Consider the following 144179-nt stretch of genomic DNA (forward strand, 5'->3'; position numbering starts at 1 on the left):
GCACCACCCAGGGATCCCATCAGTTCATTTTCTTTCTGTCCATCGCCTTTTTAAATCTGTCTCATCTTCAAAGTTTATCTGAAATTCCACCTTCTCTAAATAGATATCAAGACAGCTCCTGTTTTCTTACTTTCTTACAAAAATCATTTAAATTTGTAATTTTTTTCCAGTTTACAAGGTGATTTAATTTGTTCCAAGAGATTTGAAATAAAGGGATATAAACCTCCTTTTACAAAATAAAGAAAGCAATTTCCAGAGAAGTTAAGAGACTATACCAGCACTACATAAAGTATAAATGACAAGTCATGTCTGTAAACTGGCACCAAAGCCTTATCCACGATATTAAGACGCCTCACAACTCCTGAAATGTCTTCTTGTATATGCTTTACTTTAGTCTTATTTTCACTGATTTTTTTTTTTATAGATGCTCATCTGGTTTCCGTTAGACAGAGGATAGTAGTTGAATTCTCTTAGTATCATTAGCTTTTTACAAAAAGACACTTAAAAGAGGCGATTTAATTCTCAGAGCAAAACCCTATGACTTTACAACTAGGGTTAGTCTTATTTTAGAAATGAGGAAACCGAGTGTCAGAGGTTAAGTGAATTGCCTAAAGATACGTGGCAGATACACGACAGGGTCTGGACTGTAGCCGAGGCTGACTGAATCCATAACACACGTTCTGAACTTCTGCCATTCAACAAACAAAAACATGTGTGCGTTGCTTTAATTTAATTCTGTTGTATTAATTTGGACATGATTTCATAAGGCCAAAGCACATCCAGTGGCCTACACACAAATTAGTGCAGCCCTTCAGGGTGTGCAGACTCATCTTGTCATGCCGAATTGTGATGTTCCTATGGGAGCCTTCCGGCCCCCAGGGACATCAATCTGTGGCTTTTTAGAGCAGTTTATTTTCTTCCAGCCAGTGATGTACTGCTACTCAACCCCTTAAAAAAATGAAATAAACAAACAAACAAAAATGCTTTCTCAAAAACAAGTATTAGGGTCTGACTTAATTCCTTTTAAACTGACTGGGCACAGGGCTCTATATTTACGTACCTTCTTACAGGCTATTCTGTGGTGCCCAGGTACTTGTAATTCACGTCTTTCCTGGGTTCCTTGAAACCTTAGAAGCCCATGACTACTTGTTCTGTTCCTGGATTAGGAAGTTCTGCCCCACTTAAATCCTTGGGATCTGCATTCCGTAAGGATTCCATATTCTTCTTCTTTTCTTTTTTTTTTTTTATAGATTTTATTTATTTATTCATGAGAGACACACAGAGAGAAGCAGAGACATAGGCAGAGGAAGAAGCAGGCTCCCTGCAGAGAGCCAGATAGGGGACTCCATCCCAGGACCCCGGGATCACATCCTGAGCCTAAGACAGATGCTTAACCACTGACCTACCCCGACTTCCCAAGATTCCATATTCTGTCCCAATTGTGCACTTATTAATTTAACAAAATCAACATATTCCTCTGACCTCAAAATCAAAGCATATTGTCTGCCATGGGCATAGACCTTTCCCGTAAAAGCAATTTTACCAACAGTTGCTATAGTTTAAAAGTTTATTTTGTAAGGTAAAATTAAGACAAGATTTTCCAAACAGTTGTAATTTAGAAACTAAAACTTACTTGAAGGACTTTGATTTCGTCCTACAGTTATTAGGTCCAGACTGTACTTCCAGATTACTTACCCTCTCTGTGACTCAGCTTCCTTTTCTGTTGTACAGAAATCCTTGTCGATTCTGCACATGCCAAATGTATTCATTTAGGAATACATTTAGGATCACCAGGCAGAGGAAAGCTGGCGCTTTCACTTCTAAAAATGCCTTTTTTTCTTATGATGTAACTAACTGGATAATATCAAGCCTCCTCACAGTGTGAATTATTCCAAGACCTGGGGACACTCTTCTTCTTTAGAGAAGTTCTGTAACGTGTCTTTCCCCTTCCCTTACATCCTATCAAAGGGCTTTGGAATTTGCTCACAGAGGAGAGTTCCACAGGGTGAGAGAAAAGGAACCTTGCTCTCTAGGGCTCTGGTCATATTCAATGCGGCCCTAGGGCGCTTGGAACCTGTTGCTCTTTCCTCCACCGTGTGTTGGCTTTGGCCAGCACACAGGTGGCAGTAGAGGACTGAGCTGAAGCCAGTCTCCTTCACTGCTCCCTTTCCACGAGCCCGTGTGGCTCTCAGAGCCTCGGGATGGCCACTGCAGTGAACGGTGGACGAAAGCTCTGCTGCCTGAAGCCGGGTGCCTTGGGCTTGGCCTCATGCCAGCCCAGCCTGGCAGAGATCTGAAAACTAATGAGTTGTCAGAGGCTCGTTCAGAAGCGATGACAAAGTTGAGCCAATTCTGCTTCTGTTGCTTCAGCAACCATTTGTTTGCGTGTTTCTATATTACATGTCTTGATTTCTGTCTACACAATTTACAACTCTACTACAGTTACTTATGTCTTGAAGGCACATCATAGTCTTTTTTAGAGAATCCACCTGCTCAAGAAGCAATGGAGGAAGGGAGGGATGGAGAGTAGAAGAAGGTTAAGGAAGGAGACAGAGAGGGAGGGAAGGACTGTCTTGCCATTCATCCACGCCTTAATTCAAAACATTTATTAAGTACTTGACACTGCTCAACAGGACATTTGTGTAAAACTTTAATTTAGCAGTAATGTTAAATAATTCCTGTTAGTAGTCTGTTGTCTAGAAAACAAAGGTCAAATGTCTTTGAAGTATGGGATGTTTATCAAATTTGGGCTGTGTGTATCTCTGACTATGGTCTTTCCCACTAAAGCTACACAATCCGGCCTGCAGCACCGGACAACTCCCCATGGATCCGACCCCAGTGCCCTGCTTTGTGCTTGAGAATAGTAACTCTGCTCGTAATCATACTTCGCTCCTCTGCTTACAATAGCTGGCAAATAGTTCAGCCTAACAAGTCAGCTCTAAAGTTATCTCTTCTGCGAAATGCATTTTTCCAGCAAAAGTTACTTTTGTTTACGTATCTTCCTTAAATCCCTTCTCATACAATGAATTATTGGCCGTGACACGCTGAATTCTTGGTCTGAATTCATTACTCTATTATGACCTTGTGCTTTCAGTGCCTTGCCCTGTGACGCCATCACTCCACAGCCCCTTATAAGGCCACGTGTCTTTCTTTGTCCTCTAGGATATTAGCAAGACTTGACAAAGCGGGGGCTTGCACCGTTCTTGGGGGCTGGGTTTGCCCTCTCCTGCTCTGCCATCACCGTGACTTGGCATCCTCTGGATAATTACTGGCCCTGCAGCCCAGGTCTCAGGCTAGACACACCAGGCAGATCAAAACCTGACATGCAGTCTGGAAGCAGCTCTGCTGAACCCAGCTTAGATCTGCTAAACTGCATCCAGCTCACACCCTGAGAAAAGCAAAGCAAATAGGTGCTGGGGTAATCCTTGGATATTTTGAACAGCATTATTGTGGAACATCTGATGGATAAAATATCTTTTCTCAATTGAGAACTCAAGGTCCATACCTTTACGTATAGCTTAATAAATGACTTTTGTTTAAATGAAGGAAAATAATTATGGTTGTATTACGATGGCTATAAAAGTGACTGGCTTATGTATTACACCTTTAATAATCTTATTAGGTAGGACAGTTAAGACATGTAGCTAAAATATGAAGAAGAATGTGATATTTCTGTCATGAGACTGTTCCCAGGAGTCTTACAGTGGAACTAAGGAAGTTTTTATAACTATATGAAAGCATCTGAGTGGATCTCAAAGGGACACAAAATTTCAGCAATTAGGAAAAAAAAGTGAATTTAGTAAGAGAGTGGGAATAGGCTTTCCTGGACAATGGAAAGGCTTTTATAGACAGATACTTTTAAAAAATAAAATGAAATACAAAATTAAATTAAATACCTCAAGCTGCTTATTCAGTGAGATTTCTGCCTGTGTTAGTGTGTAGAATAAAGATGGAAAGATTGACAATCCCAGAATTGTTAATTTCACATCAAATTTTGATTTCCTTCAATAGGCAATGGGGAACTATTTTAGATTTCCGAGATGAGTGAACTCATTATGTTTTAGGATAAAAAAATTTAGTTGTGATACATTACATAGGACTAAAATTCTAGCTGGAAAGGAGAAATACAAGTTCAAAGAAATAAAGATGTCAAATTTCTAACTGCTGAAGAACATATTCATGGATATTTTATTTTATTTTTTTATTTTTTAAAAAGTATTTTATTATTATTATTCTAAAAGATTTTAGACCTAGCTTCATTGTTTTATTATTTTTTATGTTTTTACCTTTTTAATTTTTTACATGGATTTTCTTTTATTGGAGTTCGATTTGCCAACATGCAGTATAATACCCAGTGCTCACCTCATCAAGTGCCCCCCTCAGTGCACGTCACCCAGTCACCCCATTCCCCCGCCCACCTTCCCTTCCACTACCCCTTGTTCATTTCCCAGAGTTAGGAGTCTCTCATGTTTTGTCACCCTCTCTAATTTTTCCCACTCATTTTCTCTCCTTTCCCCTATAATCCCTTTCACATTTTTTATATTCCCCAAATGAAAGAGACCATATAATGATTGTCCTTCTCCGATTGACTTACTTCACTCAGCATAATACCCTCCAGTTCCATCCACGCTGAAGCAAATGGTGGGTATTTGTCGTTTCTAATGGCTGAGGAATATTCTATTGTATATATATATATATATATCCTATACATAGGAGTAAAATTCTGGCTGGATAGAAGAAGAGAAATACAAGTTCAAAGAGATAAAGATGTAAAATTTCTAACTGCTGAAGAACATATTCATGTATATTTTAAATGGAAGATTATGGATAGAAAATCATAATGGTATTTAGAATTTGTTAAATATATTTTAAAAAGCAATATAACAGGTTGATTTTTAATGTCAAGTATTACAGTATGGATGTTATGTTCTTGCAACTAACTAAATTGTAGTTGAAACATTTTAAGTATAAATTTTATATGTTTAAGGGAGCACAGTACTTATCAAAAAATTAGGGAGTAGTAGAACAAAATGGTTTCAAAACTACTACTTGTCCCCTTTCACAAAGGGATGAAAAGACATAAAATAATTTTGTTTGTTTTATAAATTTTGCAAATGTTATGTGACCAATGCATCTTCTGCTTACAGTGTATATTAGCATTATTAGGGTTATAGAAATTACTATATTTAATTATAGAATCCTCCCCACTTTTTTTTTCAGTGCTTATAAATATCCATTGCAGGTAGTTTTCAGTGGGATGCAAACCAAAGAAACATTTTAGAGGTGTATTGGATCAACAACTATTTAATCTGACAATATATGTATGAAGATCACTTTGGGGATTTGGGGTGAAATAAAATCCTTCTAACTCCCACCATGCTTAAAAGTTTATTATAGTCTTCAAAATATTGTTTGATACAGTGTAGAATTTCAAATGCCTACTGAAGGATGGGACCTTAGAAGCAGAGAAGCCACATGCTTCAGAACCTAATATTAAAATAAATTTGAACAGTAAGAGGAATGTAGAGGAGAAATGAGACAGGGGACCAGGAGGAAGTCCCTGCAATACATATGGTGGGAAAAATAATGACTTGAGTAAAAGATGGTTGGGGGTAGTAGCAAAGATAAAAATTAAGAATGTCATTTGAGTCACTAATATTTTTAAAGACATTATTATCTTTTCAACTGATATGTAATATTCTTAAGAACCAATCCTATTTCCCCATAGTTCAAGACTCGTGGCATAACTAAAGTATTTTCTAGTTACTATTCCTGAAATGTAATTTCAGAGTAATTTTTCTAATGAAGGGGATAAAAGTCATATGTATATGCTTAAATATTAAATATTATGTTCCAAACTATTTAACACTATATTTATTTCTAAAATAGAACTACGGGAACATGTAGAAACAGAAAATTATTAATAAAGGAACAGAATAGATAAAAATATCAAGAATAAAAAAAAAGTCCAGGGAATATAAGAACACTTAAAATATCTAATTAGTATCTTCAAAAGGTTCAAGAGGATACTATGAATAGTAAAGTAAAATTAAAAAAAAAAAAACAGAGCAAAAACAATCAGCCTTGAAAAACCAATAATCAGAGAATGTGAGCCTTGGAAATTAAAATTGTGATTATTTACATTAAAAAAAATTGCCAAGAGTCATTCATCAACACACTGCCCCTGTGGCCTCATTAGGAATTTCCTACAATCAGTTGACAGAGACAAATTGGGTTTGGTTCTGCTCTATATGCAGGGATCCCCCAAAAGTGGTAGAATATTTTGTTGTTGTTGTTGTTCTTGTTTTGGTTTTAAAGGGAAAAGGCTGAAGAATGATTTTGTTTGTGTGGAGAGGAATAAAAAAAAACGCAAGGTAGCTTCAGGAGACCAAGGTCAGTCGACTTAAGAGGAATCACAGACTCTGGGTCCTCCAAGGAAAAGTACCCAGGCACCCAAGAGGGAAGTGCAGAAATGATGAGAAGGTATCCTGGGGGATCCAGGAGAAGTAGTGGTAGTCTGCACCAAGTACAAGTCTATTTTATTTTATTTTATTTTATTTTCTGAATGTAACATGGTTTATAGGATTTACTGTATTGAAAAATAAAACTTTAAACCACTGGTTTGATAAAATATCTCTATCTTATACTAAGCTCCCATATATGTGGGGATCCAATTATCTACTTGTTTCCCCCTGCACCAAACACCACACATTTTAATTATTATAGGTTTAAAATGTCTGATAGCATGTATCATTGATACATAGTCTCTGCCTTTAAAATTGTCAATTCTTGAGCATTGTGTTTCCAAAAGACAAATTAAGAAAACAATTCCATTTACAATTTCACTAAAAAGAATAAAATACTTAGGAATAAATTCAAGGAGGTTAAAGACCTATATTCTGAAAACTGTAAGATATTGATGACAGGAATTGAAGATGAGACAAACAAATGGAAATATATACCATGCTCATGGACTGGAAGAATTTATATTGTGAAAATATCCATACTACCCAAAACAATTTACAGATTTAATGCAATCCCTATCAAAATAACAATATCATTTTTATAGAACTAAAACAAAAAAATCCTCAAATTTGTATAGAATCAAAAAAGAGCTCATGCAGTCAAAATAATCGTGAGAAAGGAAAACAAAGCTGGAGGTATCACAATCCCAGATTACAAGATAACTACAAAGTTACAGTATTCAAAGTATGAGAATTGGCACAAAAACACACAGAGATCAGTAGAATAAAATAAAGAGCCCAGATAAAAATCCATGCTTATATGGTCAATTAATCTATGAAAATGGAGGCAAGAATATAAAATAGGGGATCCCTGGGTGGCTCAGCAGTTTGGCACCTGCCTTCGGCCCAGGGCATGATCCTGGATTCCCGGGATCAAGTCCCACGTCGGGCTCCTTGCATGGAGCCTGCTTCTCCTTCTGCCTGTGTCTCTGTCTCTCTCTGTCTCTCATGAATAAATAAATAAAATCTTTTTTTTTAAAGAATATAAATTAGGGAAAATAATTTTTTTCAATAAAAGATGTTGGGAAAATTGGACAGCTGCATGCAAAAAGAGACTAGATCACTGTCTTATACCATAAACAAAAATAAAGTCAGAATGCATTAAAAACTTAAATGTGAAATTTGAAAACAAAGAACTCATAGAAGTAAACATAGGCAGTTAGACACTGGTCTTAGATACATATTTATGGATCTGTCTCCTCAGGGAAGACAAACTAAGCAGAAATAAACTATCAGGAACATGCCAACAGTGAGTCTTCCTATAAATACACATTTCAAACCATCTCCTTTATTCAGGTCCTTTAGTTTCTTCAATAGATTGCATCATCCTGTCTAAAAACACTTTACTTATATCATATCAGATTTGTTTATAAGTACTTTACAGTTTAGCTGACATTGTTTAATAATGTATGTATGTATGTATGTATGTATAGAGCATGAGGTGGGGAGAGGCAGAGGGAGAAATCAACAGTTGGATGCTTAACTAAGCCTAACTAATGCACCCTAGTTTGGTTGATATTTTGAATAGTACCTTTTTTTTTTTTTTTTACAATTGCATTTTTCTTCCTTTGTGCTCATGGTTGTGATATTATGAATTTTTATAGTTTGATTTTATATGGCAATCCTGATGAACTCCTTGATTAGTTCTAGTGGATTATAAATTCTCTCAAGATTCTTAAATTATAGTATCTTTACATAAAGTGATGTAGCTTATTCATTCACATTTTTACACTTCTTATTTTTCTGTTATCTTATTTTCTTGACCACACTCAAATGTTTGAAATTTTAAAAGATTTAGATTATTTCCTTCTATTTTCACTTTGCTAAAGATAATTTTGTTACTATGAATGGGTGTTGACTTCTATAGAATATTTTTATATATCTATTGAGATACTTGTATAATTATTCTTCATAAATATGTTAATGTGGATTTACATTCATACGTTTTTAAATGTTAAAGCACTTTCCTGTTTCTTCAAAGGATCTTACTTGGTATTTTTTAAATTAATTAATTTGACATGATAATTTATTTACTAATTTGCTACTAGTGTTTAAATTAGAAAATAAACAATTATTGCTCTTTTTCAAGAACAAACTGATTTTCAAGGATAACTAACATGGAAAATTATACAAATTATCAGTGTACACATCTCACTGGAATTTTACAGAGAAAACACTTATACAAGCATCACCCACTTTGAGAAACAGAACATTGCTCCAACCCTACAAGCTCCTCTTGCTTCCCACTCTATTCACTAGCCCCCTCAAGGGTAACCACTGTGATTATTTTTAACACCATGTATATTTTGTCTTCTTTTATTAACCTACTGAAAAGAAAGCCATTGTGTATCTTTTACTTCATGTCTGGCTTCCATTTATTCTTATATTTCTCTTACATTTTTATGATTCACTCATCTCCATATTTTGGAGATGTAATTTAATTTGTTCACTCTCATTTGCATGAATATACATTGTGAGTATATTTCAATTTATCTATTTATTTTTATAATAAACATTTTAATTGTATATAGTTTTTAGAAGTTATTAACAATATGATATGACTGCTCTATTGTCTATTTTTTTCAATTTCAGTTAAAATTCATACAGTTACAGGCACAGTTGTTAAGCATATTATTCATGGTATATCTCATTTGGTCAATACCCCAATCCTCATATAAACATTTCATCACTCCTAAAAACTCCTTGTGCACCCTTTCAATCAATTTCTCCTTTGGCCAGCTACTGTTCTGATATCTAATAATACAGATCATTTTCATCTTCATTCGAATCTCACATAATTGAAATTAGAGTAGGTACTCTTGTGTCTGATTTCTTTCATTCTTCATGTTTTTGAGGTTCATTCATGTCATTCATTTGTGTAGCTGCTCTTTTTTTTTTTTTTCTTTACATTTCTGAGTAGCATTCCATTGTGTGAATATACCTCAGTTTGATTTTCCATTCTCCTTTTGGAAGACATTTGGGTTGTTTTATTTTTTTTGACAGTTATGAAACAAGCCATTATCAAAATTGTGTGTGTACATGATTCTGTGGAAATATCCTTTTATTACCACATATATCATCCATCAATCTCATATATTTCCATCAGACCTCTAGGGTGACCAGGTGCATCGCCAATAAGCAGTAGTATTTTCAAGGAATCTTTTCTTCCTGAGAAGTAGTTCTCAACAGTGGGCTGAAAACATTCAGTAAACAGATATGCTATTATCCAGGCTTTGTTGTTCCATTTTTAGATGACAGGCAGAGTAGATTTAGCAGAATTCTTAAGGACCCAAGGATTTTCAGATTGGTCACTGAGCATTGGCTTCAATGTCAAAGTCACCAGCTTATTAGCCCCCGATAAGAGAGTTAACCTGTCCTTTGAATCTTTGAAGCCAGGCATTGACTTCTCCTCTCTAGCTATGGAATTCCTAGATGGCATCTCCTTCCAAGAGAAGGTTGCTGTGCCTACATTGAAAATCTCTTGTTAGGTGTAGCCACCTTCATTAATGACTTTAGCTATATCTCCTGGAAAACTTTCTGTAGCTTCTACATCAGCACTTGGCCACTTCATCTTGTTCTTTAATATTCTGGAGATGACCTCTTTCCTTAAATCTCATGAACCAGTTTTTGCTAGCTTCACACTTTGCTTCTGCAGTTTCCTCACTTCTCATAACCCTCATAGAATTGAAGAGAATTAGGGTCTTGCTCTGGATTCAGCGTGACTTTAAGAGAATGTTGTAGCTGGGCTGATCTTTTACCCAGACCACTCAAACCTTCTTATCAGCAATAAGGTTGTTTCACTTTCTTATCATTTATGTCTTCACTGGAGTAGCACTTTCCTTTAAGAACTTTTTTTTGCATCCACAATTTGGCTCTTAGGCCAAGAAGCCAAGTTTTTGATTTGTCTAAGCTTTTGCCATGCCTTCTTCACTAAGCTTAATCATTACTAAGCTTTTGATTTGAAATGAGAGACATGCAACTCTTCCTTTCACTTGAGCAATTAGAGACTATTTTGAGGCTATTAATAGGCCTCATTTCAGTATATTTGTGCCTCAGGGAGGCCTGAAGAGAAGGAGAGAGATGTAAGAATGGTCAGTAGAGCAGTCAGATCACACACAACAATTTATTAAGTTTACTGTCTTTTATGGGTGTGGTTTGTGTCCCCCCAAACAATTGCGGTAGTAAGATCATAGGTCACTAGTCACAGATCACCACAGCAAATGAAATAACACTTAAAAAGTTGGAAATATTGGGAGAATTACTAAAATGTGACACAGGGACATAAAGTGAGCAAATGCTGTCGGCAAAATGGCACAGATAATCTTGCTCCACACAGTGTTGCACAAACCTTCAACCTGTACAAAGAACACAGTATCTTCAAAGATCAGTAAATTGAAGCACAGTGAAAGGAAGTACACCTGTAATAGCTTTATTGGGAAATAATTGGCATAAAACAAACTGCACCTATTTTAAATGTACACTTTTTTAAAGATTTTATTTACTTATTCATTTTTGTGTGAAGGAGAGAGAGAGAGAGAGAAAACACGAGTGGGGGGAGGGGTAGAGGGAGAATCAGACTCCCTGCTGAGCAGGGACCCTGATGCAGGACTTGATCCCAGGACCCTGGGATCATGACCTGAATTGAAGGCAGACACTTAATGGACTGAGTCTCCTGGGTGCCTTGAAATGTACAATATGGCAAGTTTTTATATACTTGCACACTTATGAAACAATGGCCAAAATATATCACTACTAAAAGTTTCTTCATTCAACTTTTCATTCTCCTGTTCTTGGGCCTTCCTGCCCTCACACCTCCTCCACAGGTAACCACAGATCTGCCTTTTGAAACCATCTATTAGTTCATACTTGGAGTTTTGTATGAATGGAATCATGCAATGTGATTTAAAAAAAAAAACTTCTCCTTCTTTGTTGCAGCCTAATTATTTTGAGATTCATCTATGTTACTGTGCAAATCAGTAGATCAGTCCTTTAGATTGCTTAGTAGTATTCTCTTGTAAAAGAATATCATAGTTTGTTGAACCAGTAAGCTATGAATGGACATTCGGTTTGCTTCTAGTTTTTGGCCACAAGAGATAAAGTTGCTATGATCATTCACACAGAAGTCTTTGCATGAATATATGCTTTAATTTTTCCTAGGTAAATATTTAGGAATGCAATAGCTGGATCTCACTCAAGATACATATCAAACATTTTAAGAAACATTTTAGTTCTTTTCAAAAGTGCTTATAATATTTGAGATGCTCATGAGCAGTTTATGAGAGTTCCAGTTCTTCCAAATTCTCACCATCATGAGGGTTAGCTGCTCTAATAGATGTGCATCAGTGCCTCATTTGTGGTTTTAATTCACATCTCCATTTTACTAATCATGTGTAGCACTTTTAATGTGCTTATTTGCCATCTGAATATCCTCTTGCATGAGATTTATGTTAAAATATCTATTTTTTATCTTTTACCTATTTTTTATTGGGTTCTTTGTTCGTTTTATTGGTAAGCTGTATTTAGAAGCCCAGATCTAAGTATTTAGATCCACTACTACTGATATAGTAGTATATCCACTACTATTGATCTGTTGTTGCTTCCCAGGCACCTCAGTGGACAGTTAGAGAATTAAGGATTTAATACTATACAGGGGTGCCTGGGTGGCTCAGTCAGTTGGGCAACCGCCTTGGGCTCAGGTCATGATCTCAGGGTCCTGGGATCAAGCCTCGCATCAGGGAGCCTACTTCTCCCTATGCCTCTGTCTCTCTGTCTCTGTCTCTCATGAATAAAGGAAAAAAATCTTTAAAAAATTACTATCCATATGTACATCTACACATTTACACATGGTGAACACATTTACATCTGATTGTTTACTTGTGCATGTTGAAAATCATGAGTTCATAAAGGTATTTCTAATTCCAACCTAACTACCTAAGTCATTTTAGGTTTCTCTCTCTCCCTCTCTCATTTTACTTTCTGTATCTTTAACTTTATTGCTCAATATTGAGAAGTCTGGATCCCATTATCCTTAACATATTTGCTTGTTTGTAGTTTCTTTGTATGGAACTGGTCTTCTCTTCATTGTCACTGCCCTCCTCCCCTCCATATGGATAATCTTTTTATTCTGCTTGGGTTCTGACCCATACAAGAGATGACTCTTCCCCAGTGATCTCCATAACCAGCTCAGAAATCAACATATACACCACTGTGGCACAGATTACTAGGTCATACTCTGCAACCTCACCACTGGACTTACTCCTTAGGCTCAAGCTCTGACACCTGGCCTTGGGCCATCACCTGGACTCCTTGTCTCTTCCCTCAAGTGAGGATATCAACTTTGCTTAGTCCATCTGATTGTTTTCAGAGGAAGCAAGTCCAGAAAGCAAAGCGAAAGGAAACTAGGGGAAGAGATGGCAAGAGAAAATGGATGAGGAAGAAATTCGCCTCACATTAAAGATGCGAATTTGTATCAGGCCAATTGAAACTTATGTTGTTGCTTCTTTGTACACATTTTTAAAGTTTCAAATGTTTCATTATCATTCAGTTCAAAACATTTTCTAATTTCCCTTGTGATTTCTTCTTTGAGAATTCAAATATCTATGTTTGATTTATAAATATATTTGTAAACAACTTCCTGATATTTCAGAGATTTCTAGATAATCTATTATTATAAATTGCCACTTTTATTCCACTCTGGTCAAGAACATATTCTGTGTTATTTCTTAAGTTAGAAATTTATTAGATCTATGTGATAGCCCAGTATGTTACCTGTATTAAGGATAATTCCAAGTGCCCTCGGATACAATGTAACTCAGCAATTGCTGAGTGTAACCTTCTGTAAATATCAATTAGGTAAAATTGGAGGGTAGTATTATTCATATCTTCTCTATTTATTCCTGTACTCTGCCTATCAAATGTTGGGAAATGTGAAATAGTGAAGTTTCCAGTTGTAATTGTGGATTTGTTTAATTATTCTATCGCTAGGTAAGTTTTTGTTGCTGTTTTTTTTTTTTTTTTTTACTGGATGTAGTTAGAAGCTCTGTTATTAAATACAAACATATTTAAGATGGTCATGTTTTGTTGTGAAATTTACCCTGTTTCATAATGCAATGTTCCAATTTATCTTTGGCTATACTCCTTGTCTTAGAATATATTTTGTCTGAATTAACTCCTTTAAGCTTAGTGCCTGCATTTTATATCATTTTCCAGCATTTCTTTTGCAACCTATTTAAAGACGGAGATATATTTGGTCTTTGGTTTTAATATTGCAATATTTATCTTTTAATAAAATGCTTATTTCTAAGATTTCATGCAGTTTACTCAGTTTACTGATATGGTTTAAGTCTACTATCATTCTAATTTTCTTGTTCTTCCATCTGTTTTGCTGTTCCTCGTTTAGTTGTTATTCCATGTTTTGTTTTTGTTTCCAGGTTTGTCTTTTTTTTTTTTTTTGCATTCTAAGCCTAGGTTTATTCAACACAATCTTTTCACTCTACACGACAAAGAACAAACACAATGTTATCTAAGATGTTGCCAAGTTCCAGAAACGCAAAACAGAAAATGTATAGTGCTGACTGCACAATAAAAGCTGAAAAAACATAAATAACAGCGGTGACAGCAGGGTTGAGATGACCCTGAAGAGCTGGTTCTTAGCTTGCTCTCCAGTTTTCGAGAGAGAAAAGGAGACATGGGGTGGTGTATGTGTGTGTGTGTGTGCGTGTGTGTGTGCGCGCGTGCGCACATGGGTACATGTAAGAACAGAACCACTTAGGGCAACTAACATAGAGTGATCCAAGAGGTCAGAAGAGGACTCAAGCAGGGGAGCAGGGCTAAGACTAACAGGAATAGCAATTGTGAAAAGTACATCCTTTCCTGAAAGTCACTCAGCCCTCCACACTGGCCCCAGATCATCAGTGGAATGGGGCAGCTTGCTTGTAGCCTAGTGCTGCACTGCCACCCAGAGTCCTGCTGGTCCTGCTGGCTTTGCCACTACACCGAGTCTCAGGAACTGGGAACATGGAATCTTTCTGGCCAGAAAATTGGAGGGGGTCTTTACAGGCACACATTTGAACACCACCACTTCTGAAGCTGGAGCTTGGCCCTAAGTGGATCCTTAGATAAGTAACAACACTGAGTTGGACACGATGTAAGTCACAGATGGTAGAGCCTGCTTAAGGGGATGGGTTGAGCTGGGGCTGCTTGTGGCTGTGCTGCTGGAGTGGGGACAAGGTTGCAGTTGCACATGAGATCCGCAGGGCAGGGGTACAACCTGATCTTCTACGGGGGGACCTGGCAACACACGGGAGGTAGTGGCAGCACCTGGGGGTGGACTAGACCAGGGGACTAGGTGCAGGCACGGTGGGAGCAGTAATCTCCTGGCCACGGACTTGCCTTGCATCCAGGAGCTTCTGTGCTTTCTTGGCTTCATCTGGATTCTCAAACTCCCTGTATTCAAAACTGTTGCATAGATGGAAGTGAATCCTTTTTACAACCATGTCAATCATTTTCTCATAGGTAGAGATTATCTCCATCATGTGATCCTTGGTCACATTCCTGGTGAGCCTCCCAACGTGCCCTTTGGTGGAGTTAGTGCCAAACCTCTATCTTTTCCTTTCCTTTTGGGTGATTTAGATTTGGAGCAGGAACCTCACTCGTCATCTCTACACCAAGAAATACTGGGAGAACATGGGGAGCTACAGTATGTGCTAGACTTACCCAGTGCCCAGGGAGGAAGAGCCAGAGCTGCTGCAGGAGCCAGAGCTGCTGGCCGAACTGGATGAGACTGGTACTGCTGCCACACTGGGAGCGCTGCACCTCTTTCTTTGATCCTTGCCATGACCATTCTGACTGGACTCCTTGGTGCTCTGTTCACTTTTAGAGGGATCCTTGGACTTCTCATCAGAGTAGCTTTTGCATTTGGTAGAAGAAGGGGCTCTAGTGCTGGACTTTTTTCATTACTACTATTATTATTATTTACATTTACCAAGTTCTCTTTCACTCCTCCCTTTCTGATGGTGCTCAAAGCAGTAATGGTGGCATCACATAGCTAAATTCTCACTTCTAAGTCCAGGCTGATAAATGATCCCTAATTGACTACAGTTCTTACCAAATGGCAGCAACTCCCCTATCCAGGTGCGGGGGCTGAGACTGCTCCCACGGAAGGGCTGGCATTGCAGACATGGGCTCCAGCCTGTGGAGAGGCCCGGGGCACAGGCCAGACTCCTGCTGTGCTGTGTCTCAGGGCCTGGCTGGGCTGCATCAGAGCTGATAAAGACACAGCATTCTGATTTTTGCCAAGGCTATGACCAACCTGTCTCCCTCTCTCTGGTGGTTTTCTGTTTTTGTTTTTTGTTTTTTTTTTTCTTTCAATCTTTTGGTTACTTGAATATTTTTAATATTTTTTTCCATTTAATACTTCATTTTATTTTTTATACTTCTTTGTATAGCTATTATTTTAAAGTGCTCATTTGAACAATTACAAGAAACAGTCTTAATTATAAGAGGGAGCCTTAATTAACTATAGTCTATCTAAAAGTAATACTGTATTTTAAAGTAATATATTTTTATTATCTTACAGTTTCTGTGGATAAGGACTGGACAGATCTTGGATAGTTCCATCACTTCACAGACTCCCATGAAGCTTTATAAAATTGTCATTGGGGGCTGGAGTCATCTCAGGGAGGTAGGGAAGCTGCAGTGACTCCATTTTTAGAAAAGCTCCCTGTCTGCTCTTTTACACTAGGTCTTATTTACTCATATTCTATATTTTAGCTCTGAATAAGCCAAGGAAACTATTTTTCCCTTCAAGGGACAAGCAAGAAAGTTAATCATTCTCTGAGTTTTGTCCTAGGATCTAAACACATGATAACATATAAGAAGCTCTGCACTCGGGGATCCCTGGGTGGCCCAGCAGTTTCACACCTGCCTTTGGCCCAGGGCATGACCCTGTAGTCCCAGGATCGAGTCCCACATCGGGCTCCCTGCATGGACCCTGCTTCTCCCTCTGCCTGTGTCTCTGCCTCTCTCTCTCTCTCTCTTATAAATAAATAAAAATAAATCTTAAAAAAAAAGAAGCTCTGCACTCAGTGGAGAGTCTCCTGGAGATTCTCTCTGTCCCTCTCCCTCTGCTCAGATGCTCTCTCTCTCACTCTCTCTCCAAATAAGTTAATCAAAGAAAGAAAGAAAGATGAAAGAAAGATGCCTGGGTGGCTCAGTGGTTTAGCATCTGCCTTTGGCCCAGGGCATGATCCTGAATTTCCAGGATCGAGTAACACCTGGGCACCATGCATGGACCCTGCTTCTCCCTTTGCCTGTGAGTCTGCCTCTCTCTCTTTCTTTCTGTGTGTGTGTGTCTCTCATGAATAAATAAATAAAATATTAAAAAAAGAAGAAGAAAGAAAGAAGAAAGAAAGAAAGAAAGAAAGAAAGAAAGAAAGAAGAAAGAAAGAAAGAAAGAAAGAAGAAAGAAGAAAGAAAGAAAGAAAGAAAGAAGAAAAAAGAAAGAAAGAAAGAAGAAAAAAAGAAAGAAGAAAAGAAAGAAAGAAAGAAAGAAGAAGAAAGAAAGAAAGAAAGAAAGAAAGAAAGAAAGAAGAAAGAAAGAAAGAAAGAATAGCCTACAGGAAGTGTTATGCTCTAGGAATGAGAAAAAAAAAAAAGGACTATCCAAGATTAGTAAGAATGTGAGGCAGCTAGAATTTTCATATAGCATATAGCTTGCCTTTATGGAATGCATTTTCTATAGAAAACATTTTAGAAATATGTTATAAAATTAATATTACCTTATTAACAGCCATTCTACTCTTATATGAGAATAAGCACTTGTGTCCACCAAAAGACTTGAACATGAATGTTTATAGCCCCTTTACTTATAATAAACAATAAACTAAAATAACCTAAAAAGTCCATCAACAGGGCAGGTACACAAATTGTGGTATATCTCTAAAATGAAATATTACATAGATTTGAGAAATAATGGACCAATCCCCATATAAGAGAGTAGACAAATCTTGCAGACATCATTCTATCTGTAATAATTCAGACACAAAAGAGTACTTATACTATAATTCCTTGAGAGATGTTAAAGCACCGATAATCAGTATCAATGGTGATGCAAAGAAGAGTAGTGATCTTTGTGTTATGTGTGAGGGAAATTATGGACTGTGAGAGGGCCTCCATAGAGCTGGAAATTATATAAATCTTAATCTGGTTGATTTTACATGATTGTTATTAATACATACAATTTATTGAGTTGCACATTTGAGATTCGGGTACTTTACTGCATGTGTTTTACATTAATAAAATCATATCAGATATTCACAGAGAAAAATAGTGCATTTAGGTAAGAAAATGTACGCAATAGACACTCATTAAGCATATAAGACTTGTTAGCTATAGAGTGAGAGGAGTGGAGCTTAGAATACAGGGGAACAAACTATGTAGTAAAGGAGAATCCTAGAAAGCACTGAACTAACATTGGATTATAAAGATCAAGCGATTGTACAATCTCTTTTCTAGTAGTAAAAAATGGCATCATGTTGTGTGTTGCTTAGATTTGTTCACAATATTATTTTGAGTGACTGTAAACTATTGCGTATAATGGTTGCCTGATTTCTCTAATTATTATTAGTTAGTTAACAATCTCTGATGTGAAGGACATATTTCTCCAGATATCTCTTAAAGGTTTCATTTATTTATTTGAGAGAGAGAGACCGCGCAGACGAGCCCAAGCAGGAGGAGGGGCAGAGGAAGAGGAAGAAGCAGACTTCCAAGCGAGCAGGGAGACAGTGTTGGGGCTCCATCCTAGGACCCTGGGGTCATGACCTAAGCTGAAGGTAGACTTTTTTTTTTAATTTAATTTTGTTTTTTTATTTATTTATGATAGTTACACAGGGAGAGAGAGAGAGAGAGAGGCAGAGACACAGGCAGAGGGAGAAGCAGGCTCCATGCACCGGGAGCCTGACATGGGATTCGATCCTGGGTCTCCAGGATCGTGCCCTGGGCCAAAGGCAGGTGCCAAACTGCTGCGCCACCCAGGGATCCCTGAAGGTAGACTTTTAACCAATTAAGCCACTCAGGCATTCCTTCAGATATTTTTCAATAAAAAGGGTGCTCTCCAAGTTCCACAAGAGTTTCCAAAATCAGATTGTTTGCTATATACATATAATTATGCTTTGTTGTTTTTATTGTTGTTTATTTTTAATACAGTAAAGAAGCATCCCTGACATTTATCAGTCGGTAGCTGCAGTGTGTTCTGTTTAACATAAATTAATTCACATAACAATACATTACACTAGCTCAGTGGTTCTCAACTAGGGGTGACTCGGTCCTCACAGAACATTTGGCAATGACTGGAGACATGTTTGATTGTCTTGACTGGAAGCAGAGGTTTTTCTGGCATCTAACGGGTCAAGTCCAGGGTGCTGCTAAATACCCTACAATACACAGGACTACTCCCACAACAAATAATTAATTGGCCCAAAATATCAATAGTGCCAATGGCTGAAAACCTCTAAATTAGATCTATCTGTGGCCTTGACGGAGCAAGACAAAAGAGACCACTTTGTAATCATGTCTCAGCACAGGCAGAAACAAAAGCACAATGTGCAAAACGCAGCAACAACCAAGCTTTCTTCACAACATTAGTGACTCCCAGGCCACCAATTACGGATCTAGTCCCTCTCCACTCATCTTGTCTATTCAATTATGAGAATTGATATATCCAATCATGGAATAGTCCCTCCTCTACTTGACAGTACTCAGTCTAGAGAAAATTCTCCTTCTCTGAATTCTCTCACAAGTTGTCTAATATTAGCTTTGAATTATCTCATTGATATGACATAAGCTCAAATCATATAACAAGCCCTTCATATTTCCCTTATTGGAAGACATCATGATTCCCTCTAGTGTGTGCTGCTCTTTGTTGCTGTAAGAATACACCCAGATACAGGTAAATTTTGTTTGGCTACAGGTCTGTGTTACCTCCTGCCAATCTTTGGCTGGTGACCACTTTTGGTTTATGTGATTTTTGTTGTCTTTGTTGTTGTTGAATTTTAGAAAGTTATATTTGTAAGAGAACCTTGAAAGAGAAAACAATATAGCACCTCCAAAATATGCCTTTATGACATAAGGATGATTTTGAGTTGATTATTGTGATAAAAAGCAAACACAGGAGAACATCTGAAAACAAAGTAGGACTTATCTTTGTAAAAGAAGCTAACATTTATAAAGGAAATCTCCATCTGTAAGGGGGTCTCCCACTCTGTACCAGGAATAGACAAATGGCTAAATCACAAGAAACTTTTATCAGTGGAGAAAGTGGGAACTTAAGTCTGCATAAGGAACCTTACTCTTGGGCAGCCTGGGTGGCTCAGTGGTTTAGCGCCGCCTTCAGCCCATGGCCTGATCCTGGAGACCCAGGATAGAGCCCCACGTCAGGCTCCCTGCATGGAGCCTGCTTCTTCCTCCGCCTGCGTCTCTGCCCTTGTGTCTCTCATTAATAAATAAATAAAATCTTTAAAAAAAAAAAGAATCTTACTCTCGTTTACCCTGCCTTTTCTAGTACCCTTTTTGTAACTGGCCTCCCACATTTTTCTTTCTTTTGTCTTTAGCTTAAGATGACACGTAAGCTTGAGTTCTGAGCCACCTCTGAGACTTACTCATTTTTCTCTGAGTGTCTCTCCCATACACATGTTAATATACTTTTGTTGTTTTTGTTGTTAATCTATTATTGCAGGGGTTTCAGCCATGAACTGTGAATGGTGGAGGGAAAGTTATTTTTCCTCCCCTGCAACTTCAAGGTGTTCTTTTAAATATGGATGATGTCATTAAAGATGAACTGCATCTGCAACTGGTGGTCTAGACAGAGAAAAGTAATTATTGATCAAACTATCTGGATCGAGGCTAGATGAACACACACACACACACACACACACACACTCTCTCTCTCCTCATTTCATTTTATTCTTCAGTTTAAGGTTTATACTCTGTAATATACTTTTTGAAAAATACTTTAATTATCTATATCTTCTTTGTCCCTCAGACTGGAATGTTAGGTTCTTAAGGACAATAAATGTGTCACATTTAATTTATTGCATGCATGGCACAAGTCGTACTACAATTTAAAAAAAATCAATAAATGTCTACTGTTATACTTTAGTTATAATTCTGCTTAAACATTCATTGGCTAACCCCAACTTTATTATAAGTACTTTAAAACCAGAATAATATGGTAAACTTTTTAATAGCTGATAGTAGATGTTATTTTTTTAACAGATGAATAAATTGTCCTAATTGACGTATTTCTATACATTCCATGGTATAACTTACTATCGTGGCTAATGAAACTGATGTGATGGCATTTGATTGCAACTGCAGGAAACTGGAATTTAAAAAGGTTTTTCCTTAATGCATGATTTCATTAAGGACATTGTTGAACCACACATTCCATTAGCAGTTTCAAGTTAGGAATGCAGAGGTGTTTCCTGCCTTTCTCATCCGTAGGTAAGGGCAGCAGTGATTCAGCCATCCCAGGTATGTGATCTCAGCTGATGTCAAGTGGTTGGAATGGAGCCTTACTGCTGTATCTCCTCAAAATGTTATTTCTAGACTGACCAGGTCCTGTAGCATACGCGCATATTCAAACTGCCGGCTCTTTAGAATGAAGACTTTTCAATCAGCCAGGAGATGTAGGCAAACTGGCTTCCCACCACCTCAGAGACTGCATTTGCCCCAGCTGAGAGATTAGGCACTGATAGCTCTCAATTGGTTCAGTAACTGAAGAGGAACTTGCTACCAGTCTTTGGACTGTGGGAGAGTGACAGTCCCATGGTGCTGAAAATAAACAAACAAACAAACAAACAAAGAAATAAAGTAAGTAAGTAAGTAAGTAAGAATGCAACCATGAGGGCAGCCTGGGTGGCTCAGCGGTTTAGTGCTCCCCTCCAGCCAGGGTGTGATCCTGGAGACTCCAGATCGAGTCCCACGTCGGGCTCCCTGCACGGAGCCTGCTTCTCCCTCTGCCTGTGTCTCTGCCTCTCTCTCTCTCTCTCTCTCTCTCTCTCATAAATAAATAAGATCTTAAAAGAAAAAAATTCAATATGAATAGAATTATCCCTGTTTTCAAAGAGCTATATATCATTTTATTTGGGAGTGACGTATTGACAAGTAAACAATCACAAAACAATAGCATACGCTAAAATAGAGGGGAGGGGGGACACATTCACAGGAGAATAAGTGTGGTTCATTTAACCCAAGGAAGTAGAGGAGTGTCAACTAAGAAATGCCTACTAGTGATATTGATTGATACGTTAGCTGAATTTGGGAGGGTTGCTCAGAATTTGCCAATTAAACCAGGAGTCTGTTCCTTTCAAGCAGTGGAAAGATGCCTCAAAGATGAAGAGGTAAAAAAAAATGAGGGGTACTTTTAGCAAAATGCTAAGAAAAGAGTCAAGTTTACTGTACAAGGTGAAGGAAGGAAATGGACTGCAAAGTTAGACAGAAATGAGATCATAATAGGCTATGTGCCATCTAAAAACGTTGAACTATATCCTGAAGGAGAATTTTTACCTGTTTAATTGTATGATTTTACAAAGTCTCATGAGCCCTCACTCTTCAAGTCCCGTAGGCCAGATCTCCAACCCTTACTAGTCAGCATTCTTTCATGGAAGTATTTATGTAGCCTTTGAATTTTACTCAATTCTTTGTAGATTGCCAGAGGGAATGAGGCAGTATGGTTCTTTCAGGATAAAATGCCAGTTATGCAGTTCAAGTTCATAGCAAATGTTCCATTTGGAATTTCAGCAGAGAGGAAGCATTCCTATAGGAGACCTTGCCTAAGAAGATGCTAATCTGTTGTATTAAAATAAGGGGAAAGGAGGAAAGAAAAGCCTTGTTTCAGGTTCAGTAGCTAGTGATTCTGAGAGGACAGAACTGAGTGACCTTCCTGGACCCCAGCTAAGCCAATAAGCTCCTGATATTAGCCAGAAACCCAAATGCTCTAACCCCCAGTTCAAGCAGCCTTACCCGGCTGCTTCTGTTTTGTATGCTGGCTTCATTACAGAATTCTTACAGGAGTGCAGAACTGTTGGGAGTTTCCTTCATGACTGACTTTCAACATTAACCTCTAGGTTAGCAAACTGCCTAACATAAGGACCAGAAAATGCCTTTAGGTTATCATCTCACCTGAAGCATGCACCATAAAATATAAACAATCAGCCTTTACACATGACTGCACCCTTTGGGAAGCATATAGAGAGAACTTCCCACTAACTTACTTTATATTGCAAAGTTACTGAAACAACATTTTATATGATTTCTTGCTTGGGTTTGATTTCAGACAAAAGGAGAGCTAAAGGGTCCTTTCCTAGGACCAGCCCAGCCCTAAACCCAGAATGAGAATGGAAAATACTTTCTTTCATCAATTGGAACGTGGGTTGGGCTACGACTGTAGTAGCAGATTCAACTGTACTAACTTGTCCTTTTATTGCATAAGACTCAGACTGAACTGTGATCCCAAATTTCGAGTTGAGGCCCTTACCCCCAAAGTGATTTTATTCAGAGAAAAGGACTTACGGGGAGGTAATTAAGATTAAATAAAATCATAAGGGTAGATACCGAATCCTATAAGATGAGTATCCTTAAAAGAAGAGAAAGAGACACCAGAGATCTGTCACTCTTTCCACACCAGCACAAAGGGAAGGCCACATGAGGACACAACAAGAAAGTGATCATCTATAAGCGGGGAAGAGGAGACTCATCATAAATCAACCCCACTGGTACCTTGATCTTGGACTTTAGACCTCTAGTACTGTAGGAAAAATAACTGTTTGTTGTTTAAACCACTCAGACTATGATATTTTGTTATGATAGTCTTAGCAGACTAATGCAGATCTCTTCAGTGAGAGACTGAGACAATTTAGGGACAATGCATTAGAATACCTCTACAGAGACTCATAATGTACCCTATGAAGGACATAATTAAATGCTCTATTTTTGTCACTGCTATAAGCAGCCTCCAAGTTGGTCCCCAGTAATCCCCATATATTAATGTTCATAATCTTGTACAATCCTGTACCATTTCGTGTGTGAATTGGACCTAGTACGATTTGCTTGTAATGAATAGGATGTGGCAAAGGTAAAAGGACGTCACTAACTTAGGTGTGTCAGACTTAGCAAGCAAAAATTCAGGATGCCCCTTGAATTTAAATTTCAGATAAACAATAAATGTAGTTTTTTAATATAAACATACTCCAATGTAATATTTAGAATATACTAAACGAACGTTCATCTGAAACTCACGTTTAACCTGTATTCTGTATTTTATCCAATAATCTTCGACTAGCTCAACTAAAATACAAGAGAAATAATGGAATATAACTTCCAAGATTATGTTATTAAAGACTATGACTCCCATCCTGGATGTTGTCTCACTCACTTGCTCTGAGGGAAGCCAGTAGCCCTTTTTAGAGCTCCCAGTGAAGAGGCTATTTTGGTAAGTAACTGAGTGATGTCTCTGGCCAACATATAGCAAGAAATTGAGGATTAGCAACAACCACATGAGTGAAATTGGAAGTTGATGCTTTTCCATGCCGGCCTTATGACAGCTGCAATTCAGGCCAACACCTTCATTATAGCATCCCTGAGAAGAGAGGCTACCTAAGCAGTGCCTGTACTAAAGGCCCACAGAAACAATGAAATAAATGTGCACTATTTTAAGATGCTAAATTCTGAGTAATTTGTTTTGCATTTATAGATAAATAATGCAGTACTTGACCTCCCCAAAACCAGTCATTTGATTTTTTCTTTCCTGGAAAACAAATATCCAACAAGTAAAGCTCTGCCGAGGAAGCATGGCATCTTGAAGATGCTACACCTCTGTCTGGGATACCCTGTTTTAATTTGATTCTTACTGATCTTCACTTGGATCTACAACATCCTTTATTATACAGCTTAACTATCACCTCTTCCAGGAAGTTTTCCTTGCATTGGAAGCTCATGTTTGTACACAGCCATAACATGTTATAAATAGTCTTACAGCATTTACTCTGTTGCAATTTACATTTTTTTTCCCCTTTTGCTCTGTAACTAGTTGCAGGTTTTTGGCCTAACACTGTGTCTGGCATATAATAGGTACAATCAGGGAGCAGATCAATTAGAACAATCTGAGCAACATTAAACAACAACAACAACAACAACAACACCCACAAGTTTTGACCTAACTCTCCAAGACTTTTTAAGGAGCAATGAGTCCTAATTACATTCCTTTTGATTAAAAAACTAAAGAGAACATTCATTGGAGAGCTGTCTAGATATGGAGGTTCTGAAAGCTCTCACAACCAAGGAAAATTGAATGAAGAAGGGATGAAGAGAATAAAAATGACACTGCCTCTGTCTTCTAGAAGGCTGAACTCAGAACATCAGGAAATGTTATATTTGATCAAGAGACTGGGCCAGACAGTTGGTGTTGAAATCTGAGTCTTATATCACGGATAACCTCGAGAAAATAATCTAAATTGTCTATACCTAGATTTTCCTACAACAGAAATATAGTGAAAGAAAGCTCATGTCATGGTAAGTCAGCTACATCAATTCCTATTACAGTGAAATTTCCTATAATGTTTAAGATAGAAGTAATATTTCCATTATAAGAAACAGTATAACGATGAACTGTTAAACAGTAGAATAGACTATGTAATAACAGTACAACAAATTATGGAGCACTTGCTCAGATGGGGCATGTGCTAAGAACCTCACATATATTCACTCAATCTTTACACACACCTCATGGGGGAGGTACACTTTCCTTCTTGGTACTGAGAATGACCTAGTAAAACCCAATAAAAGTAAGTCATTTGTCTAAAGACACATGACTAATAAATGTCAGAGGTAGAACTTAACCCCACATAATCAAGATTCAGAATCTGGGTACTAACCACTTCACTATCCTATCTCCCCAGAATGATCAGTTTCCATTCTCCAAAGCTTTATGCTATCTGCTATCTGCTGCCTGAGATTTTACCTTGGATAGAATGTTGGGATAGATGTTCTTTAGGGTCACTACCATGTGTGTGTTTTTTAGTTTGTTTTTAGATTTTTACAATTGTTTAAGATCCTTCATTACACACATCGGTTTTCTATTTTATTCATATAATTATTTTTTAAAAAGCACATACTGGAATTCCCTGTAGGAGATAAAACTAATGTATTTGTTCAGTTCAAATTTATTTCCATTATGCTCTAAAAGAAAAAGCCAGGGAATTTTGTGGACACAATTTATTCCTTTGGTTGAGGTTGAAAACAAAATCCAGGCCCATCTTAACTCTCAAGTTTTATTGTCCAAGACAGAGTGAAGAGATGATATGGACATCAGCTGTAGTCGTTCTTTGTTCTCAAAGGAAGGACAGAGGAACTTGAAGAGAAGAATGGGTCAGAGGAAGAATGGGGACTGAGTCCAGAGACTCAAGTAGATGTTGGGTTAAATGTAAGGATGTTTTGCCTGGTCAATACCCCTGAACGCCTAAACTCCTCAGGGCACCTAAATAGCAGGGAATTAGTTGGGACATTTTGGGCACACTTATCTGGGAAAGAATGGTTTAAAGTGTCTATGCTCAAGACAAATCAGAACATATCATGCACTTGAGCTGTGGACAAAGGAATTAAATGCTCATGCTACATGTCTATTGAACATCTATTATCTGTGAGGCAGAGTGTTAAATAGTAAAGATTCAGAGATAAATGTACCTTGGACATCTGATGAGTTAGAAATGGAAACATGCAATTATCCTTTCATAAGTCTGATAATGGAGACATGTACACATGTACAAAGTGCCAGGGAGCAGACAAAATGCAGTACATCAAGGGATATTACAGGGTGTGTGGCCTTTTAATATAATTTTGAGGGGAGTCTGTCACCTGTATGAAACTGGAAAGGATATTCCATGCAAAGGGCACAATTTGTACAAAGGTATCAGCATATGAAAGAGAACGACACATCTGGGAAACTGCAAGTGCCTCTATGTTGCTGGGGTGGTAAATAAAAGGAAGCAGATCTGTAGGAAGAGGATGAGCAAGTAGGTAAGGGCCTGTTCAAGAAGGGCATTCTGTCTTGTGCTCAGGAATCTTGATGATAATTAGAAGTCGATTCATTCTTTAGGCACAGACATGGAAAAATTCATTTTAGAAATGTCAATTGGAAAATGATATTTAAAATCAATAAGAACGCCAAGAAAGCAAGGTATTGATATAGTCAAGTGGGAATGATGAAGACTATAGCTAGGGCAGCCATATAGGAATAGATTGTACACAGTTTAGGTGATAGAGAAGGGGGAGTACCTTGGTGACAGTTTAGATGATATGGACGAGGAATGGAAAGGAATCAAGATGATTCTCAATTGCTGGCTTGGATGGCAGTGTAAAATCGTTAGCTTGTTTAGAAGTTCACTAGCTAGGAATTGCATTCATCTTTATGAACAAGAACCTGAGGTCATTGGCAAATAAAAGTTGTTTTCTCCTCACATAAACGATTTCCAAATGTAAGGGCACCTTGATGGCTCAGTCAGTTAAGTATCTGACCCTTGATTTCAGCTCAGGTCATGATCTCAGGGTGGTGAGATTGAGCACTGCATCTAGCTCCGCACTCAATGTGGAGTCTGCTTGAGATTATCTCTCTTCCCTCTCTCTCTCTGCCCCTCCTCCTGTTCACACATGTGTGCACATGCTCGAAAGAAAGAAAGAAAGAAAGAAAGAAAGAAAGAAAGAAAGAAAAGAAAAATATTTATAAAAAAAAAAAAGATTTCCAAACATAAAAAATCCATGACTGGTACAATACATCCAATAATTCATCAGAGATGCATGTCTTTCTCTTTCTTCCAAATATACCGTGCATTGTTACCCCGATGTTTCTAGCAGCAATGTCCACAGTAGCCAAACTGTGGAAGGAGCCTCGGTGTCCATTGAAAGATGATGGATAAAGAAGATGTGGTCTATGTATACAATGGAATATTAATCAGCAACTAGAAACGACAAATACCCACCATTTGCTTCAACGTGGATGGAACTGGAGGGTATTATGCTGAGTGAAGTAAGTCAATCGGAGAAGGACGAACATTATATGGTCTCATTCATTTGGGGAATATAAAAAATAGTGAAAGGGAATAAAGGTGAAAGGAGAAAAGATGTGTGGGAACTATCAGGAAGGGAGACAGAACATGAGAGACTCCTAACTCTGGGAAACGAACAAGGGGTGGTGGAAGGGGAGGGGGGCGGGGGGTGGGGGTGACTGGGTGATGGGCACTGACGGGGGCACTTGACGGGATGAGCACTGGGTGTTGTGCTATATGTTGGCAAATTGAACTCCAATAAATAAATAAAATTAAAAAAATAAAAAATAAATGAAGAAAGAATAACTTCTACATGAAAAGTAATATATAATCATCAATACCCATATGAAAAATATTAAACTACATACAATATATGTGTGCAAAAATCTTCAACAGGACACTTTCAAATCAAATCTGGGAATATATAAAAATATACCGTGCATTGTTTATAGGTACAAGGTCACCTTATGATTCAGAGTTGCTGTTAGAATTCAAACTTTCTTATCTATGTTTTAGGCTAATAATGGGAATGAGAAGAAATGGGAAAGAATATGTTTGCACTTCTCTCTTCCTTTTTAAAGAGCTTTTCTGAAAATCTCATATATCTATTATGGTTAAATATCTCATTCATTAGACCCTAGTCCTAGGACCTCCCCTAGGCCCACTACATGCTGAGACTCTTGACCTTGGTAATAATGTACATAGGTACAATTAAGGGTCCTGTCCCTAAAGCAGAAGAGGAGAATATAGGGGTAACTAATGATCTCAGTAACAAATGAAAGGAATTTGACTTTGAGAGAGGTGATCATATCCAGCTTTTTAAACATCGCAAAGCCTGCCAAATGCCAATCACATTTCCAGTAGCTAAGAAAAAGTTTATTGAATTGTTTTGAGCCATTTTTACCATGTGAGTTCTTCCTTTTAAGATCCTTGAGTTTTCCTTCTTTTGTAAATTCCACCACAGATATCAACTGAGATCACATTGTTTGAGAAAACTAGGAAAATTTTTAAATTTGTTTCTTGTTTGTTTCAAGGGTACAACCTAATTTGGATTTGTGTGCCTGTGTTTAGAGGGGCATAGGTAGAACTATTCAGATGAGTTTCGGGGTAAGAATAAGATACTGTGACTGAGTTTTGAAATATATTCCCCACCATTACCACCATACACACACACACACACACACACACACACACACAAATCAAATACTACTTGTTTATTGCTTTACTGAACTGAGTTATCTCCTATTCTTTACTCTAAATGGCTTTTGTTGCGATCTTCATTTTTGTTTGTTACTTGTTTGCTTATTCATTTTTACTTTCATTCTCAAGAAAAAAAATTAGATCCTTTTTTTCTGAGGGGAAATATTATACAGTTTTCTGCATAAAATGTTATTTTTGTATGTTTATGGTTTAAATTATGGTCTACATTGGTTAAAATATGCAAATACATATTTGTATAACAAGTGCCAACTCCTCAGCAATAGTAATCAAGGGAGTTGAGTCATTGAGCTACCAGTAGGACATGCTCCAAAAGTATAATAGGAATGTACATCTGGGATTGTCATGTGAAGGTGAGGTTATGAGACCAGTGTGAGCCAAGGAGATTTTAGTTGATGTGGCAAACATCATTTAATTGCTTGTGCAAGACTTTCCAGAGAATGCTTTTCTCACTCCAGCAGAAACCAGAGAATCTCAAGATGATGGAAAAGAAGATCTTCTAAACTATGATGGTCATAGAGCATGAATAAGAACAATTTTTTTTTAATTCTCCCACTTTTTCTATTGCTGCTGTTTTTATCCTTGTTAACCCCTATTCTGAGTGAAACAGATCTCAATCATTTTTGTTTATAATGAATGAAGAAACGGTGGAACAATAAGCAGTATTTTACTTTTAATTTAGCAAGAAAGTTCTTTGCTAGAAGTGATTTAATTCATTGAATGTGAGAGATTAGATTTTTGGATTTCATGGTGGGGTTGTTTGACTGGAATTCATTTAAACCAACAAGAGATTCCTATGGGTTCAATCTGATGTTCAGACTCTCCCTTCTGATCTACAAGGCCCTTAATCATTAGCTGCAACCAACTTACCCTTATTACCCCACAAATTCCCACTGCTTCGTCCAACTAATTGTTTCATTAATTAGCATATGGCATGCTAATACTTGCTTTTATGCTTACACCTAACCTGATGTCTTTACCTTTACTGCTTTCTCTTCTCCCTTCTTCAAAATTAAATTCTGAATTGAATGAAATTCATTTTATTTACATAAATAAAAATGTGAATAAGTATGACAAAAAAAAAACCCTAAAAATTTGCTTCTTCATAAAAGCAATAGGAAAACTTGGAAAAAATGGTCAAAGTCGGCATTTCAGAATTCTGAAATTTGTTCATTTGATTTTTTTGTCTATCTCAGAACATTCACAGGCTGAGTTTTAGGCTACCCCTGTTCCACTGGGGCTAGAGACTCAAACATCAATTATTCCTGGGGGTCACTTCTGTTGCCTCAGAAAGGGATGTTATCATCCTGAGAAACTCCTATTTGAGTACAAAGATATGAATCCTGAGCTGTCTGAGATCACAGCCCCCAGTGCTGTGAACCCTGGTCAGAACACATTGCTGTTTGGTTGCAGATGGATGGACCAATAGATGGATGATAAATGGCTGGATTGCCATAGAAGCACAATGGCTTTCACGCATGTGCTCACAAACCACTGAGTGGAAGCATTTTAGTGAACATGACAAAAGGCTTGCAACATTTGTTCACAATAAAAAAAAAAAAAAGGTTGAATCTTGCTAAAAAGAGTAAGCCTCGTGGCATTTTAACCTGCTGTCTTCTCATCTCCCTTTCAGCTCCAAGGCAATCTTGCAAACCAACAAATGCAATAATGGTAAAAACTAGCAAAAACAAAATCAAAATAAAACAAAACAAAAACAGTAGCAGCCAACCAGAGTAGGCAAAATGAGGTTAGAGTTTCTTTATAGCCTCATTCCCAGAAAACTGTCATTATTTAGCCATAGAGAGCACATTTTCCTGGTTGTCTTTATTTAACCTGACTTGGAACTTGTCCAATGACAAAAATCTTGCTCTCAAAGATGTTTGTCAGCAAAGTTTTCAAAATGTTCTTAGCTTCGCAGATAACTGAGGATAACAGTTGAGAAAAAAATAATGGCTACCCAAAATTCTTAAAAACTAAGAAGTGAGCTGTCCATAGGAGGCTGTAAACATTTCTGACATATTCCTTATAATCTAGAAGTCCGCACATATGTGTAACTCTATGTGCATGCCCAAGAAACAGCTGAGAGAAATCTAAACTCTAATCTTTACCTGATGTGCTTTTATGAAAAAAAATAAAAGAAAAATAAAGGTTCGGGCAGTGTGGTAAACTGTCTGGATCATTGTTGAATGTGTACTTCAACATGTACACAGAACTCCTCAAAAGATGAGGAGACTCATGGAGCAGAAGGTCCATGAAACAAGCCAACTACAGCATCAATAGTATCAGCAATACACAGTAGCAGCAACAATTCCTAGGATAAGGGAAGAATTCATTTTTTGTATTTCCTTCACAATATTGAAATACATGACCTTTTTTTTTAAAAAAAATGATATGCAAAAGAAAAAAGAACCCCAAAACCAAAGAAATAAACAAAAAAATGACCCCAAATTATAAAACTAGAAAGTGTAGATCATGAAAAGAAGACAAAACCTATCAACTGAAACTGCCCCTAAGAAAGTCAGACTTTGGAATTACTAGAGAATCTTTAACTTCAGTTATATTAAATATATTCAAATAACTAAAGGAAATTATCTCTAAATAACTAAAGGGAGATTAAAAAATGATGATTCAGCAAATATACAATATAAATAAAAATATAGAGATTATTTTTTAAAAGCATAAAATGGAAATTCTGGAATTGAAAAATATAATACTGGGGTGCCTGGCTGGATCAGTCAGAAGAGCATGCAACTCTTGATCTCAGGGTCATGAGTTCAAGTCTTACACTGAGTGTGGACCATAAGGAAGAAAGAAAAGAAAGAAAAGAAAAAAAGAAAAGAAAGAAAGAAAGAAGAAAGAAAGGAAGGAAGGAAGAAAGAAAAAGAAAGAAAGAAAGAAACAAAATAAGAAGAAGAAAGAAAGAAAGAAAGAAGAAGAAAGAAAGAAAGAAATCAAAGAAAGCTGAAAAAGTCACTAGCGTGCTCATCAGCATATTTGAACAAGCAGAAGAAGAAAATCGGTAAACTTGTAGATATGTCAACTGATATTAAGAAGCCTTAGGAACATAAAAAATAAAGAAAAATTAACAAAATAGAATTTCAGATGTATGTGGGAAACCATCAAACTTATCAACATACACATAGTTGGGAACCCAAGACAAAGAAGAAAGACAAAAGAGGGCAGAAAGAATATTTTAAGAAAAAAATATTCCCAAATTTGATGAAAAACATTAATCTATGCATCTAAGAAGCTCAATATTCCAAGTATATAAACTCTAAGATATCCACACCTAGACACATCACAAACTGTCCAAAGCTAAAAATTAGGATAATTTTAGAGAGGCAAGAAAAAAGTGATTTGTCATATTCACATTATTCTCAATACAATTAATGCTTAATTTCTTACCACAAACCATGAAAAGTAGGCAGCTATAGGACGTATTCAAAATGCTGAAAGAAGGGGAGCCGGGATGGCTCAGCGGTTTAGTGCCGCCTTTGGCCCAGGGCGTGATCCTGGAGACCTGGGATCGAGTCCCACATCGGGCTCCCTGCATGGAGCCTGCTTCTCCCTCTGCCTGTGTCTCTGCCTCTCTCTCTGTGTGTCTCTCATAAATAAATAAATAAAATCTTAAAAAAATGCTGAAAGAAAATTAGTCAAACCAAGAATTCTATATGTCCCAAATAATCCTTCAAAAATGAAGGGTATTTAAGACTTTCCTAAATAAAAACTGAGAGAATCTGTCACTAGCAAGCCCACCTTAGAAGATACACTTAAAGAGACTCCCTCAGCCTGAAATGAAAGGACACTAGACAGTAGCTTATATGCTGATAAAATAATAAGGAGTGCTGGTAAAGGTAGCCATAGAATATAGTATAAATGTAAAAAAAAAAGACAGTATAAATGCATTATTTATGGTTCTTTTTGTTCTCCTATAAAATTTGAAAGAAAACTGCATACGGTAATAATTACAAATCTTTGGGGACAGGCATACATAGTCTATGGATATAACAATAGCATTAGATATACAAAGGAGGGGAAAGGGGATGGAGTGTTTTTAGTTTATTTCAGAATTGCATTCTACCCATGGGCATTTATGTAGGAGGCAAAGGATTATTGTTTTGATTACAGTAAATAAGAGTTTTGCACTTTACTCAAAGTAGGATAGCTCTTTCATTTCATTCCTACTTAAGTAGGTAAATCCAGCAACCAACGAGGAGAAGCTATTTAATAATCGTAGGTTAAATAGCAAACACAATCAAAATACAATCAAGATGAGGGCACACTTCCTTTTTTGTGCTTCATTTTATTCTGCTTCACAAATGCTGTGTTTTTTACAATCGAAGGTTTGTGGTAACTCTGCAGTGAGCAAGTCCATTGGTGTCGTTTTTTTTTTTTTTCAACACCATTTGCTCACTTCATATTTCTGAGTCTCATTTTTGTAATTTTTACTATATTTCAAACCTTTTCATTATGACTATATGTGTTGAATGGTAATCTGTAATCAGTGACTACAACTCTGAAAGCTCAGGTGATGGTTAGCATTTTTTAGCAATAAAATATTTTTTAATTAAGATATGTAATTTTTTTAGACATAATGATATTGCACACATAATAGACTACCGTATACTGTAAACATAACTTTTATATGCACTAGGAAACCAAAAAATTCATTTGACTCCCTTCATAGTAATATTCGCTTTATCATAGTGGTTGGAACCAAACCACAGTATCTCTGAGATATGCTTCTATTCTCATTCCAACTTCCCAACGTAGTCAAGTTTTCCCCTTTTTTTTTTTTTTTGATAACTCAGCGAAAGCCCTAAATCTTATGCTCATAAAATATTAAAATTAAAAAAAAAACCTTTCACTTGTATGATATAGGAAAAAAGATCAGAACTTTTAAATGATCGCAGCTAATGCGGAGGGCCATTAAAAACATGGTTGGTTATATTCATATTTCCCCAAAGGACATTTAAAAGTAGATGATTTTATTACCCCCCAAATGGGTTATATAATTAATTATGTATCCTAATGTGATTTATTAATAGGTGCTCAGTATTAAATAACATCAGCCTTATCCACAGGGAATTAATTTGTACTCTGAGCAACTAGAAGTGAGGAAGATATGAAATGGATGATGTTGCAGAAGCAAATGAAATGAGCTATAATAACTTTACATAAATAAAACTATTTTTAAGCCTTTCCTTGAGTCATTTTTGTGTGTCCCCAGGGCAGGGTTGCTGTGCTTTGTTCCTGCGGGATGCTAGGGGCAAGAGCACGTTGATTACATTTTCAATAACCTCGAGTGCCTCATATGCATCTTGTGTTACATACAGCTGGTAAGGGAGATGAAAAACAGCCTGGCAATGGCCATCATTTCACCCTGCTTCTGCACCACAAGAAAGGGACCAGAGCTTCCAGACTGTAAGATACTTTAGCTCCTATCATAGAGCAAATACCTGTGAGAAATGCAAGGTCTTTGGCAAATGGCATCTGAATTCTTAGTGAAAGGTTTTGTGCATATTCAGGTAGTAAATGAGATGAAAGCTAGATATTCAGATATGTTTACACAAAGTGGGATGTTAGGAGATTTCCTAATGAGGATGCAGATCCCAGAATTGTAAGGCCAGTCATTGACACAATTATAAGAATAATAAAGACAATAATCTTTATTTAGCAAAACTTTTTCTCCCTCTTTGCACTTTTCCTCATGTTTAAATCCTCAGAATCATATATATGTATATATATGTGTGTGTGTGTATATATACATATATATGATTACCTTGTTCTATTTACTGTTCCTTTTTATTCCCAGTTAGTTGTCAACTCATAACTGGAAAGGAATTGATTGGTAATTAAGGTGTTCAGTGTTAGCTAGGGCTTGGCCAACCCATTACATACCATGATATTCTATTTGTCATTGCATAAAATGTCAGATATGACTCTTGTTTGTAGTGTCTGTATTTGAAATAAGAACAAACTGTAGCCTACCAGTTAGGAGTACAGTTTACAACCAGAAAGGCTGGGCTTTGAATATTAATTCTATCATTTTTAAGTTGTGTCGTGTGATCACTTCATTTACTTATTTATAAAAATTGCTGAATTTATTGAGGACTCACTGTGTGATACCCACTGTTTTAAGCACTTCAGAGGAATTCCTGCAATCCCTGTAATAGCCTATTGAGTAGTTACTACTTTGATGTCTGTCTTACAGGTAGCAAATGCAAGACTTAGGGATGTTAAATAATGTGCATGTAGGCACACAACTGACAAGGATGAAGCTGGAATTCAAAACTCCCTGTGTAAGTAAATATCTTACATGAGACTTACTTCTTCTGCTTCTTCTTCTTCTTCTTCCTTTTTTTTTAAATGATGCTTCTTTAACAATTCTGTTGTGATGTTTAAGTGAGGTTATATGTTCTTGACATTGAACAGCTCTGGAACATAATTGTAGATGATTGTATATAATGCGTAGCATCTTTTTATCTCCCAATTTCTGCAGACCCAGAATGAGTTAAAATGAAAGTGTAATGACAAGGATTAGGGCTTATACTTTAAAAGACTGGGAGGAATGCAAATATGTTAGATCAGCATGTATATACATAATTTTCTCAAGATTCTTTTTGTAAAGTGAAATATCATTATTCTTAAGTGAAAAAGGTCTGTTTTGTACCTGCAATCTGTAATAGGATTAGTAACATGTCTCGGGGGAAAAAAAGGCTCAGTTTTTGTCATCAAAGAATTATAATCTAGAACCAGAAAAAGTTTATTTTAGGAGCTATATATTAAGTGCTAGAGTTGAGGTATGTATGCTTAAGGATTATAGTAATACAATGGAGAGATACTTAACTTTAAAAGTCCAAAGAGGCCTCACAGAGTTACAGAAAGGTATTTTCTACAGAGGAAAGGATGTGCACAAATGTATTCAAATAAAAAGGTTCCATCCATGGTAATTTGCATGACGAGGGAGATGGTTTCGTGAGGTATTGAAGAAGAAGGGTGGATGAAAATCTGTTATTTTAACAAGCTAAAATCTTGATTAAAGAATGGAAACCCTTTAGCAATGACAACATTCTACTATAGGGAGGATTCAATAATACAATGTTGATTTTACTTTCCAAGCATTGGTTATCCATTTTTTCTAATTACAGATTTCTAATTTTTCAAGGAACTGCGCTATTAATCTCTGTAACTTCCAGCTCAGCCCCAGGGATCACCACTGTGACTAGGGATAGTCCATCAAAGTGCACCATCCTTTTGGCCACAGTTCATAGGTCAGAGCAGAGGAGCACAGCTGGGAACAGCAAGATCCAATTGAAGGGTGTTTGTCTGGAGGAATCTCTTTTCCCCTGGGGCTAGTGCAAATCTAAAGTTGTCAGTGCTAGATTGGAAGTAACAGGAATAGTTTCCCCCTCAAACTTGAGCCACTCAGGAAAAACAAACAAAACATTGAGAGGGAGGGTGAATGATACTCTGTCCTGAGGATATGATTTGGGTCAATGCAATCTCCTCTATATTTACCTGTGGACTTCATCCACTGCAATTGGGAGTGAGTCTAATTTGGTATCAAATGTAGGCAAAAGCATTGTAACAGCCAAGGCTATGTTTTTGTTACCACTTTTATGGCCTTAATTCATAACAACAAGTACTGATGAGTTTATATTTCAGATGGCTAAGGTGAAATGCTCTTTGACAAAAAGAGTCCTTTCAAAAATGTATCTGTATCTAAATTATAAGATAGATATTCATAAAATATGTATTCTCTTTATCCCTCTGAGAATATAACTAAGTTTCTTCTTTTGATTTTGTAAATTATGTATCTCAGCAAGTGGAAGTGTGTTGACCTGCAATTATCCTCAAATGTTTTACTGCCCTATGAGGCCACGTCAGCAGAATATTCCTTTCCTTCTCATAATTTAAAATTTGATTGTCCACTCTATTGAAAAAAAATGGACTCTGTTTCTGTTTCATTTAAATCAACAGTTCTTGAGCTAGGCCACTGGGTATATGAAAGATGCTGGGATACTAATTAGGAAGACAACCTTCTCTCTTCTGCTGCTCAAGGTCGCAACTGGAAACAAACAGGTTAAACAGATTTATGATATGATAGGCATGTATATACAAGTGCAAAGGGTGAGGCAGTGTCAAGGAGGCCATGGTGGTGTATACTTGTTCAGATGAGGATTAGTTATGACAGTGAGGATTTCAGAGGCAAGACTCCACACCCTTCAGGATAAATCACAGTGGATGTGATGTTTCCACTCTGAGTATATCAACTCAATTTATCAGCAATTTCTGACTTGCTAAAATAATAGGCTTACCTCTATCTTGTATTCAATCAATTTTCTTAAAATCATTATGATACAGAGAATATGGGCTCAACTTCCTTCTATTTTCTCACTTGCCAAGAATACCAGTGAATATGGAGAGAGGCGCAAAGACCTAAAACATTCATAAAAATTCTTCTGAATCTTCTAAAATTCTAAGTTAGGTTCATTTATTGTGATGCTATCAATGTAATTGGTTGCAAAGCAAAGGTTGAAGGAAATTTTTACTTTAGTTATACTATGGAGCCATTTATTTTTGGAAAATAAATAATCTTCTGGGGAAACAAATAAAACAAAACACCTATGGTTGACTAGAGTGAAATGCTTTTTTCTTTTTTTAAGATTTTATTTATTTATTCATGAGAGACAGAGAGAGAGGCAGACACACAGGCAGAGGGAGAAGCAGGCTACATGTAGGGAGCCTGATGTGGGACTCAATCCCGGTACTCCAGGATCATGCCCTGGGCCGAAGGCAGGCACTAAACTGCTGAGCCACCCAGGGATCCCTAGAGTGAAATGCTTATTTATGGTATTCAGATTTTCCTTCAAAAAAATAAATAAGTAAATAAAATGGCTTTTTAAGTTGCTTTAAGTGACACACAGGCCTTACTGAACTCACCAGATTTAAAACCACATGGTAGTAGAATGTTATGTTGGAAATATAATCAAATTCACTCTCCTGTTCATCTCCTGATTACATTCAAAGTTCCCTTCTTCATTTTTAAAATTTCTATCCTAGCTTATATGTTTTTTCAATAGTGCTGTCTCTTAGATGCCAGTAGTAGAAATATTTACACATGATCGATATAAATGACATTTTGCTCACTATTTTTTTATACTTTTCTTATTTTTGAAATGTGCTGATGCTTGTATTGACTTTTTTTTCATCATCATTAATTACAATCCTCTTTTGGTATATTCAGAAATAATTTGTTAATGATACTTAGAAATATTTAGTTAACTTTTTTCTTTTAAAAATAACTAACTGTTCACACGATGCATAATGGTACATTTATAAAAGGCAACATAGTCTACAAGTAATGTTTTGAAATTAATAAGAATGTAGCTCAATCGTTAATAAAATTTAATATAAAAACTTTCACTTTTTATATATAAGCAATTAAAAATGAAAAAAAAATAAGTCATCCTTTACTATAGCATCAACAAAGTTATACTGAAAATAAATCTAAATTTAGATATTCTAAATTTCTACACACAAAACTACATGACATATGTGAAGAATATTAAAAACTTAACAAGTTCGATGTTTATGTATTGAGGAGCTCAGAAGTAAAAAAAATAGAGTAGTAGTAGAAAAAAATCAAGCTAGTAATTCAATATGTAGATAAATTTTAACATATTTTTAAATGATAATTGACAAACTATTCTTAAAGTTTGTGCAGAATGTATAACCTTTTGTGTCTGGCTTCTTTCACTTAGTGTAATGTTTTTAAGGTTCATCCAAGTAGTAGCATCTAACAATATTTCATTCTTTTTATAGTTGAATAATATTCATATATATGTGTATATATATTGTTTATCCATTCATAGATTGATAGGCATTTGTACTGTTTTCATCTTTGTCTATCATAAATAGTATCTCTATGAAATGCATGTGGCTGTGTTTCTTTGAATACCAGATTTTCATTCACTTGGACATATATCTAGAAGTCATATGGTAATCCTACATTTAACTTTTTGAGGAATCACCAAACTGCTTTCCTCAGCAGCTGATTCCTTCCAACAATGTACAAAGGTTCTCTTCTCTTTTTCTCTCTTAATTATTAAGCATCCTAGTTGATGTGAAGTGGTGTGGCCATTTGTATCTAGTCTTTGCAGAAATGTCTATTCAAGTCTTCTGACAATTTTTAATTGGCCTGTTTTTCTTTGTCTTGTTGAATTTTAGGAATTCTTTATAAGTTTTGGATATTAAACCCTTTGTATAGAGAGATATTATATCTATAATATCTATATATAAGATATCTATAATATATTATATATAATACATCTTATAGATATATATATAATTCAAAAGTATTTGCTCTCATTCCATAGACTATCTTCTCACTTTCTTGATAACATAGTTCGATACATAAAGTTTTTTTTTTTTTTGAATTTTGGATGATGTCCATTTTATCTATTTTTTCCTTTTGTTGCCCATGCTTTTGGCATCATATCTAAGAATCTATAGCCAAATTCAAAGTCATGAATATTTATTCCTATGTTTTCTTCTTTGTCAATATTGCTTTGACTAATCCCATGTGAATTTGTGGATCAGCTTTTCTGTTTTGACAAATGGCCATTAGGATTTTGATAGGAATTGCACATTTCTATGAAATATGCGGAATAGATAAATCAATAAAAGTAGAACACAGACTGGTGATTGCAGGATCTAGGCGAGGGGAGAATGGAAAGGAACTGCTTAATGTACACAATATTTATTCTGAAGTTATTAAGATGTGGTTGCACAACTTTGACATGGCACCAAACATCATTGTCATTCGCATTAAAATGGTTATCATATATGAATTTTACCTCAACACTTTTTTACCTTATGCAGAGAGACCAAGTTGAAAAATAATCAAGCTAATCTAGAAAAAGGGTAGAACTGAGTTGAAAGATAAACACTATCGCTTATTACAAGGCTACATAGTTGGAAATACGGTATTAACACAAAAATTAAAAAAAATAAACCAGTGGCAAAGAATAATCTAGAAATAGAACTCACATATGTAGTCAAAAAGTATTGGGGAATGCCTCAGCTGTTTAATTAATAGTCTCAAGTCAATTTGAGGACTTGAAGGAAAGTCCTCAAACTTTGAAGGAAAACATAAAAGGAAATTGACCCTATTTCATAGCAGATGTAAAAGGTGAATTTGAATCCAAATATGAAAGGCAAAACAGAATCTTTTAATGTTTAATATCTCCCTGAGTATAAAATAGGGAAATATTTCTTAAACAGGAATCCAAAAATATAAACAAATTAAACTGAATTGAGATTAAGAAATCTTCCCATTAAAGAATTAATAATGAAAAAAGACAAAAATAAAAATGGAAGGAAATAAAGACATGTACAAGGATGTTTATAGCAGTGCTATTTATTTCAGCCCAAAACTAGCAACAAATTGAATATCCATCCATAATAGAATGAATAAGGAATTTGTGACTATTGATAACTTGAATTTTATACAATATTGAAAATAAATTTGTTATGCTAACTCATATGTATGACTACTGCAACATAATTTTGAGTGAAGGAAGCCAGAAACCAAACAGTACATGTTGTAGGATTTCATTTCCATAAAGTTAAACAATAGACTGAATTAATCTAGAGTGTTAAAAATGAGAATGACATGTGACACTGAGAAAATGTGTGGCATAGGGATGGGTGGGAAAATAAGGGGACATTGACAAGGGGGTCATGTGAGTTTCCTAGGTGTGAGTTACCTGTGTATGTTTACCTTGTGATGATCCATAGATCTCTACACTTATGGCATGTGCATTTTTCTGCATTAAATAGTGTATTTTAAAATGTTAATTATTGATAAATACACTAAGATGTCTGTAATAGAAATGGTATTAAATAAATAAGCACTGAAATGAATGTCAACAGTCACATAAATGTCACAGCAATCTGATAGAGTTTGAAGATGTAGCAGATGGTGTAAACTGCATTATCCATTCTAACAATGCACATTCTAACATATAGCAGTCATGACAATAAACTAATTTAAATAAGTACTTCTATTGTATATTTTGACTATTTTAGCTCATTTTTAATTGCCTCACTGTTGGATTTTCTTGTTGTTCTGTTCTTTTTTTGTTTTGTTTTATAAATAAAACCTAAGTATTTATTGTCCTCACATAGTATTACAGCTCGTATTAATTTTCTGACAGATTCAAACCCATATATTTCTTTGAAATGCATTACATATTTTCCTCCATTACCACATTTCAGAATTTTTTAGGCTCCACCACTTCTGTCTCTCAAAGGCATTGTTACAAGGAAAAAAAAATGTAGAATTATTGCAAAATATACTTCCAGGAAATTCTTTATTATTGTCAGTTGATGATATGTATTACTCCTTTGTATATTCATTTGATGAGAATTACATAGCCTGGATTTGGACAAAATATCTTTAAAAAAAACAGTGCTTAAAATCTGAAGATTTCATACATGCTTCTGGTAGCTTGATAATAAATGAGTGTCTTCACGGGTTTCCATTTCCAAGCCTAATATGGGAGAGATTGTGTATGTTTGTGTCACATTAAGTTTATAATCTGGCAAGCTACAACCAGAACAATGATTATGACCAATTCCATTACACTATGGTAAAAGGAAATACCCTTTGTCGTGTCTACTTATAAGTGGTTGACAATGGTCTCAAGTGTTCTTATACATCCGGTGCCACAGGATGGACAGAGAAAAGGCTTTAGCCTTAGATAGACTTGGACTGGAATTCTTGGTTTGTCACACTGAGGTCCAGTGTCCTCATCTTTAAAATGTGGTGTTATTCACTGTAAGTGAAATATTGTATATGAAGCATCAAAACACACTGCCTGCCAAAAGTGATGACACTTAACAATGGCAGATATTTATTTCCTGAGAATTCCTAAAGAAATTGTTATCATTAAAAAAAAAAAAAGAAATTGTTATCATTAAAATAAATAAATAAATAAATAAAAATGAAAAAAATAATAAAAAATAAAAGCTTACATATGTTCAGTGATCTCCAAAGGAGTAAAGAAAACTTCGGTTTTGTGTTACATTTCATCAAAATAGAAATTTGTTCTTCAAATACATACTTGTAATTTAAAATGAAAAGTATCCATTCTTTTACAATGAACATACTAAAAAAAAGAGCTTTAATAATTCTTTTTTTTTTAATTTTCCCCCATACTGATGGAGAAGATCATCCCATCCCACTATCACACTGCTCTTATGGATGCAATTTTCTATAATAATGAACAATAATAACTACATAAGGCTAAGAAGACAACCAGGACTCCCTAGGTTGCAAATAAAACTTGGAACTTTCAAAAAGTTATTTTTCTTTGAAAATTAAAGGATTCCTTTTAAGCACTAAGATCAATAATGAGACTACCTTTAAGAGCTTCCTGGATCAACTAGATCTAATAAGAGCTAGATCATAGTTCTTATAGAGTAGGCAAATTCTAATCATACCACAATGAATTCTATAAATTAAGCTATTACATTTGATTACTTTAAACTGAAATTTGAACATAATTGGGCATGGAATCCTAGTTCTCACTTAGTTTTCCTGATTAACTAAAGGAACAGTTGACTACTATCACATGGTACCCAGATAGAATGTATCAGTAACTACCAACAGGAGTGCTCATGGGACCAGAGACGGGGAGCTTTCATACCTGGTTGGAGGAAGTGAGAGAATAGTATTGTCGAGAACAGCTCATGACCCAGCTCAGCAGGTGCCACTCAAGACTCATTCTCTTTCCTACTCAGAGAGGCTGTTACTTCATACATAAATACAGCTTTCTCATCTTCATTCTGAAGTTTGTTGTTCTGTTCTTAATTCGTAATTATACTTTAAGAATTATGCTTGACCCTGAGACTAATTATATTAATTTTAGTTTTCTCAGAATTATGTTTCTAGTGGAGAAGACATAATTCTGAATCTCTAAACAATTGCCCCAAAGTACAATAGCTATAGTAAAAGAAAACAAAATATACAATAAAGAAATAGAATCTTTTCTGTAAATGAATGGTTCAGTAATTGATCAATTATTAAGGTTCTCAGACATCTGTGTCTGAGGAAGTAAATAAGGAAATGAAGAATAGTGAACAGTTTGTCCTCATGCCATTCAGCTCCCATGAAGGGAATCAAGGGCCAACTCCCATTGGTTGTCCAGGTAAGGATTCCAGTACATATCTGTGTGAAATGGCCAATTTTCTTGACCATGCAGTTTTCTGATGACGTTTTAGAAAGTGTTAGCTCATTTAAAATAATATTGAAATACCGAGATGTTTGGAATTAAATTAATCTACGATGAGCTTGGTGAGTAGTTTTTAGTTAACAAACTGGGGATTGCAAAAGAGGCAAGGTATTACAAACTGGAAGTGTTGAAGCATTTGTCTTCATACATTTGGGTAGAAAATTGTATGAACTGCTCACTTTGCATGTTTAACCCTGGAAACAGACGATTGCACCTCTTGTTTTTAAACTTGGAAGGTACGCTAATTTGCACTGCTTTTTACAAATTTTTACTAAGTTAAAGTCTCCCGATTTTTAGAATGACTTTGCAAAAAAACAAATTTGAATACGGGGATTTTCAAATCTCCTAAAAATCACTGTATAATAATTTCTGTTCAATTAACAATATATTAAATACACTTTATGTTCCAGGCCATATTTGGTGGTTAGAGGAAATAAGTAAATGATGATGTTAAATTCCCTTGACCTCCAGAAATTAATTATAGTAAAGAGGGAATTCATGTATGCATACGTACACATTTGTATGTACAAATTATGCATAACATTGCTAAACATATATGTAATATGTCCAATATAGTATATACAACAGTAGAACAGGTGATTAGAAAAGGAGGATTTACTTTCTGTCCTACCCATTATTTATTATTGATTTAACCGAATTTATGATGTTGACATCTGCTCCTTAAAATAAAAAAAATAAAGTCATGAATAAAGAATCTGAAGAGGGGGCATCTGAGAGCCCTGCATCAGGCTCTGTGCTCAGCGTGGAGTCTGCTTGAGTTTCTTGCTCTCCCTTTGCCTCTCTCCCCACTTGAGAATTCTTTCTCTCTTTCTCAATAAATAAATAATTTCTTTAAAAAATAAAGAATATAAAGAGGGAAGCAACAAATTACTTCAAATGCCACCATTTAGAAATCCCTAAAATTAAAATGCATAATTACAGGGGCAGCCCGGGTATCTCAGTGGTTTAGCGCTGCCTTCGGCCCAGGGCGTGATCCTGGAGACCCAGGATCGAGTCCCATGTCAGGCTCCCTGGATGGGGCCTGCTTCTCCCTCTGCCTGTGTCTCTGCCTCTCTCTCTCTCTCCTCTCTGTGTTTCTCATGAATAAATAAATAAAATCTTAAAATAAAATAAAATAAAATGTCATAATTATTTCATAGTGGAAACAATATACTTCAGAGCATGTGAGCAAAGCATAATTTATTAGGAATCATTGAAAAGGCTGAAGAAACAACTCTAGACTAAATATCCAGGGACACACTATAATTGTGTGGCCAACAGAGCTGCTACATTTGCTAACAGCAAGAAGAAAATAAATCAAGGGGACACCGCTACAGCTACTTCCATCATAGCCATGCCTTCTGTGACAAGATGGATATCAACAAAGCAAATGGTCTTGAACCCTACCTTTCTCTCCTACATAAGAGTCCCAAAGCAAAATCATGTCCAGTTGCCTTTCCCTTCACTTGATTTATTCTAAATCAAGATCTAGAATCTGATTTGTAGAGGCTAAATCACATAGAACTCTATATGAAACCAAGTAGATAGTATAATACAAGAAGTACAGGTAGTACTTTTTTCATTTCTGCTGACTAGCAGAGGACTGAAATTGTTAATCAGCCAATACACTGGTCATCAGTATAAGCATATAGGTGAACGGATGGATGGATGGTTAGATATGAGATATTGGTAGGTGAATAAATGGACAGGTAGATGGATAGTGATGATAAATAAAATAGAAGTATACTATGCATTTTATTTCTAAAAAACTTATTAAAGTTAATTTCACTTGAAACATAGAGAAGAATAATTAAAATGCACTGAAAATAATGCTAAATTTAATGTTTCTTTACCACAGAGAAACAAGGTTTCTCAAAGATATTTTGAAGGTAGAAGCAAGGGGTAACATGGTCATAAATAATTTGAAGAAACTAACGTCATTTTGGGGGTAAATTTTGTGTTTCATTCATAGTATACATTAACTTCATGTTATCAAAGACGAAGTAAGAAACTCTACATTTTTAACTAAAGCTCTTGAATTTTCTTGATTACATTACATAATTGGGATTTTCTGGAGGTTCATAGTATTTGCATTCTGTTCTGTAATCCAACTCTTCCTGCCATTTAGTGTTTTTTAATTGAGCATATTTAGCATAAAATGAAAAAATAGATATTAATATTGGGTTTAATGACTTTTGACAAATATACACCTAGGAGACCATCCTCAAAATTATGAGTAAAAGTTTCCCCTATCATCCCAAGAGTGCACCCTTATGCCTTTTTGCAGAATAACATCATGCTCAAGTCCTACATCAGGCAACACCAATATGCTTTTTGTTACTGTAATTGAATTGTACTCTTCCTCTAGAATCTCATGTAAACAGAATTATGGATCATGTATTATTTTGTGAATGCCTTATTTTTCTCAGTATAATGGTTTTTTCCCAGTATAATGTTTTTGAGTTCCATCCACATTATTGCATTAATCAATGTCTGTTTTTTCTATTTATTGTTAAATAGTATTTGATTATATGACTATATCTCTTTTTTTTTAATTTTTTTAATTTCTATTTATTTATGATAGTCACAGAGAGAGAGAGGCAGAGACACAGGAAGAGGGAGAAGCAGGCTCCATGCACCGGGAGCCCGACGTGGGATTCGATCCCGGGTCTCCAGGATCGCGCCCTGGGCCAAAGGCAGGCGCTAAACCGCTGCGCCACCCAGGGATCCCCTATATGACTATATCTCAATTTGTTTACTGACTTACCCATTCGTGAACATTAAGTTGTTTTGAGTCTTTGGTACCTAAAGTAAAGCTGATATAAGCATCATTAATATGCAAATCTCTTATGGAAATATGTTTTTATTTCTCTGGGTAAATACCTAAGTGTGGAATTGCTGAGTGTTATAATAATACTGTACCTAAATTTATAAGAAACTATTTTCCAAAGTATTGTTCAAAGAGGTGGTACCATTTTATCTTCCAAAATGCAATGAATGAACACTTCAATTTATCTACATGCTTTACACTATTTCCTATTGCCAGTCTTGAATTTTAGCCATTCTGATGGTTGTGTAGTGCTATATCATTCTGACTGTAAATGAATTTAATTAATAAATAATGGTTTTGAACCTTTTCCATATTCTTATTGACTTTGTATAGGTTTTCTCCTGTGATGTCTATATATGCAAACCTTTTGCTCTCAATCCTGAGTCTCCAGGATCACACCCCAGGCTGAAGACAGCAGTAAACCACTGAGCCACTGGGGCTGCCCTTGTCCGTTTTTTAAATTGTGTTTTATATTTTCCTATTGAGTGGTAGTCTTTCTTTCTTTCTTTCTTTCTTTCTTTCTTTCTTTCTTTCTTTCTTTCTTTCTTTCTTTCTTTCTTTCTTCTTTTCCTTTTCTTCTTTCTTCCCACTCTTGACACAACTTTCTTATTAAGTAAAGGTCTTGCATGCATTATTTTCTCATTCTGTGGCTTGTCTCTTAATTTTGTATGATAACTTTTGGTAAGTAGAAATTTTAATTTTGAATGTCCCAATGTTTCAATTGGCCCTTTATTTTTAGTTATTTTGAGTAGAAATCTCTATCTAGACTAATACAATGTTATAAGAGAATCTCAATACCTCTGTTGAAAAGTTTCTGGTTTTAGGGATTACATTTTTGTCTAGGATCCATTTTTTTTTTTGCTATACAATTGACATATAACATTGTATTATTTAAAGTGTGAGCATAATGATTTTATATATATATATATACAGATACATATGTGTATAAACATATATATATATGTATGTATATACACACTGCAGAGTGATTATCACAAGTTTAATTAACATCAATCACCTAACCTAACTACAGTTTTGTGGGGGTTTTTTGTTTTGTTTTTGTGATGAAATTTTTTTAGCAACTATGATCCATTTTGAGTTGATCTTTGTTTACAATAGAAGATCTGTTCCGAAGTTAAATCATTTTTTACCATATGTGGGCATACAATTGTTCTGGTGCCATTGTAAAAAAAGATGATACTTTCTTCATTGAATTGCCTTTGATTCTGTGCAAAAAATGGTTTATTACATTTGTATGGGTTTAATCCTGGACTGTCTAGTGTGTTTATTAATCAATGTGTCTTTTCTTTGGGCAATACTATGTTGTGTTGATACAGAAGCTTTATGGAAATTCTTGAATTGAGTAAAGTGTGTTCCTAAATTTGTTCTCTTTCAAAGAATTGTGTTGAATATTCTAGATTCCTTGCTTTTCCAATTAAACTTTTTAAAAGACTGATTGATTGATTCATGAAAGACACAGAAAGAGAGACAAAGACAGGTAGAGAGAGAAGCAGGTTCCCCCGATGAAGGACTTGACCCCAGGACCCCAGGATCACAACCTGAGCCAAAAGCAGATGCTCAACCACAAGCCACCCAAGAATCTTTTCAATAAAACTTTAAAACACATTTTTACCTAATATTTTTTACTTAAATAAATATTTATTTATATTTATTTACTTAAATAAATATTTTTATTTAATATCTATGACAAAAATTTGCTGTATTTAATAGTGTGTTCGCTGTTCTGGCTCTTTTGCCTCTTCATGTTGAAAGGGAGTGATGATAGGTGACGTCCTTGCCCTGTTCCTAATTGTAGTGGAAGCACTCCCTTTTAATTCCTTCTAAAGCTTTGCTTTCTCTCTGATAAACTTCTCAACTGGTTTTACCTGCTGTCTACTTTTTCTTTGAGTCTTTAATGTATTAATCATAGTTATTTTAAATGCCTTGTCTGATAATTCAAATTGTGTGTTGTTCAGAATCTTGTCCTAATGCTTGCTTTCTTTTTTTAAGCTGTGATTTTTTCTTGTCTTAGCATACTTTGTTATTTTTTGTTAAGGCCAGACATACTTTACTGGATAACAGTTACAGATCTTAAGTGTGAGGAATTCTGCTAACCATTTGAATTGGACTGTATGTAACTTGTTGTATCTCTAGTTATTAGTCCTTTTAATTGTTCTGTTTAGTGTCCCTTCCCTCTTTGGCATTGGGGTATCTCTTCAGAGATATTCCACGTTTTGCAGCTTTGCAATTCTAAGCTACTGTTATTGCACAGGAACTTGCCTCTGTAGTTGCAGGGCTTGGGGGACAGGAAATGTTCAATAATCTTTTGTTTCAACCTCAGTCTTGTAAGGAACCTGTGCCTAGGACTGTGGCCTTTAGAGATCTTTTCCTTTCCAGGCATATGGCTTGTTCTCTGGTCCCTTACTTCATTCCCAGAATGCAGCATTCTCACTATTCCAAATCTCTTTTCTTGAAGTTCTGTTCCTGCTGATATTTTTTATTTATTTTCCTTTCCCAAAGCAGGAGAGGAAGGCCGAGGCTGAGACTGCATTTCCTTCCCTAGCTAAATAGATTTTTAGACCTGTTGTGTTTTGAATTCTTCCCTCCTAGTGGCTAGTCCTTCAGAGAGGTAAGTCTAGATATGTATTAAGATGGCAATTTGTCCCTTTTCCTGCTGAGGCCATGAAGGCATATTTTCCATGTTCTTGCCATAAGAACCTGGTGGAGTTCCTGAAGCTGGACAGAGCTCATAGAGGTGTGAGAATGCCCTGAGACTGTGGCACTTACAGATTTTACACTCTCAACCTAGTCTACTTTCAGCATACTCCAGTTATCATAAAGCCTTCAATTGTTTAAACCAGTTTCTGCCTCCAGCTACTCCTGTTTCTGGTAAGCAAATGTTAGATAGTGTGTCTCTTTGGGAGTACTTGTCTATTCAAATTACTGGGTGGTGATTTTCCCTGTAACATCAGTTGTCTGAGATGTCTTGGACAAATCACTTATTGTTTAGCTTCTCCAGCTTTTTCTTGTTGAAAGGACCACAGTGATACTGTCTAAAATCTTTGCATGCCGTAGGTGAAATAGTTTATCCTGTTATTTTTTTAATAAGGTGAAGTCTATTGATTTATATTTGAATGTGAAAACATTACATTTCTAGAATGTACCCTGCTGGGTCATAATATATTGTTACATTAAAAATGATTGAATATGATTATTTAATTACAAATTCTTGTGTCTATGGACATGAATCTCAAGTGGTGCATTTTTTTTTCAAATATATTTCTCAGGTGTTAGTAACACCATTGGTCTTGTAAGATGACTGAGTATTGTGAGACTTTCTCTGAGACTTTTAACACTGGAAACCTTTCCCTGAGATGCAAATAGGTGTTTACAATGTATGCAGAAGTTCATAGAAAAAGTGCAAAATGCAACAGCAAATATTATTTTTAAAAATGATACACTGTTTCTAGTGTCAAATGATTTGCTATATCTTAGTAGTCCCAGTAATTGTTTCTTTTTTTCCAAATATGGGCAACACATGAATGAAGCAACTTAAGTATGCAACTTAAATACATTGCAATTGTATGAATAGTCATTAATTGTGCAGTATAACTATTGTGCTTTGCATTGGCATAGTGCTAGTATAATTTCTAATTAAGTACTATGGACATATCTTCTATGACTTCAAATAATTAAAATTGGAAAAACTGAACAGTATCTCAAATATCATAGTAAAATAATGCTAAACAACTGTGTTAGTCTGACAGTTGAAAGAACACATCAACTGGATTAGTGTGGTAAATTACCAAAACAGAGCATACTCCACAATATGTAGATATAAATACCTGATTGGTCACTTTTTGATTACCCCAAAATGCACAAAAGCACTTAATGAGATTTTTTACTTTAAGGAGAAAAAAAAAAAACGATAGCTTTCTTTGCCTACAAGACGTGTATCATTGCCATTAACCTTAGAAAAAATGTTTAAATGTTGACTTGCCATAAGCCCGTGTTTTATACATGTGGGACAAGAAGAATGTCCTTTTCTAATATATTGAAGATGTGAATGGAAAAAAAGAAGATTACAGTAAAAGCAGAAATTTGTATGTTCTTTTCCAATAACTATGTGATGATCTTTGAAGAGGCCATAAGGACCCTAAAAATGGATGAATTGACTGCACCTGATTTATTCAATGTTCTGTGTAGGTTGTAACAAAAACAGAAAGAAAGAAAAAAACTTCCATTTTTTTGGAAACAAAACTGTTTCTGAACTTAAAAATATGTCTCAGTCTCGAGGGCACCCCAAGTTAAACAGGACTTTCTAAATTTCTTTATTAAAACTGCAACTTAAAAAAAAAAAAAACTGCAACTTATTTAGTTTCCAACTGTAATTTCAGAATTTCAAATGGTCTCTTCACTTTAAAAAAGACTTCACCGAAAAAGAAAAGTCAACCTATACCATCTAATGTTTTCAGGGAGTTAAAAATAATGAATATCTTATATGTGGATAAAATATATTATGAATGGAAAAAAAGGGGTGCCTGAGTGGCTCAGTGGTTGGGTGTCTGCCTTTGGCTCAGGTCATGATCCCAAGGTCCTGGAATTAGTCCTGCATTGGGCTCCCTGCAGGGAGCCTGCTTCTCCCTCTCTCTGTCTCTGCCTCTCTCTCTCTGTGTGTCTCTTATAAATGGATGGATAAAACCTTTGGAAAGGACCTGATTAATGAGCAGCTGATATACCAAAACAAGTCTATGGGTAGACAGCTAACTGGCCATATTTGAAAATCTGGAAGCAAATTCTACAAGTCTAAAAACTGTCCTTGATAGTAACATCTGAATGGTCCCTGCTCAAACACTTATCAAGAGCATATTGAACGTGATGCCATCATGTGACCTGACAGCAGGAATTCTCATAAGGTAGGCTTCATAAGGGAAGAGCTGCAAGTCAGAGTTTATGTTTGACTTTATTCAGTTTCACTGTAACATGTAAGAAAAGGATTTCTTAAATTCTGCTGACAATTCAAGACAGTATTATTAGAAAGGGAAACAGACTAAATAATCTTTACGGTGGGACAAAAATAAAACAGTTCAATATTGTCTTTTTTTTTATTAAAGAGTTTACTCAGTCCTATTACAATTATATTCTCCCTTTAAAAAGTCAAACATTTTTGTAGCTTAAGAATAGATAATAATATAGCATACAAAATTTAAATACTCAGTGAAGGGTTAAAACATAAATTAAATAAATGTTAAAGTAAGTGTTAGAGGACAAAAAACCATATGTGATATTTTTATGTTTTTCCCACATGTATTATTTAATTAGTTCTTGGGATCCCTGGGTGGCTCAGTGGTTTAGCGTCTACCTTCTGCCCAGAGCGTGATCTTAGAGTCATGGGATTGAGTCCCACATCGGGCTCCCTGCATGGAGCCTACTTCTCCTTCTGCTTCTGTCTCTGCCTCTCTCTCTCTCTCTCTCATGAATAAATAAATAAAATCTTAAAAAGAAGTCCTATTATTAATTACTACTAGTAGTCACTGGTAACTAGTGAGGTTATTTTATTTTAATAGCAGGTTTTACATGACAAAAATAACCAGAACAATATATAATTTCAAATAAATTCCAATTTTTAGGCTAAATTAATCAAATATTCACTTGTAATTATTTACTACATATATATATTATACATATATACATATATACATATATGTATTCATGTGTAATTATTTATAATATATTTATATATTAATATATATTCATGTGTAATTATTTACTACATATATATTATTACATATATATTATATATTATATATAAATCATATTTTTATAATTTTTATACTTATTTATATTTATATTATTTTTATGCTTATTTATAATTATTATATATATATATTTCTATTATGGTAGGGCCCAAGTTTGGCTCTTTGTTTGGCTTTTTGGTTACTGTATGACTAGCTTCATAAAAAACATTGAGAAGTGTCCAATTCTCTAGTATAATCTTAAAATGGGATTGTTACTCTTAGGATTGTTACTTTTTTGGGACACCTGGGTGGCTCAGCGATTGTGTCTGCCTTCGGTCCAGGGCATGATCCTGGAGCCTGGAATTGAGTCCCGCATTAGGCTTCCTGCATGGAGTCTGCTTCTATCTCTGCCTATGTCTCTGCCTCTCTCTCTCCCTGTGAATTAATAAATAAAAATCTTTAAAAAAAAAAGGGATTGTTACTTTTTCATCTTCAAGTTTTGGGAGAATCCAACAAAGTAGCTATTTAGACCAGAAATTTTCTTTAGGAAAATATTTATTATAAAACTAGTTATTTTAGTAGATGTGAGCTTTTTTGGTTTCTCTCTCTCTCTCTCCCCCTCTTTTGTGCTAGTTTTTGGTAGTTTATGTGTTTTGTTTATTTGGGTTAAGAGTTTGTCCTTTTTGCTATAAATTACCTTTTTTTTTTTGGCATGAACTTGTTCATAGTCTTTGTTATTATTTTATTAAATGATATTTGTAATAATGATCCTCCTTTATTCCTATTGTTGTTAATTTGCATGTTGTATATTTTCCTTATACCTATATTATTGGGGTATACTAATCTTATTCTTCTTCTTAAGAATCAAAATTTTGTTGACTTTGTGTACTATTTATTTATTACATTGATTTCTCCTTTTGTTTTTATTATACCCTTCACTCTGCTTACCTTAGAGGAAAGAGGAATATAAACTTTTAGGGTAGTGTGAACTATAGTTTTCTACCTTCTCAGTTTTGGAGTTTAGAAACTGATTTTTAATGTTTCTCCTTTCCAAAGTACCTGGATGGCTCAGTTTGTTAAGCAAGTGCCTTTGGCTCAAGTCATGATCTGTCATGATCTCAGAGAGGGAGTCTGCTCAGCAGGGAGTCTGCTTGTCCCTTTCCCTCACTCGTTCCCCTCCCCTTCCCCACCACTAGTGCGGTCTCTCAAATAAATAAATAAATCTTTAAAAAAAGTTTCCCTTTCCAATATAATCTTAAACTGTAAACATCTCCCTGTGCACTAAACTACATCCTGTAAGCTGTGATATATAAAGTTTGTATCGTCCTTCAGTTCAAAATATTTTGTCCATTTTCCTAGCAATTTCTTTAGAATTATTTAGAAGTTTTATTTCTAAATATTTGTGAAATTTAACATATCTTATTGGTATTGATTACTAATGTAATACTGCTATGACCAGAAGAGTATATTTTGCATGAGTTCAATTTCTTGATATTTATTGATTCTTATGAAACAGAATATAGTCAATCTTCGTGAACACTGAATGCGCACTTGAAAATATTTTGCACTATGGTCTTGTATAATTATTGCCTAAGTCAAGTTTGTTGGTCCCTCCTATCTTCCACACTTTTGTTCCTTTCATTTTAATTCCTATGAAATATGTGTTAAAATCTCCAGTGATCATTGTGGGTGGATTTGTTGCTTTCTATCTTGAAATCCGTCAATTTTTATTTAATAATTCACAAGTACATTTAGCAACATAAGTATTTTTGAGTAACTGATATTTTTCATTACAAAATCTTTTTTTAACTCATGATAGAATAGCTTTTCCTTAAAATCTTTTTTTGTCATTTGTTTGTGTCCGTGTGTGTTTACATGATAGAACCTTCATCATTATTCTTTCCATCTACCTGGGTCTTTATGTTTAAACTTTGTTTCTTGCTGGGACGCTTAGGTGCCTCCGCAGTTGAGCGTCTGCCTTTTGCTCAGGGCGTGATCCTAGATTCCCCAGATTGAGTCCCATATTGGGCTTCCTGCATGGAGCCTGCTTCTCCCTCTGTCTGTGTCTGTGTCTCTCATGAATAAATAAATAAAAGCTTAAAAAAAAATAAAAAGACAAACTTTGTTTCTTGCAAACAGTACATAGTTTCATTTTTTGCTTTTTTATTTGATTTTTTCTTCTTTACTTTATTTTTAATCTAGTTGATAATCTCTGCCTTTTGTGTTTACCCTAATCACATTTAATGCAATTATTGGTGCAATTGTATTTACATTTCTCATATTTGTATTTATTTTTTATTTGCCTCTTTTTTTTGTTTGTTTGTATCTTTGCTCCTCTTTTCTTGCCATATTTTGGGTAAAAGATGCATTTTATGATTCCACTTTAATATTTTTCTATTGCGTTTTTTGTTGCATCTTTTTTGCATTATTGTTTTATTAGTTGCTCTGGGATTCTTACCTTCTAATTATGAAAGTATGTCTTTAAATGACACACTACCTTGTGGGTGGTGTAAAAATATACTTGACTATAACTTTTCATCCTTTTACTTTCATTGCCTTAAATATTATTTCTATAACTATGGTATAACACTACTATATATTTTATTATCTTTACCTTACTTATTCAATTGCCATTTTTAAATAGAGACAATTATTAAAAAACGATTAATATTTACCAATATACTCATTATTTCTCTTATTCCTTATTTCTTCTTGAGTATCTGGATTTTGGTGGCATCATTTTTTATTTTTTGGCATAAAATTTTTGTTAACATGTAACTTGTACAACTTGTGTTGTACAAATCGGCTTGAAATATATTCTTTCACATTTGGACTATATAAAAATGATTTTATTTATCTTCAATTTTGAATAATATTTTAAGCAAATATAAAATTCTGTTTTGAGAGTTTTTACAGTGTCTTATATATTACCATCAATATCTTATTTGGTTATCTTCTAACCACCTTTGTTTCTTGTGAGAAGTCATTGTTTTCTTTTTTTAAAAAAATATTTTATTTACTTATGCATGAGAGACACAGAGAGAGAGAGAGAGAGAGAGAGGCAGAGACACAGGCAGAGGGAGACGCAGGCTCCATGCCGGGAGCCTGATGTGGGACTCGATCCCAGGACTCCAGGTTCACGCCCTAAGCTGGAGGCAGACACTCAACCGCTGAGCCATCCAGGCATCCTTCCTCTCTGAAAGCTTTTAATATCTGTCCTTTACCTCTGCTTTACAACTATTTTATAATGGTGTGGCTATGTGTGGTTTTCTACTGCACTTTTTCTTTTGGGGTTCACAGAACTTGAATCTGCGTATTATTTCTTTTAATCAATCTTGGAAAGTACATCTCTTCAAATTTTATTTCTTCCCATTATTTCCTCTCTTTTTTAGGGGGAGATTTTAACTATACACACATTTACATTACTTGTTATTAATCCATAGATCTCAGATATTCTGTTCCCTTTTGCTCCACAGTTTGTTCTTTTTTTGTTTCGGTCTGGGTATTAACTTTTTATCTATCTTCATAGTCACCATTTCTTCTCTCTGCTCTCTTCAGTCTGCTGTTAAGCACAAATATATTCATGATATTTTCATTTCTAGCATTTCTATTTGGACCTTCTCATTTTCATGTCTCTACTGAAATGTCACATTTCTTCAAGCAGTTACCACAATTATTTCTCTCACAATTATTATTTTTTCTCACAATTATTTTAGAGAATTGATAGATCAAATGTGTATTTTGATTATATTGTACATATACATATATATTTATATATGGCTCCCAGGCTTTTCTACCGTTAAGATACTTGTTCTACAGCCTCATCCACTATCTTCTGTTCCTCTGGTGATCTCTTTTAGCTTTATTTCTCCTCCCAAAAACTTTGAAACGCATGCGGCAGATATGAAATGCTTCTTGAAGGTCTTGAGGGGTTCTTCTTTTCTTCTCCTACTCCACATTCATTCTTCAGTAATTGAAATACAGGAATGCTGGTGGGGGACCAGGAGCTTACCGCAGGTTTCCTGTTCATCCTTCAGTTTTCTTAAGCTAAAAGCAGAAATGCCTCTGATGGATTTATTCCTGTTCTCCTTCTGTCTTCCATTCTTATCTGGGTCTTCATACTTGGGAGGTTTGCACCTGCTTCAGAAGAGATATCTCTGAACTCTTCTTTGTAACTTATGTACTTTCACTAACTTCTACCAACGCAGTCATTGAAATTGGCTAGCAAGTGCAAATTTGTTCTGAGGGTGAGAATCTTCTGGATTCTAACCTGTCACTCCAGCAGACAAGTGATTGTTAAATTTGATAAAATTTTTTTCTCCTTAGTGCCTTTATTCTTTTATTCATTCATCCATCAATTCATGCAAAAAATACTCTTTAAATGTCTTTGATTTGACTCAGCATGACTCTGGCAATTTAGCAATGTGCAAGATAGAAATAATCCTGGCCTCTTGAGGCTTAAAGAAAATTGAGGAAAAACAACTTCCAATTTAGCACTTTCTTCATGATACCTTTCAAGGAATAGTGAAACAAGATAGAAATGAATATCCTGAAATGCATGTTGCATGACAGTGTCTACAACAACTTGTTTCTACAAATGGGCAACAAATAAATATTCATAGATCATTTTGACTATGTAGTCATACTCTGAATAATTCAAATATCATATTTTATGTGTGGGTAAATATGCAATTCAACTTACGTTTACTTATTCTCAAGCATTTGTGTATTATATCATGATATTATAATATTTTGTGCTGTGCTTTTGAAATGTGCAGGATTTAATTCCATGGAGGTATTTCTTAGCATGCTCCATACATGCTCATTAACCTATAATCAATGGCCTACGGTAATTGAAATGACTGGCCATGTTTCATACTGTCATCTCTCCTTACCAGAATATTTCTTCACAAATTCTCTGAAATATAACCTTAATAGACTGTGTATAGATACCACTGTATAATGTGAAATAATGTCTCCCAGTGATGATAAAGTATAATACAACTAAACCATAACAATGATGATAATGAAGAATGGAGCCTTGGTGTGTAATGCAGTAGTTGTGTACTTCATAAATAGTAAATATGGTGTCTGGAGTGATGTCAGGAAAATGGCAGAACAGGAGGATCCAAGCTCTTATCCGCCGCAGAAACATGAGAAAGCAAGCAGAAACTGTGAATCAGTTATGTCAGAGCTTTGGAAAATAAACGAAGATTTACAACATCTAAGTGAATGCTGCCTCAAGAAAAAGGCAACTTGAAAATTAGTGGAAAGCCTGTGACATTTTACTCCATTGTCCCACTCCAATTTACAGTCTTCCTTAAACCAATGGCAGCCTGTATTCCTAGCATGTGACTCATTTCTCCGATTGTAGAGGAAGCAGAGTAGACCTCACTTGCAAATTATTTCAGTGATTGTTCCAACCTTTCTCAGGCTACTTTTAAAAAATATTTTAAAAAAAAAAGGTTTTGTTTATTTATTCATGAGAGACACACAGAGAGAGGCAGAGACATATGCAGAAGGAGAAGCAGGCTCCCTGCAGGGACCCGGTATAAAAGGCATCCCAGGAACCTGGGATCATGACCTGAGCCAAAGGCAGACACTCAAACACTGAGCCACTCAGGTGCTCCTTTCTCAGGCTATTGAAGGACTGACAAAAGAGACTCTTTTCCATTTCACTCAACTAGAAATTCAGATTTTGTGTATGTAGATACATTTTTCCCACCATAATAAAAAAAATGACCAGGTGTTTGCTTAAGGATAAGCATCACTTTGCTCTGTGCAGGTTTATATGATTGCATTATGGCAAAGGGCTTTTCAGTGGAACCAGCGCTTTGATAGCTGTACTGTTCATAAATTTTATTCATTCATTCTTTCATTCACTTACTCACTAATAAAACATTCATTAACTACCAAATTTTGTTACATATGTCTCTAGATGCTGGTCATAAAATGATGAATATGATAGAGTTCCTTTCTCAGAGTACTTAAAGCTACTTCAAGAAGATTAACAAATAAGCCATTTTTTTTTCGTGAAGTGTCTTAAGTGCTATGGTAGAGAGAGGGGTGATAATTAACAGTATGGCACAGGTAGTGATCATACAGAATGACTACCAGTTGTATTACAAAGGAAGGCCATGCAGGCCTCATTTAGTTGGATTTGAAGGCAATGTGACATATCCTCGGAGAGGAGATGATGTTCTCTCTTCTCTCTCTCTCTCTCTCTCTTTTTTTTTTTTTTTATGATATTCTCTCTCAATTGGCCAAGTAAGCCTCGGTTGTCATGGTGGGTCACTTTTAGGGCTTATGTACCAAGTGGTATGAATAGTCTCAATGATTTTCAGTTGTGTTGCTTCTTCTGGGGTTTACCTACTGGATGTCAGGCCTAGGAAAAACTAAGCAAAGGTCCCTTAGGATATAGAACTAAGACAAAATAGAGCTAATCTACCTGAAGCTTATGGGTCAACAGGTTTTACCATGAATATTACAGCTGGGGAAAGGCATGGATAAGAATTATTCACATTTAGAAAAGAAGTGAAGAGTGTCCAAATACAGTAAGGTTAATAGTGTACAAATGAAAGGAAGTTAGAAAAAGCATGTAGTGGTTAACTATAGCTAGCCTACAGTACAATGTGTTTGGGGACAGCAATAAGAACTCCATCAGGGATGCTTCATAAAGGTCATGTACATAATGTTGATTTTACCTTGTAGGGAATGAAAGTGTTCAAGAATTGCACAAGGAACTAATATATAACATTTGCCTTTCAAAAATCTCACTATTAAAGCCATTTAGAGTATAGTTTGGAAGGGGCAAACTGAAAGCAAGAGATCTATTGTAAAAATGTAAGTGAAAGTTGTTACATTATAATAAAACCAATGAGTGAAAGTAAAATGCCATATGCCTTAAACTTACAGCAATGTTACATGTCAAGTTTATTTAATAAAATAAGGAAATGCTTCATTAAAAAACAAGAAAGGCTTAGGCCAAAGTCAAGATTTGATATGAAAAAGAGAACAGAGTTTAACACTTAAACAATGTTAAAATATAACTTATGTAAATCAATTATTTTGGTAAAAATTAACATGATCCCTAATTGATGAAAAAATACGTTACCTAACCCTATATGATTCTTATATTCACATACATCTCTTATGGATTTTATAATGCCCCCTAACCAATAGAATAGGTTTAAGAATTGTTTTATGAAGAATGTTGACCGAGCCTTAACAAGATAGCATACAATATGAAATCATAACATAAATACATGGACAGAACAATGGGAAACTGAGGGCTTGCTTTGTTGGCCACAAAATTCTGTTTAGGATTATGAGTCTGAGAGTTACAAGTGTATGGCATCTCTTCCAGGGGATTACAGAGCTATATATCTAAGAAACAGAGACACCATAGAAGATAGGCCTGTGAAAATTTAGCTTATCTGTTAGGACATCTGGGGGAACTTGGCTTCAAGTGGGATACTTAGCAAAGAAAGAATAATCAATGTATTCAAGAAAATATTTGAACAGTTTTTCATAGAGATAAACATTATTGAGCAGATTTTGAAATATTATACACAAAACTTGGGACTTGGAGGCATACTGGCTGGCTTACATCTCTGCTTTTTCTACTTACCAGCTGTGTAATCTAGGATTGTTTACTTTATTCCTGTAATTCTTAATTTCTCACTCACAAAGTGGGTAAATTAATATCCATAGTGTCTCATCATTGTAAAGATGAAATAATATACTGTATATAGAGATTCAGCTTTTACAAGAGGCACAATAAATACATCAGTATTTATGCTCTCTCCCCCTCTGTCCTCCTCAAGGCCAACCCTCAGATATTTAGAGGGATCACAAGGGATATTGGTTCATCTGAGTTTCTTGTAGAGGCCTAGTAGAGTTTTAACTCACTGAGTCAATATAATCTTTGCCATCACCCACCTTGCAGATGAATGAACTAAAAACTCAGGACACTACTTGAGATAAGAGAGTTTGAATTTACAAAAAGAATGACTTTTAGTTCTCATCTTTCTGACCCACTCTTTTTGCCACATTAGCCTCCTGCCTACTAGGAACTGAAGGAACTATTGTTAGCTCTTCCTTATTGGGGATTCTTTAAGTTCTGTCTCTGGTGGCACCTGGGTGTCTCTCCATTTTCAAAATATATATGTGAATTTCACAAGAGAAACTCAGAGAATCATAGGTTCCACCAGGGCTATGTTTACCTGAAATTCATTTAAGAGTCTGTGGGAGAACCATATGATTGACAAAATCTGCTAGAAATTCTTATGTCATACTATTTCATCCTTGTAATCAACCGATTTCTTCTAAGATTTATTATTATTTTTTTTATTTTGGAGAGTGAGAGAGTGTTAGTGCAGGAGTAGGGAGGGGAGGGGCAGAGCAGAGTGAGAAGGAGGGGGGGGAGAGAGAGAGAGAGAGAGAGAGAGTCTCCAGCAGACTCCCTGCTGAGTGTGGGCCCGTTTCAGGGCTTGATCCCATGACCTGGGCCAAAACCAAGAGTTAGACCCTCAACTAACTGAGCTCCCAGGAGCACCTCAACCAATTTTTTTTTAAAATTGATTGATTATTTAAACAAGTTACATACTAATATGATGCAGAAGAAAATCTTGACCTATCAGTCTGATTGCAAAGTCTATAATAACAGACCATAGTAGTCACTAGAGTGAGTCTGTGATGGAAAGACAAACTGTTAACTTCTAAGAAATGATAATCAGTACATTTCCCATGAGAAAGTCTATCTGTTATCAGAGCTCCTGGTATAGTTAGAGAACAACATAAAAATAACTTTCTATCTTTACAGTCAGTGCTCAAAGATGTGACTCATGAAGTGTAGACATAGAATAAAAATTACATAGACATCTACACTCTAGCCTAAATAGATTTTTACACAGCTAATTTAAATAGACATCTCCCCCATAATCTTATATAGATATCTACACCTCTAATCTTACATAGATATCTACATTCAAACATTTATATAAATGTCTATGTTTCTAACTTAAATTGTTATCTATTTCCCAAGTTTATACAGAATTTATACCTACAACTGAAATACATATTTGTACACTTAAATAGCTATCTATACCTCTAGCTATCCAGTCCTAAACATATAGGGATAACTACACCTCTAAATTTATATAGATAGCTATACTCCTAACTTATCTAAACCTCTCAAATTACATATGCATTTATACCCCTAAACTTAAATATCTATATATCTCATTTATGTAGATAGCCATATCCTAAACTTATATTAATATTGTTCTAATAGAACATTAAATTTTACAACTTTAAAATTGATAATAAATTCAGTGAAAGGACCTGGGTTTCTCTACTGTAGTGTTCTTTTGTTAGAAGACAAATATTATCACTGATGGGAGCTATCTTATCATTAAAAAAGAGGATTTTTTTTCCCTAAAGCTCATAATTTCTATCTGCATAAATTTAATCCCATTTGCCCATCTGTTTGTCCAGATGGAATATGTTACTCTTATACTACCATCTGTGTTAGAATTGACTGATATTACTTAGATTAATAATTAGATGAAGATATATAAGAGGTTTTGAAAAATCACCTTGTGAATATGATGGCTTTGTTTGGGGATCAGTTTTGATTTGTGACTTAATTACGTACAGTGCAGGCTCTCCATTGAATTTGAGTAATTATTCACCAGAGAAGAAAGAGAGAAATTATGCCTCCTAGAAAAGAGGAAGGAAACTTAGGAGGCTATCCTGGCCACAGAGTACCCCTCACCGTCTTCCCTGTCCTCCAAAACCAAACCTATTGGGAGAAGACGGAGTTGCCTCTTCAATCTCAAGGACCAGAGGCTCCAGATCTGTGCAGAACTATCCAGGTTAATGATGGAATGAGGGGGTGGCATAAAAACTGGAATGGGTGGATGCATTAATATGGGTACATTTTGCAAAAAGAAGCAAAAAACTAGTTAACTGTTACTTAAAGTCCTCTGTCTGTGTACTTAATAAAACTTCCAAAGTTGGCCTTCTCCGGAACAGCTCAGCAACTGCCATTAGGAACCTATGATCCCCCTGTGTTAGTGTGGCCTTCGGAGCGTGCCTGCTTTTTGTTTCTAGGCTGGCCACCTTGTGTCCTCAAGGTGGTTTGCTGCCAATATCTGCCTCAGTTGTTTTCTAACAACTTTGGGGGAAAGAAGGTTATTTTTAGCTATTACTCTCACCTCTAATGATGGAGTAAAAAATTTTCTCAGAAGCTTGTCAGCCGACTTACCTTGGAGTTCACTGTGCAGAATGGGTTGCATGCTTACTGTTAAGTAGCCTGCTGTTAGGACTGATATGAATTGCTTGAGCAAATCATGATCTACTTCAAGGCTGGACATAGTCACATTAAAACTGAAACAACACATCCTTGCAATAACTTTGCAAAAGGGGCAAAAGGGGCTCAGAAAATTTAGCATCCAATGTTATACAACTCGTATATAGAAAAGCACATTTCGAAATCCCTCTGCTTCTTTTTGCAAAGTTCTTTCTCTTTCTGCTACATGACACTATCTTCTATAACACCTTTAGAGAGCTAAAAACTGGGTTGCCTCATCTGAACCATGAACTGTGTCTCAGCAATCACCTCTGACCAGCAGAACTACAAACCCGAAAAACAGGTGAACGTGGCTTTGAATGCATAGAGCATAAAAAACTGAGCCTGCAAGAGCATCCTTAAGATTTATACCTCAGTTTTCTGGACTATCTGAGACAGAACAGAGAATTTTTGTAGATAGGAATAATGCTATAGACAGTTTGTGCCCCCAAATTCAGACATTGGAATCTAAGCCTAATTTGATGGTAATAGAAGATGGGGCCTTTAGGAGGTGATTATGTCATGAGGGTGAAGTCCAGGTGATAGAATTCATGCCCTTATAAGAAAACATAGGTCATCTAAGTACCCAGTGAAAAGATGGTCATCTACAGACCATGGTGCTATTTCTCACCAGAAATCAAATTGACTGACATCTTGATCTGGGACTTCAGAACTGTGGAAAGGAAATGATTATTGTTTAAGACACCCAGTCTATAGTATTTTTATTATAGTAAGCTCCCAGAACAATCAGAAGGAAGATTAGATAGTTACTCCCTGTCCTCAGAAGCACATATGTCACTTCCCCCTGGACTCCCAACTTGCCTTTTATTTCATGCTAATCAATTGCTAAAGGTCTCATTGTATCTCTGAGGATTGTATCTGGCTGTCCCTTACTTCCTGATTAGCCTTCAAAAACTATAAGTTCCAATTCCAGCAATTAAGTTTGCATGTGGCAAAGCCACTGAGACAAATTCTAGACCTTAGGTGACAAAATTTACACTGTTTTCTTGCATTTTGGATTTTTGTCTTCTTTCCAAGGACCGATATATGTATGGTAACAAAAAGCCCTATAGATTGGAAGAAGAAAGTGGAAAAGCCTCTACAAGTTTCTATGGCAACATAAAGATGTCAAATTTTGTCATCAAAAATTAAATTACATAGGCTATTGGAATATATGAAAAAGCTTTGTTACTGTCACTTGTTTGGTCTTATGTGAAATGAATCAGTTTGGTATTTTGAAGACAGATAAAATCAGAGCTAAATAATTTCTATCTTGAATTATTTTGAGTTTTATTACCACGACATGACTAAGGGAGACCTTTTTCATTCATTGGTTGTAGCTCTGGAGAATCCCATGAATAAGTTAGTATTTCATGCCAACAATACATTATTTGGACAGCTGCACACTTTCAATTTCTTCCTATTTAAATGTCCCTTCATTTATTCTGATTGCACCAAGGAAAATGTTTCAATTGGACACTAATGATTTTAACAAAAGTGTTAAACACCTGCTAATCTTTCAAAGGAAGAAGGTATACCAAGAAAAAGGCAGTGTGAAAACAGAGAGGAGGTAGAAGGTGATGTTAGAGTGACACCAGGAAGTGATTTTTGTTAAGTGTTTGAAACTAAATTATTGCACCTGATCTTTATGGAAGACTATATGAATGAATGCATGACCTATAGGACTTATAAACTTTAGGAGCTGGAAGAGATCTGAGAACTCATGTCTTTGATTTTCCTGTATTTTATAGATTAATAAATCAAGGCACAGAGTGCTTGGGATAACTTACAAAAGATTATTCAGGCATTTTCTGACAGAACCACGTGTAGAAACTTGAAGACTTAATAAGCATGGTTTCTGCAATACTATACTGCATCTGAATAAAAAAAAATTGATGAACCTGTAAATAGATTTTATTTCTCCCTTGTTAGGATATTCTGCAACACTTGCAGGAATGATGAACTTTTTCACATAGCCTATGCTTAGCTTTTTCTTAAGCAACAAGTCCACTCATCTGAAACAACATTAGTAATTTGAAGATAGTTACAGTTTCTTACTCATTTCTTCTCAGAGCTAGGTCACCCCAATAAATCATTGCCACAGGCAGTAGCTATATTTCTTAATTTTTTTCATTTATGGAAATCTGGATGTTCTCTTACTTTACAGGATCCTAAACAAGCTCTCCCCTCATTCAATGCAGTTGATATCCCACAGGGCAGATTCTATTTACAACAGTAGATGAGTAGTATATTTTCTGTTTATACTCATAATCCATATGTATTTCATCTTCCAAATTAAGAAAATCACAACTTATTTTTTGATTTGCACGCATAGTGATGATAAGGACTAAGAGTACTCATCACAGGTGTCTGTCTCTTCTTCTGGGCCAGGGAAACCCTGGATGCACCAAACCCTCCCACTGTGGGTTTGGTGCAGCCAAGTGACTAATTCCAGTTTATGAGGTTGAGCAGGCATGTATTATATCATTTATGGATGAAATCATTTTTAAAACTATGTTACCCTTCCACACCATTTTCCCTTATCATGTCAACCAGGAGACCACATAGGTTCCAGATGGTGAAGTCACACGAAAATGTAGCTACTATCTTCATAGATCTCTGAGAAGATGGATGGTCAAAAGGTCTGTTACCATCTGTGGCAGATTTTGCATGAGCAGGGAGTACAGCTTTGAGATTAAGAGGTCCTTTCTACTGCATTATTTAGCTTAACCTGACTAATCAACTTTAGTCAAAATACTTAACCTTTTCTCAGGATGCTTTTAACATTTACATCTGAGGGAGTAAAATTTGGTCATTCATTTATCTAGTTACTCCCATTTATGAAATCTATTTGATTCCAAGAATTTTGCTAAGCATCAGGAACCTTGAGATGAACAGAACCCAACTTGAGCTGTAGTGCTTCACAGTTTGGTGTAGAAAACAAACAAAAGTATAATAAAGAGATACATGCTAACAATGAGGCAGGCATGTATTCAGCACCCTGGATGAACCAAGAACCGATTTAACTCTGCATGGAATGTGAATGTGGCTTTATGAAAGAGTTGACATTTGAGCTGAAAGAAGGGATGGATATTAATACACCTGTTGGGCATAAGCTGACTGAGGACAAATCCCAGAAAGGAAACAGCATGTGCAGTGGCACAGAGTTTAAGAACAACATATTTTAGCAAACTTTCCTGGAATGGCTAAAATCATTAAAGACAAAATTAGAACAAGAGGCAGGGGCTGGATCATGGAGGAATTGTTTGTCATTCCATGGATTTAGATTTTGGACCTGTAGATCCATGTTGGTACAAAGGCCTTACCTTGCCTGCCACCTCTGACAAATTGCAGCAGATCCTCGAAGCTCTATGCTAAGATGGATTCAAACCGTGTTTATATATATTAATATATATATATATATATATATAGTTTATATATATTAAGTAATTTATAAAGTCCACCATGGAAGAGTAGAGAGATAGATACATGATGGAATTTTTGCAATGAATAAGTATCAATCAAGTACACATAGGGATAATTCAATTACTGAAGACCATCCACAAATATCCAGGGTTTCTATTTCTCTGTCTCGTGAAAAAAAAAAAAATCTGCAATAACCAAACAGAAACAATCACACTTGCACAGAGTTCTGAAACTGTTACATCAATGAGACTAGAGTGTGAGACAGAATTTAGATCTGAAATCAGCAGATAGAATACATCTTTCTAAAAATAATAAATAAAAAGAATATAATTCTTTTGTGACTTGAAGGAAGTTTCTTCCTTCTTTTGGCCATGCAAAGAGGAAATGCATTTATTTCAGAAAAATTAAATTAAAATAGGAAACTTCAAATAAGAACATGGGAAAAAATACAAATCTGAACTCTACCATTTAGGAGTAACTGTTATTTACAAACAGAGATCCTCATTCCAGAGAGCATTCCACAAGTAAACACAGATAAAAGATTGAGATATGGAATGGTTTTGGGGATCAATGTGTTGGGGATGCAAAGCTTTTGAATATGAAATTCTATACTTGGCTATCATATACTTATTTATAGAAGGTGCTATCGTTTTATGGGGCATTCCTAGGTGGAAAATCCTAATGGCTACCACGTAGGCTAGAGTATTAACTACCACAAACTGAATATGTGGACCCAGATGATATATCCATTAGAGATTCAAAAAATTGTGTTTGTAGGATTTGCTTTTTGTCTAGAGACACACAGCTGTTGAAGACAATAACTTAAACCATGCCAGGCCTAAGGTAATGTTGACGGTGTGGTATAAATCTTTGTTATCTCTATTGGTTTATAATTTGTCTTCACACATAGAGAATTTATTTCTGAAAGGCAGAAGAAACGTTTGTCTGGGAAAATCATATCTTTATCAACAGATTCTTTATCAAAGCCTCAGGAAACTAAGATGTCATATATTTATCATGTGTTTCCCTTACAAATATAATCTATAAATATTGTCTATAAATACTGAATATTAAAAAAATAAACTGAATTAGGGTACTTGGGTCATCAGTTTAGTGGCTGACTCTTGATTTTAGCTCAGGTCATGAGCTCAGGGTCCTGGGATGGAGCCCTGCATTGGGCTCCATACTCAGCAGGGAGTCTGCTTGAGATGCTCTCTCTCCCTCTGCTTCTCCTGCTGTCTCTCTCTTTCTAAAAATAAATAAATACATCTTTAAAAAATAAGATAAATTTTAAAAATCTGAATTACTTGAGCAGACCAATAATTCAATTAAATCACATAATAAGAATTCTCTGATTTTTACATTTTGTAAGTTATTTGAGATGCTATTCTCATTGAATTCCAAAAAATGTTACTGAATTCCCAGTTTAATCTTGTCTTTACGAAAACCAGTGGCTTCCAACTCTCCTTATAGATCTGGAGATCTGAAAGTAGAGTGCACAGAAATTGAGAGAAATTCAAAAACAGTGATCAAGAAAAGGAGTAGAATGCTCTAGGATCTATCCTGGCAACCAGAAAGTTCAAAGACCTTAGATTTTATACATAAAACTATTACAAGAATGGTTCACACCAGAGCATTACAGCACTTAAAAGAAAATCAATATTAAGAGATCCCAAGGAAAATTATATTTAATTGACAACAATCTCCAATCAATAACCTACTGTCATAATTCACTATTAAAGGTCATGACTCTTAAGCAGATGACAGTCAGTTGAGTTATAGTGTTGCATAAAAATGTAATGAAAACAATTATCCATTTTCACTCAGAACTATAAAGTCACAAAAACTAAAAAGTGTTTTATGGTTCATACATTAAAGAGTGCCAGAGGAAACATAGGAGCAAAGGGGCTAGAAGGAAGTGTCAGGGTGAATGAAAACCATCTTGCCATGACTGACTTTGGTGTGTTCCCCATAGGCATCTTCATTTAAAAGGGCTGGGGAAGGAATTGCCAATCAAAGTCTACATTGCCTTTGCATATGACATCTCCCCTAAGAGAATAATTCTGGATTACTTCAAAGGGCTATACACTGACTAATAAGAAGAACATACTGTATCACATATTTTTACCATTTAATACAAAAATTGCAAAGATCCTTGACACGGATTTACTGCTGCTAGCATCTCTTATGGTCTACAATATGACACAAATTTACTTTTCTAACGCAACTTGAGTAAATATATGTCTGGTGGGAAATATTTTATCTGATGGGCATCTCAATGAAAAAATTTTATTTCTAAAGTAGGAGGAACTTAAAGTGGTCAAAAAATATAGCTATAATAAAATATATATTCGAGGGAAACAGTGAAGATACAGCAGCAGTCAAGAGAAAAATTCAGAATAGAATAAATTATGTTTATAAATAAAAAACATGATGAGAGTCCTAATAGATTTGTTTATTTGGAAGCTGTAAATGCCAAGAGAGTGTTTTTTGGCACTTCTATATTTTTGTTTGAGGATAGAAATATTAATAGTAATGGGGTGAATCACAGAAGCAAGAAAAGCCTACAGTCACAGACCTGTGAACTGTATAAAGACATATAAACTTCACAGTAAAAATTCAAGGAGTATGCACTCTGAGATGAAAAATGATAAATTTAACCTTAAGGTTTGATTGGCTTCAAATTGATGGAATGAAAGAAAAGAGAAACACCATAACAGAGACTAGATACAAAGTCCCAGCCATCCAAGTGCTTAATCCGGAATTCAGATGGCTGGGAAATTGACTCCTCAGATTCACAGCACTCACTGCAGTGCAATTAATTTGCAGTCTGGCCCCACCCTGCAGGGTAGGTGCAGGTGTAGATTCTCCCAAGCCAAATTTCCCATTCAGAGGAATCTTTGAGGTCACAAAAGCTATGCTTCTGGACTGAAGCAGAAATTGGGCAAGCACTAGGGGGATAAAGCAAAGTGATGGAGGAAAATAACAGATATCCTTCCAAATGATTGAATTCCAATCAGTTTCTGCTTGTGCTGCTATACAATACTCTACTCACTTTTCAAAGACTTTTCACAGAAACACTAGGAAGGCAGCTCAGCATAGCTATTTAAAAAGAATATGACACTAACCATGATGGCAATTATGATGATAAAAATTAGTGTGGTGCCACACAAAATTTTGCATTTTAATAGAACTTTTGGTGTTCAAGACACATTCTAAATTATTGTTTTATTTCATTTTTTAAAAGCTCTATTTATAGGTAATCTCCAAACAAATTATTCTAGAAAAACCAGCTTATAAAGACCAGAAATTAAGCCTTTGAAACCTGAGAGTAGCAAAAAATCCAGTGGCTTACGCTGCTGCCTCTTATGTCTTCTCAAAATGGTTCCTATTAGCAGAGCTAAAATTACTGAAATTTATCAATTTAAACAAAGAGCTTAAGAATCTAGTATAAGCAAGACACTGTGCTAAATCATGAATATATAGAAATGAAGAAGAAATAGTTCATCCAAAAAAAACCCTGCAAGAAATAGTTCATCTCATTATATCCAGAAGAGAGATATAGCAAGGTAAATGTATTGATTAAAATGTAATATTCATTTTTCTGATGGCTGTGGTATAAGTTGTAGAGGTAATACAGGAGGAAGTGACACTCACTCTATCGGAGGAGAGGAAGAGTCAAAACATTTTCTGGAGATAACATTGCTTTAAAGTGGCATTTAATATTTTGGAATCTTTACAAGCAATGGATGTTGTTAAATTTTGTTTGATAACTCACTGAAGTTTAATGAAAATTACAACTCAATTCAATAAACATGTACTAAAGCACTATAAATGAAAGCATAGTGCCTGCCCCCACAAAGGTTACAGAATGGAAGGAGATATAATGAGCAACGTTTCAGTATAATGTAGTGATGCTGAGACGGGGACAAAGAAGCTCTATGGTATACTTAGGGCTGGAGAAATGAAGGATTGGCAGGTTATTGGCTGTTGAAGGACACAGTCACCTTAGTGTTTTTTTAAAAAGGCACATTTGTTATATGGAATGTGTTTTGAAAGGAATAGTGTTTGAGAGAGGACAGCAGATAGAAGGCTATTTTAGAGATCCAGATGAAAGGTAATGAAAACCTAGGTAAGACAGAAGTAGAAAGGATTGAAAGGAAGAGCAAGCAGAATAAATATTTTGTTGATAAATTGATAGGATGCCTTTATTTTTGAGGAAAGGCAACGGTGTATTGCCTAGCCACCTTGTTAATTTGACATGGCAGTAATTTAATGGAACAATAGCATTATTTCCTTGCTTTGAAACAAAATTCTACCTGCAGAGCATGATTATAAAGGTGCTGTGTTTCTCTCACCCTCTGTAGTAGCCAATAAATCCATATATATATATGTGTGTGTGTATCTATGACTTTAAACTCTCTCTCTCTATCGCTCTCTCTCTCTCCTTTCCTTTACTATCATCTATCATCTTTCTCTCTATCATCTATCACTTATCTATCATCTTTCTATTTCTCTATCTCAATATCTGCCTTCTTTGATTTAAAGCTTTACTTTATTGTCTCTCAAACAAAAATGCAATTCTAACAAGAATCGTTATCCATTAAAAAAAATATTTATTTATTTATTTATTATTTATTTATTTATTTATTTATTTATTTATTTATTTATGAAAGACACACAGAGAGAGAGAGGCAGAGACATAGGCAGAGTGAGAAGTTTCCATGCAGGAAGCCTGATGTGGGACTCGATCCCAGGACTCCGGGATTACTCCCTGAGCCAAAGGCAGACCGGCAACTGCTGAGCCACCCAGGCATCCCATGTTATCAGTTTTAAGCACTGGAACATAAGCCTAAAGGTTTACCATTCTTTGATAGTGTAAGGTAGTCATAGTTTCAGAAACTGCTAGTTTTTGTCTTAGTTATTAGAGTATTTCTCCTTTTTTCTGTTTTTAATTTTTTTTTTCCCAGAAGGCCCTGAAAAAAGGGAAGGTCATTTTTAAGGGTTGAGAGTATCATTGTTTATTATTGGTCCCTTCAGTAATAGTTTCATGCAGTTTATTGATATTTATTTAAAGGTTATACTAGTTCATATTGGTAGATATGGGAAGCAGATGCTATGACAGAGCTAAGACTTACTGGTATGAGATACAATGAGAAGGAGCATAATTTGGCCCATAAACCTTCCAAAATGTTATGCAGATCTAATATATGTAAAAGAAAAGGAGGGTATGAAATATAGACATCAGGGTGGTGCATCCCTTTGTGCAGAAAAAGAGTCTGACCATTCCTACTTAAAGCAGAAATGGTCAGACACTATCTCCATAGTCACCACTTAAGGGCTGCCCAAGGAGAGTCTTGCTTGAGATTTAATGCTGGGAAGATTCTTGACTTCTGTTATCTACTCTGTATTATGTAATTCCACATCTCCAAATACATTTGGGGAGTAAGATCCCCCAGCATATCAGTAAGTCTTCTTTTCTGAGGTGGATATTGAAAAGAAAGGTTAGTGGGATGAACGACATTTCCAACACTGCACTTGGTCACATGGCTTGAACTGGTTCCCCTTCACTTCCCTCCCTACACTACACTCTCAATTCCCCTTGCTCTTGTGCATTTGCTCTGTTGGTCTTGGATGTTTGCCTGCTGGTGTGAGCTATACTCTCATTTAGGGGCAGTCTGAGTCTCTTGTAACCATTTCCTTCTCAGTCCAGGGTTGCAACACTAATTTATTTCCCATTCAGAAAAAGAATTGCAAGGGGCACTCAAGTGGATAACCTGAGTCTACACATACGGCTTCCTGTCCTCATTGTGTATCAGCAATTCTCCCTCATCCAGGGAATCAGGGGCAATTACCTTGTCATGATGGTGACTCCTCTACTTACTTGAAAAATCCGGTAATGTCAATTGCCCAAGTCCCTTTGTCTTTTTTTTTTTTTTTAATCTTGGATGGACTTCTTAGAGATTTATCAACTTTCCTGATCTTTTAAAAGAACCAGATATCATTTCATTAGCTTTCTCTACTTTTTCTTGTTTTTAATTCTATTGATTTCTGAACTTTTTTATTCCCCTTTTTCTGCTTTCCACAGATTTAATTGGCCCTTAATGTCTAGTACTCTAAGGTAAAAACTTGGGATTTTAATTTTAGATCTTCTATATTTCTATTATGTACACATGCTATAAAACTTCCTCTAAGCACTGCTTTAGATGCCTATCACAAATTTATTGTATTTTATTTTAATCTAATTCAAATTTTTAAAAATCTGTCCTAAAATTCTTTCTCTACCAATGATTTTTTGGAGTTGTATCTAATTCTCAAATTGCTGGATATTTTATAGCTATCTTCCTGTTATGATTTCTAGTTTAGTTCCATTGTGGCCTGAGAACATACTTTGCATCATTTCTTCTCTTGTTAAAATATGTCTTGTGTCCCAGAATATGATCTGTCTTGATGACTGTTTCATATGAACCTGAGAAGAATGTGTTTTCTGCTGATTTTGGAGGGTCAATTCCCCACAAGTCAATTTAATGCAGTTGATTGACAGTTTTGTTCAAATCATCTATTTCCTTTTCACTGATTTTCTGCTTGATCTGTCAATTACTGACAGAGTGGTATTGAGGTCTTCAATTATAATCATGAATTTATTTATTCTTTCAGTTTTATCTGTTTTTTGCCTTGTGTATTTTGAGACTCAGTTGTGGAGTACATACATGTTTAGGGTTTTAATGTGTTCTTGGAGACCTAACTTATTTATTAATCATTATATAATGACACTCTGTATCTCTTATTATCTTCCGTGTTCTGAAGCATACTTCATATCCCAAATTAATATAACTACTTTCTTTTCATTGGTGTTAACATGGTATATTTTGTCTTTCTCTTTACTTTTAACTTATCTGAGTCTTTTTATTTAAAATGGTGGATTTCTTCTAACACAATAGGTAGTTGATATTATTTTTTAAACCACTGTGACAAGTTAATTTTTAATTGATATGTTTAGACAATTGGCATTTGTGATTATTTTGTTTATTGTAATTATTTATATAGTTAGATAATATCTACTGTCTTTGAAACTGTTTTCATGTTGTTGCATTTACATCTTCAGAAATTGTTCATAATTATGCTTAAGGTTTAAAATTCAGTATGTCAGTTTCTATTGATGAGGATGGAGTATGGCTATTTTCTTCTGCATAATGTAATATGCTGTTACAATTGGTGATTTGCAGATTTGTCCCTTCTACTTGCTTGGGAGCTTCAGGGTAGGGTGCTTGCATTATTTAATATCAGTGATTGCTAGCTGAGTGCCTGTCAATTAGCAAGTCCTTAATAAGTATTTGCTGAATGAAGGACACCTGGGTGGCTCAGTGGTTGCATGTCTGCCTTCGGCTCAGGGCATGATCCTGGGATCCAGGATCAAGTCCCATTTCGGGCTCCCTGTGAGAAGCCTGCTTCTACCTCTGCCTATGTCTCTGCCTCTCTGTCTCTCTCTCTGTGTCTGTCTCTCATGAAAAAATAAATAAATCTTTAAAAAAAGTATTTGCTGAATGAGAAGTGAATATATAAAGAACAAATACTGGAGGACAGTGTGAGTAAAGTAACAAAAATATAAAGAGGGGTGAGAATCAACATTAGAACAATAATAATAATGTTTTAAAATAAAATATTTACTATATACTATGCAATATGATAAGTGGTACACATGCATTAAATCATCACAAAAACCTTTATCAACTATAAAAATATATAGTTGAGGAATGTAAGTTTTTGTTTTTGTTTTTGTTTTGGAATGTAAGTTTTGAAAACGTTAAGCAAACTTCTAATGAGCTGACAGGTTAACTTTCAGTGCCAGGATCCATCTTAGATTTTATAGGCCTCCAAAGATCAAACTATATTTCCACCAAAGACATATGCTATAATGTTGCTTACCAGGCTGAGGTTAACCAGACAGGCATCCTTAAACCCCTTATTAACTCATCACTTTAACTGCACAGATTTTGTAAAGAAGCCATGGTTATCAAAGATTGTGCTTCATTTACTAATTCAGGTATTTGCTTTCAAGACAGCTTTCACCTCCAAGTTTTAGTAGTTGTCTTGAAATCCTCCTTTCCTTCATTTGTCATTAGAAACCTGCTTCACTCTCGAGGGGTGACATAATGCATCTCAAATATATTACTGTACACAAAATTCACACTTCTGATGCTTTTTAAAAAAAAATGTATATAACTATTGTGTCAGGCATAAAATATTTGCTCAGATGGCCAAGTGAGTAAAATATTTATTTCTAGAGGGGGAAGAACAGCAGGCAGGAGGAAGACATACAGCAGCAATAAAAGGTGTCTCCCATGAAAGGATTCATTCAGATCGCATAAATGTGGCCAGAAAGTGAATAAATTTTGTACAGAACTAAGTAGGGGAAAAATGTGCTAATATAAATACCTGAGAATACTACAGCAATGTGCTGATATCTTCTTGCCCATCAGCATATTTTGACTTTCAATGGGAAAACATCTGGATGTGTAACAGTGAGGAATAGAAGAGAGAAGTAGAACTGCTGGGCTTTTCTAATAAAAACTACTCTCTTAGCAAATTTTGAGTACATAATAGTATTGTTAGTTATGGTCACTAAACTGTACCATGGATCTCCAGAACTTATTATCTTTTCTGAAACTTATCAATAAGAAATCATCAAAGTTTATCCTACCTATAAATATGAAGTCAAAGAATCAAGAGACCCTTTGACAAAAACAATAGATTCTCATTCTACCCACACAGGAAAATAATTTTGATTGTTTTTATGTGTGCATATGTGAATATATATGTGTCTTCTGAATATGTGTGTGTGTATTTAATTATAGTAGCAATCACTGTAGCTCTAAATAACAAGTCTCTTTTTCTTTCTTGTTAACTTTGTAAAATGCCTATTGAATCTTGGATTTAAAAGAAAATTATTATGATATAAAATTATTATGGAACCATGTTTTACATTATTATATAATATACTAATCCCAGGACTATTATTTTAGTTGATTTATTTATTGCTCTTGTCGCTTAAAAATATGATAATTCACCATTAATTTGGAAAAAGGCTAAAGTTTATTTCTTATAAAACATCAGAGCGGGCTGCAAAATTCACAGAGAATTAAAGAATTTCCCAGACAAACAACAGAGTTTTAGGACATGATAACATACCTATGCCTAAAAGGATAGTTTCATATCACTCACTTGATTATTTCCTTACTTTTCCTTATAGTTTTTATACTTGTTTGTCCATCTGTACACCTCTAAGAAATGTAATTTAGTTTTACAAGTTTCTTAACTTTATGTAAATATTATATGTGATTTTTCAAGTCTTGCTTTTTTATTTATTTTTATTTTTTTATTTTATTTTTTTGCTTTTTTATTTTATTGACAAAATCCACTTATGTTGGATCTGCAAGTAGCTTAGCTTCCTTTTATTCTTTCCATCAATTTTTTTGTGTGTGGATACCACAATTATCCTTTATGTTCTTAAACGTCATATAGATGAGTATTTTCTGAATCTGGGCATTATGCCCTTATGAACATTTTTGTTTACATATCTTGGTGTTCAAGGTAATAAGTTTCATTAGGATAATACCTAACAATTAATTGTATATGCATATTCAGTCATATAATTCCAAACTATAATCCATAATGGTTGAATCAATTTATACTCCCCCCAGAAGTGTCTGGCAATTTCTATTGCCATACAAATTCTTCAATAATTGACATTATCAGAATTTATTTTACTTTTTAAAAATTTGCCAATTGCATATAGTGTTATTATAATTTTAATTTTTATTTCTCTATTAATGTAGGTGAACACTTTTCCATGTGGTTATTGTCTACATTACAGGAGTTCACAGAGGGAGTTTTCCCTTTAGCAAAAGTCTGTATCTATTGATGAATTTTTAAATATTTTGTCCATATAAATCTCTCTGTATAAGTATTTTTCTTTCATAATTATATTCACAGTCATTTTTATTTTGTATAAATGAAATTATTACTTTTAATGATATCCCTGATTTATCAATCTTTTCCTTTCTGTTGTACATTAGCAGTGCATATAGCCAGTGTTTATGTGTACTGTCTATTTAGGACTCTTTAGTCTGTTCCATTGATTAATTTCTTTATTCCTGTGCTAATATTATTTTCTTTTAATTAATATGGTTCTGCTAGGAGCATTAATATTTGGTAGATCAATTCTTCCATTTTGTTATTTTTCAAGGATATTATGTTTATTTTGGTTCCTTGCATTTCCATGTAAATTGTAGGATCTGCTCTGCAGACCTGCATACCCATATAAGTAAAAAAATCCCTATTGCTTTTTATTGGAACTTCATTAAGTCAATAAATCATGAGAAGATAATTGTCTTCTATTCAATGATTATTTGTGCAATCTACCAGCAACGTGTATCTATCACTTATTTAGATTATATTTAATATTTGATACTCATCCTTACTCATATTTATCTCAAGAGTATTGCTTTTTTTAATGGAATATTACTGGGTACTTGACATTTTATGCTATTATAGGTGATGCACACACTTATACACACATATCTAAGAGTTTATTACCTAACTTATAAAAGCTAATGTATAAAATTAAATTTTACATTTGATTTTTATTTATCAAAACCGCTAAACTCTGATTAATTTTAAGAGTGTAATCATTATTTCCTTGGACTTACTAATATTGAAAATCACTTTATCTACAAATAAGGACAATTTTCCTTGATAACATTTACTCTTTGTCCTATTTTATTTGAAAAATACATATTCTTTGGACATTCCAATTGCATCTATATGTCATTGCTTGATATATATACACGTGGAGAAAGAGAGAATATATTCTGTAGTTACTATGGACCCTTGAACAAGGTAAGTTTGAACTGTGAGGGTCTACTTCTATACAATTTTTAAAAAATATATAGTACAATATTGTAAATGTATTACCTTCTTATGATTTTCTTTTTTTTTTAACATTTGCTTTTATTTTATTCATGAGAGACACACACAGAGAGGCAGAGACATAGGTATTGGGAGAAGCAGGCTCCCTGGGAGGAGCTCAATGCAGGACTCGATCCCAGGACCCCAGGATCACACCCTGAGCTGAAGGCAGACATTCAACCACTAAGCCACCCAGGTGTTCCTCTCTAGCCACTTCCAACAAGACCCTTCCAGTTTTCTCTTTCCCTAATTTTGCCCTTGGGGCTTCTGCTGGACTTCTAAATGGTTAATTCCTGCTCTGGTTCCAAGTATTTAAGGCATTTTGTTTTGTTTCAGTGTGAGCCTTACCTTTAAGGTTTTCATGGCAGGTTCTTGGCTTTTCCTATCCCTCTTCCCTGTGGCTCCTGCCAACCCCAGCTTTTACAGGACTTTTAACTATGGAACTTGCCACTAAAAACAGCAGGGTGGTTGTTTTTCATTCTCTTTCATTTACATATCCATCTATCTATCATTTTTAAAAATTTTTTGGTCAAGTTCCTAGGGAGGGAAAGAAACACATAAATAAAGACTGTCTTCTACTGTTACCTTGACACCACAGTTGTGATTTAATAACAAGACAACAAAACTCACAATTTCTATTGTTTTTCTGGGTATGTTCTCATTCCTATAAATCATTTTTATGACACAGTGTTTTCCAAGTAATTTACAAAATCACACTGTGGATTATCACAAATGGCTTTATTGTGTTTCATCAAATATTTTCAGTATTAGCAGGATTCAGAGCAATTTCACACCCTGTTTCATTTACCTCTTCATTCTCTGCTTTTCTTCTTTAAACTCTTTGCACTTTTATGGGCAAGATTCTAACCACATTTCTTACTTTCATTATTCTTTTGGTCACATGCTTCTTATTATTCCTTTCCTATAACTTCAATATATTGAAGAGGAGGGGTAGGTGATGGGAAGCCTTGTCCACTGCAATGAATAGATTGGAACATTCATATGTGCCTGATTTGTTTCAATATTGCAATTGATGCTCTGTGAGTCAGGCAATGCCAGTCACTCTTATGTGTAACTCCTTGTTCATTCTGGTCTCATTTATCTCATCAATGATAGTGTTTAGGAGGAGGTCTTGGAATATCCAAATGTCTTTTAAAAATATTTATTTATTTATTTATTTATTTATTTATTTATTTATTTATTTTTAGAGAGAGAGAGAGAGAGAAAGCACAAGAGGGGCAGAGGGAAAAGGAGAGAGAATCTCCAATAGACTTCATTCTGGGTACAGAGCCTGATGCGGGCCTCAATCTCAAGACCCTGAGATCATGACCTGAACTGAAACCAAGAGTTGGATGCTTAACCGACTAAGCCACCCAGATACCCCCCCAAATGTCTTTAATAAGCAGATTAAAGGTAGAGTTTCAGGTTGTGATTTATTTATTTTTTAACATCTTTGCTATGCTAGATTGGTAGCTAACTAAGGCAGCTTTTAACAGAATATTTTTGAAGAGAGTGTCTGCTGCCTTGATGGACTTCTGGTCTTTAAAAGACACAGAACTAAAACAACTTTTGTGAACAAGAATTTAATCATATATCCTGAATTCTAAGATATCCCAAGCCTGTTTTCCTTATTTTTTTTTTCCCTGAGTTTGTTTAACCCAGTCCTTCCGAGACATCATCTGTACTTTTGCAGTCTTCTGGGTTCCTTCACATGTTGAGCTTTTAAACTCCTTAGTATTTCCCCCCACTACTGGTAATATTATGCCCCCTACTGCTTTTCTACCAGTGCTGCTTCACCTGCTTGGCTGGGCCAGCTCCCACAAGATTGCACAGAATGTAATGCCATTTTCTTTCATTGCTATGTTGTAATTTCTCTTCATCTTTTGATTTTTTGCTTGTATATCGTGGCACATTTCAAGACATATCAAATCCATAGAAACATTCTTAGCCTAGAAAGCTCCATCTAATTTTTCCCAAGCTTTTACTTAAATTCCAGCTAGTTAACATGCAGTGCAATTTAGTTTCAAGTACAGAATTTAGTGATTCATCACTTTCATACAACACCTAGTACTGATCACAAGTGCACTCTTTAATCCCCCTTGCATATCTAACCCAACCCCCAAAACTTTTCATCTGATAACCATCAGTTTGTTCTCTATAGTTAATAGTCTGTTTCTTGGTTTGCCTCTCTTTTCTTTCCCCCTCATGTTCATTTGTTTTGTTTTTAAATTACACATATGATTGATATCATATGGTATTGCCTATGTTTGACTGATTTATGTTGCTTAGCACAATGCTCTCTAGCTCCACCCATGTCACTGAAAATGGCAAGATTTCCTTCTTTTAGTAAATGGCCAAGTAACAGTCCATTACCTATCAATCAATGGACGGTTGTGCTCCTTCCATAATGTGGCTCTTGTTGATAGTACCGCTATAAACATAGGAGGGCATGTATCCCTTCAAATCTGCATTTTGTATCATTTGAGTAAATACCCTAGTAGAGCAATTGCTAGATTGTAGGGTAGTTCTATCTTTAATTTTCTGAGAAACTTCCATGCTTTCCAGAGTGACTGCACCAGTTTGCATTCCCACCAACAGTATAAGAGGGTTACCCCTTCTCTGGATCCTCACCAGCACCTGCTGCTTCCTATATTGTTAATGTTAGCCATCCTGACAAGTGTGAGGTGATATCTCATTGTAGTTTTGATTTGTATTGCCCTAATGATGAGTGATGTTGAGTATATTTTCATGTGTCTGTATATCTTCTTTGGAAAAATGTCTATTCATGTCTTCCCCCCCCCCCTTTTTTTTAACTGGATGGTTTGTTTTTTGGGTGTTGAATTTAAAAACTCTATTTTTTAAGATTTTATTTATTTATTTTTTATTATCTTTTAAGATTTTATTTATTTATTTTTTATTATTTTGTAAGATTTTATTTATTTATTTATTCATGAGAGACACATGGAGAGATAGAGAGGCAGAGACACAGGCAGAGGGAGAAGCAGGCTCCATGCAGGGAGCCTGACGTGGGACTTGATCCTGGAGACCCAGGGCTGAAGGAGGTGCTAAACCACTGAGCCACCTGGGCTGCCCAAGATTTTATTTCTTTATTTGAGAAAAGAGAGGGAGGGAAGTACAAGCAGGGGGAGGGGTAGAGGGAGAAGCAGACACCTGGCTGGGTAGGGAGCCCAACATGGGGCTTCATCCCAGGACTGCAAGATCATGACCTTAACTAAAGGCAGATGCTTAACCGACAGAGTCACCCAGGTGCCCCCAAACTCCATCTATTTTTATACCCACGAATACTTGTAAATTCTCAATCCCTACGTGGTTGCTCCCTAGTCTAAAGGACCAATGCACTTGTATTTGGAATAATGCTGTTGATGCTTGTTTATATTTTCAGTGTAGTTCAAGAAACATTTTTTCATACTTTGTAGATGTTGACCACTGAGTTAAACAACAAAGGTGACCAAATCACAGCCTTCTAAAAAAATTCCTATTTTAAGGGAGGAGGCAGCCACTTTGAATATCATGGATTCATTTGGTTTCAAAAAACCCGTCTAAAACATGATTAGATAGAAATGGGAACTTAATGAGTCACTTAATTGAAAGGTACAGGGGTCTTTTCAGAGTCCCAAATAATAGCATCAGTAATTTATTTATCATAATTAATATCAGGGTGGGACGCCTGGGTGGCTCAGCAGTTGAGTATCTGCCTTAGGATCAGGACGTGATCCCAGACTTCCGGGATTGAGTCCCACATCGGGTTCCCTGCATGAGGCCTATTTCTCCCCCTGCCTGTGTCTCTGCCTCTGTCTTTGTGTCTCTCATGAATAAATACATAAAATCCTTAAAACAAACAAAACAAAACAAAAAAATAATATCAAGGCGTTTAAGTTTAGTAATTTGTACTTATAGTTAGCTTCCCGAGTGGTTCTGGCAGAAATAGTTCAAAGTTCATATAAATCTTCAGACCAGTCTTTGGCTAAAAACATCTTTAAGGACCCTTTTCATCTTTATACTTGTGAATTTACCTAGGTTGATCATATTATCATTGCAATTAGATTGAAAGTACTTTAATGTTAGTAGCTGTGACTTATACTTCTATGTACTAAACAGTCCACAATATTGGGCACCAAGAAGGATCCCAGTGGAAAAAAAAAATTAAAAAAATAAAAAGGATCCCAGTGAATATTTAATATATTTGCTGATATCTCAGTCCCGTACTGTTATAAAGACAATTAAGTAAACTGATAGGCAGAAATGCCAATATAGGAAGCCATTGCTATTTGTTTACTAGTATGGGTCCTTTTTGGGGTTGGTGGGAAAATGCAAATATCCTGAGGAACATTTAGTGGTAATTTTTGGACTTTGAGTAATGAGTGTATAATGTCTAAGAGAAAAGATCTGATCTGTAAATGGGTGGAATACTTCTCATTCTTGAATAGACGTGAATTCCAAACTGAATATTTCATATAGCTTCCATTAGCACTTAAAAATGCATCAGCAGGATTTTGGTAGGTATTTGCTTTCTCTCTCTCTCTCTCTCTTTTTCTCTCTCTCTCCTTTTTTTTTTTTTTCTGCTTTTTCAGAATACTTTCTGAGCACTAGCTTGAACACTCTTGAGTTAGTGAGAAAGAAGATGGTGACACGGGGATTTCTTTTCTCTTGTAACTCCACAGAATTGAATAGCGTTCTAAGAATCTAATTATCACTTGAGTCTTTTGAAATGTTTTGTTTACTATTTTTGAGTATGCAACTATAAAACAATAGGAAGTAAAAAAGGAAGTATTGAGGTCATATCATGTGTCAAACCCTTATCATAAATTATTTCATTTAAGAAATTTGATATCTAATATCATTAGATACATCTTATCCAAAGTCTTGCTGTTTGTGGTGCAAATAAAAGTACTTTAATAGGTTATTATTTTTTTATAAATTGTATTTTTATAGGGTACCTGGGTGGCTCAGTTGGTTAAGGGTCTGTCTTCGGCTCAGGTCATGAACTCTGGTCCTAGAATCCAGCCCCCCAGTGGGCTCCCAGCTCAGGGTGGTGTCTGCTTCTCCCTCTTCCTCTGGCTCTGCCTGCTGCTCATACTCTCTCTCTCTCAAACAAATAAATAAAATCTTTTAAGAATTGTATTTTTAGGCTTTGTCTACTATAATAGTGAAAAAAGAGGCTGATGTAGAAATTAATAAGGAAAGAAATCACCAAGAACTGCTATCCAAGATAATGTCCTAAGATAGTTATTTTAATATTTTGCAATATGTATTCTATGCATAAAACCCTTGCATAATACTGTATGTATGATTTTCTATCCTTCTTACAATTAACATTATGTCACCAGCATTATTTTATGCAAAATGATATTGTTATGTACAACATCAATCTATACGTCCTAATTCTTGGTCAAGAACTGGTATCCAGTTGAAATTTGAAATATACCTTGTCTTTTATCTTCAGAACATAGAGCTAAGAAAAATGATCCAAAATATTTCTCTTCGAGTTAGTTCTAACTTATGTAGATGGATCTATTGTCAAAGGTATCTATCTTTTTGAAGGGGGTACACAGAGAGTAAATCTCAGTATGAAACTGTATTTATAAATCAGAGAAGAGAATGAATAGTAATATCAATGGATCAGTGGCAGATCCTATTTTTTTTATACTAGCCAACTATGTGAACATTAGTAATTTAAGAAAATGCTGAATCTACATCAGATATCTAAAATCCATTGACGTTTGAGATTTTATTTTAGATGATCATGATTATGATGATTTGTAAAGCATGTAAGTGATACACATTTATTATAGGAAAATGAAAACATAGAGTTTTGAAATAATTTGGGGATTGAAGGGATTAAATTAATCTCCTACCTTCTGTGCAATTATCTGAAAGCTCTTTTTAATACATTTTTTTATAAATTTTGCTTCTAATACTATGCTCTTATTTTTTGATACTAGAGTTTTCATTCCTTCTAGAATTGGAAAATTTTTAAAAATGCAATCTATGAAAAATAAATGTTAACAAACACTTAGAAAATTATTCCTATCTACTTACCTACTACACTGGGCCAAGTAGGTGGTTTTCTTATTTTGTCAATCCACTTGGCCCCAATTTGTCCACTGTCATGTCTCCAGAGCACAGATTCTTGGATCTCCAATTCTGGGCGGTGAATTGCTCCCTTTGGATTTGCAGTCATCTTGACCTTCTCTCGATATTTGTGTATTTGACTGGGAGCTCTTAATTCCTCAATGTCATGTCTTTCCTTGTCTCAGTAGAGGCTTCTCTGTGAATATACAGTCCTCTAGGATCACACCCTTGTACCAGCTACCACATACCCTTCATGAAAGATTTGGGGAAAATATTATGAATCTCCCACATAGATCAATAATACAATCATTGCAAGTCTTTCTTTCTTCTATTCTTTTTGGTTAGCAGTTGGTGAGGTTCATTATTTTCCTTCTGTACTTACACATAAAGTCCCCTGAAATCACACAGCAGCAACTCTTTGCCTTGTACAGATCATTATGTCATAACTTTCCAAGTATAATCCTCCCAAGGCACAATTTGCCAGATGAAATATCTACTAATCTCTTTCCTGTTTAATTATAAATTTCAGTTCAGCTCCTAATGTCCTTAAGGAACTTTGATTTTGTTCTATGATGCTTTCCTCATATGGCTCCTGATGAACACCCCTTATTCTTCTCCAAGGTGGCCTTTTAAAGTCTCATTATATGACCTCCATGACAAGGTGACAGGGTGCAGAAGGGAGGTCACTCTGGATCCGCATGAATGCACAGCAGAGCCTGACAGACTGGCTTTTCCTTAACATCCTCCCTTACTCAGTCCAGCCCAGGGGAGGCACAAAGGCAACATCAGACATCATCTTGCCTGGACACATTTATGATAATGAAAATAGCCAATAACATTCTTGGACACTTGAGAATAAGTTTCCAGAAGGTGCCTCATCTCTGAGATTAGAAATTTCACTTTCTTGCGGATACCATGGTCCTTGGGAACATAGCATCTCTGTCCTTGAAGTATTTCAACCACCTGACAGTTTTGCTATAGATCTTCACCAAAAAAGGTTGGGAGGACCCTTTCTAGGTAGTGCTTCCCACCTTTGGGGCTTGGGAATTGAAACTGGATGTTGATATGCTGCAAAAAAAAAAAAAAGTGATCATTAAAAATATACCAAGATATATATAGCTTTTTTAGTCATGATTTTTAAACTTGGTATTTTGACCCTTTTCCAACTTAATAATTGTATTTTGCCAAACCCAAGCTCCTCAAATCTTTTTTTGTTTTGTTTTGTTTTGTTTTTGTATTGAGGATGTATCCTTCCTCTTAAAACCTGCTGAAGAGTTTATTCATTTTAGCAAGGCAGATAAGACAAGGTGTCCCAAGGCATCCTAACCTGTGATTGGTGAGGCGGCCAACATTCTGAGAAGAGAGTTCATTCTTCATGGTAGTGGGGCTTTGAAAGAGAAGTTATTCCATAAAGTTCATTTAGGTACATTTGCCAATCATTATCTGATGTTGGTAATACTAAGAAGAATCAAAGATTTGAGAAGAAAACGAGAACATCTTTAATATGAAGAAAAGATTAGATTACTTGCAAGCACCAGGATGACCAGTTCTGTAATACAGCTGCACAGCAGAAATGTAAACTATAGCTTCCTCCTAAATGCTTGTCACAGGTTACATTTCACAAGTTAAGTGGAATTAGTCCATTTGTGTGTGTGTGTGTGTGTGTCACAGTCTCAATAGGGTCTCCTATACATAAATGCATAATGATAAACTTCATAATAATAATGATAACAACACTTTTAACACAATTGGTTTTACCTTTATATTCTAGCACTAACCCAGAAATATTAAATATATTACCTCATTTGATCCACACAGAAACCCTTTTCAATAATCACAGTTGTTGTGATTCTCTAAAGAGAGAAACTGAAGCCTCAAAGGGTAAGTAACTTGCTCAAGGTTACCCAATTTCCATGTGTTAGATCAAGATTTCAGAGTATATCTATTTGACTCTAAAAACCTGTACTTGTAACTGCCGTGTTCCTTCTCTTCCAGTTAGAGGTATAGTTAGATCAGAGCATGATAAAGCCTAAGATACAAAAAAAAAAAAAAAAGCTCCAAAGCACTGTTTTTTTTTTTTCTTAAATTTAATAAGTTTTTTATTGGAGTTCAATTTGCCAACATATAGCATATCACCCAGAGCACTGTCTGTTCATGCCAGATTAAGGAGTTTTGGAGCTACCATAGTGCCTGAGAAATGGAGAAAAAATTCTCAAGTTTTAAGGCTGTAATTTCTGATGTCTTCATTTTTATATTTATAAAATACCAAGGCTCTATGTGACTGTATTCATAAATTCCCCACAATTCTAAACTAGACATTTGTCTTATGATAATCCTTTGGGACTATTAATCATGGTTAAGATGATTAGATGCAATCTCTAACAAGCTTGAAAGAAAGAGGGTGGAGATTCATGCAGAGCTCACCTTAAGAGGGGTATTTAACCCAGCTCCCCATTTTTAGGGCAGAGAATTATAGAGCAGCTACCACTCTGCTTACCTTTCATACAATTTGCCTTTGCAATAATTAATAATGTTTATAATAATAATAATATTATGTGCATGTGCATGTTATTAATCATATATTAATTATACATATAATTAATTATATATTAAATATATATATTATTAATATATAATTAATATGTAATGTAATATATATTATAATATAATAATAATAATAAATAATAAAATGTGTATCTTTTAATGCAATAAGAAGAGTTCCTTAATTCATTATCTCCATATGATGGTTGGATCTGACACAGAACATAACCAGTGACATAACTCAGATTTTTATGTTTCCAAGGGGGACAACTGCCCAGTTTTAAAGTTTTTAGTAAGCCATGCTATATAAACCGAGAAGTAATAAAATGACTATCATGACTAAAATGACTAGGCAAGCAGATCACAAAAACATCAATAAGGAACAGCGTCAAAATGACCATGGCTGCCTGACCAAGAGTCTTTCTGTAAGGCCACGCCTGGTTTCTCAGAAAGATGTGATACGTTTCAAAGTGAGCTTCTCAGTGTCACCAGTGATGTCTTTGGCAATAATACTTCACCAAGAGCAGGTCTGCCTTACATGCCTACTGTGTATTAAGTTCTGTGTTAATGACATATCAACTTTATTTTACTGATAACCATTAAACTTTGTAGCTGTTCTTATCATTAACAGATGAGAAACCTGAGGTTCTAAGAGATTCAATGAATTTCCTGAGGTCACGCAGTACGGTCAGACTGCACCCTTTCTGTCAAGTTATCTTATCTCTATCTAACCAAAAAGTAGCATCAAAAAACTGATACTATTTTTTTTAGAAATGTGAAGAAGCAATGTTGGCCAAGTATTGCATATGTTTTAGGAATTATGCTAGCGACTATATACATGCATAATCCCATTTAATCTTTGTAGCCTACTGGTGAAGTAAATATCACTGCTGTAACTTTAAGAAAACAGAAAATAAAAAGCAGAAAGATTAAACTGCCCTCAAAGACCTCCCTACTTGTGTCAGCACAAGATTTGAACCAAGGTTTACTTCTCTGCAAAGACTGACTTCACTCTACGAATTTCTTGAGGAAAGTCATTTGATAAATCGTCTTTATTGTCTTTCACAAAGTATCCTTTATTGTCTTCAGTGGTTAATGTTCCACTGAACATACTGATAATCCATAATGGCAGGATTTCTTCAACAATGAGATGCAATTACTTTCCTACTAAATTATTGCCTTTAGAAGATCTCTAAAGAAGAAAGCTCAGAGCAACTGGGCTCACTCACTTCTGCAATTTCAAAGTAAGAATGCAATTTAATTGTTCATTAAGTCAAGAAGGATTCCAGGTAGAATAATTTCCTAATATCTCACTTCAATATATTGGGTTTCAAGCCTAGCTCATCTCTTTGAGGATTGTCAGCTTACTGCTCTAGGTAAAGGGAATGAGATGATTTCCCTCCTAGTTTCCAACTTTATTTAAGTAGTGCTCATTTTGCAAAAATCTTCTGATCTCTGAAGGCTGAACCAGAAAATACAGCATAGTTGGAATTCTTCAAATGAAGGATCCATGTAGTGTAAATTTGTTCAGATCTGGAAAAGCACAGAGCAGGAAGATATCACCATATCATATAGACATACAGAGAGAGACACATGCACAATACACATACATACGTATACAATACATACCCAATGGTCTATATGTATGATATATGTTATATGGGAATGGTATAGAATATATGTATATATACACACAAATATATATAATTTTATTTACTTGGAATTCTGCCTCGACTATGAGGTTTTTCCACAAATATTTACTGAGCCGTGTTTCTGTGGTTAGACACTATAGTCTATGTTGGGAAACAAATGAGTAAGACACAGTCTCATCCTCAAGCCACCTATATGCACATCCCAGGCAAGAAGTGAGCAATATGCATGTACCCAGGGATCTCCCAAGGCTCTGCCTCAGGTACTAGGTGTCTTCACAAAGTGCACTCACAGACATGGTCCTCAAAGAAGATGTTTAATATCTCAGTGAGAAAATAGATCATTAAATATATGGAAACAGCAACAATAACAGCAACAGGAGCCTCTACATGCAATCTATTATTCTGTGAAACCCATTCCCAGGGGGGCCTTCTAGACATTTCTGCTTTTAAAATGTCCAAAGAGTAGGAAATACTTGGTTCCAGGGCATGGATCTGAATTCCAGCTCTGAGACTTACAATTTGCATAGCCATAAACTAATTAAACTCTCTGAAACATGAGGCTCTCATTTGAGTAATGTATAGCTACTACTCACTTCACAAGATTGTTGAGACCATACAAAGGAATAAAGTAGGTAGTGTCTATGCAGAGTCCGGATTCACTTGGCAGCTTCTTTACATGAAAAACATAAACTGAAACCTTCTAAATAAGTGAAAGGGTGATCTGGGGAATATATCAGCTCATTTCCAAGTATGAGATCCTGTGATTAAGGGAAACACAGTTTTCTCTGAAGATTTACATTTACTGATGTCACATCTAGATACATTCAGTAAGAGCTGTTCTCCCCTTTTCTCTTTTGAATCAAAATAAATGTCCTTTATATATTTATCCATTGATCTTGCTTTAGAACACAAATAACTAATTCTTTATTTTATCAGGCCACTATTGAAATATCTAAAAAGTTTCAGATTGAGTCACTTCTAGGCTCCTATTTTAGAAAATATTACTTCATACATACATAGGTGGGGTAAGTAAAAATTTTTCCTATCTTTCTGGATTCTTGCACAAAACTTTATATTCATAAATAAAAGTCACTGATATTATGCTCATGATATTCATATTCTAGAGATAAAATATTTTCCACATCGAGACAGAAAGCAAAATGTAAATAATTTTGAGAGAAGAAAAATGGTTGGCATTCACACTAAGAGGGAATGATGCTATCAGATCCTCTGTCCTAAGAAAAGTTTCTGGTAAAGGAGGGAGAGTGGGTGCCTCTGTGTAGTGGGAGAAAGCAAGATGCAGATGAGCCAGAGCTGAGGATGGGATGGCAGGCAGGTGGAATAAAGAGATTTGTCTTCTTCTTTTTTTTTAAGAGTTTATTAGAGAGACAGAGAGAGAGCACAAGCAGGGTAATCAGCAGGCAGAGGAAGAAGGAGAAGCAGATTCCCCATTGAGCAGGGAGGTCTATGCAGGGCTCCATCCCAGGACCCTGGGATTATAACCTGAGCTGAAGGCAGGTAGCTTAACTGACTGAGCCACCTTTATTCAGGTGCCCTGAATAAAGAGATTCTTTTTTTTTTCCTTTATTTTTATTTTTTTAATAATAAACTTATTTTTTATTGGTGTTCAATTAGCCAACATACAGAATAACACCCAGTGTTCATCCCATCAAGTGCCTCCCTCAGTGCCCATCACCCATTCACCCCCACCCTCGCCCTCCTCCCCTTCCACCACCCCCAGTTCGCTTCCCAGAGTTAGGAGTCTTATGTTCTGTCTCCCTTTCTGATATTTCCCACCCACTTATTCTCCCTTCCCTTCTATTCCCTTTCACGATTATTTATATTCCCCAAATGAATGAGACCATATAATGTTTGTCCTTCTCAGATCGACTTATTTCACTCAGCATAATACCCTCCAGTTCCATCCACGTTGAAGCAAATGGTGGGTATTTGTCGTTTCTAATGGCTGAGGAATATTCCATTGTATACATAGACCACATCTTCTTTATCCGTTCATCTGTCGATGGACACCAAGGCTTATTCCACAGTTTGGCTACCGTGGACATTGCTGCTAGAAACATCGGGGTGCAGGTGTCTCGGCGTTTCACTGCATCTGTATCTTTGGGGTAAATCCCCAGCAGTGCAATTGTTGGGTCGTAGGGAATAAAGAGATTCTTAACAGGAATTTAGCTAACTGGAGAGTTCGCCAAAGGCTAATTTGATCACAAGGGGCTTAAAAGTGAACATCTCATTGCATGTAAGAAACAGGAAACAGATATTGAAACTATTTCAATACTGAAAAATATTTCAAAAATAATGAAAAAATACTTGAAATATCATCTGTCCAGTAAGATTCAAATTTAGCTGATAGTCTGAACCACCAGGGGAGCCTTTTCAGAGTACAAACTCCTGAATTCCACCTTAAATCTTCTTGAGCTGGGTAAGAATATTTGAAGAATTATGATTCTTCATCCCAAGTGATTGACATTCTAAACTGATGTGGGCCGACTTTAGCAAAAGAAAAGTGTTGAAAGCATACAGAGAAGCTCTTAGGCTGCTAAAGAACCAAGTTTAGGCAGCATGTAATGACACAGAGCAGAAGGGTACCCAGGACAACAGCAGGGAACCCATCTGGCAGCCAGTTTAAGATGCAGGGTTCCCAAATGGGGCAGACACAGCTGCCGCAGGCACCAAAGACCCATGAATTCCTCCCTCCCTCCACTACCTCCAGGGTCAAGATCCAGGTGGCCTCATCTGGTTGGTGGCTGAGACTAGGTCATGTCTGAAGCTGAGGAGGCTTGGAAAGTGATTTTTCTGTGCTTCTCTCATTCTGTACAGGGATTTAGGCTCCTCCAACAAAATTCTATAGTAGATTTAAAGTGAGAAACAAAGAGTAAATGATCTCAAATAATAGTCTGAATGTAGGATCCAGGTTTGGTGCAGCAATTGTCTCTATTTTATTATTCTCCCATCCTCATTCTTTTAGCTTGTCACTTCTTAGTCATAATATGCCTGCTATGCTCCAGGCAACATCTACCCACACCAATACCAATTTGAGGCAAGAAGAAAAATGGCACTAGATTTTCTCTTCACAAGACTTCAGGGTTGTTGTTGTTGTTGTTTTTCCTGAGAGGAAAAATATTTCTCAGAACTTTCTCCCAACATGCTCCCCAATTCAAAGATTTTTATCTTATATTTTATTGCCCAGAACTGACTTACATGTCATTTCCTAAGTCAACTGCTATCCACATGTAATGGAATTGCCATAGTGGCAATAGATCTGTAATGTTTCTAGGTTTAGGATGCGTATCTGTCTTCCCTAAGATAGAAGGTGCCACTGTCTTAGGCAAAGCCACTTGGTTGAGATAAAGGCAGACAATTGGCTCATTGGTAGGCAATGAATGACCTCACCATGCACAGATAACACGTAACACAGAGTAGTAGGCACTGCACCATGCTTATCTCCACCAAACTTATGTATAGTTGAACTATTTGGATTTTGTTCTGTGCTTGGGAGATACCAGAGCAGATGAGGTGATTACTAAATAGTCCACCACTGATGACGGCTGCATGTTTGACTTCCAGATGAATATTGATATTCATACACTTTTCCCATAAACCTCTGTCTCTCCCCAGCCCAAATTAATACATTTTGGGTTATACATTGTGGAATTTAAATCCGAATGAATATCAAAAGGTGAATAAACTTTCTTGTTTAATTTCATAAATACATGCTCTTGGCTCAATTATGTAAATTTAACAATGGATTTATTTTACAAATACAAAGTCCTATTGGTCATACAGAAGAAAAAGGAAGATATAAAGGATTTCTTAATAAATATGCAGTTAATTATGCTTATTAATATAACACTCAAAAAAAGGCATGCATAATTTTCTTCTCCTTTGCTGTCCTTTATCAAGTGCATATTTAAATTCATCATGAAAAAGGGGGAGAAAGTTCATAGTGTTTTTGTGATCAAACACCTTTTCTAATTAATCCTGGCATCTCAGTGTAACGACATTGAATATTATTAAATTAACTTTTTATGCCCTACTGGGGGCATCTTTATAAAAAAAATATGTCATTTGTGGAAGTGTATTTTTTAGATCAAAAGATACAACTCACCTTCAAAAGTCTTTGCATTAAGGAATACTATTAAATTATTTATTTAATTATATTTATCTATCCTTTATATTTATATTTTCTAATTCAGATAACTATTATATATATTCAATATATAATAAAAATATGGTTTATATAAGAGCATTTCTAGAGCAATAACCCAAATGGTATTTTACTCTTTCTTTTTTTCCTTAAAATGAATTGTTGTAATTGAAAAATGGCTGTCATCAAGCACATTCAACTTCAATAATGCCATGATCATTGTAAGAAGAGGTTCAATAATGCCAAATACATGAAAACTTGCATGTAATTTTGGGATTTCTGTAGAGATTTTCTTGGTCTCTTGTTTTCATTGTCTGCTTTGAGAAAACTTTGGCAAAACAAGTGTTAACATTTCTTCACTATTCTCGTTAAGGGCTTGGGTGCAAAAAAGAAGGTAGAATATAAATTGCTCCCTAAGATGAAGCAGGAGGGAGAAGGTACAGTAGAAGAACCTAAGAAGAATCCTCTGAATTCCATTCAGAAGGGCCATAATTATACAGATGAGATTTTTTTTTTTTTTCTGGACTTCTGCTTCCAGTGGCAGAAAGTGTTTGCCTCAGGAGAAGTAAGGTATTCACAGAGTATTGTTTCAGAGATGGCCAAAGTTGCTTTCCTAATAATCTCTCCTATGGTATTGATCTGCTCAAGTTTAAGATTTGCTGTTTCTCACTCATTTTGTGTTATTAACACTCACCGCAGTGCCTGGCACAAAGTAGATCTGAGAAAATTTTGATTCAACTTAATGGAACCTACTTCTTTAATTAGGTCCAAGGAGGATCCATGAATGCCTGACAATTTATTTCCATTGACCAGATGATAAGTTCTTTTTGGCTTATGACCCTTCAATCAAACACTTGCTGAAATAATCATTGCCAGGTGTTCCTAGTACCTGTTCTCTGGTAATCCCTAATGTCTATAGAAGAGAACCATTTTCAATTATCCTCCCATTCTTAGTTTCCCAATGAGAAAAGTTGAAGGCAGTTAAAGATCAAAAGAAGAAAAGCCCAAGGATGCCACAAATGAAGTTTTAAATTAATAAAACTTGTCTGTCTTCTTTAAGGCCCTTAATCAGATGTTTCTTGGACAATCACCCAACCCAGCTCAGAAAATGAGGCGTATTTGCAGAGGAAATTGAACTTGGCTTTGAAGTCTAAGCCCAATTCTGTCCTTTTTTTTTTTTTTTAATCCTCTGACTCTGGATAAATCACTTAAGTCTAAGGACCTCATCCTGTCCATCTTTCAAACAGGGGTATGATAATTGATACAGAGGGTTATTATGAGAAACATAAATAAAATCATGGATATGGAAAGAATATCCTGTAGTGGGCAAACTTCTAAATACCCCTCCCTACCAATATTCCTGTCTCCTGGCATTCATAGCCATGTATAATCCCCTTAGGTTGAGTAACCTGTTTCCAGCTAATAGAACATGGAAAGAGTAATAGAATGACTATTTTGTGATTAGGTTAAAAAGACTATATCTACCTCACAACCTTGGCTCCGTTTCTCTTGCTAGCTTTGAAAAAGTAGACTGTTCTCTTCGAGAATCCCACATGGGCAAACACTAAGGGTGGCTTCCAGCCAACAGGCAGCAGCAGTTTAGGTCCACAGTCCAGCATCCTGTGAGAAACTGAAGCTTGCCAACAATTCCACAGATGAATTTTAAAAAGATCCTTTACTAGTTGAGCCTGGTGCTGAGACCACAGCCCTGTCTGATACCATGATTGTGTAGCATTGAGGTAGGGGACCCAGTTAAACCGTGACCAGATAAGTGATCCCAAAACAACAGTGAGAAAATGTGTGCTGTTTTTCTTTCAATTTTTTTATTTATTTATTCATGAGAGACAGAGAGAGAAAGAGAGGGGGGGGGCAGAGACAAAGGCAGAGGAAGAAGCAGGCTCCGTGCAGGGAGCCCCATGCGGGACTTGATCCCGGGTCTCCAGGATTACGCCCTAGGCTGAAGGCAAACACCCAACCGCTGAGCCACCCAGGCATCCCAAATGTGTGCTGTTTTAAGTGATTAATGTTTTTATATGTTAAGCAGTAACAGGTAATTAATAAAAATAAAAAATATATACACAGACGTGTATGTATATATGCACAAATGTACATATACATATGTACGCATATACACATATTCATATACACGTACATATATGTGTGCATGACATCACAACTATATATGTAACATATAACAAAAATCATGCTTATATAAATTACTATTCCTTAACTGCATTACTTTTCTTTAATTCTGCTCCTTTAATGATAGGAGCAGAATCAGATAATATGTCTAGCTACTAGTTTAAAAACTGCAATAAACTTTCAAAAAGTGAAGAGTGTCACTAGGAAAATGCTAGCTGGTCAAGGGCCACTGTGTATCATAGGAAAGCTGTCTGACCCTTTGCCTTGCAGGTATAGAAGCTTGATTCCTAAGTGTCTTAAAATGGAGTGGATTTGAAGGCTGTTTTATGCAAAAGAAGTGCACAGGATATAAATCTAAAGGTAAAAGAAAGGATAAGTTGTAATGAAAACTGTCAGGTTCTCTGAACTAGAAAGCTTGGGGCAGGATCTAGAGCCTTCTTTCCCCCAAAGGCCTCTGGCATACCTGTCAGCCTGCCATTTCTATCTCTTCATGTGTTGCTGTCAGGCTTGGAAGGAATAGAGCTTTAGTCAAAAGACCAACATTCCTGGAAACTTCTGGATAAGAAGTGCTGATACTTATCTCTCTGCTTCTTTCAGAAATCTCTATTGCTGAATAGCCTTTAAAACTGGCACAGCCTTACCTAAAATGATTATGACCTTTCTCACCCAACTGTGCACCCGGGAAGTATTTTGTCTCTAAGGTGACTTTTGTTCATCTCTGTGCTACTGACTGTGTGCTAATTGCATGGCTTAGTTCTCATTGTCTGTACTTCCACGTTCGTCTAGATGATGTGATGGGCACTCTGCTCAAGGCCCATGTCAGAGAATCTCCAACATGGTGATGTCAGAAAAGCATGCTTTCCCAATATTTATGGCTTGGTGGATTTATATAAGAGCAACCAGGGAGTGCATATCACAGTGAGTGAAGGTTGGGGTTCTAGTATCTACCATAGCTTCATCTCTTTTTTTCTCCCCTTGAACAAGTTACATAATTTATCTAAGCTTCTGTTACTCCCTTATATATAAGTGAGGTATAATAGTGCCCACTTTATAGTTTTAATATGAGGGCTCAAGAAGTAAAAATAAAGCAAAACAAAAACAAAGGAGAGAGCATTTATTAAAACTTCCAAACATTTGGCTAAAGCTCATATAGATGTATTGATTTGGGTCATTCAAACTATAAGACATGGGCAGCCTGGGTGGCTCAGCAGTTTAGCGCCGCCTTCAGCCCAGGGCCTGATCTGGAGACCCGGGATCGAGTCACATATCGGGGTCCCTGCATGGAGCCTGCTTCTCCTTCTGCCTGTGTCTCTGCCACTCTCTGTCAGTGTGTCTCTCATGAATAATTTTTAAAAAATGATTTAAAAATAAAAATAAAACTATAAGACAGGAATAACTATTATTCTAATTTTATTGATAAGGTTCAGCTAAGTTAAACAATTTGCTCTACATTAATAGAATTTATAAATAATCGAGCTTAGACTGGAGCCAATGTTGTCTACTCTTTGGAAGCATGTTTATTCATATTTTGTTCAAGCAATTGCCACTGGTATTTCTGATTCTGCCACTGCCCCTCTGCTGTCTGTTTCATTCATGACAAAGAATCTGAATAAAATAAATCTAAATTAAATAATAGATTTAAATAAAATAAATATGTTAATTACTTAAATAATTTAATAAAATATTAAATAAGTAATGTTTTAGTAATTAAATCATAAAATAAATTACATATAGAAATTAATAAATTAAGTAAAATATATTTGTGAAGAGAATCCAGAATAGTTCCCTGTACATAGTAGTATGCAATATATGTTAATTAACAAGTATTTAATTCTTAATTAAGATCATTAACATCTATTGTTGGACATACATCATTCAATTTCTACCTTTATTCTTAGTCACATATATGATACTAAAGCTTTGTGCCTCGGACTTCTGTTGTTCTGGAAGAGTTCAAGGGGTTAGACTGATGTGGATGAGAACATTTTACTCATCTTTGCCTTGTTCTCCAACTTGTTTTTTTCTTTCCTTCCTTCCTTCCCTCCCTTCTTCCTTTCTCCCTTCCTCTTTTCCTCCCTTCTATCCTTCTTTTTCATTCAAAAATGCTTATCATGTGCCTGCTATGTCATAGATTCTAGTTATAGAAGATGTAGACCATGGTTAAGGTTGGATTGAGGTACAGAGACTATCAGCATAAAGCCATGAAGGCTTATGTCAGATTCATGCGACTTATCCATCTCAAGTCAACAAGGTGGACTCTGCGCTATGCTGTCTTCACTCAGGGTCCTGGATGATGGATACCCATCTCTGTGTTTCCATGACAGCTGAGACAAGAGAAAGGGAACATGGTAGCTTTTCATTATTAAAGTGTCACTTTCATAGTAGCATATATCACTTCCAAGTATCTCTTCTGAACCATGGAGTCCCATGGACATACATAACTTGAAGGAAAGTGTAATTTTCTCTTTTTCCAGGCAGAAAACCTGGTAAACAACATAGAAATATTGAGGGACAACTCCAACTATGAGTCTCTGACCTCACTTCCAGAAAGTTCAAGGAGGTGTCAGATAGACATTAAAGCTTCACTGTCTTTTTCCTCATTAACTACTTTGTTCTCTTTCCATTTCTCTTTGTTCAGCCATCTAATCATGTATTGAATGTAGAGTATATGGTATGCACTGAAAATATAATAAACATTTTTTTAAAAAAAAGAAAAGACATGCTGACCTTATGTTATTTATGTTGTAAAAGAGAAAAAAATAACTAAAATATTTAATATGTCAGAGTGTGATCATGGCTTTATACTAATTAGAGAAAAAAGGGAAGTTGGGGGCATTGCTTGGAGGAGGATGATGTGTAAGAAGAAATGTAATTAGAATCAGTGTTGCTTAAATTGAAATTTCAGTACGGAATTCATTGATAAAGCTTCATTTCACACCTAAGTATGTCCAGAAACAACTTAAAAACACTTGCTTATTGCATCCAAAAAGAAAAAAATAAAATAAAAAGGACACCAAACTTAACTACACTAAACTAAAACGAAAACTAAAAAGAAAAAATTAAAAAATAAAAGAAGGAAATTTGAACTCAAGAATGGGGTGGAGTAAGTTATAAGGAAGATTGGTTGTAGACTTTCTTTAAAAATTCAGAGCCTGGGGGTGAGTGGGTGGCTCAGTAGTTGAGTATCTGCCTTTAGCTCAAGTCATGATCCCGGGGTCCTGAAATCAAGTTCCGCATCAGGCATCCTTTATTAGGCTCCCACAGGGAAACTTCTTCTCCCTCTGCCTGTCTCTGCCTCTCTCTCTGTGTGTCTCTCATGAATAAATGGATAAAATATTTTTAAAAACTCACCTTTTCTTTCTTTTGGATCAAAGGCAATAGTTTCTCAATTTTAATGATTCTTTTAAAGATTTTATTTATTTATTTAGAGAAAACACTTGTAAGTGAGGGAAGGGGCATAGGGAGAGGGACAAGCAGACTCTGAATGGAACCCTATATAGGGCTTGATTTCATGACCCTGAGATCATGACCTCAGCTGAAGCCAAGAGACAGAAGCTTAACATACTGAGCCACTCAAGTGCCTCAAAAATTTCTCAATTCTAATATAATAAACACACATGCATATGCAAAATATATTTTAAAAGAGTATGAATAAGGAAAATGTATTTCAGAATTCTTTTGTTGCTGATATGAATTTATGTATTTATGTTTTTCTCATGTACAGCTATAATCACTTAGCATACAAAACAGATACTTCTTTTTTTCATTTAACATTAGTGTTTTCTGATAGCATGCTATTGTCTTTATTTAAATCTTTTCTAGTGTTTTATAATATACCTCGGAGTAGGGATGCTATCATTTTACTTTGTTGCTAAATTTTTGTGAGATATTTATTTGCTAATATTTTGGAATGCACCTTATAAAAGTAATTGTGTCTATTAAATATTTGGCAGAGTAAAATAGGACTGTGTGGACAAAATACACTGATAGATTAATACAAATATCCTTGGGGCAGCTGTATAACTCAGTCAGTTATTTGAGCTTCTGACTTGATTTCAGCTCAGGTCATGATCTCAAGGTTGAGTCCTTAATTGGGGTCCATACTGGGCATGGAGTCTACTTAAGCTTCTCTCTCCCTCTCCTTCTGCCCCTCCCTGTTCATGCTCTCTCTTTCTAAAAAATAAATTAATAATAATAATAATAAAATAAAATAAATTTAAAGTCAACCTTTACAATTAAATCATGAGATCTGTAAGATGTAGAAATTGTGTAGCTCTACTTTGACTCTCAATTGTGAAGGATGATCCTGTTTACCTCCAAACCCCTCATGAGTAGCCAGAGAGTCTTTGAGTGTAATATATCATGAACATTTCATCTTCATTCTCCACTGGCCAAACCTTTGACAGAGCACATGAAGTTATACTTTAGCATAGGGCATCCAAAGAAGATCTGTGACACAATTACCATTCAAATGCACTGATAGGCAATGTTAATTCATAAAACAGAAATTGATGTATGTTTGGCATTTTATTTTGGAAGATGGAATTCTTTCATATGTAAGTATGGAAGTATTAGGTTATTGTATGTTTCCAATCAGGACTCTGTAACTTGTCTATCCATTTTTTTAAATTCCAATATAGTTAACTACAGTGCTATATTAGTTTCAGGTATATAATACGGTGACTCAACAATTCTATACTTAGTGATCATCACAAGTGCACTCCTTAATTCCCATCACCTGTTTCACCCAGCCCCCCACCCAGGACCCTTCTGGTAACCAACCAGTTTATTCTCTATAGCAAAATGTCTTTTGGTTTGTCTCTTTTTTTCTTTGTTCTTTGTTATGTTCCTTAAATTCCACATGTGAATGAAATCATATGGTATTTGTCTTTGCCTCACTGATTTATTTCACTTAACATTCCACCCTCTAGCTCCAACCATTTGTTGCCAGTGGCAAGATCTCATTCTTCTTTATGGCTGAATAATATGCCATTATTCATATATATATATATATATATATATATATATATATATATTCATGAATATATACAATGGAATGAATCATCTTTATTCATTCATCTGTCTATCCCTCTTTTAATATATATATATTTTTAAGATTTTATTTATTTATTTATTTATTTATTTATTTATTTATTTATAAGAGAGACAGAACATGAGCAGGAGGAGGAGCAGAGGGAGAGAGAGAGACAAGTAGACCCCCCACTGAGCACAGAGCCTGATGTAGGGCTTGATTCTAGGATGCCAGGACCCTGAGGTCATGACTTAAGCTGAAGTCAGATGCTTACCCAACTGAGCCATCCAGGTGCCCCCATCTGTCCGTTGTTTAAAGTCAATTTAAGAAATAAAAAAAAAAAGATAGAGTCAGTTTTAGAGACTTATCTCCGGAATTGAGAAAATATCACACTAAGATGAAGAGATTTTCTACTCCTTTGATCTCAGTTGTTTCTCTACATACTACTCATTTATTTACCATCTATATAAATATTTTCCCTGACTTTATAAAATTAACCCATTATTGTAAAGTTAATGGGGATCCTTTTTTCTTTTCTTTTTGATGATGGATAAGGAAAAATATCCAAAATAAAAATCCAGAAAGATTAATCTTTGACACGACAGTGATAGGCACCATGAAGAAGAGGACAAAAGAAGCAGTAATGTTCCCTAGAGAAGTTATTTTATATCAGGTGTGCAAACATGCTACAGACAATGCCTAGTTCAGAAAAATACTTACTTTGGTTTTGTGACAATTAGGCAATGGGTCCTCAAGTTGAAATTACTTTGAAACTCACCCCCTAACTTTTCCAACCTTTCTGTAGTTACAGGAAACTTCTCCAGCCCAATGAAGTTTATGTGGATAGAAGAAAGGCATGACCATCAACTGACCAGGTACAGTGCTCTCTACCAGCTGGTAGGGTTGTAAAACATATTATTTAACAATTTTTCTCTCAACCATATGATGGAATTGTGTCTATTTTTCAGGTGCAGATGAAGAGATTGAAACACCAAGATATTTAAATCTTTTTTCAAGGCAGGTAAAAGTAATTATATCAATGTGGCTTTCGGTATTAGTTGGAATGTATTAAGACAAATACTGTTATATAATTGTGCAACACTGTCAAAACAAAATAATTCTGTACTTTCCTACTAAATACCAACAATTACTCATTACTTCTAATATTATGTAGGTAAGAATCATAGAAATAACCATTAAACTAGTCAACCAATGGAAGGCAGGAAAAAAAAACTCCATCACATGCTAGGACCTGTGAGTATCCTTTTTTTTAAAAAAAAGATTTTATTTATTCATTTTTGAGAGACCCAGAGAGAGAGAGAGAGGCAGAGACACAGGCAGAGGGAGAAGGAGGCTCCATGCAGGGAGCCTGACTTGGGACTCGATCCCGGGTCTCCAGGATCATGGCCTGAGCCAAAGGCAGACACTTAACTGCTTAACCACCCAGGCATCTCACCTGTGAGTATTCTTAAAGTAACTAATAATTGTTGATCAAGAGCTAGAATACTCCTATGCATACAAGATGTTCCTGAGACAGAAAAGCAAAGAGATACTTAAGCATTTATTAATGTTTTTAGTAAATTAATTAATTAAAACAATTACTTAGGTGCCAAAAAAGTACTTGGTTCTTTCCATTGGTCTGTCAAGTCATTTTAGACCAGCTAGTTATGACATAGGGCCTTAAATTCCTTATTTATAAAACTCTGGCATTGGTACAGGTTGGAATTCCTCCAACAGCAAAAACATTATTTCCATTATCCTTCAGTAGAAAAAGGATAGCATATGACTTTGTATCTTCCATCAAGGGAGTATCTGGAAAAAAAGGAATAAAGTAGGAAGAGGATGGAAATAGATTCATTGTCCTCTACTATGTGCAAGGCAATCCAGTGGGTGCTTTACATAGATCAACAAGATTGATGTCACCAAAACTCTATTAAATCAGGATTGTATCTGCATTTAACCGAGAAAAAAAAAAAACTGCTAGAAGATATGACTGGGTCAGAATTTTAACAATTATGTTACAAATCAGAAGAAAATAGCTAGATGATAGAGGCAGACAGGGAATTTTGAGAAGACAGAAGAATGAATAACTCCTTTTCAGAAGATTTTGAGGTTTTTTTGTTTGCTTATTTGTTTGTTTTGATGTTAGTGAATCTAGGAAAGTTTGGCTTGCAAACACGAGTACTTCTCAAAGTCCCTTACTTGAGGTTGGAAATGAAATAGCTAAGAATGTGTCATGGTAATAAGGATTAGGAAATTGATTCCAATTTTAAATGTCTTTGTTTAGCGCCATACTTGGAATGCTTCTGTGGAACTAAAAATATCACTCTGTGCAGTCATGGCTCATTCTACCTAGTAAAACTTCTTTGAATTATTCTTAGTGAGAGTCAATTAAGGATTGGATGTTCGGGTGTTGGAGGGGAATGGGTGACGGGCACTGAGGTGGACACTTGATGGGATGAGCACTGGGTGTTTTTCTGTATGTTGGTAAATTGAACACCAATAAAAATTAATTAAAAAAACAAAAAAAAAAAAGGATTGGATGTTAGTCCTCAAACTTCTCTATATGTCTGTTTTGGCCCTTTTTCCTAAGCTAATGAGGTCTTCACTTTCACTTTGACCTTATTATGCTTCGTAAGAAATATCAGTTTGCTGGTACTAGTCATCTTGCTACTTTAGAAAAATCTCTATTTTTCCTGGGTTCATGTATATTAAATTGTATTCCAATTTCTCATATATGGAGATTTTTAAAAAGATTTTATTTATTTATTAATGAGAGACCGAGAGAGAGAGAGAGAGAGAGAGAGAGAGGCAGAGACACAGACACAAGTAGAGGGAGAAACAGGCCCCACGTAGGGAGCCTGACATGGGACTGGATCCCGGGTCTCCAGGATCAGGTCCTGGGCGGAAGGCAGCGCTAAACCGTTGAGCCACCTAGGCTGCCCTCATATATGGAGATTTAACTGATATTCTTAAAAGGGAAATTATGTGATATGATCAGGAAAATATTAGAACATTGCTTGAAGCTGAAAAATATGTCACTGTCCAATAATTTTCACCAAATACATTATTATAAAATATAGATAATTCTATAGTCTTATGGTAAAAGCCTATGGTCTAATGTTTAAAATGCCCTTCAGATTGGAGAGATAAGCAATGCATATAGCAGAAAGAGCCCTAAATGCCAGGCAAAGGGGCTTCACCTTCTTGTGAAAGTGCTGGAGAGTTAGGGTGTCCTTTTTTTTTTTTTTTTTTTTTTTACAGCGGTGAGACACTGGAGTCAAAGAATTAATTGATTAATTAACCCATTCAGGTTTCTATCATCTAGCCGCTCCTCCTAATTGAGGACTTTTCCATTATGTATGGTATTGGAAGAAGGTACTGTCCATGTCATGCAGTAGAAGCAGTGCATGCAGAGAGGTCCTTTATGGTTTGACCAAATGGACCCACCAAACTGGGGCTTTGATTGTCAGTATATCAACATAGATATTAGGGTATTTGGGATTCACAGCCATTGTATTCCTAAAACACTAAAACATTCCTAATAGCAATTATGATACACTGGCTGGAATACTGACATACTAGCTACTAGAAATGCAGCCAGAAAAAGCCCCAGAAAAATATCTGAATGAATCCCCCAAAGGATGCATGGACAGCTACTTGTCAGATGCAGCTGTGCCAGACCAAGACCTTAATAGTTGTGATCAGGCAGAGACTGAGTTAGCTGATACAAACTTGGATCTGCTCCTCATGCTGCTAGTAGAACAGAGGAGATGACCATGTATGGTAAATACGCCGGAAGTTCTTCATCTTTTCTTTGGTACCCTAGTTCAGAGCTGGCTAGTTGACCTAACACATCTGGAGTACTGTACCTCTGGCTTCTGCAGGAACCCATCGGGTATGGTGGAATTTTGCCTAAGTAGCCACCGTTTGTAAGAACTCAGGAGCAGAAAGTGGCTGTTGAGAAATAGTCTTGGCAGAGCCTGATGGGAGTCCTATGAGATATTATAGTAAAAATCCTTGGAGTGAACAAATGTTTGCTAAGTTGGAGTCTAGTTCTGGAGTCTCTCTCTACTGCAACTCTTCATCAACAGGCATTTGATTTCCTGCCCTCGGGATATCATTCTGGAATTCCTGGATATCAGTATCTATGTTGAGAGATATCTATCTCATGTATCCCAGGTCACCCTGAGCAGATGGATGTCTCCCCTTAGCTGTAGGTGGGAAAAGTTGGAATAGTGAATTACTATGCCTTAGAGAGACTGTGAGGAAGCCTGTGCTCTCCGGAACTGGGCTGTAGCTCAGAAGGCCTGAAGTTTTAGTGGGACACTGTTCCACCAGTTCTACTCCATTTGTAGCAGGGGGGGCAGGGAAATATATGTTCCAATGCCATGCATATCCATTTCCATCCTTTAAAAAAAAAAATAAAGCATGTATGACACTGCCTGCTTCTCATCTTGCAGAATACCTTTGGCTCACACTCATTATCCTGTTCATGTTTTCCCAGTCTCCTCCAGTTATTCTGTTAAGTATCTAATACTTATACTCAATTATTTGTTGGTCCAGCTAGCCAGATTCATGCAACTAAGAACTCTGAGTGGTTGAAAGGTTCTGAGCAGGAGACTGACCAAATGTGCATTTAAGAAGTTTTGCGCGTAGGGGTGAACTTGAATAGACTTGAGACTGAGTCAGGTTCATGACACCAGCACCTCGTCAGTGGCATTTAGGAAGGAGGAAAATATTAATTTTTGTGTGGTTATATAATGATACTTTCTCAAATAAATTATATTGTACTTTGAACTAGGAAATGTTCTTAACAGTCTGTCATCACTATATTTGCTCAGAGGCGAAACACATGGTACACTATGTTGCACATTTAGACACTTACTTAAAAATCTTTGTCAGGCTTATTTGTTCATTAGTTTAATGAAGAACCCACACATTATTGCTATACAGTTTGTGAAGCCATAGCCTAAAATGGTATAACATAAATAAAATGATATAATAGTAAGGATGTCTCTATAATTTTAGGGACTTAGGTTTAGGTTTCCTTCTTACAAGAGAGCTGTGTTTGTGTGTGTGTGTGTCTGTGTATGAATACTCACTAATATCATGCTATAGATATAGATGGATATGAAGGGAAAATATCTTTTAAGGACTTAAGAGTAGTGACATGTAAATGATTCTATTCTTAAGAAGTGAGATAAAACCACAAAGTCTAGAAATTTCCCTACCAAGAATATCGTTTACATAAAGCTCTTCATGGAAAAATTTTTGTATACTGAAGAAAAAGCATTTTTCATGCTTTCAGCATATATGCTGACTGTATGGGATGTTGCTAGAAACCAGAATCTTAATTACCTTTATTTTTCTTTTGTAACACACAAGGAATAATAAGTAAACATGAGACCCTCTTCTATGGATATATTGAGATTTATTCATTATATTTCATAACTGGCTACGACTTCCTCAAGAGAACCATATCTAACATTATTAAAGAAGTTATTTATTTCGTTAGTTCATTTTTTTATAAAAATGATATATTCATCTGGTATTCAAATGAAGCACAATATTTAATAATAAAAGTAGTCATCTTATTCTCACACCTCTAGGTTCTCAACCTCTGTGTCTAAATTCAACTTCATTCAAATATCTGTTACTGGTTTATTCCTTTTTTCCTCTGCTATAATTCCTATAGTAATTTAGTAGGATTATATGACATCATTGTACACCTTGATCATAATTCTCTAAATTTTTAATTGAATTATCAAAAATGTCAGCATGTTAACTTTTGTTAGCAATTAGGAGTTTGTAATTCATCTGAAACCTGCTAATACACCAGCATATTCTGATTCCAAATTTGAAAATTGACAACCTGCAAAACCTTGAGTGTACTGTTTATAGATCCCATTTTTGGATAACCCACATTATTAGAGTAAGTCCACTATTCCATATAACTAGGCATCTCCAATGAGCCTATACACTCTCTGGCCCATACATTATGCTCTGTCTTACTTCCCAGAATCCACTTATGATTTTTTCTCTCCTTGTGCATAGTCACCCTCATTTCACTAAACAAACTGTCTGTCCATTTGAGGCCCAAATGAGGCTCATCTCTTCCATAGAACATCTTTGGACTATACAGTCATACTATTAACTTTCCCTTTTTCTACATTTTTTTTTTTTTTAGTAATGGAGTCACATATTTATCACCACAGTTACTCTTGGGTATCTAATATTTAACAGACACGGTGAAAACAGTGTCTCTTTTATCCTTTACTCTTGCCAACAATTTGAGAAGTCAGATTAGTGATCTGATGCATAAATCCAACATAGAGGGAACTGAGGCAAAGAAGAAATTTTAAAGCCTTCTCTGGGTCCCATAGTTCTGTGATTCCAGGGCTGTGATTTGCATGCAGCTTAATCTGAACTCAAATGTACAGTAGATACATTTAATAATCTTTTGCTGATGTTAATTTCCCTCAAGTTCTGTGTTGCCTTTTCCTCTACACTAAATTTGCTGAAGAATTTATACTCTGACTTCTGATAAGTTGTTTATGTTTCTCAACTTCTCATGTGTGTCTTTCAACCACTGCCTTGAGGGCAATGTATCTTACCAAATAATTAATACATAGTAGGGAGCTCAAGAAATATCTGTTGAATAAATATTTATGCACACTATGGAGGTCATTCCCTGTTGGCTTATATGCAAGATTAAGGCTATGTTGATTCTAGACTACAGTGACTGAGGAATATGAAAAATTTTAATAGGCATCACAATTTGAAAAAAAGAAGTCAAATAAAGCTGTTTGTTTTGGTTTGATTTGGTTTGGTTGTTGTGTAGTTTCTGAATTTACTCAGCAGAGTAGTGAAGATAGCTAATAATGTCAATGATGGTATTAATCTAGCACCTAGAATCTTTTAGAGTCGGTTTTCAGGATTTTATCCTAAGCTTTCTCTTTCTTTTTGACTTCTGGTTTCTGAAGATTGCTTTATTTAGCATATCATGGTAGGAATTGAGATAGTTTTTTTTAATAAGATTTTATTTATTTATTTATTTATTTGTTTGTTTGTTTGTTTGTTTATTTATTCTAGAGAGTTAGTGTGAGCAGAGGGGAGAGACAGAAGGAGAGGGAGAATCTCAAGCCAGCTCTGTGCTGAGCACAGATCCCCAATGCAGGGCTCCATCTCACCACCCTGAGATCATGACTTGAGCCAAAATCAAGAGTCAGTGGCTTAACCAAACTGAGCTACCCAAAGGCCCCAAGATTTGAAATGTTATGTTCTCAAAAAAGAAAAAAAAATGTGCTCCAAAGTATCTATAAATATTATTTATTTGGTCTTGAAGAAGATTTTGCATCAGTTTGAGGTCTAAAAATAGAAGAAAGAAAGCTCTTTTACAACATAAATACACAGGAGCCAAAGTCTCTTTCACAGAGGAAGCTATGTGGTTATTGGAGTGTATACAATTATAAACTCAATTGTTAAATCAAAACACATCCCAATCACCCTAGCATGTCACTTTTAATGGGCAATGCATTCCCAAGAAGGCAAGTTCTCTTCTAACAGTATTGAACCAAATCATCAAAATTCAAAGACAGATCTATAAAATGTGAAATTTCATCAACAAAGTGCACAGTGGGCCACGATGTGTAGATTAATGGGCAGCCTGTCAAGTATTTTAATGTATGCTTCAGTCGTTGAAACACATGTGATGATTAGTAAAGTATTTGGCCTGAGCAATAAAAGATATAAAATAAATTAAAATCATGACACTTTCTGAATTAATAAAGCATTTGGTTAGTCTGTATTGATGAATCAGAAGCACAGATTGAAAAGTCCCCATAACTAGATACATTTTTCCCCAGGCATGCTGGGATCTCACACTGGCCTCTTCCTATGGCATATTCCTAAATGAGGATCTCTATGAAAAGGCAAATACTAAGAATCTCAGAATATGAATACTCACTGGTTTAAACCTTGAATATAAGCCATCATCTATACCTGGCATCACTTATATTTCTTTTGAGTTCTAAAAATTAGATTTCTTTTTCCTAAGCTTGTTTCAGAACTACTTTCATCTCAAAAGCAACTTTCAATATTTTCTTTGAAGCATGTCGCTGGAACACTGAAGCTGAGAAATACACACCAGAACGGAAATGATAGACCAAATAAATCCACGTTCAACTTTGTTATTGGTTTTTGTTATGTGAGCTGGGGGAAGTGAAATGTTGAAAGGTCACCCAGGCAATTTCATCAGGGTGATGAAGATGATGGAATTCACAAGGGTTAAAGAGGTTCACCTTGTTCTTGAGTGGCAGACTTGGGAAATGAAGCTGCTATGATAATTTGATGATGGTCCTTAGTGCTTAATGTCAACTTTGCCCAGTAGGGGTACTCATAATTTCAAGGGGGTGAAAGCTTTTGTTTTTAAGATTTATTTATTACTTGAGGTGAGGGTGGGGCAGAAGGAGGGGGAGACAGAGAGAATCCTCAAGAATACTCCCCACTGGGCACCAAGCCTGTTGCATGGGGACACAAGATCATGTCTTGAACTGAAACCAAGAGTCAGACATTTAAACCGACCAAGCCACTGGGGCACCCCTGAAAGAAAATCTTAATCATTAAATGCTGTCTTTGAGGGTAGGCATTTTCAGAATGAAAGGCACATTGCTTTTATTGAAGGATTAAACTGTTTTCATGGTTTGCTTTTCCAGGATTGCTATTCGTTTCAAAGGTCCATTCAATCCGGCACCAGAAGTTGAAACACATGTGAAGTATTTTTGTACCAAAAATATAAAAGCAGACTCATGGTCATTGCCCTTTAGGACCTCATAGTTTAAAACCTGAAAGTCACAATAAAAAGACAATATGGAAAATGCTGTGAAAAGAGTACTATGTAAGTCATGTAGGATCTAACTGAATCAGGGTGGTGTATGAGCATCAGGGAGGCAGTACATGAAAGTCATCTTGAACAATGATAATGAAGATATTTCTGGATGGAGGATATAGAATGAACAAAGTATTCTTAGGTGGGATGGAGGGAATTTAGCTTAGACAGGAGGGGGCACTCAGGGTGACAAATGGGAAAGAGTTACAGCACATTTCTTTTCAATTATTTGACGTTGGATTAACCTTTTCCCAATAATGCAAAGACAAGAAATCTATCAGGAGATAAATTTAGCTCGCTCTTTCTGTAACAGCTTTCAAAAATAAATAAATAAAATGAACTATTTCTGAAGGTAACAAGCTCCACTTCGATAAAGTAGTTCAGATGTTGAGTGACAGCGTGGGAATGTTGCGAAGGTTTCAACCTTGGCAGTCTCTATTCCTATGAAATGAGTGTGTCATTTCAAAAGGGAGAGCTAGCCTCTAAAAATCATCTTCAGGGCAGTGTAGTCATTATAACTCAGAGTTGCCTTTTATCAGAGAATTTTGCAAGAAATATGCAAATACCTTGTCATATTCTTTAACTTCTTGGCATATATGTAAATATCTTGTCTGTGGCCCAGATAATGAAATGTATGTTTACATTTCTGTCCCTATTTCTCCTGTGCTTTAGTTAAGTTTCTTTAGATTATGGAAGTTGGTAAATTATTTTAGTTGGTCAAAGGTTTGGGCAAAACAAACTTTTGGGGAAAAAATAAGACAGTTAACATCTATCATCCCATGTAAAGTAAAAATGTCTCTGCGTGTGTGTTTAATGACTGAAACGGAGATAAATGGTAACTGTAAAAAATATTGGAAAATAGGAAAAGGAAAATAAACTCAAAGTATGTTTTTAAGTCCCAGTTATCAGTTACCTTTCTCCAAGGATATGCATTTTAATTTGGAATCACCTACCTTATATATCGTTTACTTATTGCTTTTTAATTTTATGTTATATAATGGACAACTTCTGTATAATAAGCACTCTTGAAATTTTTTAAAGCTATACAATATCTTATCTTAAATTTGTATCATAATTCATTAATCAATCCCCATTGTTAAAAATTTGACCTATCACCTACAGCTTAACCAACCTTGTATTTCAAACAGTATTTTTAAGCTCAATTAGTTAAAAATCTTTTTGTATTTCATTTTACTTAAAAATGTAGACTCAATAAAGGGGCATATTCTTATTTTTTAAATTTTTGTTAACTAGAAAAGAAATTCCATTATCTTTCCTAGAAGTAATAATTATTGCTCTATGGGTATTGTTTATTTTTAATAGCCATTCCAATGACTGTAAAATGGCATTTCTTAGTAATTTTATTTGCATTTCCCTGATGATTAATGATGTTGAACACCTCTTCATATGCCTAGTGATCATTCGTATATCTTCTGCAGACAAAGGTCTCTTCATCTTTTGTGTATTTTTTAATCTTTTTTTTTTCTTGTTAGGACTGAAGAGTTTTTATATATTTATATATTTATATATATTTATGTATTTTATATTATATTTATATATTTTATATATATTCTAGATATCAAACTCTTATCATATATATGGCTATAAGTATGACTATAAATATTTCCTCCCTCTCATTTTCTTGATAGTGTCCTTTGATGTAAAATAGTTCCTATTTTTTATACAATCCAATTTATTTATTTTTTTATTTGAGAGAGAGAGAGAGAGTGCCCACAAGTGGGAGGGGGCAAAGGGAAAGGGAGAGAATCTGAAGTAGATTTCACACTGGGCCTAGAGCCTCTCACTCAGGGATCTGTCCCATCAGAGAGATCATGACCTGAGCTGAAATCAAGAGTTGGTTGCTTAACTGATGGAGCCACCCAGGTGCCGCACAATTTATTTACTTTTTCTTGTTGGTATTACCCAAGATCTTGCTATCACAACTATGAAATTATTAAATCCAATGTCTTGAATGTTTTCTCCTAAGGATTTCATAATTCTAGCTCTTCCATTTTTCCCATTTCTAAAAAAAAGGTTGTTGGAATTTTAATTATAGACCAATTTAAGGAGTATTGATATCTTTATTTATTATTATTTTCACCTATCTATATATGTATATATATTGAATCACATGTATTATTCTCTTTATTATTTCTAGATTTTGTATTATCCTCATGATGTCCTTCATTAATTCATTATAGTGTAATGTCAGTATTTTATAATTTCTTATAATAAAAAATGTATTGCTCTTTATTCCTCTAAATCTTTTAAATATAATCAATAAAGGCATATCTCATTTTACTGTGCTTCACTCTGTTGGGTTTTGCAGATACTGCATTTTTGATACTTTGAAGGTTTTTGGCAAACCTGCATTGAACATGTCTATTGGCATCATTTTTTTTTCCAGCAGCATTTATACACCTTGTTTCTCTGTCACACTTTGCTAATTTTTCAATATTTCAAAAATTTTCATTATTGTTATATTTGTTGTGGTGATCAGTGAACACTGATTATAATTCATTGAAAGTTCAGATGATGGTTACCATTTTTTGGCAATAAAGTTTCATAATTAAGGTATGTACATTGTTTTTTGTTGAGATATTATGCTATTGCACACTTACTAGACTCCAGTATAGTATAAGCATTAATTTTATATGCATTGAGAAATCAAAATCAAAATAATCATTTGAATCACTTAATTGTGATATTTGCTTTGTCATAATGGTCTTGAATTAAACCTGCAATATTTTGGACATACACCTGTGCAAGAATCTGACTTATGTTTTCTCCAAATCCATATTAATAGCTCTAGGAATAACACGTTTCTCATGAGTGAGCTCGGAGTCAGGTCAGAAAATCACAAAGCTTTAAGAATAAGGTTTTTCAAGAGAGTTGCAAAACATTTTGGTCTTTTGGAGGAGTTCTAACTCCCATTAACTCAATAGTGCTGCTGATTATCAAGACTGCCAAGAATCTGGGAGAGGGTCAGGGTATTGACAGTACTGCATTTCTTTCTGTAAGCTGTGTGTGGGGGGAGGTATATTTATATCCATGTCTATATCACCTATACTTGTCTGTGTCATCTATATCTGTATCATCTATATGTCTCTATAAAATATACATATTTTTTTGCCTTTTCCAGCATCTAGAGGCCATCCTTATCCTTTGTCACCCATCCTTTATCTTGAAAATTAGCAAAGGTGAATCAATTCCTTCTTATATTGTATCTTTCTGACCTCCTCTTCTGCTTCCCCTTCATTTTGAACACATGTGGATAATCATGTATTATCATTCTATCTTAAGAAAAACTGATTAACAACTTCAATTCCATCTGAAATATTAATTCCCTTTGCCATGTATGATAAGATATAAATAGGTCCCAAAAATTAGAAAACGGGTATCATACTCTGCCCCTCCAAAACAAACTTTTTTATCCAAGGTGGATCTTTTAATCATGTCTTCATATTTAAAGCCACATAATTACCCTACGTTTGCACCAGATCTCCTTTACTTCATAATCCTTTCTATGGGAGTTCTTAGACTATCTCTTTTAATCTTTAGAGGTGCCCTGTAAGAATTTTCTGCTGAAAATGCAAATTCCTATATTTTTGGTTTAACAATCTCATTCATAATTCTTTAATTTCTTCCTTCTGGCTTTTTCTTTCTTTTTTTATATTAATTTATTCAAAAAAACTGCATGCATGTTTTATATTCCAGAATGCATTAAGTTCAACTGCACTGCCTTACTCTATTTCTGTTTTCTTTCATATTTGATCATTTAACTTTGCATTAAATTCTAGATTCTACATTATTTTAGCACAGAAATTAAGCTGCTTGATCTTCTATATTTTGAAGTTAATTATTGCTGATAATATATAATGAGACCATTAGGATGGTTATTTGAAACTAATCAGACTTTCTTTAGAATTGCTCTTAGAGTTTCTATTTAGCCTGGGTTTGACAACAGAAATAACAGATTGATTAGACACAAATGAAAAACTAACAAAAAACTGTGCTTATTAGGTTCAAGAAGATAAAGCCAAACTTACTGCACTGTTTTTTGTTTTTTGTTTTTTATTGCTGACCCAGAATGACCGGAGACTAAGAAGCTTCGAACAACATTCATTATGTCGCACTTTTGTAGATCAGAAGTCAAAGTTGGTGTCTTTGCTCAGGTCTCATAAGGCTAAAATTAAAATATTGACACATTGTATTCTCATCTGTAGCTTAAGATACTCTTCCAAACTAATCTACATCATCGGAAGACTTTATTTTATTGCTTTTGTTGTATGAGGGCTTTTTTCTTTTGTTGGCTGTTAGACAGATGTCACTTTCAGCTCTATAGCCTGTCTTGGATTCCTTTCAGATGGACTCCTTCAACTGTAATGCCAGTGGAAGAAATTCCATAGTGCTAATTCCCTATTATGCTTTCACATTTTTTTATGATTTCCATACCTCTACCCCCAATATAAAGGACTTATGGTCAGGCCCACTTGGATAATCTCTCTCTAAGTCAACAGTGCCAAAGGATGTTTTTACTAATCACATAGTAAAATCCATCATATTCACAATCCCAGGGATTATGGAATATGTGTACCCCAGGAGATGTGGATCTTGGAAGCATTCTATGGAATCTAGCAATCATTGTAATATTATCAAGAAACTGGAATCACTATTATATTTGAAATTAAAAATCAATCTTGTAGTACCTAAATGTAAAATAACCAAAATTAAAAACTGAATGATCACATTGCTTACTGCTTAGTCACAATTCAAGAAAGAATTAGAAACTTATTATAAATCAGAATAAAGCATTTATAATAAGTGAAATAAATCAGACAGAAAGAAAAATACTATATGATCTCAATTAGAGTTGCAATAAAAAAAAAAATACAAAACCAAAACTGAACTTACGGAAAGAGAGAACAGATTGGTGGTTGCCAGAACTTGGAGAGGGGAAGGTAGTGACTGGTGAAATTAGTCAAAGGGTATATAAACTTTCAGTTAGAAATTCAATAAGTTCAGAGGATATAATGTACATAATGATGACTACAGTGAACAAAGAGGCATTGTATATTTTAAAGTTTATGAGAAGGTAGATTTTAAAATTTCACATCACAAAATAATTTTAAGCATGTGAGGTAATGAAAGATAACTAAATCTGTTGTGGTAGTCATATTGCAATATGTACATCTATCAAATCATTATGTTGAACACCTTAAGCTACCACAATGTAATATGTTAATTGTATCTTAGTAAAAGTGGGAAAAAATAAGAAGAAAAATCTAATAGAGGTTAAACTTTAATCACAGAGCAAAATAGAAAAAGAATAGGTTAGTAATATTTGAAGATATAATGGCTGAAGAATTTCCATAACAGATAAAAAAATCTTTCTCCAAAATCCATCAGCCAGTAAATGCTAACCAGAAAAGTATAAAGAAATCTATACCTAAAACACTAGCCTTAAACTAGAGAAAGCATGCCAAAGAGAAAATCTTATAAGCAATTAGAAACAAAAATAGATTATTTTTAAAGAAGAGAAATGTAGTAGATGTTGGATGTTGATATGGCATTATCAAGGTATTATGCCCTTAATTCTTAGAATAAGCAATAAATATATAGAGAACTATGGGCCTATTTTCTAAACTTACAGAAAGAAAATTGTTTAATAAAAATAATATATTCAAAAAAGGGTAAAAGCACAAATAATACCATAGAAAAGGCTCCCTGTAGACAGTGTAAAGGAGTCAATCCCATTTACAATTGCACCCAAAAGCATAAGATACCTAGGAATAAACCTAACCAAAGAGGTAAAAGATCTATACCCTAAAAACTATAGAACACTTCTGAAAGAAATTGAGGAAGACACAAAGAGATGGAAAAATATTCCATGCTCATGGATTGGCAGAATTAATATTGTAAAAATGTCAATGTTACCCAGGGCAATTTACACGTTTAATGCAATCCCTATCAAAATACCATGGACTTTCTTCAGAGAGTTAGAACAGATTATTTTAAGATTTGTGTGGAATCAGAAAAGACCCCGAATAGCCAGGGGAATTTTAAAAAAGAAAACCATAGCTGGGGGCATCACAATGCCAGATTTCAGGTTGTACTACAAAGCTGTGGTCATCAAGACAGTGTGGTACTGGCACAAAAACAGACACATAGATCAATGGAACAGAATAGAGAACCCAGAAGTGGACCCTGAAATGTATGGTCAACTAATATTTGATAAAGGAGGAAAGACTATCCATTGGAAGAAAGACAGTCTCTTCAATAAATGGTGCTGGGAAAATTGGACATCCACATGCAGAAGAATGAAACTGGACCACTCTCTTTCACCATACACAAAGATAAACTCAAAATGGATGAGAGATGTAAATGTGAGACAAGAGTCCATCAAAATCATAGAAGAGAACACAGGCAACACCCTTTTTGAGCTCGGCCACAGTAACTTCTTGCAAGATACATCCACAAAGGCAAAAGAAACAAAAGCAAAAATGAACTATTGGGACTTCATCAAGATAAGAAGCTTTTGCACAGCAAAGGATACAGTCAACAAAACTAAAAGACAACCTACAGAATGGGAGAAGATATTTGCAAATGACATATCAGATAAAGGGCTAGTTTCCAAGATCTACAAAGAACTTATTAAACTCAACACCAAAGAAACAAACAATCCAATCATGAAATGGGCAAAAGACATGAAGAGAAATCTCACAGAGGAAGACATAGACATGGCCAACACGCACATGAGAAAATGCTCCGCATCACTTGCCATCAGGGAAATACAAATCAAAACCACAATGAGATCCCACCTTACACCAGTGAGAATGGGGAAAATTAACAAGGCAGGAAACCACAAATATTGGAGAGGATGTGGAGAAAAGGGAACCCTCTTACACTGTTGGTGGGAATGTGAACTGGTGCAGCCACTCTGGAAAACTGTGTGGAGGTTCCACAATTACATATTTGAATCGAAGTTTAGTAGTATTATATTTAATATTGATTGACTACTATAATTAAAGGGCAATGTTTGAGATTGAATTTAAATAAAATAATTATATATTACTAAAACAGACATCTAAAAATTAATTTACCAGAAGATTGAAAGTATAAAAATTTTTTAAAGGATACTAGGTAAACAAATATACCCGATGAACCCATATCCATTCTAGAGCAAAGAGATTCTGAGGTACAAGCTTTACAATAGCTGTAGCAGTTGACCCCATAAAAATCAAATCTCTTGGGACACCTGGGTAGCTCAGTGGTTGAGCATCTGCCTTTGGCTCAGGGCATGATCTCGAGATCCAGGATTGAGTCCCACATCAGGCTCCTTGCGGGGAGCCTGCTTCTCCCTAAGCCTGTGTCTCTGCCCCTCTCTCCCTCGTTCTGTGTCTCTCATGAACAAATAAAATCTTTATAAAAAAATTAAATGTCTCAGTTTATCCAGAGACGCTACAGTTCTAAACATGCATCCTTAATAGCATAGACCCACGATAGATAAAATTTGATGGAAAAGAAAAACAACTATAAATGGCCCTAAGTTGGGCTTCTTTGGAGAGAGGTCATGAGTAAAAATACAAGTAGTATATTAGGGAGATGGACTGAAGAGGTGGAGAAGTGAGACCCAAATGGGAATAAAGCCAACAAATTTTGTTTAAGTTCGTACATTGGGCTTCTAAAGCTTTCTATTCCTGGTGAATCCCAAAAGGCAATTTAGCTCACAACAATTATCTGAGGTGGAAGGAAGCTGTGAGATTTATTTTTTGTTATCGGTTTAAGGCTTTTCTAGTGGCTTTAAACATCCTGGTCCTTACATCTTGCTGCTCACATAGGCCAAGGTAAAATTCCAGCCAAAGACTTGAAGGTGTTTGCTGTGACACTGCTGTCATCAGCGGGGCGGTGCAGTGGTGGAGGGACTCCATACAGCAGCACTTCATGCATATTCAGTCATATTTGAACAGGTGTGTCCCTCTCTGTAACTAAGCATACAAAAAATAACCGGTAAGGAATCAAGAGTAAAATGAGACAGAATATAAATTCTGACCAATATTAAAAAGATCATGAGAAAATATTATGGACATAATTATGCAAATAAATCTGAATCTTTAGATGACATGGTTGTAGAATGAGAAAGAAAAGATGAGTAGTTTTATTCCTACTAAAAAGAATGCTTAAATATTTTTCCTCACATTTCTAGTCACAGATGTCATTACTAGTGTATTTTTTTTTTTTTTACCAAAGATTTAAGGAGGAAATTATATTCCCAATCATAGGGCCAGCAAAACCGTGATATCAAGGCCTAAACAAGGACATTTAAAAAAAATCAAATTATAGACCACATGTATTCAGATTAAAATAAAGTCCTAAAGAAAATATTAACAAAATGAATGCAACAATAAATACATAAGGATAATAAAATATAATTAAGAGAAGTTGAAAAATATAAAGGTCTATCACCCAAATTCAATTTATATAATTTACTATATTTACACAATAGAGAGAAAATCAAATGATCCTAATGCATATAGAAAATATTGATAAAATTTAATATAGAGTTATTTTAAGAAAGCAAACTTGGAAGGAGAATTTCCCAATCTAAAAAGCTATGTAGCTTTTATCCTTAATCTACAGCAAACAGTATTATTATTGGTGAAACACTGAAACTTTCCTGTTTTTATTGAGAAGAAAAGGAAGTTCACCATTTCTATTCAATATTGGTCCAGAGTCTCTAGACATTATCTTAATGCAGGAAAGAAGTAATAAAAGAGAAAATGATTATAAGAGAGAAGAAAAATGTTAGGCTCTTATATATGATAATATGTAAAGAAAAGAGAACCCAAGAATGCTATAGTTAAATTATTAACATTAAAAACATTTAATGAGGTTGTAGAATTAAAATTCAATGCAAAAATAATGTTGTTATGTAAAAATTAGAAATTAATATATACATTTGAAGTAATATAGTATCAATCAAATACTTAAAATTAATATTTAAAAAGCAAACAAACAAAGTCAAAATTTGAGTTCTCAAAGTAGAAAATTTAAAACGTTATTAAGAGGTAGCAAAGAGGGATGTCTGGGTGGCTCAGTGATTGAGTGCCTGCCTTTGGCCCAGGGTGTGATCCTGGAGTCCCAGGATCAAGTCCCACATTGGGCTCCCCACATGGAGCCTGCTCCTGTCTCTGCCTATGTCTCTGCCTCTCTCTCTCTCTCTCTGTCTCTCTCATGAATAAATAAATAAAATCTTTAAAAAAGAGAGATAGCAAAGATATGTGAGTAAATGGAGTTGAAGATTCAATTTTGTAAAGATAAAACTGCCTACACGTTAATCAAAAGACTGAAATATTTTCCAATCAAAATCCCAACCATAAGGAAAAAAGAAAACCCTCCCTTGTAATTGCATCAAAAAGAATAAAATAACTAGGAATACATTTCATCCAGGAGGTAGATCTATAGAGTGAAAACTATAAGACATTGATGAAAGAAATTAAGGAAGACACAAATAAGTGGAAAGACATTTGTGTGCACAGGTTAGAATTAATACTGTTTAAAATGACCATACTTCTGAAAGCAATATACAGATTAAATGCATCACTATCACAATTACAATGGCATTTTTCACAGAAATAATCAATCCCAATCTTTGCATGGAATCATAAAAGATCCCAAATTACCAAAGCATACTTGAAAAAGAAAAAAAAAATTGAGCCATTATATTTCCTAATTTTAAACTATATTACAAAACTATAATGATCAAAGCAGTATGATACCATAAAACAGACATGGATCAATAGAACAGAATAGAAAGCTCAGAATTAAGCTCATGCATATATAGTATATTAATTTATGACAAAAGAACCAAGATTATGCAATGGGAACAGGAGAGTATCTTCAACAAATGGTGCTAGTAAAACTGGACATCCCCAAGCAAAAAATGCAACCAGACCACTGTCTAACACTATGCACAAAAATCAATACAAACTGAATTAAATACTTAAATGTAAGACCTGAAACCATAAAATCCAAGAAAAAATAGTTTCTAAGTTCCTTGAGCTAAATCTCAGAAATTATTCTTTAGATTTGACATCAAAAGCTAAGGCAGTAAGAGCAAAAATAAACAAGTGTGACTACATCAAAGCAATAACAACAACAAAACAAAACAAAGCAAACAGGGAAAACCTAAAAATCCTTCTGTACTACGAAGGAAACCATTAAAAAATGGAAAGAGAACACTCAGAATGATACAAAATATTTGCGAATCGAGGCACCTGGGTGGCTTAGTCAGTTAAGTGTCTGACTCTTAGTTTCAACTCAGGTCATCATCTCAGGGCTCATTAGATCAAGCCCCATATTGGGCTCCACACTCAGCAGGGAGTCTCCTTAAAGATTCTCTCCCTCTTCCCTTCTCCCTATTCATCCTCTGTCTCTAAAATAATGTAAATAAATCTTTACAAAAGAGAAAATACTTACAAATCATAAACTTGGTAAAGGATTAAGAGATTAATCTCTAAAATGTACAAGAGCCCTCAACACTACAGCAAAAGATCCAATTAAAAAACATTCAGAAGAATCACATGATATTTATCTTCTCTGAATGACTTATTTCACTTAACATAATATGCTCTAGCTCCATCCACATTGCTGTAAATGGCAAGATTTCATTATTTTTTTATGGCTCAGTAATATATATATATATATATATATATATATATATATATATTCCATTGTGTGTGTGTGTGTGTGTGTGTGTGTGTTTTATATAAAACACATACTCTTTATCCATTTATCAGTCAATGGGCACTTAGCCTGTTTCCACATTTTGGCTATTGTAGATAATGCTACCATAAACCTGGGGTGCACATATCTTTGAATTAGTATATTTGTATTCTTTAGGTAAATACCTTGTACTACAATTGTTGCATTATAGAGTAGTTCTAGTTTTGATTTTTTGAGAAAACCCATACTGTTTTCCATAGTGGCCACCCCAGTTTGCATTCCCACCCACAATACAGCAGGATCCTTCTTTCTTCACGTCCTCACCAACAGCTGTTTTTTCTTATATTGTTGATTTTTTTCCCGTGATTTAAGGAACAAAACATGAGCAAAGGTGGAGGAGGGGGGAGAACGAAAGAGAGAGAGAGAGAGACCAAGAAACAGACTCTTTAAACTATAGAGAACACAGTGATGATTCCCAGAGGGGAGGGGAATGGGGGATGAGTGAAATAGGTAATGGGTATTAACAACAGCACTTTGTGATGAGCACCAGGTGTTGTACTGAATTGTGAATCACTATATTGTACACCTGAAATTAATATAACACTGTATGTTAACTGAAATTTAAATAAATTATTTTTAGATGAAACAAAATGGTCAGAGGATCTGAATAAGCATTTTTCCAAAGAAGGCATACAGAGAGACAATAGGTATATGAAAAGGTGCTTCACATCATCAATGATTTGGAAAATGCAAGTCAAAACGACAATAAGCTATCACCTCATACCTGATGGCCAGATGGTTAGAATGGCTATTAGCTAAGAGGCAAGAAATAAGAAGAGTTGGTGAGGATGTGGAGAAAGGGAAACTATCTACTGTTGGTGGGAATGTAAATAGGCACAACCATTATGGAAAATAGTATGTAGTTTCCTCACAAACTCGAGAACAGAACCACTGTATGGTTCAGCAACACTATTTCTAGGTATTTCTCTAAAGATCTTAAGATATCTGTATTCCCATGTCCATTGTAACATTATTTATGTAGCTAAGGTATGGAAACAAACTAAGTGTTCACCAATGAAAATATTACATGTATTAAATATATAAAATTATGTATTATAAAATGTATTATATATAAATATATATTCTATATAATATAAACATAAAATATATATCATACATATGGTTCTATACATATATAGACACATATGCATATATTAAAGAAAGAATCCTACAGTTGCAATAACATAGATAGACCTAGAAAGTATTATGCTAAGTGAAATAAATCAGACAAAGACAAATATTGTAAAATTCCATTTATTTATATGTGGAATCTAAACAAATAGCCTAAATACAGAGATATACAGAACAGATTAGTTGATACTAGAAGCAGGGGATGGGAGTAGTAGAAATAGGTAGAAGGAATCAAAAGTTACAAATTTCCACTTACAAGATGAATAAATTCTGGAGATTTAATGTACAGCATAGTGATTGATTGTATTTAATATTACAATGTGTATTTGAAAGTTGCTGTGGGAGTAAATCTTAAAATTTCTCATAACAAGAAAAAGAAAATTGCAAATACATCTGGTGACAGATGTTAACTAAACTTTTCAAGGTAATTATCTCATAGCGTCTACATATAGCAAATCATTATGCTGTACACTTTAAACTACTACACCGTTACATGTCAATTTTATCTTAATAAAAGAAAGAGCTGAAGATGTATATAAATTTATATAGATAAATATATCTTGTATAAATAAATACACATTAGATAAATAGATCATGTATATATACATCAGAATTAAGCAGAATTATTGGGAACTTCCATTTTAAGTATGTTTGCATACAAATGCAGAAAAGACTGTCCAGGCATAAAAGTTATTTTCCAAATGTTAATGACATGAAACAAACTAAAACAGAAACAATAGCTACTGTAGAGGGCCTAATTAGTATTCTAGAAGATGGACTGGAAAAAAAATCTCACAATGCAGACAAACCCCAAAGATATGGGGAAAAAAATGAAAGAATAAATGGTAAGGTGGGAACTTGAATAGCTGATACTGAGACATAATGTGACAAAACAGGAGTTCTAAAAGAAGAAAAATCACAAAAGGCCTACATTATTAAAGGACCTTTTGTGACTTCTCTTTATTTTGAAGGAGGGCATTCAGTCCCAGGGAAAATTTATAGACAGAAAGTTTCACATGAATTTTTTGAACAAAGGATAGATATTAAACTTTAGGAACTTCCAAATAGAAATACAGCTTACTTAAGCCATAAAATCAGAAAAAACAATCACTCTAGAATTCCATAATCATACTTCCACAAGATAGAAAACAAACTTCATCTAAATGGCAAAAAAACTTACTCATCTATTCTAACCAAATCAAAAGTCAATTAAGCTAGAAGGGTGATCTCAAGATAAAGAAGTAAAAGGAGTAGAGGAAACAGAAGTATGTACGTTTAAACTCATAATATGTAGATTACCTAAAAGTGGCAGATGATACTATCATAGGGTATTTACAATACTTAGCAATTTTATTGGAATAAAGTATATACATATAAATGGGAAAATTTAATAATAGTCCAAATATATCAGAAAGAAAAATGAAAAATAGGAAATACAGACTAAGAGAAATTCATAAGTGTTGGTGATAAAAAACTTTTAGCCAATTAAGTTGTTTTATAGAAAACATAAATGGTATTTAATGCAGGTCTATTATCAAAGAAATATAAATTTGTAAATAGCAGTTAGAAGATGGCAAATGCTAGCTAAATTGAAAATCATAGTAGACCTGCCAAACTTCTAGGCTAGGATATAGCTGAGAAAGAGAAAACTAGAAAAAGGTACAAACAACTCAGGGAAAGTAAGATGGGAGAGGAAAAGGGAGACACTTCAACATTCAATTGTAAAAATATTATTTATTTTTATTTTTTAACTGTAAAATATTATAAAATTAAAGTAATAAAGCATATATATATATATTTTAAACAAATGTAAATGAAAACATTTTATAAAAAGTCAAAGATTGAGAGGCTCACTTAAGTATAAATCCAAACTCCTCGACATCATGTTGGTAAAAATTTTTTGGATCTGACCACAAAGAAAAGGCAATAAAACAAAAATAAACAAGTAGAACCACAGCAAATTAAAAATTTTCCACACAGCAAAGGAAACCACCAATAAAATGAAACACAAAAGCAAAAACAACCTAGTGAATGGGAGAAAATATTTGGAACTCATGTATCAAAAAGAGTTAATATCCAACATATATACATATATGTGTATATATATATATATTTATGAGTTAATATCCAACATATATACATATATGTGTATATATATATATATATATATTCATACAACTCAATAGCAGAAAAAAATCACAAAATAAACAAATTAAAAATGGGAAGAGAATATGAGTGGGCATTTTTCCAAAGAAGTCATGCAGATGGCCAACAAGCATATGAAAAGACACTCAATATCACTAATCATCAGAGAAATGCAAATCAAAACCGTAATGAGATAGTACCTCGCATATGTTAGAATGACTATCTAGATTCAGAAAGACAAGAAATTACAATTGTTGGTGAGAATGTGAACAGAAGGGAATACTTGTACACCATCGATTACAATGTAAATAGGTTCAGCCATTATAGAAAACAGTTTGGAGGTTCCTCAAAAAAAGTTAAAAATAAAGAACTACCATAGGATCCAGCAATTGCACTTCTGGATATTAAAAACACTAATTTAAAAAAGATATGTGGACCTGTATGTTCATAGCAGCATTATTCACAATAGTCAAAATGTAGAAACAACACACACACACACACACACACACACATGAATATTATGCCAAAATAAAAAAAAATGAAATCTTGCCATTTGTGACAACATGGATAGACCTTGATGGTATTATGCTAAGTGAAATAAATCAGACAGGGAAAGATGAATACTGCATGATTTCACTTCTGCATGGAATCTAATAAACACAACAAATAAACAAAACAAAACACGCTGAGAGATATAGAGAACAGATTGGTCATGCCAAGGGGGGAGGGTAGTGTGGAATATGGGTGAAATGAATGAAAATGGAAAAAAAAGTACAAACTTCCAGTTACAAAATAAATAACTCATGGGAATGTAATGTGCAGCATGATGACTATTGTTAATAATACTGTACTGCATATTTGTAAGTTGCTAAGAGAGTGTATCTTGAAAGTTCTTAACGCAACAAAATGTTGTAACTACATAAGGTGATAGATTATAATTAGACTTATTGTGGTGATCATTTTACAGCATATACAAATATTAAATCATTATGTTGTACAGCTAAAATTAATATAATATGTCAATTTTACCCCAATTAAAAAAAGAATAAATCTAAGCATTTGTCCTCAAAATGATGAGAATAAATAAATGTTCAAAACAATGAAATGGACTAAGATATGGAAGGAAATGACCTTTCCTTCATCCTTGAAAGTAAATCCACAAAAATATTGATATCAACAATAGAAAAGTGGAACTTAAGGTCAAATCTTTAAATGGCATAAGTGATGAGATGTGACAAAATACTTGAATTAATGAATTGGAGGGGTAGGGCAAAAGTTAATCCAGGAGGCATCATGAAGCCTGAAAGAGGAGAAAACTTAAAAGAATTTTATGCCACAGAAGTAAAAATATTGATATTTTTATAGTAGAAATCACCCAAGGAGAGAGAAAAAATTAACTGAAGGGATTTTTTTTTAAAGGAGATGACCGTAAAAAGATGTAATGCCAGAAATTCCTGGGCACATGGAGTGCTAAAAGAAAAATCTGAGAAGAAGAACATCACATCAATGAGATTTCAGGGTAATCATGAAGAAAAATTCAAAGAAACCACCAACATTCTACAGTGTAATAAAAACCAAATTGGCATACGACTCCCCAAAAGCATCTGCTACACAAAAAGTTACATACAGCTAACACACCACTATACTGTACACTTAAAAATGGTCAGGAGGATAAAAGACTTGACAGTGCAATCAATGACCAGATAAAAAGCTAAAATAAATTAATATTTGTTTTTATTTTTTAGATAACACTTTGAAAAAAAAAGTTTTGAGTACAAAAATATTCCATGATATAAGGACTCAGGATCTTAAAGCACATTTTATATCCTGAGAAATGGCCTGGAGGAATAGCTCCATCTAGTAGAAAAACAATTCCAGAGGATGTGTCAAAATAAATAGTGAGTAAAGAGAAGTAAAGACTTAGAAAAGCACTCCACTAAATGGTGAAGCAAAAAAGACTATGTTTATAAGAATTTTAAACTAAAACACAAGATGAGGCCCTCAAAGTGGGGAATAGAAGAGGTGATTGTAAGATACTTCCCATTTTAAGAGGAAGATGCAACTATTTTCACATTTGAAATTTGATAGAGACAAGTGGACATAAGTAGGATTAATTAGTAGAGTAGTGATAATCACAAATAGAATGAAAATAGAATTATAATGTTAACCCACAAAAGACGATTCTCTATATCCAATGGAAAGTAGAAGCAAACAAATAAACAAAAACAAAAGGAGTGGGAGAAAAATGATCTAGAAATAGTAATTCACAAAACACACACATGCAGGATTTGAAAAATAGAGAACAAGTGAAAATAAAAAAATGGCAGACAGAATACTGGCTTCCAGTTACACTTATAAGGAACCTGGAAGGTGCCACTCCATTCTAACAACTAAGAAGCTCAAACATTAAGTGTTCTTGGATGTATAAAAGTAAGATAATTGCTGCTCCCAAGATTACAAACAAGTGAATGAAGGAAGTCCTGGCTCAGTGGAGCAGAGACTCTCAGGCAGAAACCACAAAGAGGACTTATGTCAGGGTAGGAAAACCTGAACTCCCATTAGCAGTTGCTGCAGTTACAATGCGGACAGCTCTAAGAGGCAAAAACTCCACGGGGACCCAATCACAGGAGAGACCCAAAACTTGAGACAACCAACAAGAGCTCAGGTAAGTTTCTGCACTAAATATTAGAGAAAAATCCCCTTGGCCCCCAGCAGGGGAAAATCACACAATGTCTGCTCTCCGACCACAATACAATCAAATGTGGAAAGATAACTGAAAACCCCATAACATGTGGAGATTAAAAAACAAAATTCTGAATTACATATGGGTCAAAGATGCCATCTCAAGATAAATTAGAAAATAATTGGAACTAAATTAAAATGTAAACACAACTTACCAAAATTTGTGAGATGCAATGAAAACAGTGCTTAGAGGGAAATTTATACCATTGAATGTATAAACTAGGAAAGAAGAAAAACCTAAATCAGTCATCAAAGTTTCCATCTTTGGACACTAGAAAAATAAAGAGAAATTAAATCTAAAGTAAGTAGGAGTAAATAAAAAATAGAGCAGAAATAAGTGTAATAAACAAAGGAAAACCAATAGGAAAAAACAATATAACCAAAACCTTGTTCCTTAAAAAAAGAATAAAATGGTTAAGTCTTTAGCTAGACCAAGAGAGAGATAAGAGAAAGATAGAGACAGACAGACACACAGAGGGAATACAAATTATAATATCAGAAATGAAAAAGCACATCACTACAGTCTCCAAGGTCATTTAAAAGAAAGATAATAAAGGAATACTATGAACAACTCTATGCCCAAAATTTGACAACCTAGATGAAAGGGATCAATTACTTGAAAGGCACTATATGTCATAGCTCACTATATGAGAATATATAGAAAATCTGAACTGGCCTAGATCTATTGCATAAGTTGGGTCAATAATTAGTAACCTTCTTAAACAAAAAACAGAAGGCCCAGATGGATTCAATGGCAAATAATACTAAACATTTAAGGAAGAAATTATGTTAATTCCCAACAGTTTATTCCAGAGGAGAGTGCAGAGGGAATACTTTCTTCTTCTTCTTTATTTTTTAAAAGATTTTATTTACTTATTCATGAGAGACACACAGAGAGAGGTAGAGACACAGGCAGAGGGATGAGCAGGCTCCCTGTGAGGAGCCCCATGTGGGACTTGATCCCAGGACCTTGGGATCACAACCTGAGCCAAAGGCAGATGCGCAACCACTGGGCCCCCCAGGCATCCCAGAGCAAATGCTTTCTAACAGTGTGATATTAGCAAAAGGATAGACAGAAAAGGGAATAGAAACAGAGCCAAATAAATACAATCAACTGATTTTTGAGAAAGGTGCAAAAGTAACACAATGGAGCAGAGATCGTCTTTTCAATAAATGGTCCTGGAACAAGTGGACACATCTATATAGTTCTAATATGTAATAGTTATCTTGATCTTCTTACTAATGGTACTCTCATTTAATTCATAGTAAATGCACTCAATCTGGTAATAAACTGCATCATAACCTATTTTCAAAGACCAAAGCAAAACAGAATAATAATTTAAAAAAGCTTAAAATTTTGAACTTTCTGGAAACTTAAAAATAACATCCTTCAGTTCTGAAAACTGGAGGGTTAAAGTAGAAGAAATAATAGTATTTCCAAAATGCTTAGAACAGTGAACAGGACTGTGTTACTGCCCTAACAAAATGATTATAACAAAGTATAATCATTTAAAATGCAAAAATCATACAAATAGTCCTTAAAATTAAAATATTTTCTTAATAAAAGGCGCAAGTATATAATGTATTTCTAAAATTTACAAAGGAAAACACTCTCTGTGAGTCTGTCATGAATAAATAAATAAAATCTTTTTTTTTAATGATTGCTGTTTCTTTTTTTTTTTTAGATTTTTTAAATTTATTTATTCATGGAAGACACACACACACACACAGAGGCAGAGACACAGGCAGAGGGAGAAGCAGGCTCCATGCAGGGAGCCCGCCGTGGGACTCAATCCAGGGTCTCCAGGATCACGCCCTGGGCCGAAGGCAGCGCTAAACCACTAAACCAATCCTCTCAAGCCCTGTCACTGGTTTATCAACTAAGATTATATAATATTCTAGATCCTTCATTGTCAATCTTCACAGCATCTTTACCAGCAACAATTTTTCTCTCAAGAAACCACTTTCTTTACTGAGCCCTAAGAAGAAACTCCTCATCTATTCAAGTTTTATCAGGAGAACTTCTAGTTCTCTTGCTATTTCCACCACAGCTTCAGTTACTTCCATCACTGAAGTCTTGATCTCCTCAAAGTCATACATTGGGGCTGGAATTAGCTGCTTTCAAACTCCTGTTAATGTTCTATTTTGACCTCTTCCCATAAATCACAAATACTCTTAAATGGCATCTAGAATGGTAAATCCTTTCCAGAAGGTTTTAAATTTATTTTGCCCATATCCATCAGAGGAATTACTATCTATGGGATCTAGAGTCTTTAATAATACATTTCTTAAATCATAAAAATTAAAAGTCAATATTACTTCCTGATCCATGATCTGCAGACTGGAAGATGTTTTAACAGACTTGAAAATCAGGTACATCTCAACGTATATCCCCTTTAGAGCTCTTAGATGAACCAGGCGATTGTTAGTGAGCAGGAAAATTGTAAAAGGGCTCCTTTTTTTTTTTTTTTTTTTTTCCTGAGCAGTAGGTCTCAACAATGGGTTTAAAATAGTTGGTAAACCATGTTATAAACAGATGTCCTGTCATTCAGGCTTTAATGTTTTATTTACAGAGCACAGGCAGAGTAAATTGAGCATAATTCCCAGGGCTGTAGGATTTTCAGAATGATTCATGAGCATTAGCCTAAACATAAAGTCTCTAGCCACATTAGTCCCTAATAAGAGGGTCAACCTGTTCGTTGAAGCTGTAAAGCCAGGCACTGATTTCTTTCTAGCAAGGAAAGCTTTTGATAGCATCTTCCAATAGAACTTTGTTTTGTCTATACTGAAAATCTGTTATTTAGTGTAGTGTAGTGTAGTGTAGTGTAGTGTAGATCATTAATGATCTTAGCTGGATCTACCAGGTAATTTGCTGCAGCTTCTTTACCAGCAGTTGCTGGTTCTTCTTGAACTTTCACGTTATGGTTATAGCTTCTTTCCTGAAGCTTCATGAACCAACCTCTGCTAGCTTCACACTTTTCTTCTGCAGTTCCTCACCTCTCTCAGCCTTCATAGAATTGAAGAGTCGAGGCTTTGCTCTGGATTAGGCTTTGACTTAAGAAAATGTTGTGGCTGGTTCGATCTTCTATCCAGACCACTTAGACTTTCTTCAAATCAGCAGTAAGGCTCTTACGTTTTTGTTGTTGTTGTTGTTGTTATTGTTGTTTGCATGCTCAATGGAGTAATACTTTTAATTTCCTTCAAGAACTTTTCCTTTGCATTCACAACTTGGCTTTTTGAGCAGGAGACAGCTTTTGGCCTATCTCAGTGTCCCATTCCACATGTATTCCTCTTTAGGCTTAATCATTTCTAACTTTGATTTAAAGTGAGAGATGTAAAATAATAATAATTTTTTAAAAGGTGAGAAATATGTGACTCTTCATTTCACTTGAATACTTAAAGTTTATGGTGGAGTTATTAAGCGGCCCAATTTCAATATTGTTGTATCTCAGGAAATAGGGAGACTGAAGGAGAGGGAGAGCGAGATGGGGGAAGGGCCAGTCAGTCAGTAGAGCAGTCAAGACACACACACTATGGATTAAGTTTGCCATCTTATGTGGGCACAGTTTGGGATGACCCTAAATAATGACAATAGTAAAATCAAGGATCACCGATCACAGATTACCAAAACAAATATAATAATAATGGAAGAGTTTGAAATGCTGGAAAAATTACCAATATAAGACACAGAGACATGATGTGAGCAGTTGCTGTTGAAAAAATCATGCCAATAAGCTTGCTCAAATGTGGAGTTGCCACACACCTTTAATTTAAAAAAAATGTATATGAAGTGCAAGGAAATAGAGAACAATAAAATGAGATATACCTATCTTAGACATCAAATATTTTAGTCTAATGAAATCAGGTTCTGTGCATTTTTAAAATGTAAATTATAGATTTACTTTTATTTAGTACTTTATGGGGTTCACAGTATCTATTTATCTATTATCATCTGTCTATTTATCTATCTATCTATATTCATTTGCTCCCCACAAAAGACAGTCTAGGTAATAAGCCAGATAATTTTATTTCATTCTGTATAATACGATGTATTAATTCTAAAAAACAGACTGTATAGAAGATAAAACCTTAGCACTTGGGTCTTTTGCTGCAAGAGAAGGAAGGGAGAAAGAGAGGATAGGGAGGAAGAAAAAATACAAATTGGAAAAGATGAAGCTAAACTTTCAGATTCTTAATGGATTTTATTTTCATAATAGAAACCATAAGACTATCTGTAGATAAATTTCTAGAAATGATGAGAGTTTAGCTAGTGTGTTGGATTCAATATCATAACACAAACATCAATTTACTTATATACAGAGCCAAAAATGGAAACTGAGATTTTTACGACACAACTTACCATAACAATAGAAATGTTAGTATCTGGGAACAAAATTTAACAACTATTTTCTAAAGTTCTATAATTAAATTCCTTGCTGTGAAATTTAAATTCATAGATGAAAATGCAGCATAATTCATCAACATAAGTGTTTTAAAATATAACATGTCACTTTTATATGGAAAATTAAATGATTAATATAAATATGCATACATATGTACATATATAAATAAAATGTGCATATATATGTATATATATTATATATAGAGAGAAAAATAGAGAAAGACACAGAAATAAAGAAGCAGTAGAATGATTAAACAAAGTGATTGCATCTGGGAGGTGCTGCGGTTAAGGAAAACCCAGAAAGCTTATGCCTTAGGGTTATCCTATTCTTAAACTATTTGTATTGCCTAATTTTTATTACTTATCAATAACTTATGATCATCTATTGATACTTTAATGTGTTTACAGAAAATTGTTTCACTATATAAGAAATGTAAAACAGGGATCCCTGGGTGGTGCAGCGGTTTGGCGCCTGCCTTTGGCCCAGGGCGCGATCCTAGAGACCCGGGATCGAATCCCACATCAGGCTCCCGGTGCATGGAGCCTGCTTCTCCCTCTGCCTGTGTCTCTGCGCCTCTCTCTCTCTGTGTCTCTCTCTCTCTCTCTCTCTCTCTCTGTGACTATCATAAATAAATAAAAATTAAAAAAAAAAGAAAGAAATGTAAAACAATGATCTTGTAATTTAAACTTTTATTCCAGGCTCTGGGTTATAAATCCCTTAGTGGGTGATTAAGCAAACCTAAATAGTAAGCTTTGCACTAAGTAAAGAGACTTGGTTATCTAATGAATTAGTGATTCATTAGGGGTTCAGTTTTGTTATAATTGTGAGTTTTTAGTACTAAATTAATAATAATAATAAATATGACTTTTGAAATATAACGATCTCCTGTACTACCCATTTTTACAACTTTATAACATAAATTTTAAACAGAACTTTAAATAATTAATAGTCATAAACATGATTTTGTCATAAGGCAATTTTTCTGCCATAGGGTCGTCATCAGCTCTTCTTAAAAGGTAAACATGTAAGAAAATCGGCCACTTTTATTAAATAAGATAGCAGAGTAACTTAACTCACAATTATAGTTCTATATTCTTAAGATTTTTTTATTTATTTGAGAATGAGAGAGAGCATGAGTGGGGGCAGAGGGAGAGGGAGATGCAGACTCCCTGCTGAGCAGGAAGCCAGATGTGGGGCTCAATCCCTGGACTCCCAGATCATCACCAGAGTGGAAGGCAGACATTTAACCAAATGAACCACCCAGGCACCCCAGTTCTATGTCTGTCTGTCCTTCTCTTGGTTGTTAGGCAAAAACAGTAGCGAAATATTAAAGGCAAACAATGAAAATCAGATTTTAGCTTTGACATAAATTTATTATTTCACTCTAGCAGTCACTTTCAACAAAGTTTTTTAAATAGAGTTATTTATTTATTTTAGAGAGAAAAAGACAGCGGGGGTGGGGCAGGGAGAGAGAGAGAAAGAATCTCAAGCAGACTCCTCATTGAGTGAGAAGCCCAAGGTGGGGCTTGGTCTCACAACTCTGAAATCACGAACCAGATCGAAATCGAGTCAGATGCTTAATGGACTGAGCCATCCAGATGTCTCTAACAAACCTTTATCAAATAAATATTTTAGCTTTCTATCATTTCTTGCTCAAAACCTCTCTGAAAAATAAGGCTGGCTGTTCATTAGATCAAGGTTTCAAAGCAGATTTTATTTTACATTTTTAAAATACTTCTATCATGACATATTAAGATTATTTATCAGTATTCTTGTTAGAAAAATGATTGAAATGATGGAGGAAAAAGGGTGGAATGTAGAACAAATGAAGAAATCCTCTTTTACTGAGGTCCTCTATATACAGACACCTGCGACTTATACAATGATTTCTTCAAATCTTGATTTTCCTTAATATGTGAACTTTTAGTAAGTAAATAGATAATCAGGTTGGCTTTGATATCATTCAGTGTGCCTAGATCAGAACTCATAAAACTATAAAAGTTTAACACAGAAATTAAATATTGCCCATAGGAGATTTATCTATAATAGATAAGGATCATATATTGAGATGAGGTGATCAAAATGCATAAAAGACTGGAAAGCCATCCATGGTATAAATATGGTGAATAGCCATATCTTTTGACTAACCATACTCCATGCCTGGTGGAGTATCTACTGAGATTCATGAACCTAAAGAGTAGCTTTGTTGATGCCATGTAGAAGTTTTCTGAGGTTTATCACTTATTCTCTGCTTGTAAGAATGAAGCCAGAGCAATGTTGGCACTTGTATGAAAGCACTCTGCTTCATATCTACCCAAAGAAACATTACCATTTTCATCTTTTTTCTCTTCTCTCCCATCACACAGTATTTCCAGTGGGATGTAGAATACAAGAGTGATTTGCTGTCAATTCACCAGTTTTTCAATGTGTGACTAGACCTTAGCTCTCTCAACCTTTATTTTATGAAGCTTGTTCAAAGACATGTAATCCGTTAATCATGTATACATGTTAATTATTAGAGCTATTCAATGTTTATTCAGTTTTAAAAATATTTGATAATTTCAGGTTTTTTTGTGATGGTATCATTTGATGATGCCCTGTTACATCACATAACGTAATATATAGACCATTTATAAATGCTTTGCCTAGACCTTACAAAGTATCAGTAAAATTATCAAGAAACAAAACAGTGGTGAAACAGATCTTTACAGACAAGAATTAATTGAGCCTGCTGCCATTTTCTTTGTTTTCTCTTCAAATCTATCTTTATATTTGCTGAGTTTTTCTTTTCTACTCTTATCCCCTGCCCTGTGTAACATCCATAAAATTCTGTTCATAATTGACTTTTTAGCACTGGTGTTTCCTTTTCCATCTTTTTTTCTGTCTATTCATATATGGTATTTAAGCCAATCTTTCTCTATTATTTGCTCTTTATGAATTTATATCTTTTTTTCACTATCATGAATCTTCAGAAAGGGGCCTTATTATCTATATTTACAATAATAGAAATAGTTCTGCTGAGTGCTAGGCATCGTGATATAAGACTTAAGTGATTACTATCAATTTCCTATGAATGTTCTGAGTTCAGATATCTTAAAATATCCAATGTCATTGAATAAAGTAAACGATTCTGATAACAACCCTAGAAAAATATGCTTGTTCACTGTTAATGAAGCTGCAGGCAAACTGAAATGAGGTTCCCAAAGGATTTATCATAAATAAATCCACCATGACAAAGAATTGGTTGTATTTTTTCTCTCTCTCTCTAATATTAAGGTGATGTCATGTCACAAAATTTCCCAGTCTTAAACTATTCAATATAAGCAAACATCAGGCAAGGTAAATGTATGGCTTTTTAAAATTAGTATTTGAAAGATATATGGGGGATTTAACCATAGACTGAAATTGCTTTATTGCTCATTTATTATTTTCTCTTTAACTATCATATTTTCCCCTTATCTCCTATTTTCAACACTTCAAAACAATATATAGCTTAATTTTTTAAAGGTTTTATTTATTTATTCATGAGAGACATACAGAGAGAAGCAGAGACACGGGTAAAGGGAGAGAAGCAGGTTCCCTGTGGGGAGCCTGATGTGGGACTCAATCCCAGGACCCCTGGGATTACAACCTGAGCTGAAGGCAGACTCTCAAACACTAATCCACCCAGGCATCCCATTAGCTTAACTCTTAATGAACACCCTGAAGATCAGTGCAGACATAGAAATTTGCTTCCATTTTTTTTTCCTCAACTAAGATTATTAGATTATCACACAGGAAACTTTTCACCATGATGTCAAAGACTGGAGCTCCATGTTAACTAAGAGATGACAAGATTCAATTATTCCAGATTACTACATGGGACAAATGTGGTCCAAGGTCAAACTGAATGAAATAGGGGACAGAATGCATGACTTTTGAAGTTATGATGTATGCTTTCTAGACAACCTTCCCAATTTGGTTCTGTTGTATCCCTAGTCTCTCTGTGGCCTTCTTGTCTTCTCTTGCTCTTAGCTGTAGTAGTACACCCTCTTCTCACCCAACAAGGCATTAACCTTGTCCCATACAATCAAATCTGTTTGCATTCAAAGTTTCTCCTAACATTTGGAATAGAAAATATGTACTAGGAAACATAACACCAACTTTTAATATATATTATTCGTAAATAAAGCATTACGGTGTCTATTTGATATAAATTAATGGAAGTGAATGAACTTGCTCAATGTCAAATAGATAGAGCTTGATAGTATTTGTTTCTTACCATCCTCTTTGCCCCCAAGTGTGGTGCTTTGCCAAAAGAATAGTTACTCTGTGTTTTGATCTCATAAAAAAAATCATAAAATTATTTAAAAAGTAAGAAAAAAATAAAAAAGAAAGTCAAATAGAGACAAAAATGATTGGATTTGCTTTCAATGAGGAGGCCTCTGGGAAATCAAGGGCATCTCTCAGACAATGCTCTTTACAGATACAAAGAAATATTTTATAGGCAAGTGCAGGAGAACTTTATAACAGATTACTGTTTATGTTCATTCAACCACTTTGCCCACCCAAGCCAAGAGCTTATAGTTGTGACCCCAAACTTATATACAATCCTTGAATTTCATCTTGTTTGTAGCAGCTATACTTATGTTCTGTACATAAGTTTATGAAGCCCATATCAGTTTCCCCTTTCCTACTATCATCATTTCTTTATTTGGCCTTAGCACTACCTGGCACATCCTCACAATACATCCTAATGACTCAGATCTCCACAATCACCTCCATGTACGTGAGTCATGACTGCCCCATGACTGCCCCATGAACACTTGAATCCAGGGGAGAGGTAGTAGGCATAGTAAGGAATCTTTTATTGTCTTCTTCAGAAAGTCAGTTCTGAACCTCTTAAGAACATCCTTCACACATTTCTGCTCATGTAAGGGAGTTATAAATACTTTGAAAAAATAACATTCACAGGCCATAAAATCAATTTATAAGATAAGAAGGAGGAGTGGGAGAAACAGACCAATCTCTTCATGATTATTGATCAGCCTCTTTCTGCCCACTATATGCCTTTGTTTCCTCTTTTCCAATGAGGACCTGGTATCCAAATGGATGTAATTCACTCCTGGGACCCTTGCGATAAACCATCTCCTAAAAATGTAATTCTAGAAATGTAAATCTTTTTGAAAAAAAATTATCAAGCCAATCAGTCACACGTCCTAGAGAGGAAAGAAAGGTTCTCCAAAAGTCACATATCTGACATAGCTGAGCTATCAGACTCTTGGAAAAATCTTTATTCAAGATGGCAGATAGAGTTAGTCTGACTTTATCTCTATTCTGTTGTTAATGACCTTGAAAATCAAGAAAAACTTTTCTGGGAATTTGCAGCTTCAGACAAGATCAATGCTTGTCACAAAAGAAAAAATAGTTATTTCCATCTGCTGTTTGATTTCTGTCCTTCGATCTGACTATTACACCCACATTCTCAAAGGTCAGAGAATTTTGCTGTATTTGATCTTCAGTAGGTGGGAGACATCACTTTTAAAAAGTACCATTTTCAGGACAGGCACAAAAAAAGGGTGAATCTAATAAAGTTCTAGAAAGAATGATTACAAAGTCAGATCTCAAAGGTTTGATTTACTTGCTGAAGAGCAGAGAGATAATAGTCATGTAACAGGGACAAAAATAATCACACAATGAGAATGGCATGATTTTTTAAAGTGCCTACTAATTATCATATTTTTGAGACTTAATAGAAATCAGCATGCAATCCTGATGATTTATGTGGCTTTCTCCTACTGTGATGTATTCCCACTCTGCACACCGTTATTCTTCAATTATTGTTGTTTTTACTATTTGTTCTCTTACCTGGAGAATATCAAGAATGTTATGGTCTTAAGTTTAGTAAACACATAGAAAATATTTAATCATTTAAGAAAAGTATCCTTTGTAAACCATGCACTTTGTGAACAAGATTTTTGAGAATAAGTAGCAAAACAATGCCCAAGGGTGAGATTCTTATCATTTTTATTATGACTCACTTGAGCTTATTTCCATAAATAGAAATGCACACCAAAAAAGAGAATAAATGGGAACAACATCTCTAGGATTGTAAAACAGTTATGAGGACTTAGGGTTGGGTACTTACGTACCTTGAAGAAGCAGACATTTTTTTTCAATTGCAAAGGTTATTCTATCTATATTTACTCTTTCAAGTACTTAATTGTATTCCAAAGCTGTGCTGCTCGCTACCGTATTGTGTCTCACTATTCTGCTAACCAAAATTATAGTGTAGCAGTTAATATCTATTTAATTTTTACAATATACCAGACAGTCTGTTAAAGTCATATGTGAATTACGTTAATTAGTGCAAAATGTTATCAGGTAGTATTGTGATTTTATAAATTTAAGTTTGTTGAATACAGTACTGGGGTATCAGATGGTAAGCCTTGGATGAACAAAAGACCAAAGGGAGTGAAGTAGAGTCATTTATGAATCAGATGTCCTAAAGAAGTGTTAGGCACTCTTTGAGGGCCACAAAGGGAGGTCAAGACAGGATACAGGCAGAGAGAGAGCATCAGATCGTGTGCCACAGGTCTCTATTAGAGTCTGTAGATGAAGAACTTTGAAATTTCAAAGCTTAGACCAGATTGGTCAATTCAAACCAAGAGAGGGTTTTGATTAGCTTCATAGCGTACTATCTAAGAGCCACACAAGGGAAGATCCCAGGATACAGGGAGATTGTTTATCACAAATCCTGTTGGGAAGTCATATCAGAAACATTCATGTACATATATTGCCGCAACATTTTATCCAGGGCATGCCTTGCATGAAGGATTTTGTCATTTTAAGGTTAGAGCAGACCAATTAACCAAATATCATGAATGCTGAGACAGTAATAGCATTGAGCAGCTTAGCTGAATTCTTGATAAGTAGGTTCTGTTATTGCCTCTATTTCTAATAGGGAAACTGAAGACCATAACAATTTTGCAATTTGTTAAAGATCACACAACTAGTGTGGAGTTGAATAGTTGAAGTCAGGAATAATTTTATTTTATCTACTTCCAGATCACAAATATCTTCAGTACCACCTTCCCAATTAAAAAAAAAAAAATCTTTTCTTAGAGAGTTTGTAGCCTAATCTAGAAGAAATGCTTTCTAAGGATAAAAGCACTTATTCCCAAAGGAAAATGATCATTAGAAGTTACACTGAAAAATATTTTTAAAGAAGTTATACTGATAATCTGTAATATATGAGACACACTGTAAAAGGTGTGGACAATGAATTTGAGAGAATGAGTCTGTATGTAAGGAGATCTGGAGCTGGAGGGTATTGAAACAGTGTGGAAGAAGCATGGCAGTGTCTGAGCCAGCTTAGTGGTAGAAAAGAAGTATAGTTTGCAAAACCTTTAGAGGAACATGCTCAAGAAAAGTCAACTAAACTTGAGAATATGAAGAATATGAAGAGGCAACAATCAAGAAACAAGCAAGCCTTGTAAATAAGACATTTAAATTTAAATTTCTTTCCCCAGAATAAGAACTAAATTAGGGAGAATATATTGATAAAAAATTCTAAGATGATATTAAAATACATTGAATACAAAAATTTTAGATGAAATTGGCCAATCATCAAAAATTTTCTGAGTATTCGTAAGAAAAAAACAAAACACTTTTAAATCTACAAAGTGTTTGTAATAAAGACTAAATAATATATAGTATTTGTAAAGTATCTAATAGACAATTCAGTACAGAAATGAATTTGCAAAGTTGGCAACTTTTCTTCCATAACCATGGCCAAAATTAGTCCATATCTAAGAGTGCTGATTTTAATACATTGGAGCTTCCCTTTTCATTTCTATCCAATAAATATTTTTAGTACTAAACAATGTGCCAGAGTCTGCAAATATAAAAAATAAATAATATTCACTCCCCATTTAGCACATGTAAATAAAGAAAAGTTGGTGAAACAGTCCATAAAATTGTGAGCATCTACTATATCCCAGGCATTGGCTCATGTTACTCAGGTTTGAGTTTTCCTAATGATTGAAAGTGTAAATCTTAGTATTGCTATCTTGTTAATTGCTTTCTTTCTGTCTTGTTTATATATATATATATAAACATATATATATATATATATATTTTATATTTTACTTTCTTCTTTCTTTTCCTCTTTCCCTGTCTTCCTTTCTGTTGTGTTGAATTTTGTAAAGGTAAGGTTGGTTTCCTTTTTGTTTACTTTCATGTATCTTCCACAGGTATTTTCTTTATGTTCACCAAGAGGTTTATAAAATACACTATAGTTATAAAAATCTATTTTTAGCTGATAAGAAATTTAATTTCAGTAGCATACAGAAAAATCTACACTGTACTTATCACCCTCACACACTTTCTGCTATGATGTCACATATTGCATCTTTTTTAATATTATATATCTATTAAGTCTTTTATAATTGCTTTTACATTTTTGTCTTTTAATTTCTATACCAAAATTAAAATTGATTTGTGCGCCATTACAATATTAGATCATTCTATATTTCTCTGTATATTTACATTTGACATCAAGGTTTATACCTTTATATATTTCTATGTTGTTCTTTAGCATTTTTTCATTTCAATATGATGGACTCCTTTTAGTATTTCCTGTAAGGCAGTCTTTATCTGAGCAAGTCCCTACCTCTTCTTCTTTCTTTCTATGTTGTTCTTTAGCATTTTTTCATTTCAATATGATGGACTTCTTTTAGTATTTCCCGTAAGGCAGTTTTAGTAGTGATGAACTGATTCAACTTTTCTTTATCTGAGCAAGTCCCTACCTCTTCTTCACAAACTCTCTTTCCCATTTTGTAGCATCCCAGATTACATCTAAGATCCTTACCATATGAAAGATTTTCCTATAGCATTTACATTTTAATAGAAAAACAACAAACAGTTATCTGTAAAAATGAGTTAGTGGCTAACATATAAAGAGTAAATTAATCATTTAATTAATTGGTTCATATGAAGCTAATCAGATATGAGGGGCAGTGGGAGTGGAGGGTTGCAGAGTGATGCTATGTATAAAGAGTTAATATGATTTTACTAATTCTGTGGTTTTATTATATTATGTTATTCACTATTTTTTGGTTGATAATTAAAACAAGAATCTTAGATTACATAACTTGTCCAGCATCACACGCCTAGTTATGTGGCTGAGCTAAAATTTGAACACATGGATTGTGGCTCCAGTCTGCATTAAATAACATTCTACCAATGTAAGTGTCATCAGGATTAACAGGCAAACTAAAAGGAACAAAAGAGGATGACACAACTTTCAACAGAAAAGATAGTAAGAAAACAGGAAATCAAAATTACTCATTATCTACTCTAAATTAGATGTTCTATTAGGTGCTTTATTTTATTAATTGCAATGTAACATACGGAAATAAGCATTGCGGTATTTTTATAAATAAGCAAACTGATGTTTCAGTTGCAATAAAAATTGCCAAATATGGGTTGAGGAATCAGAGGAACCAAAAAAGATTAAAGACACATTCTGAATTTCTCTATAATTTCCCCTCAGACTTATTATTATCTCATTGCATGCCAGTCGTTAATAATTTACTTTTCTCCTAAAACTGTAGCAATCAGTGATATAGTTGTTGTTGTTGTTGTTGCTGTTGTTTGGTAAGATTTAAACAGTCCAAAAATGTTTGCATGCAATACCAAAACCAGCTATATTATCATTGTTGTTATTAATTGCTGCTTTTTAGCTTGCTGATCTAAAAGGATATGATGTAAATTGCTACTGCCACTGGGGAAAATAGTGTAGAGATTCCTCAAAAAATTAAAAAGAGAAATATTATATGATCCAATGATTCTGCTATTGGACACTTACCCAAGGAACAAGAAAACACTAATTCAAAAAGATATATGCACACTTATGTTTATTGAAGAATTATTTACAGTACCCAAGACATGGATGCAACCTAAGTGCTCATCAGTAGACAAATGGTTAAGGAAAATGTGGTATAGATGCACAATGGGATATTACACAACCATTAAAAAAGGATGAGATCATGCTATTTGAACAACATGGGTGGACCTATAGGGTTTTATGCCAAGTGAAATAAGTCAGATGGAGAAATACAAATACCATATGATTCTATTCATAAATGGAATATTAAAAATGAATAAATAAGCAAAAGGAAGAATCTAATCACAAATACAGAGAAAAAAACTGATGGTTATTAGAGGAAAGGAGGGACTGGACAGAATAGGTGAAAAGAGACGGAGTCAACAGGCTTCCAGTTAAAGAACGAATAAGTCATGGGAATAAAAATGAGAGCACAAGGAATATAGTCAATGATATAATAGAAAAGTAATGGGATAGATGGTAACTATATTTGTGGTGAACATGGTGTAATGTATAAACTTGTCAAGTCACTAAGTGGTACACCTGAAAGTAATGTAATCTTTGTGTCAACTATATTCAAATAAAACAAATAAATAAATGCACACATAATACATACACACATAGACTAAAACTCACAATGTAAAAGACTCAATAGTTTACTGTAAGCAGCACTTGTCCTCCACCAGGTGAAGTTTCTCTGTGGAGTGTATAATGTCATATCAATTCACTACATTCTTCTTTCCAGGTCAAGTACAAGATGCTGAGCATCCTACCTGACTGGAATTATTTTTTTCTGGAATTCTGTGAAGGTTTGAAGTTCCCTGAACCTCCTCTGGAGCCTATGGATTACAGTACTAAAAACATTATTGGAACTAGATTATATTCATGCTACTCCAAATGCAATTAATGGTCTTCATTGGTCCCATAGATTCTTGGTGGAAATTAAGAAAACTTACATTATTTTACACCATTGTCTAAACTTTTCTTTATAATGAAATTGGTTTATTTTCTTTATCAATAAAAACTAGTAACATTCTATTCAATCAATATACAAGTTAACTAAATATATATATATATATATATATATATACATATATATATACAAGTTAACTGTTTAATAATTTCTGACCAATCAACCACTAAATTTTTATTGACTTCAATCTTTAAAACTTACTTCAAAGTAATTGCTTTGTCAACCTTGATTTTCATTGTTTTCTAAACAGAATTGAGTTGTTTTGGCCTCATAAAGATGAAGCCTGAAGAAATGTGTGTGTGAGGGGGAGAATAGAAATATATAAATGCATAATAGAGATAGTGCAGATCACAATGAAGCATATTCTGGCAGACACTGAGATGGGAGTAGGAATTTAATGTCTTTCTTTTATATTTATTTATATGTAGAAGCTTTTTCTTATCCTTTTTACTTTGGGGATTAAATCTAACAAAGACAACTGGCACTCTCATTTTATTTATTTATTTTTTTTAATTTTCGGCACTCTCATTTTAAAGTGGATCTGGATTTTGTTGGATAATTTATGACTTATATCTTAAAATTACCCTTGTTTTATGGAAATAATAGTACTTCAAACATTCCCAATATCTAATTTTTCTAGGAAAAAAAAAGGAAATGAATACTTTCCATTGATAGAGTTGAGAAATTTTAGGATTTGAACCTCTAAACTAAGTCAGCCTAAAAAGAATCAGGATTGGGTCCATATCATGCAACTCATGCAGAAGCAGAACATATTGAAAGGACATAGATCAAGACATTTTGAATGAACAGATTCTGTTGAAATAAGCATGGTATTTGTCTTATTACCTATGAGTATCTGAAGCAAGAGGCTGGAGTGCTATACCAATTTGAATATCCTTGAAGTTGTTATGCCTTGCAAATCCAAATAAGTTTATCTACACTAGCATGTTAACATTGCAATATTTCATCCATTATACTGCAGGTTTCGGTGTTGTCTAAAACATAAACTAATTGTTATTTCTCTTTTTCTTTTTAAAGGTTTTATTTATTTATTTATGAGAGAGAGAGAGAGAGAGAGAGAGAGAGAGAGAAGAGAAGCAGAGGGAGAAGCATGCAGGAAGCCCAACCTGGGACTCGATCCCTGGTCTCCAGGATCATGCCCTGGGCCAAAGGCAGCACTAAACTGCTGAGCCATCTGGGCTGCCCTTATTTCTCTTTTTCAAGATGGAACTCAAACTCTTAATCATTACCTAATTTCTGCTTCCCTTTGAATTATTTTTAAAACCCAATCTCTTCTCCCAGTACTTAGAAATATTTACATTTTCTGGAATTTGTTATGATGGCTAAATAGCCATTCCTTGAGATATGTTGTGCACTGTGCTTTTAACATATTTTCTCTGAATAATTGGGTGAATTTCATCACAAAGAACTTCCTTTTATTCTTCCTATAGGAGACACGGGTCTATCACTCCTATTGGAAGGACAACAATGAAAATTTATTTAAGACTTTATAATTTAAACACATAATTGAAAATCTTTCATTTATTTTTGGTGAGAATACAAAGTGGTACAGTCATTTTAGAACCCTCATTGTCCATCGAATGTTGAATGGATAAAGAAGATGTGGTCTATCTATACAATGGAATATTCCTCAGCCATTAGAAATGACAAATACCCACCATTTGCTTCGATGTGGATAGAACTGGAGGGTATTATGCTGAGTGAAATAAGTCAATCGGAGAGGACAAACATTATGTTCTCATTCATTTGGAGAATATAAATAATAGCGAAAGGGAATAAAGGGGAAAGGAGAAAAAATGAGTGGGAAATATCAGAAAGGGAGACAGAACATGAAAGACTCCTAACTCTGGGAAACGAACAAGGGGTGGTGGAAGGGGAGGTGGCAGGGGTTGGGGGTGACTGGGTGACGGGCACTGAGGGGGGCACTTGACGGGATGAGCACTGGGTGTTATTCTGTATGCTGGCAAATTGAACACCAATAAAAAATAAATGTATTTAAAAAAATAATAAATAAAATAAAATAGTATCTCTATCACCCTAAAAAAAAAAAAAAAAAAAAAGAACACAGGTGATTTCTTACAAAACTAAACATACTCTTACCATGTAACTCAGCAGACATGTTTCTTGGTATTTACTCCAAAGAGCTGCAAACTTATGTCCACATAGAGACCTGCACATGAATGCTTGTAAGAAATTTTATTCATAATTGCTAATATTTGGAAGCAAACAAGGTGTCTTTCAGTGGGTGAATGTATAAACTGTGATCCATACTGACAATGAAATATTCATTCAGCACTAAAAAGAAGTAAGCTATTAAGACATGTAAAGATATGGAAGGTATTAAAAATATTTCTAGTGAAAGAAATCAATCTGAAAAGGGTACATACTATGCAATTTCTGGAAAAAACAAAACTGTGCATACAGTAATAAGATCAGTGATTGCTAGAGGTTGAAAGGTGAAAAGGCAGAGCACAGAGGATTTTTAGGACACTGAAAATATTGTGTATGATATTATAATGATGGATCCCTGGAGTTACACATTTGTGAAAACCCATAGAATTAGAAGACAAGGGGTGAACATTAATGCAAAATATGAACTTTGAGTGATTATGTGTCAGTATAAGTTCAATAATTGTAGTAAATTGATCACTTCAGGGGGAAATGTTGATAATGCATGAGTTTATGCATATATGGAGCACTGGTTATATATATCTGTATTTTTCTTTAGGAAGAAATATCTGTATCATCCTCAGCATTTCACAAATTTCTAAAGAAAAGCCTTAAAAACAAAACAAAATGAAAACCTAGCTGAGTTCAACTTTTGGGATGACAGCATAAGGAGCTCCACAGACCAATTCTACATCAAAACAAGCCCAGCTGGTGAGAACTATTAAATAAAAACATGATTTAGAGTATCTGGAAATTGTCTTAAGTGTATGCAGCACTGAAATAAATATTTATCCAAGAAATCTATTAAAATCTGATAAGAACAGCAAGAATCTGTGGTATTTGAACCACAGTGTGTTTTCTCTCTTTTCCCCACCTGTCCACTTAACTCAACAGAAACCTTAGCCCTGTTAAGTATGGCCAAGAAGACAGGATTCCATTTATGTTCAATCCCTAATAAAGGTTAACTAAATCTCACTGGGAACTGGGAACTGGGAACTGGGAACTCCTTTGTTGATTTAAATAACAACTGTGTAATTCTCTCTAATATGGCCAAATAATTTTCAACAAGAGTGTCCAGACCCACAGGGAAAGGAGAATATTTTCCTTTCTTTTTTAAGATTTATGTTAGAAAGAGAGAATGAGCAGGAGAGGTAGAGGGAGAGAAAGAGAGTGAATCTTAAGCAGACTCTGCACTGAGTGTGGAGCCTAATACAGGACTGGATCTCACAATTCTGTGATCACAACCTGAGCTGAAACCAAGAGTTGAAAGCCACCTAAGCACCCTAAGGAGAGTGTTTTCAACAAATGGTGTTGGAAAAAAATGAATATTTAGATATAAAAATGAATTTGGGTACTTTCTTTATACCATACATAAAAATTAACTCAAAATTGATCACAGACCTAATGTAACACTTAAAACTATAAAACTTTTGAAGAAGAAATGGGAAATACCTTATGACATTGGATTTGGAAATGATTTATTAGTATAATACCAAAAGCACACATAAAAACCAATAGGTAAATTGGACAACATTAAAATAAAAAACTTCTGTGCATAAAATGATACAATCAGTAGAGGTCAATCTATAGAAAGGAAGAAATATTTTCAAATAAGCTATCTTATAAGGGGTTAATGTCCAGAATATTTTTAAAACTCCTAAAACTCAACAATAGTATAACCAACAATGCAGTACAAAATGAACAAAGGACTGGAATAAATATTTCTCCCAAAAAGATATACAAAGGGTCAAAAAGCAAATAAAAAGATGCTTAAAATCACTAACCGCTAGGATAATGCAAATCAAACCCATGAGATACCACTTCATTACGGTGGCTATTGCTCAGAACAAACAAACAGCAAAATACAGAATATAACAAGTGTTAATGAAGATGTAAAGAAAGTCAAATCTTTGGGCACTCCTAGTGGGAAAGTAAATTGGTACAGCCACTATGGAAAACAGTATAAAGTTTGCTCAAAAAATTAATACTAGAATTATTATATGACCAGTAGTTCTACTTCTGGGTACATACTCAAATGATTTGAATATAAGCTCTCAAAGAAATATTCACAGCAGCGTTATTCACAATAGCCAAAAAGTAGAAGCACTCATCAAAGGTTAACGGATAAACAAAAATCATTATATACATACCATGGAATATTTTTTAACTTTAATAAAGAAAAAAAAAACTTCTGACACGTGCTACAACATAGATTAACTTGAGAAAATTATACTATATAAAATAATCCAATTACTAAAATAAAATACTATATGTGATTCCAATATGAGCTACCAAGACTATTCAAATTTATGAAGACAGAAAATAGAATAGTGGCTGCCAGGAGCTTGAGGGAGACTGGAATGAAGAATTATTTAATGATATAGACTTTCAGTTTCAAAAGATGATAAGAGTTCTGGAAACTGGTTGCACAAATGTATGAATGTAGTTAACACTATTGAACAGTACATTTAAAAATGGTTAAAATGATACATTTTATGTTATGAATGTTTCATTATACTTAAAAATCAAAGCAATTTTTAAAACAAGATGCAGATAATTGTATCATCAAGTTTATGCCATATATATTTGACAATAACAGCACAAAGGAGATAGATGGAGCACAGTTGCATTGGAATAAGATCATAGTATTTCATAATTTCAATCTACAGAAACATGGAGAAAACTAGAAATGATAAACAAGAAATAAATATAATAAAATATATAAATACACACATTCCTTTTCTCATCTTCTTAACAGATATAAAATTACATTGTATAATAATTAAAACAATGTTTCCAAGATTTGTAAGATATATATATATGTGTAACATGCATACCAGTATTAACACAAAAATGGGGGGTAGAGATACATTTCTCTATCTCACTATAATTAATATAAATGTGAACTTGATGCTGGCAAGCTAAGGCATGGTAAAAGCTAGAGCAACATGTAATTTTATACACATATAAT

At 34.9% G+C, this 144179-nt stretch overlaps 2 pseudogenes; one reads left to right on the forward strand and one right to left on the reverse strand.

Moving 5' to 3' along the window:
- Positions 1–14854: 14854 nt before the first annotated feature.
- LOC121482110 lies at positions 14855–82658 on the reverse strand (annotated as a pseudogene).
- An 18863-nt stretch (positions 82659–101521) lies between these two features.
- LOC121482111 lies at positions 101522–106244 on the forward strand (annotated as a pseudogene).
- The last annotated feature ends 37935 nt before the right edge of the window (positions 106245–144179 follow it).

The sequence above is a fragment of the Vulpes lagopus genome, chromosome 24 (assembly GCF_018345385.1).
Source record: "Vulpes lagopus strain Blue_001 chromosome 24, ASM1834538v1, whole genome shotgun sequence".
In the NCBI taxonomy this organism is placed as follows: Eukaryota; Metazoa; Chordata; class Mammalia; order Carnivora; family Canidae; genus Vulpes; species Vulpes lagopus.